Genomic DNA, 144179 nt, shown 5'->3' with positions numbered 1-144179 from the left:
TCTTCTTAACCCCTTTCCCCGTTCCCTCCACCCTCACATCCAACAATAGATGCGAGAAGCTCATGAATTTCTTTGTCGCTAAGATCAAGACCATCCAATCAGCTGCCTCTTCTGCTGTCCCTCCCTTCCACTAGCCCACCTTCCTGTAATGCTGCCCCGGTGTTATGACCTTAGTGAGACCGTTAACATTAAAATACGAGATATGAACTCCCGAGATCAATTTGAAGAATTACACGACAAGATTTCATGTTTCTTATAAGAACTCAACTAAAGAAAATCCCCATTAACGAAATAGTACTTTGTAAGTAGCTAATAACTAAATTACAGAGAAAGATATTTTCTTCACTTATTACAACACTTGAAAACCTCTCACCACACTTATACATTACACAGTCTTCCTTGATGGTGAAATCTTTGCAGTTAAAAGTCCCCAATTCCTCCCAGTTGGATCTCCCAGACCTTTCTCAAAGTCAATCTCTGCTTTGCTCAATTCTCCGGGCACTTTTGACCTGGATCTCTGTGAATAAGGCAATCCCTGGTGGCCCTGTTGGTTTTTTACTTCTCTCCAAACCGTAACGTTCAAAATAGGTTCAAGTCTTTGCAGTGTTTTGCTGTGTCACTCTTCTGAGAACAGGTGTTCCCTCTCTCTCTCCTCTCTGAGGCTGCCACTGCTGGTCTGCTTCCGAACAGCCTACCTGCCTTCTGAATATCTGATGAAGTTATCCAAAATCAAAAGTCAATAGCCAATTATCTTTTCCAATATGCAAAGTCCACAAGTCTGGCTATAGCAGAGCCACCTGGGCATTCCATTGTTTCCAGGTGTTAGCAGCTGCCATTTGTATTTACATTCTCAGAATCACTGACTCCTTGCTTATGATATGGAAAGTCTGGGAGGGTAAAACCCATTGATCTTCCAGTGGTATACTCCTGCAGTCTCTGCTTTTCAGAAAGGTCTTTGATCTGTGTTCTTTGTTTTCCTGGTCTTGCCTTTAAGCAGAGTTGATGTGAGGTCACCTGACTGCTCTGACTCCATCATAAACTTTGTTACAAATCACTGTTTTTAAAACATAATCAGGCTGCAAAGCCCAGCGTTCATAACACCTGACCCAGCCCTGAACTCACATCTTTCTCCAGCTTCTCTCCTATCTCCCCTCATACCCTCTCTGGCCTCATGTTGTTCATGAGACCCACCTCCTTCTCCCTGCATCCTATTCCCACTAAACTGCTGATCACCCAACTTCCTCTCCTGCTCCCTAGGTTAGCTGATATTGTTAACGGTTCTCTCTCTTCAGGTGTTGTCCCTCTCTCCTTTAAATTTTATTTTTATTTATTTATTGATAGATACAGCACTGAAACAGGCCCTACGGCCCACCGAATCTGTGCCGACCAACAACCACCCATTTATACTAATCCTACATTAATCCCAAATTCTCTACCACATCCCCACCATTTTCCTACCACTTACTTACACTAGGGGCAATTTACAATGGCCAATTTACCTACCAACCTGCAAGTCTTTGGCATGTGGGAGGAAACCGGAGCACCCGGAGGAAACCCACGCAGACACAGGGAGAACTTGCAAACTCCACACAGGCAGTACCCAGAATTGAACCCAGGTCGCTGGAGCTGTGAGGCTGCGGTGCTAACCACTGCGCCACTGTGCCGCCATCATCACCCCTTTCCTCAAAGAAACAATCCCTGACCCCACTGCTCTTGCAAACTGTTGTCCCATCTCCAAACTCCCTTTCCTCTCCGAAGTTCTTTAGTGTGTTGCCATCTCTCAAATCCATTCCCATCATTCCTGGAACTCCATGTTTGAATCCCTCCAATCAGGTTTCCGCACCTGCCACAGCTCTTATCAAAGTCACAAGTGACATCCTAGGTGACTCTGACAAAGGTAAACTTTCTCTCCTCATCCTTCTTGACCTGTCTGCAGCCTTTGACACAGTTGACCATATCATCATCCTCCAATGTCTCTCCACTGTCGTCCAGCTGGGTGGGACTGCTCTCACCTAGTTCCATTCTTCTCTATCTAATCGTATCCAGAGTATCACTTGCAATGGCTTTTCTTCCTGCTCCTATACTGTTACCTCTGGTGGCCCCCAACGTCTACATGCTGCCCCTTGGCAAGATCATTCGAAAGCACGGCATTCATTTTCACATGTATGCTGATGACACTCAGCTCTACCTCACCAATGTTGCTAAATTATAAGACTGCCTATCTGAAATCCGGTACAGATTTCCTCCAATTAAATATTGTCAAAAATTAATCAATTGGTTTTGTTCCCTGCTCCAAACTCTGCTCCCTCGCTACCAACTCCAACCCTCTCCCTGGCAACAGTCTGAGATTAAATTAGTATGTTCACAACCTTGGTGTCACATTTGACCCTGAGATGAGCTTCCGACCACATTTGTGCCATCACGAAGACTGCCTATTTCCACATCTGTAGCATCGCCCGACTTTGCCCCTGTCTCTGCTCATCTGCTGCCTTCGTTACCACTGGACTTGACTATTCCAATGCACTCCTGGCTAGCCGCTCACATTCTACTCTCTGTAAACTTGAGGGCATGCAAAACTCTGCCACCCTTGTCTTAACTCGCACCATGTCCCGTTCCCTTATCACCCCCTGTGCTTGCTGACCAACATTGACTCCCAGTCAAGCAAATTGTTGATTTTAAAATTCTCATCCTTGTTTTCAAATGCCTCCATGGCCTTGCCTCTCCCTATCTATATAATCTTTCCCAGTCCCACGACCCTCTGAGATATCTGCGCTCCTCTAATTCTGGCCTCTTGTGATATTAATTGCTGCACCATTGGTGACCGTGCCTTCAGTTGCCTTGGAGGCTTTGGAAAATCCTCCTACATCTCTCCACCTCACTTTCCTCCTTTACCCTGGTACCAGGGTGGCAGTGTACCATTGGGGAATCATGCTGGCTGTTAAAGAAACACCTGTCTATGCTCCTAACTATTGAAACTCCAGTAACAACTGTATTTCCATTCTTTCTTTTCCACTGTGTGCAGTTAAATCTCCCGTGGTACTGGGAGTTTGATTCTTACTGCGTTCCTTAAGGAATAGTCACTCTTAGTGCTTATTCAAAACTGAAATCCAGTAAGCAAATGCCACTTACCTGGAGGGTTCCTGCAATACCTCTGTCTTCCTGCTACCCTGACCGGTGGTCACTCCAAAGCTACTGAAGGTGCAGGAGGTGACGGAATGGGTAACCACCTCCTGTTCGAGGAAACTCCCATAGACCAGATACAATGCAGCCACTCGTCAAGCTCTGAAACCCGGAGATTGAGCTTGAGCAACTAGTGCACTTCCTGCACACATGGTTATACGTGGGCACATAAAAGGCTGAATTTTGTTCTGATGTTGGTGGTCCCGGTGGTGGACCCAAAGGTGGGGGTGGGGGGGGTGCGACCCTGACTCGGCCCTCCATTGGCACCCATTGCAATTACACGGCAGACAGCCAATTAACTGCTCACCGTCGGGGATGCCATCCCTTTAAGGGACGGGCTCCAATCGGAAAGCTGACAGCACTGCAGGACCAGCGGCGCCACTCTTCCCAGTGGGGACCGCCAGTACTGCAGGAGCACCTGCAGCATCGAGGCCGTCCAGGACCCCGGGAAAGGTGAGTGGGGTCGGAGTCGCCAAGGCCATTCAGGCAGGCCCTGGCAACGGGGTTGGAGGGGGGTTTGGTGAGGGTGAGGACTGTCTTCCCGGGGGTGGGTGGGGGCTGCAATTGCCACCAGGGGGTTGTACGAACATACGAATTAGGAGCAGGAGCAGGCCACTCAACCCCTCGAACCTGCTCATGGCTGAACTGATTACCCCACCTTTCCATCTGCCCCCTGGATTTCCTCTGACCACACTAGGAGGCCATCAAGTTTCCCATGGCAGTGTCTCACCATACCAACGGGTTCCTCCACCTTCTATTAACTTGAGGCAGGGCAGGAAGAGGTCCAAAGTGGGCAGTAATTGGCCACTTAAGGGCCCCAATTGACCTAGGGTGGGAAGGCTGTGCTCGGCCTTCCCCGCCCCAGACTAAATTGAAAGGTATTGGGAAGGCGATGGGCACTCTGTGTGAAACCTTTTGATGCAATTGTCTGGGGCCTCCTCTAAAATGATGTTTTTAACTGTCACAGTTCCTAATACAATTTAAGGAGTTAAAATCTTGCTTTACTCTCCCTCCATAAACTGCCTTTCTTTGTACGACTCTGTCCTAAGCATCACATTACATTTAATATTGATTCTAAGAGCTCACTGGAGTTGGAGCCTCTTGTTCCGCTTTTCCGCCAGTCCTTGACTGAAACCCCAATAAAACCCCAATGTTCTGTTGTGGACATTTTGCAGTTGAAGTGTGACATTAAGAAACCTGAGCAACAGTTTAATCTGCAACTCCTTGTTCACCAGACCCAATCATCTGGGTCGCCAGCTGAAGGAGAATGACAGTTCTTTACCCTTGTGTCGAGAACTCTGTTAAAGCGAACAAACCAAACACTGAAACTATGCTCAATGTGAGGTCTTTATAGCTGCAGTTCTCAGCAGAGCCACTGGGTGACAGCACCAGCCTGATTCCAATCACTGCACCAGCTTAAAGTTTGTTGTCTTTTTTTTGGCAGCCCCATGAAACGTCATCACGGAGCCCTGGTCGAGAAGCCCTGAGCCAGATGATCTCCAACTGCAACACAAACCACTTGCCCTGCGTCATTTCTCAGAACAACATCCAAAACTGCTTCCTTCCTTGTTGGATTGGAGACATACTGATCGAGAAAGTCCTCCTGTTCACATTTTAGAAATTCTTTTCCTTTCCTACCTATCTCTGTGTTTATTCCCAGTCTATGTTCGGATAATTAAAGTCTCCTAATGCTACTATATCATTTACACACCTTTGAAAGCTGCCGGTATGGTCGTCAACCCTGTTCCCTAAGCCCAAGGGACGCAGACTTGAAAGGATGTGGTGGAAGATTGATTCAGCCATCCACTGCCAGATCTGGCTGGATCACATAAAACACTATCGACTCCTGCTCTTGTCTGCTAAAACTGTTCATCATACCAGGATCATCTTAAAAGGCAAAGATAATGCCCGGCTTCTTTTCTATACTGTAAAATCTTCTTAACCCCTTTCCCCGTTCCCTCCACCCTCACATCCAACAATAGATGCGAGAAGCTCATGGATTTCATTGTCGCTAAGATCAAGACCATCCAATCAGCTGCCTCTTCCGCTGTCCCTCCCTTCCACTAGCCCACCTTCCTGTAATGCTGCCCCGGTGTTATGACCTCAGTGAGACCGTTAACATTAAAATACGAGATATGAACTCCCGAGACCAATTTGAAGAATTACACGACAAGATTTTATGTTTAGAGACCTTTCTTATAACAACTCAACTAAAGGAAATCTCCATTAACTAAATAGTACTTTTAAAGTAGTTAATACCCAAATTACAGTGAAAGGTATTTTCTTCACTTACGGAAACACTTGAAAACCTCTCACCACACTTGTACATTACACAGTCCTCGATGGCAAAATCTTTGCAGTTAAAAGTCCCCAACTCCTCCCAGTTGGATCTCCCAGACCTTTCTCAAAGTCAATGTCCTCTTTGCTCAATTCTCCGGGCACTGTCGACCTGGACCTCTGTGAATAGGGTGATCCCTGGTGGCCCTGTTGGTTTTTACTTCTCTGCAAACCTCAATAATCAAAATAGGTTCAAGTCTTTGCAGTGTTTTGCTGTATCAGTCTTCTGAGAACAGGTATTCCTTCACTCTCCCCTCTCTGAGGCTGCCACTGCTGGTCTGCTTACTAACAGCCTACCTGCCTTCTGAATATCTGATGAAGTTATTCAAAATCAAAAGTCAATAGCCAATTGTCTTTTCCAATATGCAAAGTCCACAAGTCTGGCTATAGCAGAGCCACCTGGGCATTCCATTGTTTCCAGGTGTTAGCAGCTGCCATTTGTATCTACATTCTCAGAATCACTGACTCCTTGCTTACAATATGAAAAGTCTGGGAGGGTAAAACCCATTGATCTTCCAGTGATATACTCCTGCAGTCTCTGCTTTTCAGAAAGGTCTTTGATCTGTGATCTTTGTTTTCCTTGTCACCAAGATCCCTGGCTTGTCTTTAAGCAGAGTTGATGTGAGGTCACCTGACTGCTCTGACTCCATCATAAACTACGTTAAAAATCACAATTTTTAAAACATAATCAGACTGCAAATCCCAGCGTTCATAACACCTGCCCTAGCCCTGAACTCGCATCTTTCTCTAGCTTCTCTGCTATCTCCCCTCATACCCTCTCTGACCTCATGTTGTTCATGAGACTCAGCTCCTTCTCCCTGCATCCTATTCCCACTAAACTGCTGATCACCCAACTTCCCCTCCTGCTCCCTAGGTTAGCCAATATTGTTAACGGTTCTCTCTGTTCAGGTGTTGTCCCTCTCTCCTTTAAATCTGCCATCATCACCCCTTTCCTCAAAAAACAATCCCTGACCCAAGGGCTCGTGCAAACTATTGCCCAATCTCCAACCTCCAACCTTTCCTCTCCAAAGTTCTTTAGTGTGTTGCCATCTCCCAAATCCATTCCCATCTTTTCTGGAACTCCATGTTTGAATCCCTCCAATCAGGTTTCCGCCCTTTCCACACTACTGAAACAGCTCTTATCAAAGTCACAAATGACATCCTAGGTGACGCTGACAAAGGTAAACTTTCCCACCTCTTCCTTCTCGATCTGTCTGCAGCGTTTGACACGGTTGACCACACCATCCTCCCCCAACGCCTCTCCACTCTTGTCCAGTTAGGTGGAACTGCTCTCACCTGGTTCCATTCTTATCTATCTAATCACAGCCAGAGAATCACTTGCAATGGCTTTTCTTCCTGCTCCCGCACCGTTACCTCTAGTGTCCCCATCGTCTACATGCTGCCCCTTGGCAACATCATTCAAAAGCATGACGTTAGTTTTCACATGTATGCTGATGACACTCAGCTCTACCTCACCACTGTTGCTAAATTATCAGACTGCCTATCTGAAATCCAGTACTGGATGGCTGGAAATTTCCTCCAATTAAATATTAGAAAGACTGAAGTCGTTGTTTTCCGTCCCTGACTAAATTGAAAGATATTGGGAAGGTGATGGGCATTCTGTGCACAACCTATCGATGCAGGTTTATGGGCCCTCCCACCTCCATTCCCAACCCAAGGGAGGCCACTCATAGAACAGGATGCACATGCAGTGGGTTCTCGCTAGTCTTCCGTGGTAGCCAATCCATTGTCAAGTCATTGTAGCTCTTTCCAAATAACATTGAGTTGTTCATCTTATTTTGTGGAGACAATTTTATGGGCTCCCCTGAGAAGGGTTTGTAGGCGGGAAATTGCAATAGGAGGCAGGGGGCAGAGAGCCCATCACAATACTATTTTGTCAGGGTGCTATTGGCCGAAGATGGCCTTGCTGCCCAGAGGCCAGTTGAGGTCATTCATGGCTTATTAATGGATTTAACCAGTGACAGGGGGGCCTCAACTATGTGGGGAGGTCACCCAGTAAAAGAAGGTAACCTTCATGTGGGCTCGGGGGGGACCCTCCTCTGTGGACAATCAGTGGCCCACGGAGGGCCCGCGCTGGGAAAACCTGCACTGCTGAACCACCATCTCCCTGCAGTAAACTCCCACCCTCCACCCCCTCGCCTGGGCCTTCCAGTCTGTCCCCGGTGACCCTGCCTCACTTAACTTGGACCCGGGCTCCAGCGCTGAGCCTGGGTCCAAGACCTCTTGCAGTACTGGCAGTGGCCACTGCTCCCAGTGCCGCTGCCAATACTGCTGACCTGCTGGCCTTGTGGCTGGCAGCTCTTGGAGGTGGGAAGTCTGTTTTTAAAGGGATGGGGATCCCAGTGTTGGGCTGTTAATTCGCCTGGTGCCGTAGAATCACTCAGGGGTGTGGGGGGGGGGGGGGGGGGGGGGGGCGGAGGTGGGGATAGCAGTTCACAGCTGGCTGAGGTGGGATTCCCTCCATCTTTTCAGACCACCGCCAGGAGCCCCGCCGTGGGCACAAAATCCACTCTGTAGTGTGTAAAATGGGTATAAACCATCCCAATTTAGCAATGGGGATTTAGCAATGACTGGCTGCACGCAAGGAGTAGGTGTTGGTTGTTATATTCCAGAAAGCCAGCTGTTGAAGGATGTAACTGGAGCCAATCTTTGCACACTTTTATAAACATTTATTTACATAGTTGCAGATTACAAGCAAGTACTTCCTAACCCAACAACCACAGTTTAAGTCAATGCCTATTTATAGGGGCACAAGTGAATCCCCAGTTCATGCCCAGCACCTGCCCACAATTAAACACAATTAATGTACAATTAATTTTGGTTGTTCTGCTATACATGTGGTCTATTTTTCAGTTATTTCAGACCACTCCACGAAAATTAATTAATAACATAAATCTAATACTGTGGTAATAATGAAAAAAAATGGAAGAATTGCACTTATATAGCATCTTTCAAGAACTCAAGACATTCCAAAGCCCTTTTGTAGCAATGAATTACTTTTGTAGTGTGGTTCGCATTGTAATGTAAGAAATGTGGCAGCAAGCTCCCACAGTGTGGTGATAATGATGAGATAATCTGCATTAGTGATGTTTGTTGAGAAAGAAAAGAAGAAAGATTAGTATTTCTAAAGCTCTTTTCACAATCTCAGGACAACCCACAGCAATTCACAGCCATTTTAATACTTTTCAAATGCCATCACTTCTGTAACCTGGGCAATGTTGAGCGATCAGTATTGGCCAGGACACCAGGGAGAATTCAACTGCTGTTCTTCAAAATAGTGCCATGGGATCCTTTATGTCTACCCAAGAGGGTCGCACCTCTGACAGTGCAGCTCTCCCTCAGTACTGCACTGGAGTGTTAGTCAGCATAAATTATGTGCTCAATTCTCTGGAGTGGGACTTAATCACACAACCTGCTGATTCAGCAGTGAGCCAAGCCACTATCAAGTTGGCTAATTGTCAGCGTAAGGGAAATTATCTTCTTTGTCTAGGAGAGATTTCAGTTTGCAGTATAAGAGTTTCAAAAGATTAATGTTTGAGACAATGTGAGGAATTCCTCCCACCATGATGATGTAAGTGATCACACGTAAGAGAGACTCGAGGGGGAAGCAGCGTGGCTTCAGAGAAGTCATACAGACTTATGTAAAATAAAAACAAGAAATGCTGGAACCACTCAGCTGGTCTGGCAGCATCTGTGGAAAGAGAAGCAGAGTTAACGTTTCGGGTCAGTGACCCTTCTTCGGAACTGACAAATATTAGAAATATCACAGGTTATAAGCAAGTGATGCGGGGGTGGGGCAAGAGATAACAAAGGAGAAGGTGTAGATAGGACAAGGCCACATAGCTGACCAAAAGGTCATGGAGCAAAGGCACACAATATGTTAATGGTGTGTTGAAAGACAAAGCATTAGTACAGATAGGGTGTTAATGGACTGAAGATTAAACAGCAGCAAGTACAAACATGAAAAAACAGTGGGTAAACAAACTGAACAAACTAAGATGAAATGAAATAAACTTAAAAAAACTTTAAAAAAAAATTTGTAAAAAATGTAAAGAAGAAAAAAAGAAAAAATAACAAAAAAGAAAAGTAAAATGGGGGGCCCGTCATGCTCTGAAATTATTGAACTCAATGTTCAGTCCGGCAGGCTGTAGTGTGCCTAATCGGTAAATAAGATGCTGTTCCTCGAGCTTGCGTTGATGTTCACTAGAACACTGCAGCAATCCCAGGACAAAGGTGAGAGCAGTGGGGAGTGTTGAAATGGCAAGCAACCGGAAGCTCAGGGTCCTGCTTGTGGACTGAGTGGAGGTGTTCCGCAAAGCGGTCACCCAGTCTGCGCTTGGTCTCCCCAATGTAGAGGAGACCACATTGTGAGCAGCGAATACAGTATACTACATTGAAAGAAGTACAAGTAAATACAGACTTATGTAAAGCTGTATATAGTTAATATGTAATAAATGAGTTAATGTTAAAATTACTGAAGGCTCAGTAATCTGTCCTAGCTAGACTAACTAACCAAATAGATAAAATGGTGGCAGACTAACTAAACATACAATATCGTGAACAGTGGTGGTTCTTGCCTTATAACACCCAGAAGAATTTGAAAAATACTTTGAGAAAAGCTGACCTGGAGAAAAGGCACCAGAACTGCCGAACTCGAGAAGAGGTTGTGAGAAAGCTCCAGAGCTGCTCTGTGGATGAAAAAGGCACGAAGAGTCGAGGAATCGGCTCATAGAGGCATTCAGGCTGCACAACAGAGGCATGGTGGTCCATGAAAAAATTACAGTCCAGCGATCGCAGGCTTCAAATTGGAAAACCAAGCAATGCGTCGGGGATCTGGTGAGCAACCTGTAAGGAGGGTAAAACATTGTTCCTAATGGCACCGGATAAACCAGAAGTCCTTTGCAAGGGCAGAGACCACAAGAAAGAAAAGAAAGAGGCTGCAACTATGCAATATTCCAAATGAAAGGATTAAAAAGAGTATACAGAAAACTCTGCAAAACTGTGTTTAAAGAAAGAAAGAAATAGAGTCTAGCAGCGAGATTTCACAGGGAAAAATGGTGACCATAGTCAGCGCAAGGCAGAAAAGTACAGGAAAACTTCCAATACTGGAGGGAAAATTTTTAAAAGAAAGTAAACTACATAGAAAGCCATGGATCTTAAATTTACAATACCGGAGAAGTTTGGATACATGGAAGGACCAAATCGAACTCAAAATTGGTCACTTTGGTGAAAAAGATTTTTGAGGTACAGAATTGCTTAAAATTAAACAGCCAGTCCGAAGCAGAACAAGTTAATACATTGTTTATTCCATTAGAGCAATAGCAGACAATGTTATTGCGAGACAAGACATTAATGAAACAGCAGACAAATTTGATGAAGTTTTAAAAACCTTTGATAACTATATTAACTTGAGGAGCAATAAGCTTCTAGAAAGGGCCAAATGTAACAGAACGGTCCAGAAAACAGGTGAAACAGTTGATGCTTTTATTAAAGACCTTTACAGACTAGTTGAAGGATGTGAATATGGAGACTTAAAAGCAGAATTAATAAGAGACATTGTAGTAGGTATTGCTGATCAATCCGTATCAGATTTATTGCAGTCTAAGGAAGACCTCACCCTAGACAAAGCAATAGAGCTGGTGAGACAAGCAGAGGTCCGCAGGGAGAACAGAGCAATTCTGAGAGAATTCTGAGAAAAATCTTGGTTCAGGAAACCTCCAGTGACCATACAGTTGCTTAAGCACAGGAGTGTAAAAGAAGTACCAACAAAGAAGGTACACTATGGGGAGAGCAGGGGTGGAGTGGGGAGAGGGTGGTGGAGTGGTGGTGGGGGAAATTGCAAGATGCCATGAAACCCTACCAGTGCTGTGGCACTAAAAAGGCCCACAGGCACGAACATTGTCCTACAAGCAAAGCAGAATGCTTTCACTGTAAGAAAGTAGGCCATTTTGGGAAGATGTGCCAAAGTAAAATATCTACTACCATAAGGTCTAAAGTCTTCACGCATAGAGCCATTAATGAAGTTGAACAATCTGCACCAAAAGAGAAATCAGAAAACTTTCTTGGTGAGATCAATGACCCTAATCAGGCATTCTGGTCTGCAGATATATATAGGTCAATGGACAGATCACCAATTTTAAACTAGACACTGGAGCAAGTGTAACTGCTTTATCAGACAACGAACCATGGTTATCTATACATTGCCTGCAACCAACAGAAACTCAGTTACATGGCCCAGGAGGGATTGAACTGAAAGTCAAGGGAAAGCTACAGGCAACACTCCAGTACAAGGGAAAGCAGAGATTGGAAACACTGTATGTTCGACGGAATCAAAAAAAAATTTTCCCTTAAGTAGAAGAGTTTGTATTGACGTTCATCTTTTAGAAGAGTGGAAGAAGTTAAGCAGCAAAAGTCCAGGAGTCACTTGCAAAAAGAGTTTCCAAAATTATTTACTGGTCTAGGAAGACCTAAGACTGAATGCAGTATTACATTGAGCAAAGATGCTAAACCTGTATGCCTTTTCATGCCTAGGAAGATACCACTCCCACAAATAAAACAAGTCCAACATCAGCTAGAAGAGATCACCAAGATGGAAGTCATTTCTCCTGTCACTGAACCTACAGAGTGGTGTTCTGGAATGGTTCCAGTTCCTAAACGTAACGGTACTCTTCGCATTTGTGTAGACTTAACTTAATAAGGCTGTAGCCAGCGAAATCCAGCCAATGTCTTCAGTGGATGAAAGCTTGGCAAAGCTATCCAAAAAATATCATGTTCACCAAAGCTTGATGTGAATAGTGGCTTTTGGCAAGTCCCGTTGGATGATAAGTCAATGTTATTGACAACCTTCATCACGCCATTCGGAAGATTTTGTTTTAATCATTTTCCATTCGAAATAACATCAGCGCCTGAAATATTCCAAGGAACTATGTTGAACATTCTATAGGACCTTAAAGGAGTAATATGCCATATGGCCAACATCTTAGTCGATGGGGAATCCATAAAAGAACATGACCTGAGGGTTAGAGCGATTTTGAATCGTGTACAAGAAGACCTGATGCTTAATGAAAAGTGCGAATTCTTGAAAAAGTCTAATTGTTTCCTAGGGCACAGTGTTACTAGCAAGGGCATAATAGCAGACAAGTGTCATTAGTAAATTCCCAATTCCTACTTCTATCCAGGATCTTCAACGATTCCTTGGAATGATTAATAAGTTGGCAACATTTCTGTCCAATCTAGTGCAAGTTACTGACCCCTAAGACAACTATTAAGGAAAGCTCAAGCATGGTGTTAGGATGCACATCAGGAGCAATCATTTCAAAGGATCAAGGAAATGCTAACTTCAGCAGATATCTTAGCACGTTATAACCCGGTTTATTATGTGTCTCAAGCATTGCCTGAGACTGAGATGAGGTACGCTGCCATAGAGGAAGAAGTTGTCACAGTCACGTGGGCTTGCGAAAAGTTCTTAGATTATATCATCGACTCAAAGGTCGTCATAGAGACGGACCACAAACCCTTAGTTTCCTTACTTGATGGAAAGGAACTCACTAGAATGCCTCCGAGAATCCAGAGGTTCCGGTTGAGGCTAATGAGATTCACGTTTGAAACGGTATATGCACAGGGAAAGCTGAAAACGACTGCAGATGCATTGTCCAGAGCTACTGTTGACCATGCTTCACAACAGGATGTTAACTCTATTAATCAGATTGAGTCATATTCTCAGTTCACTGCATCACAATGGCCGGCAAGCTCAAAAAAGCTCCAAAAAATTTGTCAAGCTCAGATGCAAGATGAGGATTGCATCCGTATCTGCCAATAATGCACGTAAGGTTGGCTACAGCAGTGTCCCAGTGGTAAGGTGATGAAACTTTTCCTTCAGCACAGAAAGTACTTTACTATTCTGGATGATTTGCTAGTGTATGAGAAGAAGCTGGTGATTCCGGTCTCATTTCGGGCACTCAAAAAAATTACTTCCAGGGCTAGAAGTCTAGTATTATCAGAGAGTTCACGACAGAGAAAAGTCATATCGAAAACAACAAGCTTATAATTATAACAAGAAATATTGTACCAAGAACCTACCCAAGTTAATGGAAGGAGAAAAGGTATGGGTACAAAACCAAGGCGGAGAAGGAGGAATCGTCCAGAGAGATGAGAATCAACAGAGATCTTACTTAGTACATGCTTCACAAGGTACTATAAGAAAAAAACAGGAGAAATCTTATTTATATGCATGAAAGATGTCAAGCAGTCATATATTTGGACGAACCAGATGTTGAACCTAAAATTCAGAAAGCACCGGATACTACAAACCTCAATGAAGGCCGTCCAAGGCAAGAAACAAGAGCTCAGAGACGGACTACTGATCTTCCGTGTCTGACAACAACGCGATCAGAGAGAGTTGTGAAACCTCCTGACAGACTGAATCTGTGATGTCAGGGACTTGGGGAAAGATGGGGTAGTGTGTAAAAATAAAAAAAATGAATAAAATCTATAGGTGGATATAGACTTGGGGGGAGATGTAGTTTAAGAGTTTGAAAGGGTTACTGTTTGAGACACTGTGAGGAATATCTCCCACTATGATGTAAGAGATCACATGTGAGAGAGACTCAAGGGGGAAGCAACATGGCTTTAGAGAAGTCATACAGACTTATGTAAAGCTGTATGTAGTTAATATGCAATAAATGAGTTAAAGTTAAAATTACAGAAAACTCCGTAATCTGTCCTAGCTAGACAAACCAAATATACAAAAAGGTGGCAGGCTAACGAAACATACAACACAGATCAATTTATACTATGATGATGCTGTTAAGTTAAATTCAGCTTACAAGAAGTTAATTCCACAACACCCAGTTTCCAGGAATATATACCACATCAGTTTGAAACAATTAGGTTTATTAATACATAAGAACATAAGAGCATAAGAAACAGGAGCAGGAATAGGCCATTCGGCCCTTTGAGTCTGCTTTGTGGCTGATCTTCTACCTTAATGCATACTTGCACTATTCCCCTATCCTTTGAATCCGTTAATATCCACGAATCTATGGATCTCTGATTTGAATGTACTCAATGACTGAGCATCCACAGCTCCCTGGGTTAGAGAATTCCAAAGATTCACAACCATTTGGGTGAAGAAATTTCTCCTCATCTCAACCCTAATTGCTGACCACTAATTTTAAGACTGTCACCCAGTGTTCTAGACTCCCCAGCCAGGGGAAACATCCTCCTACCATCTACCCTGTCAAACCCCTTAAAAATTATATACATTTCAATGAGATTACGTCAAATTCTTCTAAATTCTAGGAAATATAGGCCCAGTTTACTTAATCTCTCCTCATAGGACAATTCCCTCATCACAGGAATCAGTCCTCTGCTGTACGGAGCAAGTATATCCTTCCTTAGGTGAAGAAACCAAAAATGTACATAGCACTCTAGATCTGGTCTCACACGGCCCTATATAACTGCAGTAAAAATTCTGTTAATTTATACTCTGATCCATTTTTAATAAATGCTAACATCCCATTTGCTTTCTTAATTGCTTGCTGTGCTTGCATGTCAATGTTTGGTGACTCTTGTACAAGAACACCCAGGTCCCTCTGAGTACCAACATCTCCCAGTCTCTCACAATTCAAAAAATATTCTGCTTTTCCATTTTTCTTTCAGAAGTTGATAACTTCACACTTACTTCAGTCTGCCATGTTCTTGCCCAGTCATTAACCTGTCTATATCCCTCTGCAGATTCTTTTGTGTAATCCTCACTGCTTACTTTTCTACCTAACTTTGCATCATCAGCAAACTGATTACATTGCCCTCAGTCCCTTCATCTAACACATTGATATAGATTGTAAATAGCTGAAGCTCAAGTACTGATCCTTCTGGCAACCCACTAATTACAGATTGCCAACCCAAAAATGTCCCTTTTATTCCTGCTCTCTGTTTTCTGTCCATTAACCAATACTACCCCAAATCCCGTGACTTCCAATTTTGTGTACTAGGCTCTTGTGTGGCATTTTATCGAAATAGGAGCAAATACACAAAATCCACTAATGCCCCCTTATGCACTTTACTAGTTACATCCTCAAAAAACTCGAACAGATTTGTAAAACACAATTTCCCTTTCATAAATAGGACAAGGGCAACAGATTCATGGGAACACCACCACCTGCAAGTTCCCCTCCAAGACACACACCATCCTGACTTGGAACTATATTGCCGTTCCTTCACTGTTGCTGGGTGAAGACCTGGAACTCCCTCCCTAACAGCACTCTTGGTGTACCTACACCCCAAGGACTGCAGCAATTCAAGAAGGCAGCTCACCACCACCTTCTCAAGGGCAATTAGGGATGGGCAATAAATGCTGGCCAAACCAGCGCCGCCGACAGCCCAGAAACTAATAAAAAAAAACAAAGAGCAGTAGGCCATTGAATATAATTAAGGCAGACAGATTTTTGATCTACAAAGGAATAAAGGGTCATGGGTGGCGGGTAGGAAAATGGACTTGAGACAGTGATCAGATCAGATATGACCTTATTGAATGGCAGAGCAGGCTCAAGGGGCTGAATGACCTATTCCTGCTCCTATTTCTTATGTTCCGAAAGGCCTCCGCCTGAAGTCCCCAGCATCACAAATGCCAGTCTTCAACCAATTTGATTCACTCCACGCAATATCAAGAAACAACGGAAGGCGCTGGCTACTGCAAAGGCCATGGGCCCTGACAACATTCCAGCAATAGTACTGAAGACCTGTGCTCCAGACTTGCTGCGCCTTAGCCAACCTGTTCCAGTACAGCTACAACATTGGCATCTACCCGACAATGTGGAAAATTGCCCAGGTATGTCCTGTACACAAAAAGCAGGACAAATCCAACCCGGCCAATTACCGCCCCATCACAATACACTCGATCACCAGTAAAGTGATAGAAGGTGCCATTGACAGTGCTATCAAGCGGCACTTGCTTGGCAATAACCTGCTCAGTGACGCTCAGTTTGGGTTCCGCCTGGGCCACTCAGCTCCTGACCTCATTACAGCCTTGGTTCAAATATGGACAAAAGAGCTGAACTGAAGAAGTGAGGTGAGAGTGACTGCCCTTGACATCAAGGCAACATTTGACCGAGTATGGCATCAAGGAGCCTTAGAAAAACTGAAGTCAATGAGAATCATGGGGAAAACCCTCCGCTGGTTGGAATCGTACCTAGCGCAAAAGAAAATGGTTGTGGTTGTTGGGGGTCAATCATCTGAGCTCCAGGACATCACTGCAAGAGTTCCCTAGGGTAGTGTCCTAGGCCCAACCATCTTCAGCTACTTCATCAATGACCTTCCTTCACTCTTAAGGTCAGAAGTGGGGATGTCTGCTGATGATTGCACAATGTTCAGCACCATTTGTGACTCCTCAGATACTGAAGACAATATCCAGGCTTGGGCTGATAATTGGCAAGTAAAGTTCGCGCCACACAAGTGCCAGGCAATGACATCTCCAACAGGAGAGAATCTAACCATCTTCTCTTGACATTCAACGGTATTATGATTGCTGAATCCCCCACTATCAACATCCTGGGGGTTAACATTGATCAGAAACTTACCTGCTGCAGGATTCCTAGCCTCTGACCTGCTCTTGTAGCCACGGTATTTATATGGCTACTCAAGTTCAGTTTCTGATCAATGTTAACCTCCTGACTCCCCAAAGCCTGTCTACCATCTACAAAACACAAGTCAGAAGTGTGATGGAATATTCTCCACTTGCCTGGATGGGTGCAGCTCCAACAACACTCAAGTAGCTCGACACCATCCAGGACAAAGCAGCCCACTTGATTGGCACCCCGTCCACAAACATTCACTCCCTCCACCACCGACCCACAGTGGCAGCAGTGTGTACCATCTACAAGATGCACTGCAGCAACGCACCAAGGCTACTCAGACAGCACCTTCCAAATCTGCAACCTCTACCACCTAAAAGGACAAGGGCAGCAGATGCGTGGGAAAACCACCACTTGCAAGTTCCCCTCCAAGCCACACACTATCCTGATTTGGAACTATATCGCCGTTCCTTCACTGTTGCTGGGTCAAAATCCTGGAACTCCCTTCCTAACAGCACTGTGGGTGTACCTACCTCACATGGATTGCAGCGGTTCAAGAAGGCAGCTCACCACCACCTTCTCATGGGCAGTTAGGGATGGGCAATAAATGTTGACCTGGTCAGCGACGCCTACATCCCATGAAATGAATAAATTAAAAAAAATGTTCTTATGGCAAGCAAGCAGGAACTCAGTGCTGGCTTCATGCAGTAGCCATCGAGAGAGCCAGTGTGGCATGCCAAGGAGGGTGGAGCAGCATGGGCACTGGCATATGAAGGTGGGGGGTGAAGGGCCAGCACTGCGGGGAAGGGGTCATGTGACCAAAATCCCATCTGAGCATTGGCACTTCAGCACAAGAAACGGTGGGAGTAAAAGTTGGGGGTTGGGGGGGAGGGGCGGGTGTGTGTTGCATTTGCATAAGAGGCCTTGAAAACTGAGAGAGGTCACCTGCCATGGGCCTCGTTTACCCAGGCTTTGGAGTACCCATGAGGAGAAGGAGCAGCAGTTACTTTAGTAATTTATCATAGTGGCTATTTTTATGTTTAAGGGTTTGTGTTTGTGACAAGATGCAGCCTAGCTGAAATCTGATAAATTGAGTGTCGATCAAACATTCACTGTATAACTCATTGGTTAGGCCACAACTTGAGTACTGTCCAGTTTTTAGTCAAGTTCTGGTCACCTCATTACAGAAAGGATGTCATTGTAATAGAGAGGATACAAAGGAGATTTATGAGGATGTTGCCAGGACCAGAAATATGCAGCTATGAGGAAAGATCGGATAGGCTGAGGTTGTTCTCCTTGGAACAGGGAAGGCTGAGGGGAGATCTGATTGAAATGTACTAAATTTTATGCGGCCTGGATAGAGTGGAGGTGAAGGGTCTATTCACTTTAGCAGAGAGGTCAGTGACTAGCGGGCATAGATTTAAAGTGATTGGTGGAAAAATTAGAGGAGAAATGAAGAAAAACTTTTTCACCCAGAGGGTGGTGGGGGTCTGGAACTCACTGCCTGAAAGGGTAGTTGAGGCAGAAACCCTCAACTCATTCAAAAGGAGTCTGGATATGCACCTCAAGTGCCGTAATCCGCAGGGCTACAAACCAAATGCTGGAAGGTGGGATTAGAATAGGTAGATCGTTTTTCGGCCAGCACAGACACGATGGACCAAGTGGCCTCTTTTTGTGCCTTAAATTTTCTATGGTTCTATGGCCAGGAATTGCATGTAGCACTGACTTAATCTGGTTCAGTAAATCACTGAATCAACCTGATGAGCCATTTGCAACGTTTCTGGGGAACTTTCTTAACATTATTCTGATTTTTATCCAAAATCCAATAATATTGCAGTTTTGTTTGGTAATGATCTTGTGAAGCACTCTGTGACGTTTTACCACATTAAATTTACCATGTGAATTCCAGTTGCTTTTGTTGTTGCACAATAGCCAATAAGATTGCACTTTCATGACAGATATTAGAATAATTTATGAATATTTATTTGTGTCATCTATTTGCTATCTAACTGTTAATTTTAATTTTAATGTGGGAATCCTGATGTAGTCATTAATGGAATAAACCAAACTATAACCAGAGACCTTGTCCTAGTATACCTCACCATATGTTAAAAGTATCTGTATTCATTAAGGATTTATATAACTCCCAGTTCTCTTTTTAAAAATTGTGGTGGGAAGCTCACTGTAGAGGTCACATGCTGAGTGTAAATTACTCATTGTTAATACCTTGGGGAAGGTCTGAGATAAGAGCCAATTACTGCTCCTGCAGGGTATTACCTGATGCAGGTAAGGAAGTTACCAGGAATATGGTTCAGGCAGTAACAAAAAGCAGGAGAAGCAGTTCTGGAACTGTGGATGCAGTTACTGCTTGGAGTGGGAATGGCTTCTGGCTGGCTTAGTGAGCTCAATGTGTGAGATGAGGTCGGAAATCTCACAACCCAATTCAGACTACTCTCCCATCACATTAATTTTATGTTTCAGGAGGACAGCCAGCAGCAGATCCACAAACTCCTCCAGGAAAGTCAACACTCATAAGAAACTAAAAACCATTTTCCCCTCCTATGGATAACATGCTTAGGACCCTTGCGGCCAACCTGGCTGGTAGCAGGCAGCCTGACCTGGATGTGTTTACTAAGCTATCAAGGAGCTTAATCTTAGTTGGGAGGATGGAAGTTTTCCACTATGTGAGACATACGTTGGCTGTAGTGTGAAATTATTATTGGCTATCCCTCGCAGGTGAGGGTGATTGCCTTCCGTGAGTATGAAGACAGCTGATGAGGCCAATTTGGGATCTACAGACTTTATGACATGTAGGGCATTTGTTGTTATGTGGGATGTCTGGTCGTGTATTATTAGTTCGGGACATGGCTTGTTCTTTTTGCTGCTCTCACTTTTCCTCTTCATTTTGTCATCATTGGGTCTCAAAATGCTGGGATCCTTCCAATCTGTTTTGGTCCAGGGCGATGGTCTCCCAGGAGTTAATGTCAATGTTGCATTTCTTCATGTTTGCTTTTAGCACATCCTCAAAGCGCTTCTTTTGTCCTCCTCTGGTGTATTTGCCCTGACTGAGCTGGGAGAAGACAATCTGCTTTGGGAGTCTGGTATCTGGCATCCAAACTATATGACCAACCCAATGAAGCTGATGGTGGATAATCACAGCCTCGATGCTTGTGGTGCCTGCTTGTGAGAGGACACTGATGTTGGTGCACCTGTCCTCCCACTCGATATGTAGGATCTTCCACAGGCAGCATTGATAAAATGACTCCAGTGCTTTGAGATGCTTCCAAGATGTTGTCCATGTTTCTGCACCGTACTGCAAGGTAAGGATCAAGAACACGTGGTCGACCAAGAGCTTGGTTTCAGTTTTGATTTTGCGATCTTGAAATACAGTAAAAGGGAGAGATGCTGTAATGGAGTTTTCAATGGTTTTCACATGACAAATCCTCACAGCTTCTTGAAAATAGTTATGTCCCATCCAGCCTATTATGTTTGAGGCATGATCTTCTTCATATGCCAGAGAAGTGTTGGGAACAGAGTACACTCCTTTATGTTACTTTTGTAGATCTCACTAAGGCATTCAACACTGTCAGCAGAGCAGGGCTCTACAAGATTTTGGGAAAAATTGGCTATCCACTGAAGCTCCTCATCCTTCCATTGTAAATACACTGTACAGTTTGATGGCTCTATTTGTGACATTTTGGAGTGAAGAATGGAGTGGACCAGGGTTGTGTCCTGGCTCCACTCTGTTTGGCATCTTCTTCTTCATGCTCCTGACCTTTGCCTTCCCTGCAGATAAGGAAGGAGTCTACGTGCACACTAGGTCAGACAGCAAGCTCTACAGTCTATCAAGGCTGAAAGCAAAAACAAAAACACATCACGTCCTGATCAGAGAACTCCTCTACGCTAAACTCGCTATGCGCATAGGGAAAGCAGCTACCGCCTTTGGCCAACTCGCAAAGCGCACATAGAATAACACCTTAGGACCAAGCTGATGGTTTATAAGGCCTGTGTTCTCTGTATGGCTCTGAAACATGGACAACTTACAGCTACCAGGAAAAGAAGCTCAATATTCTCCATCCTCACTGTCTGCAATGCATTATGGGTATATGCTGCCAGGTCAAAATCACAAAAGCAGCAGTCCTCTCAAAGGCAGAGCTCCCAAGTATGTTGGCACTAATCAAACAGAGCAGCTTCCGTGGATCGGACATGTCCGCAGGATGGAAGACAGATGCATACCCAAGGACCTTCTGTATGGCGTGGTGGCTGGGACTAGATGACCAGTGGAACGCCCAGAGCTCCACTTCAAGGATGCTTGCAAGCATGACACGAAGGCCCTAACTGTCGACTATTGCACCTGGGAGTCACTAGCTGGCGAAAGAAGGAAATGGCGGCACATCCTGTGGACTAGCATGCATTACCATGACAACCAGTTTCAACAGCAGCTTGGCAACAGGCGCCATTGTCAAAAACAACAGTTCACAGTATCACTTGGCAACTTCACATGCGGCACTTGTAGCAGAACCTGCTTCTCAAGGATTGGCCTTCACGGCCATCAGCAAAGGTGCACCAAGAGAAGACACCCCACCTAAATAGATTGTTTGCAGTGTGTCCATCATTTTTCGTAGATTGAAGAATGCCAACCAGGAGAAGAATTGGTTACGAGATGCCTGTTTTGCACCCACCATGATGAGGTCTGTATAGAGGGACAGAACAAAGGGGAAGGTGTTTGATAGAGCAGGAGAGATTAATTAACAAAGCTGTCCCATGACAAAGGCAAAGAGTGTGTTAATGTTTGTAGTCCCCCTGGACCATGACCCCACCACCACCATCAGAAGCATCCAACCTCATAGTCCCGGAATCCTGGACAGCCTGCTTCTACCTCCTTCCTAATTTCCACAAACAGGACCGTCCTGGGAGACCCATCGTTTCAACCTGTTCCTGCCCCACTGAACTTATTTCTTCCTATCTTGACTCTATCTTTTCTTCACTGGTCCAGTCCCTTCCCACCTACATCTGTGACTCTTCTGATGCCCTTCATCATTTTGACAATTTCCAATTTCTTGGCCCTAACTGCCTCCTCTTCACTATGGACGTCCAATCGCTCTACACCTCTATCCTCCACCAGGATGGTCTGAGGGCTCTCCGCTTCTTTCTTGAACAGAGGCCCAACCAGTCCCCATCCACCACCACCCTCCTCCGCCTGGCTGAACTTGTTCTCGCATTGAACAATTTCTCCTTCAACTCCACTCACTTCCTTCAAGTAAAAGGCGTTGCTACGGGTACCCACATGGGTCTTAGTTATGCCCGTCTTTTTGTGGGGTATGTCAAACATTCCTTGTTCCAGTCCTACTCAGGCCCCCTCCGCCAACTCTTTCTTTGGTACATTGATGACTGCATCGGTGCCGTTTCCTGCTCCTGCCCTGAACTGGAAAACTGTATCAACTTTGCTTCCAATTTCCACCCTTCTGTCACCTTTACATGGTCCATCTCTGACACTTCCCTTCCCTTCCTCGACCTCTCTGTCTACATCTGTGGGGATAGGCTGTCATGAGGGAGGAAGGAATAGGAGGATATTCTAATGGGGTGAGATAAAGAAGGGTGGGAGAAGTCTTGTGTGGAACATGAACACCAGCATGAATCTTTTGGACCAAAGGCCTATTTCTAGGCTGTAAGTACTATGTAGCACAACAGGAATAAGATGCCCCCATACAGTAGGGGTCGGGGGTTTATGACTCCCACCCCCAAAAATATTGAATTCGGCCAACTTTGTACATTGACTTACATTGGCTCCTGGTTAAGCAATGCCTCAATTTTAAACTTCTGGCCTCTTGCGCATCCCCAATTTTGCTCGCTCCACCATTGGTGGCTGTGCCTTTCGCTGCCTAAGCCCTAAACTATGGAATTCCATCCCTAAACCTCTCCAGCTCTCTCTTCTCCTTTAAGATGGTCCTTTAACATAGTAATTGGTCCTAAGACGTTCCACAGGAGCATTATTAAACAAAATTAACACAGAACCAAATAAGGACATATTAGGGCAGATGAGCAAAAGCTTGGTCAAAGGTATGTTTTAAGAAGCATCTTAAAGAAAGGGGGAGGTGGTTACACAGATGTGGCCATGAAGGAATTTGAAAACTAGAACGAGAATTTTAAAATCGATGAATTGTTCAACCGTGAGCTACTGTAGATCAGTGACCATAGGAGTGATACGTGAACAGGACTGGGTGCGAGCAAGGACACAGGCAGGAAAATTTTGGGTGAGCTTAACTTTATAAAGGGTAGAATGTAGGAGACTGGTCAGGAATGTGTGGAATAGTCAAGTCATTGATGAGAGTTTCAGCAGCAGATGAGCTGAGGCAGGGGTGAAGTTGGGCAACGTTATGGAGGTGGAAGTATGTGGTCTTGGTGATGGCGTGAATATATGGTTGGAAGCTCACCTCGGGGTCAAACATGACACCAAGTTTGCGAACAGTCTCAGACAGTTCTTAGGGAAGGGGATGGAGTTTGTGGTGGGAACTGAGCTGGATTTTAACTTATCTTTAGCACTGCGAGCAGGGGGAAGGGTGGCACAGGGTTTGCTGGTAGAGTATGAGGTCCACAGTGTGTGTGTGACATCACTGGCAGGTTCACCTCCTGGAAGCCAGCCTGATTGACTTGGCTTCCAGTCAGGTGGGTAGCAGTCCAAAGGAGGCCACAGAACCAGGTAGGTCTGTACCTGGGAGGCAGGGGTAAATCCTGGGGAGGGGGGGTTAATTCCAGGGGTAGAGGGGTGATCAGTTTGGGGGGAAGGGGGAGCTGCGATCTCAGTGTTTGGGGTGGGCCATAGATCATGGGGGGTGTTGAGCCCAGAGTTGAGGGCTGGTTGGTGGAAGGGGAGGTCAGAGATCTTGTGAGTTGCAGAAGTCAGAGGCCTCAGTGGAGGGAGGTCAGGTCGGGTGATCGGAGGCCTGGGGGAGGGATTGGAGGCATGGGGAGAATGGGAATCAGACTCCTTGGGAGATGTCGTAGGCCTGGGGAGGGGTAGGTTGAAGGCCTGGGGCTAGAGGAATCAGAATCCTCATGGAGAAGGTTGGGGGAGGGGTGGTTAAAAGGGTCAAGTGGGGTGTCTGATTGTGGGGTGTTGCCCAGGCAGGGATGCTGGATCTAGAAGGTGGATGGAAAGGCTCTTACCTCCTGGATCTGACTGTCCTCGCCTGAGCTTAGCTGCCAGGTTTCCTGAGGCTCGGGAAACCCAGCCGGCCACTGTTAAATTCAAAAATTGAATAACAATGAAGCTTGCAGCTTCATTATAATATTTAAAGTGCCAACACTCCTCCTTACAGGTTGTTTGCAAGGCCCCTGTTCTGTCTCAGTTAAAGCCCCAAGTGAGAAAGTTGTAGATGGGTTGGTGTCAGGATTCTGATATTTAAGACTTTAATCCCTCCCTTCCAATCCCAAACTCACCCACTTCTTATGGTTAAAATTCTACTCAATGGCTTCAATCTTCCCAATATTTAGTTGGAGGAAATTTCTGCTCATCTAATACTGGATGCTGGATAAGCAGTCTGATAATTTATAAATAGTGAAGTCGAGAGAGGGTGTCATTAGTGTACATGTAAAAACTGCCATGTTTTCAGATGATGTTGCCAAGGGACAGCATGTAGATGAGAAATAGGAGAGGAGCCAAGGATAGATCCTTGAGGGACAGCAGAGGTAATGATGCGGGAGCAGGAAGAGAAACCATTGCAGATGATTCTCTGACTCCTATTAGATAGATAAGAAAGGAACCAGGTGACAGCAGTCCCACCCAGCTGGATGGCAGTGGAGAGGTGTTGGAGTAGGGTGGTGTGGTCAACTGTGTTAAAGGCTGCAGACAGGTCGAGAAGGATGAGGAGGGATAGTTTACCTTTATCACAATCACATAGGATGTCATTTGTGACTTTGGTAAGAGCCATTGTGCTAGGGTGGAAACCTGATTGGAGGGATTCAAACAGAAAGTTCTGGGAAAGATGGGCACTAATTTGGGAGGCAACGTTTAAAGACTTTGGAAGAAAGGGAGATTGGAGTGATAGTTTGCAAGGACATAGGGATCAAGGATTAGTTTTTAGAGTAGAGGAGTGATGACGGCAGATTTGATGGAGAGGGGGACAGCACCTGAGGCTACCTGCTAGTGCTGTCGGGGAGGGTTTAAACTAGAATGACAGGGGGATGGGAATCTGAGCAGGGAGACAGAGGAGAGGGAAACAAGGATAGAAATGAAAGACAGAAAAGTAAGAACAAAAGTGGAAGGCAGAGAAAACAAGGGCGAGAAACAAATGGGGCCGTAGTGCAAAATAAAACTAGGATGACTAACAATGTTAAAAAGACAAGTCTAAAGGCATTGTGTCTTAATGTGTGCAGCATTCACAATAAGGTAGATGAATTAACAGCGCAAATAGATATAAACGGTTATGATTTAGTAGCGATTACGGTGACATGGCTGCAAGGTGACCAAAGATGGGAACTGAACATCCAAGGGTATTCAGTATTTAGGAAGGACAGGTAAAAAGGGAAAGGATGAGGGATAGCATTGTTAGTAAAGGAGGAAATCAGTGCAATATTGGCTTGGAAAATCATGATGTGGAATCCGTATGGTGGAGCTGAGAAACAGCAAGGGGCAGAAAACATTGGTGGGGGTTGTCTATAGGCCCCCAAACAGTAATGGAGATGTAAGGGATGGCATTAAATTGGAAATTAGAGACGCATGCAATAAGGGTATAACTGTAATCATGGGTGACTTTAATCTGCATATAGATTGGTCAAACCAAATTAGCAATAATACTGTGGAGGAGGATTTCCTGGAGTGTGTACGTGATGGTTTTTTAGACCAATACGTTGAGGAACCAACTAGAGAACAGGCTATCCTAGACTGGGTATTGTGCAATGAGAAAGGATTAATTAACAATCTTGTTGTGCGGGGTTCCTTGGGGATGAGCGACCATAACATGATAGAATTCTTCATTAAGATGGAATGTGAAGTAGTTGAATCCGAAACTAGGGTCCTGAATCTAAATAAAGGAAACTATGAAGGTATGAGGCGTGAGTTGGCTATGGTAGGTTGGGGAACTTTACTAAAAGGGTTGATGGTGGATAGGCAATGGATAATATTTAAAGAATGTGTGCATGAATTACAACAATTATTCATTCCTGTCTGGCGCAAAAATAAAACTGGAAAGGTGGCTCAACGTGGCTTATTAAAAAAATAAGGGATAGTATTAGATCCAAAGAGGAGACATATAAAATTGCCAGTAAAAGCAGCAAATCTGAGGATTGGGAGCAGTTTAGAATTCAGCAAAGGAGGACAAAGAGGTTGCTTAAGTGGGGGAAAATAGAGTATAAGAGTAAACTTGCGGGGAACATAAAAACTGACTGTAAAAGCTTCTATAAATATGTGAAGAGAGAAAGATTAGTGAAGACAAATGCAGGTCCCTTATAGTCAGAAACAGGGAATTTATAATGGGGAACAAAGAAATGGCAGAACAATTAAACACATACTTTGGTTCTGTCTGTGAGGAGGATGCAAAGAGGCTCCAATGTGATTTGGACAAGTTGGGTGAGTGGGCAAATGCATGACAGATGCAGTATAATGTGGATAAATGTGAGGTTATCCACTTTGGTTGTAAAAACAGAAAGGCAGATTATTGGTGATAGATTGGGAAAGGGAGAGGTGCAACGAGACCCGGGTGTCCTTGTACACTAGTTGCTAAAAGCAAGCTTTCAGGTGCAGCAAACAATTAGGAAGGCGTATGGTATGTTGGCCTTCATTGCAAGAGGATTTGAGTACAGGTGCAAGGATGTTTTACTGCAGTTATACAGGGCCTTGGTGAGACCACATCTGGAGTATTGTGTGCAGTTTTGTTCTCCTTATCTGAGGAAGGATGTTCTTACCATGGAGGGAATGCAAAGAAGATTTACTAGGCTGATTCCTGGGATGGTAGGATTGATGTATAAAGAGAGATTGGGTCGACTAGGCCTATATTCACTAGAGTTTAGAAGAATGAGAGGGGATCTCATAGAAACCTATAAAATTCTAACAGGACTAGACAGGCTAGATGCAGGGAGGATGTTCCCGATGGCTGGGAAGTCCAGAACCAGGGGTCACAGTCTCAAGATATGGGGTATGCCATTTAGAACCGAGATGAGGAGAATTTTCTTCACTGGTGAAACTGTGGAATTCTCTATCGCAGAAGGCAGTGGAGGCCAAATCATTAAATATATTCAAGAAGGAGATAGATATATTTCTTAATGCCAAAGGGATCAAGGGATATGGGGAAAAAGCGGGAACAGGGTACTGAATTACACGATCAGCCATGATCTTTTTTGAATGGCGGAGCAGGCCTGAAGGGCCGAAGGGCCAAATGGCCTACTCCTGCTCCTATTTTCTATGTTTCTATGTCCATGTTTCGATAGAGAACTGTTAGGATATCAGCTAACATGGGGGCCAGGAAGGGAAGTTGAGTGGTCAGTAGTTTAGTGAGAATAGAGTCGATGGAGCAGGAGGTGGGTCTCGTGGACAGGTTGAGGCAGCTGATCAGATGGTATCAATCTTCATGGCAAAGATGTCCATGAGCTCCTTGTCGTTGGATGTGAGGGTGGAGCAGGCAGGGGAGGAGGGTATAAGAAGATGGTTTTCAGTGGAGAAAAGGAGCCAAGGGTTATCTTTGCAAGATGATCCTGGAATATTGAAATAAAATCAAAAAGTGTTGGAAATACTCAGCAGGTCTGGTAGCATCTGGGGAGAGAGAAGCAAAATTAACGTTTCAGGTCAGTGACCTTTCATCAGAACTGGCAAAGGTTAGAAATGTAATAGGTTTTAAGCAAATAAAGTGGGGGTGGGACAAAAGAGAACAAATGGGAAGGTTTTGGTAGGACAGAGGGTCACAGAGAATAACTGACAATGAGGTCATGAGGCAAAGGCAAAGACAAAGAGTGTGTTAATGGTGTGGTGAAAGACAAAGCGTTAGTGCAGAGAGGGTGTTAAATGACAGAATAAGGAAAGCACTAACCACAAGCAAAAACATGAAACAAAAGAATGGGCAGGCAAATGGTTTTTTTAAAAGTGTAATGATGAAACAAACTAAAATAAAATGAAATAAAAATTAAAAATACAAAGTAAAACTTTAAAAAAAGTGGGGGGTGGGGGGGTGGGGCGTTGCAGTCATGCTCTGAAATTATGGAACTCAATGTTCAGTCCGGTAGGCTGTAGCGTGCCTAATTGGTAAATGAAGTGCTGTTCCTTGAGCTTACGTTGATGTTCACTGGAACACTGCAGCAATCCCATGTGGGCATAGAGCAGTGGGTGGGGGGTTGAAATGGCAAGCGACAGGAAGCTCGGGGTCATGTTTTTGCACTGAGTGGAGGTGTTCTGTGTTTGGTCTCCCCTGGAATATTGAACAGTTTTAGCAGAGGAGAGCAGGACCCAATAGTACATTATGTGATCCAGCCAGATCAAGTGATGAATGGCTAGAGCAAGAGAAGACCATTCAGCCTCTCAAACCTGTTCCACCATTCAATTAGGACATGGTCGATCAGTACCTTAACTCCATCGACCTGTTTTGGTTCTGTAACCTTTAATATTCTTGCCTAACAAGATCTGTTAATCTCAGTTTTGAAATTTTCAATTGACCCCCCCCAGCCTCAAGAGCTTTTTGGGGAGACAGTTGCAGATTTTCGCTACACTTTGTGTGAAGAAGTGTTTCCTGACATCCCCCCTGAGCAACCTAGCTGTAATATTAAGATTATGTCCTCATCAGAGGAAATTGTTTCTCTCTATCTAGCCTATTAAATCCTTTAATCATCTTAAACACTGCAATTAGCTCACCCCTTAATCGTCTATACTCGAGGGTATACATGCTTAGTCTATGCAACCTGTCCTCTTAATTTAACCCCTTTAGCCCCAGGTATCATTCCGTGTTACATTATCTCTTTATTCCATTGGATGTCAGTAGAATGTCACAGCTGTGCACCATTGTGCCCACAAAAACAAAACCACAGGACGTGCAGCTCAATTAAAAAGAAATTCAGCTCAATTATTGACCAAAATGATCCCTAAGCATCGGTAGCACCAGCAGTCATTTATCGTAATGTATCCTTGAAGTGTTTAAAATTGGCACCGATGCAGGATTGATTTATGGAGCACAGATATTTTCATTTCTCTGGCGTTTCAGAGTTAGTCTTTTCCTCATCCGCGGTGATTACTTTCCATCGTCCTGGTGGAGAGACATTGCTCCGACTCCCGGAGGGCAGGTTGCTAATGTACATAAACAGCAGATGAGGTAATGTGCCAGCCTGACGCCCTGGGAATTTAAATATTGATAGGATGTGCAGCTTTTGCTAATGCTTTAAGATTTGCACTGTACGAGGAGATGTTGCAACAAGTGAAGGCGACTGATTTCACGTTTAAGTAGGTCAGAAGCAGAGGCAATATGCCCATTTCATTTGTCGCCCCCATCATCTTTCAAACCCTTTGTCCTCTTTCCCCTGATCATATGCTACCCTCTCCTATTGAATTCCTTGCTCTGTACATCAGACATGACGTTTATCCAAACGTGGAGCTCAGTATTAAACATACAAGAATTTCACTGATGTTCAGCAGTGCAATATGACAACTGGGTTTAAAAAAAAATTAATTCCTGGGATGTGGGCATCGCTAGCAAGGCTGGCATGTATTGCCCATCCCTAGCTGCCCTTGTGAAGGTCATGGTGAACCTTATCATAAGGGAGATGGGAAGTGTTCTGCCATTGAGTGTGGCAAGACTGACCATTTTCTTGCCCATCATTTTTGAATGTTTGTATTTGGAATGTGAAGAAGGAATGGAAGGAGCAGTCAGTGAGAAGTGAGTTAATTGTAATCTCTACTCTCCAAGGTAATTTCAGAGTAGTGGCTGGATTTTGCTAGAAAGGTAGAGTGATGATAAATATTCAACTGTTCAAATTAGCATTGGCAGTGAGGAACTTGCCTGGCTACATGATTGGGTACGCAGGGAGAGAGGGAAGGGTGACCAGCAGATAGTCAAAAAGAATCAGACAGGTAGTGCAGGAGACCCCTGAGTGTATCTCACTCTCCAACAGGTATTCAATTCTGAATACTGAGGAAAGTGATGATTCACCTGGGGAGTGCAGCCAAGTCCATGGCGCCACGGGTGGCTCAGCTGCACAGGGGGGTTACAGGGAAGACTGGAAGAGCCATAGTGATAGGTGATTCAATAGTCAGGGGAACAGACAGGCGTTTCTGTGGCTACAGACTTGAATCCAGGATGGTGTGTTGTCTCCCTGGTGCCAGGGTCAAGGATGTCACTGAGTGGCTGCAGAGCATCCTGCAGGGGGAGGGTGAACAGCCAGCAGTTGTGGTCCACATAGGAACCAACGACATAGGTAGAAAGAGGGATGTGGCCTTGCAGTCAGAATTTAGGGAGAAATTATCAAGCAGGGCCTCAAAAGTAGTGATCTCCAGATTACTCCCAGTGCCTTGCACAAGTGAGAATAGAAATAGAAGGATAAGACAGATGAATGCATGGCTGGAAAGATGGTGCAGAAGTATGGGGTTTCAGATTCCTGGGACATTGGGACCGGCTTTGGGGGAGCTGGGACCTGTACAGGCCGGATAGGTTGCACCTGAACAGAGCCGCGATTGAGTTCCTTGAGGGACGTTTTGCTAGTGCTGTTGGGGAGGGTTTAGACTAGTTTGGCAGGGGGATGGGGACCTGAGAGTAGACTCAGCTGGGACAAAATCAGAAATTAAAATGGAAGGTGGATAATTAATGGATGAGTCTGGGAGACAGAGGAAATGAGGATTAGAAAATTAAAAGAAGAGTTTGGCAGTGCCCAAGGTTATCTATTTCAATGCAAGGAGTATAGCAAATAAAGCAGATGAACTGAGGGCACAGATAGACACGTGGCAGTATAACATCATAGCTATTACAGAAACATGGCTTAAGGAGGGACAGGAATGGCAGCTCAATGTTCCTGGTTACAGAGTTTTCAGACGCGATAGGAAGGGGCATAAGAAAGGAGGGGCGGTGGCAATTTTGGTCAAGGAAACCATTACAACTGTGAGGAGGGATGATATGTTGGAAGATTCATCAAATGAGGCCATATGGATCAAGCTAAGGAACTAAAAAGGGGCAAACATACTGCTGTGAGTGTACTATAGACCCCCAAACAGTCAGAGGGAGATAGAAGAGCCGACATGTAGGCAAATCTCTGAGAAGTGCAAGAACAATAGGGCAGTAACAGCAGGGGATTTTAATCACCTCTACATTGGGGAGACCAAACGCAGACTGGGTGACCGCTTTGCGGAACACCTCCGCTCAGTCCACAAGCAGGACCCTGAGCTTCCGGTTGCTTGTCATTTCAACACTCCCCCCTGCTCTCATGCTCACATCTCTGTCCTGGGATTGCTGCAGTGTTCCAGTGAACATCAACATAAGCTTGAGGAACAGCATCTCATCTACCGATTAGGCACACTACAGCCTGCCGGACTGAACATTGAGTTCAATAATTTCAGAGCATGACAGCCCCCCATTTTACTTTCATTTTTAGTTACTTTTTCTTTTTTTCTTTTTTACATTTTTTACAATCTTTTTTCTGCATTTATTTCATTACATCTTAGTTTGTTCAGTTTGTTTACCCACAGTTTTTTTTCAGGTTTGCACTTGCTGCTGTTCAATATCCAGTCCGTTAACACCTAATCTGTACTAATGCTTTGTCTTTCAACACACCATTAACATATTGTTTGCCTTTGCTCCATGACCTTTTGGTCAGCTATGTGGCCTTGTCCAATCTGCACCTTCTCCTTTGTTATCTCTTGCCCTACCCCCACCTCACTTGCTTATAACCTGTGACTTTTCTAATATTTGTCAGTTCCAAAGAAGGGTCACTGACCCGAAACGTTAACTCTGCTTCTCTTTTCACAGATGCTGCCAGACCTGCTGAGTGGTTCCAGCGTTTCTTGTTTTTGTTTCAGATTTCCAGCATCCGCAGTATTTTGCTTTTATTAACTGGGATAGTTTTAGTGTGAAAGGAATTGAGAGAGCAGAATTCTGGAGGTGCATTCAGGAGAACTTTTTTGCCCAGTATGTAGCAAGTCCAACGAGAGAGGGTGCAGTTTTAGACTTAGTTTTAGGAAATGAAGCTGGGCATGTGGAAGGAGTGGCAGTGGGAGAGCATTTTGGTGGTAGTGATCATAATTCAGTCAGTTTTAACATAATGATGGAAAAAGACAGAGATAGAACAGGAGTTAGAGTTCTCAATTGGGGCAAGGCCAATTTTACTAAACTGAGGAGTGATTTAGCAAAAGTGGACTGGAAACAGCTACTTGAAGTAAATCAGTGTCAGAACAGTGGGAGGAATTCAAAGGGGAGATTCAAGAGGTTCAGGGTAAACATGTTCCCACGAAGAAAAAGGGTGAGGTGGTCAAATCTAGAGCCCCATGGATATCAAGGAGCCTACAGGGTAAGATAAGGCAGAAAAGGAAAGCTTATGTCTGACACCGAGAACTCAATACTACAGAAAGCCAAGAGGAGGATAGAAATTGGAGGGGTGAAATCAAAAAGCAAATTAGGAAAGCAAAGAGAGAGCATGAAAGTCCATTGGCAAGCAAAATCAAGGTGAACCCAAAGATGTTTTATCAATACATTAAGAGTAAGAGGATAACCAAGGAGAGAGTAGGGCCCATAAAAGACCTATGTCAAGGAGTGGAAGATATTGGTATGGTTCTTAATGAACACTTTGCGTCTGTCTTCACAAAAGAGGGGGTGTGCAGATATTGTAGTTAAGGAGGAAGTGTGTGAAGTATTGGATGTGATAAACATAGGGAGAGAGGAAGTATTAATGGGATTAGCATCCTTGAACGTTGATAAATCACCAGGGCCAGATGAAATGTATCCAAGGCTGTTAAAAGAAGCTAGAGAGGAAATAGCAGAGGGTCTGACCATCACTGGATACAGGTGTGGTGCCAGAGGATTGGAGAATTGGTAACGTTGATCCTCTGTTTAAAAAGGGAGCGAAAGCTAGACCGAATAATTACATGCCAGTCAGTCTAACCTCAGTGGTGGGTAAATTATTGGAATCTATTCTGAAAGACAGGATAAACTGTCACTTAGAAAGGCACAGGTTAATCAAGGATAGTCAGGATGGATTTGTTAAGGGAAGATCTTCGACCAACTTGATCGAATTTTCTGAGGCAGTAACAAGGAAGATAGATGAGTGTAGTGCAGTTGATGTGATCGACATGGATTTTAGCAAGGCTTTTGACAAGGTCCCACATGGCAGACCGCCTAAAAAAATAAAATCCCATGGGATCCAAGGAAATGCAGCAAGGTGGATACAAAATTGGCTCAGTGGCAGGAAACAAAGGGTATTTGTTGACGGCTGCTATAGCGACTGGAGGGCTGTTTCCAGTGGGGTTCTGCAGGTCTCAGTACTGGGTCCTCTGCCTTTTGTGGTATATATTAACGATTTGGATGTAAATGTAGGGGGCATGAACAAGAAGTTTGTGGAGGACACAAAGATTGACCGTGTGCTAGATGGCGAAGAGGATAGCTGTAGGCTGCAGGAAGATACTAATGGTCTGGTCAGATGGGCAGAAAAGTGGCAAATAGAATTCAGCTTGGAGAAGTGTGAGGTGATGCATTTGGGGAGGTCAAACAAGGTAAAGGAATACATGATAAAAGGGAAAATACTGAGATGTGTAGAGGAAGTAAGGGATCTTGGAGTGAATGTCCACAGATCCCTGAAGGTAGCAGGACAGGTTGATAACGTGGTTAAGAAGGCATATGAAATCCTTTATAACCTTTCCTTTATTAGCCGAGGTATAGCATATAAGAGCAGGGAGGTTATGCTGGAACTGTATAACTCATTGGTTAGGCCACAACTTGAGTACTGTGTGCAGTTCTGGTCACCTCATTACAGAACGGATGCAATTGCACTAGAGAAGGTACAGAGGAGATTTACGAGGATGTTGCCGGGACTGCAAAAATGCAGTTATGAGGAAATATTAAATAGTCTGGGGTGTTCTCCTTGGAACAGAGAGGCTGAGGGGAGATCTGATTGAAATGTACAAAATTTTGAGGGGCCTGGATAGAGAGGAGGTGAAGGGACTATTCACCTTAGCAGAGAGATCAGTGATGAGCGGGCATAGGTTTAAAGTGATTGGTCGAAAAATTAGAGGCGAGATGAAGAAAGACTTTTTCAAACAGAGCGTGGTGATAGTCTGGAACTCACTACCTGACAGGGTAGTTGAGGCAGAGACCCTCAACTCATTCAAAAGGAGTCTGGATATGCACCTCAAGTGCCATAAGCTGCAGGGCTATGGACAAAATGCTGGAAGGTGGGATTGGAATAGAGTCATAGAGTTATACAGCACAGAAACAGGCCCTTCGACCCATTGTGTCTGTGCCAGCCATCAAGCACCTAACTATTCTAATCCCATTTTCCAGCACTTGGCCCATAGCCTTGTATTCTATGGCATTTCAAGTGCTCAGCTAAATACTTCTTAAATGTTGTCAGGGTTCCTGCCTCTACCACCTCTTCAGGCAGTGCGTTCCAGATTCCAACCACCCTCTGAGTGAAAGTTTTTTCCTCAAATTCCCTCTAAACCTCCTGCCCCTGACCTTAAATCTATGCCCCCTGCTTATTGACCCCTCCGCTAAGGGAAAAAGTCTCTTCCTATCTAACCTATCAATGCACCTCATAATTTTGTATACCTCAATCATGTCCCCCCTCAGCTTCTCTGCTCTAAGGAAAACAACCCTATCCATTTCAGCCTCAGTTGTGGCCTAACTAGTGTTTTATACAGCTTTTAAAAAAATTCATTCATGGGATGTGGGTGACGCTGGCTAGGCCAGCATTTATTGCCCATCCCTAATTGCCTTTGAGAAGGTGGTGGTGAGCTGCCTTCTTGAACCGCTGCGGTCCATTTGGGGTAGGTATACTCACTCTGCTGTTAGGAAGGGAGTTCCAGGATTTTGACCCAGCGACAATGAAGGAACAGCGATATAGTTCCAAGTCAGGATGGTGTGTGACTTGGAGGGGAACTTGCAGGTGGTGATGTTTCCATATATTTGCTGCCCTTGTCCTTCTAGTTGGTAGAGGTCGCGGTTTTGGAATGTGCTGTCGAAGGAGCCTTGGTGCATTGCTGCAGTGCAGCTTGTAGATGGTACACACTGCTGCCACTGTGCGTTGGTAGTGGAGGGAGTGAATGTTTGTAGATGGGTGCCAATCAAGTGGGCTGCTTTGTCCTGGATGGTGTCGAGCTTCTTGAGTGCCATCATAATATCCCTGCTCTTATATTCTATTCCTCGGCTAATAAAGGCAGTATCCCATATGCCTTCCTAACCACCTTATCTATCTGTGCTGCTGCCATCAGTGATCTGTGGACAAGTACACCAAGGTGCCTCTGACCGTCTGTACTTCCTGGGGTCCTACAATCCATCGTATATTCACTTGCCTTGTTAGTCCTCCCAAAATGCATCACCTCACACTTCTCAGGATTAAATTCCATTTGCCACTGCTCTGCCCATCTTACCAGCCCATCTATATCGTCCTGTAATCTAAGGCTTTCTTCCTCACTATTTACGACACCACCAATTTTCGTGTCATCTGCAAACTTACTGATCATACCTCCTATATTCATGTCTAAATTATTAATGTACACTACAAACAGCAAGGGTCCCAGCACCGATCCCTGTGGTACACCACTGGTCACAGGCTTCCACTCGCAAAAACAACCCTCGATCATCACCCTCTGCCTCCTGCCACCAAGCCAATTTTGGATCCAATTTGTCAAATTGCCCTGGATCCCATAGGCTCTTACCTTCTTAACCAATCTCCCATGTGGGACCTTATCAAAAGCCTTTCTGAAGTCCATATAGACTACATCAACTGCTTTCCCCTCATCTACACATCTAGTCACCATCTCGAAAAATTCAATCAAGTTAGTTAGACACGATCTCCCCCTGACAAAGCCATGCTGCTTATGCCTGGTTAATCCCTGCCGCTCCAAGTGGAGATTAATCCTGTCCCTCAGAATTTTTTCCAATAGTTTCCCAACCACTGATGTTAGACTCACCAGCCTGTAATTACCTGGTTTATCCCTGCTACCCTTATTGAATAATGGTACCACATTCGCTGTCCTCCAATCCTCTGGTACCTCTCCTGTGGCCAGAGAGGATTTGAAAATTTGTGTCAGAGCCTCCTCGCTTGCCTCACATAACAGCCTGGGATACATCTCATCTTGGCCTGGGGACTTATCCACTTTTAAGCCCGCTAAAACAGCTAATACTTCCTTTCAATGCTAATATGTTCAAGTATATCACAATCCCCTTCCCTGATCTCTACACCTACATTGTCCTTCTCCATAGTGAACACAGATGAAAAGTAATCATTTAAAACCTCACCTATGTCCTCCAGCTCCACACACTGATTGCCACTTTGGTCCCTAATGGGCCCTACTTTTTCCCTGGTTATCCTCTTGCCCTTAATATACTTATAACATGTCTTAGGATTTTCCTTTATCTTGCCCGCCAGTGTTTTTTCATGTCCCCTCTTCGCCCTCCTAATTACTTTTTTAAGTACCCCCCTACACTTTCTATACTCCTCTTGTGCCTCCACTGTTTTCAGCGCTCTGAATCTGCCATAAGCCTCCTTTTTTTTCCTGATCCAATCCTCTATATCCCTTGACATACAGGGTTCCCGGGACTTGTTGGACCTACCCTTCACGTTAACGGATACATGTTGGCTCTGAACCCTCACTATTTCCTCTTTGAATGACTCCCACTGGTCTGATGTAGACTTTCCTACATGTAGCTGCTCCCACTCTGGTCCCACTTTGGCCAGATCCTGTTTTATCGTATTGAAATCGACCTTCCCCCAATTCAGTACCTTTATTTCTGGTCCATCTTTGTCCTTTTTCATAACTACCTTAAATCTTACAGAGTTATGGAAATGTTTCCCCACTGACACTTCTACCACTTGTCCTAATCTAGGATTAGGTCCAGTACTGCCCCTTCTCTTGTAGGACTATCAACGTACTGGCTCAAAAAGCTCTGCTGTATGCATTTTAATAATTCTGCCCCCTTTAAGCCTTTTGCACTAAGAGTATCCCAGTTGATATTGGAGAAGTTAAAATCCCCTACTATTATTACCCTATTATTTTTACACCTCTCTGAGATTTGCCTACATATCTGCTCCTCTATCTCTCCCTGACTGTTTGGAGGCCTGTAGTACACACCCAGCCAAGTGATTGCCCCCTCTTTGTTTCTAAGTTTTATCCATATGGCCTCATTTGAGGAACCTTCTAAGAGATCATCCCTCCTTATTGCAGGGATTGACTCCTTGATCAACAGTGCACCTCCTCTTTTACACCCTCCCCTGTCTCGTCTGTAGATTCTATACCCTGGAATATTGAGCTGCCAGTCCTGCCCCTCCCTCAACCATGTCTCTGTGACAGCAATAATATCGTAATCCCATGTGTTAATCATCGCCCTAAATTCATCTGCATTTCTAGTAAGACTCCTTGCATTAAAATAGATACAATCCAGCCTTGCATTTTTCACTTGTGCCTTAACAGGTCTATATTTGCTCTGCCTTCCAGACTGACTCAGTTTCTCTTTTATATTTGACTGTGCATCACCCCCTACTGTACCTCCACTCTGTATCTCATCCCCTGCTAAATTAGTTTAAACCCCTTCCAACAGCACTAGAAAACCTCCCAGCAAGGATGTTGGTCCCACTCTGGTTCTGTTGTAACCCGTCCAGCTTGTACAGGTCCCACCTTCACCAGAAACAGACCCAGTGATCTAGGAAACTAAAGCCCTCCCTCCTGCACCATCTCCTTAGCCACGCATTCATCTGCTCTATCCTGCTATTCCTGTACTCGCTAGCACATGACACTGGGAGTAATCCAGAGATTACAATCTTTGAGGTCCTGCTTTTTAATCTGCTACCTACCTCCCTAAATTCTTGTTGCAGGGCCTCATCCTTCTTTCTACCTAAGTCATTGGTACCAATGTGTACCACGACCTCTGACTGTTCAACCTCCCCCTTCAGAATGTCCAGCAGCTGCTCTGTGACATCCTTGACCCTCGCACCAGGGAGGCAACATACCATCCTGGAGTCACGTTTGCGGCCACTGAAATGGCTATCTGTACCCCTTACAATAAAATCCCCTACCACTATCGCACTATCGCTCTTCCACTGCTTTTCCTCCCCTCCTGTGCAGCTGGGCCACCCTTGGTGCCACAGACTTGGCTCTTGCTGCATTCCCATGAGAAGCTAACTCCCCCAACAGTATCCAAAGTGGAAAATCTGTTAGATAGGGAGATGGACCCAGGGGACTCCTGCACTACCTGCCTAGTCCTTCTACTCTGCCTGGCAGTCACCCATTCTCTTTCTGCTTGAGCAGCCTTTACCTGCGGTATGACCAGCTCCCTGTACATGCTATCCACGATGATCTCAGCATCATGATGCTCCACAGTGTCTGCAGCCGCCGCTCCAGATCCGAAACGCGGATTTCAAGTAGCTGCAGCTGGAGACACTTCCTGCACTTGTGTTTGCCCTGGACACTGGAAGTATCCCTGACTTTCCACATTGCACAGGAGGAGCCTTCCATGTTGCCGAGCTGCCCTGCCATGACGTACCCTTAATTTATCTCCTTAAATTACCCAAAAATTAGGTTATTTACACTAGGGACCTTGATTCCCTAAAAAAACCCACTACCTATGATATGAATAAAACTGTCGACCTTTTCCTTTACTATTAGTTACTTACCCAGCTACTTAGAGTTATTCCCTAACAGCAGTTACTCACCAACCAATCACCTTGTAGCTTTCCTGTGACATCGCTGCTCACTTTGTTTTCAAACTCTGGCGTGTCTGGACTGCATTCCGCTCTCGGAGTTCTCCCCACAGTTCCACTCCTCTCCCGGAAGGTAAGTGGTGGTAATAGGCGGATCATTTTTTTGGCCGGTACAGACACAATGGGCTAAGTGACCTCTTTCTGTGCCTTAAACTTTCTCTGATTCTATGACATATTCACAAGATAGTCACAGGATGAGGAATTCCATTCACTCCATCTTAACTCATCCTTCCAAGAAGGTCCCAAAGTTTCCCATTTCAGGGCTGAGTTGACCCTCGCAAGACTTCGGGGTGTTCAGCACCATTATTTTGCTGTGTGATTGAGGGTCACATGATCAAGCCTCCAGGATACGTGCAATCAGAGTTGGCAACCATGTCAGTAACATGTGCAGCACTGACCAATCTGCACAGCTCAAAGACTTCAACAATCACAGACACACAATCATACCACGCAAAGGTAGATTATACTCTTTCTATTGTATTCGTCATCATGGACTAGATGTATTCAAGAGGGCAAATATATAACTTGTTCCATAGTGTAAACGGGTAGTCGTCGGTCAGCAGCCTGGTTTACATCTCTTCCAATTTTACTTCCATTGACTCCAACAGGAGTGTAAAGGACAGGTCTGCACCTCTTTGTGACAGAATCATCGATAGACTGATTAACAAAGAGCAAGATGCTGAGATGACTTGACAGCTAGGACGTCACATGCCCTGTAAACAGAATTCATACAACACTTACGTCCATTCACTAGGATGGTTTAACAGCAGTCAAAAATGAGATAATAAAAGCAAAATACTGGAAATCTGAAATAAAAACAAGAAATGCTGGAACCACCCAGCAGGTCACTGACCCAAAACGTTAACTCTGCTTCTCTTTTCACAGATGCTGCCAGACCTGCTGAGTGGTTTCAGCATTTCTTGTTTTTATTAAAAATGAGATAATCTTGTCCCAGCGGTTATCCTGATTAAGAGGTTTGTCAATGTGTGGAATTCTCTCCCATTGACTGGGCAGGGTGAAATATTTCTAATTTCCTGGGATCCCTATAAAACCATGTAGCATGAGGTAAATTAATTTCAACTACATCCATTAAGAATAAAGATGAGGATGTCACTGGTAACAGAGCTCGTCAATAGTGATCCAAGCACAGTGGTTAATTGTATTCAAGCACAAATTTAAATATAATTCCTAGTGAAATGGTTGAACATGTTTTGTTTTCAAGCGCATGCAGATTTTGTTCCCTAGAATATGGAAGGTTAAGGGGTGATTTGATTAAGCTTTTAACACTTTGAAAGAAATCGATAGGGTAGATAGATCCTTTTCTGACCAGGACAAGCGGGTATAACCTTAAAATCAGTGCGAGGTTATTCAGGGAGACATTAGGAAGCATTTATTCACACAAAAAACAGTAGAGGATAGCTCAATTAATAATTTTACATTAGAATGGATAGACCTGAGGTGAGTGGATGATATCAGCCATGCTCTCATTGTTTTTTTTTTATTCATTCATGGGAGGTGGGTTTCACTGGCGAGAACAGCATTTATTTACTTATTATTTCCAAAATATAGTTTATTCATAAAAATCTGTAACAAATACATTACAAAACAGTTCCAAACAGCACCAAGTCAAAAAATACAAAGAGTGCAAAGGAGGTCAGTGTCCTTCAATTCAGGAGTGAGTTGTCTCACAACCCTTCCATTTCATTTCTCATGCCATATACATTTTACAGCAAACAAAAATTTTCCAGATACAGTTCGAGGGGTTTTCCATGGATCCAGCCCCTCAGTTCAGTTTGGTGGGGGGACCTTACACTGTGGTCTTTCCCCATTGAGCCTTTGCTGCAGCTGCCCCAAGCTTTAGTGCGTCCCTCAGCACATAGTCCTGGACCTTGGAATGTGCCAGTGTGCAACATTCGGTCGTGGACAACTCTTTGCGCTGGAAGACCAGCAGGTTTCGGGCAGACCAAAGGGCGTCTTTCACCGAATTGATAGTCCTCCAGCAGCAGTTGATGTTTATCTCGGTGTGCGTTCCTGGGAACAGCCCGTAGAGCACAGACTCCTGTGTTACAAAGCTGCTTGGGATGAACCTCGACAAAAACCACTGCATCCTTTCCACATCTGCTTTGCAAAGACACATTCCAGAAGGAGGTGGGCAACCGTCTCTTCCCCACCACAGCCACCTCGAGGGCATTGTGCGGAGGGGGTGAGACTTCGGGCGTGCAGGAAGGATCTGACGGGGAGGGCTCTTCTCACCACCAGACAAGCTACATCTTGGTGCTTGTTTGAATGTTCTGGTGATGAGACATTCCGCCAAATGACTTTGGCAGTGTGCTCGGGGAACCATTCGACAGGATCCACCATCTCCTTTTCCCGTAGGGCCTTGAGGACATTCCGTGCAGACCACTGCCTGATAGATTGGTGGTCAAAGGTGTTTTCCCGCAGAAACTTTTCCACGAAGGATAGGTGGTACGGCACGGTCCAACTACATGGAGCGTTTCGCGGCAATGTGACCAGACCCATCCTTCGCAACACCGGGGACAGATAGAACCTCAGCACGTAGTGATACTTGGAGTTTGCATACTGGAGGTCTACACACAGCTTGATGCAGCCACACACGAAGGTAGTCATCAGGATGAGGGTGATGTTGGGTACATTTTTCCTGCCCTTATCCAGAGGTTTGAACATCGTGTCCCTCCGGACCCAGTCCATTTTGTATCCCCAAATGAAGCGGAAAATGGCTCGGGTGACTGCCACAGTGCAGGAGCAGGGAATGGACCAGACTTGCACCTCGCACCTGATGACCAGGTTCTTATCCATAATGGAGAGAGATCGCTACTCCCACATGCTCAGCTTATGTTGTATCCTGGCTACTCGCTCCTTCCACATTTTGATGCACACCCCGGCCCTTCCGAACCATATCCCCAGCACCTTCAGGTAGTCTGACCTAACGGTGGAGGGGACAAAGGATCGGTCAGCCCAGTTCCCAAAGAACATGGCCTCGCTCTTGCCGTGGTTAACTTTGGCTCCCAAGGCCAGTTCGAACTGGTCGCAGATGCTCATCAGTCTGCGCACAGACAGCGGATCCGAGCAGAAAACGGCGACGTCATGCATGTACAGGGAGGTTTTAACCTGAGTGCCTCCACTGCCTGGGATTGTCACCCTTCTTATGCTCGCATCCTTCCTAATAGACTCAGCAAAGGGTTCAATACAGCAAACAAACAAGACAGGAGAGAGAGGACAGCCCTGTCTGACTCCAGATTGGATTGGGAAACTTTCTGATTCTCACCCATTGATTGAGACTGCGCCACTGATGTTTGTGTGGAGCAGTTTGATCCAATTGCAGATTCCCTCCCCAAACCCCATTTTGGAAAGCACGTCCATCATGTAGGTGTGTGATATCCTGTTAAAAGCCTTCTCCTGGTCCAGGCTGATGAGGCAGGTGTCCACCCTCCTGTCCCGTACATAGGCGATCATATTCCTGAGGAGCGCAAAACTATCAGAGATCTCCCTGCCGGGTACAGTCCAGGTCTGATCAGGGGGAATCACCAACTCCAGAGCAGACTTGACCCGACTGGCTATGACTTTTGACAGTAACTTGTAGTCAGCAATAAGCAGTGAGATGGGCCGCCAATTTCTGATTTCTGAACTCTTCCCCTTCCGCTTGTAGATGAGGGTGATGATGCCTTTCCTCATGGATTCTGACATGCTGCCGGCCAGGAGCATACTCTCATATACTTGCAGCAGGTCCGGGCCGACCCAGTCCCACAGGGCCGAATACAACTCAACCGGTAAGCCATCGCTTCCGGGAGTTTTACTCGTCTCGAAGGACTTGACGGCCTTTGTCAGCTCGTCCAGAGTTAGCGGCTTGTCCAGTCTTTCCCTCATGCTGTCATCTAAGACCTCTGTGATAGATGACAAAGATGATAGAGTGGGGGAAGGCCAACTATACCAAAATTCGGCAGGAGCTGGGGAATGTAGATTGGGAGCAGCTGTTTGATGATAAATCCACATTTGATATGTGGGAGGCTTTTAAAGAGAGGTTGATTAGCGTGCAGGAGAGACATGTTCCTGTGAAAATGAGGGATAGAAATGGCAAGATTAGGGAACCATGGATGACAGGTGAAATTGTGAGACTAGCTAAGAGGAAAAAGGAAGCATACATAAGGTCTAGGAGGCTGAAGAAAGACGAAGCTTTGAAAGAATATCGGGAATGTAGGACCAATCTAAAACGAGGAATCAAGAGGGCTAAAAGGGGTCATGAAATATCTTTAGCAAACAGGGTTAAGGAAAATCCCAAAGCCTTTTATTCATATATAAGGAGCAAGAGGGTAACTTGGCCCACTCAAGGACAAAGGAGGAAAGTTATGCGTGGAGTCAGAGAAAATGGGTGAGATTCTAAACGAGTACTTTGCATCGGTATTCACCGAGGAGAGGGACATGACGGATGTTGAGGTTAGGGACAGATGTTTGATTACTCTAGGTCAAGTCGGCATAAGGAAGGAGGAAGTGTTGGGTATTCTAAAAGGCATTAAGGTGGACAAGTCCCCAGGTCCGGATGGGATCTATCCCAGGTTACTGAGGGAAGCGAGAGAGGAAATAGCTGGGGCCTTAACAGATATCTTTGCAGCATCCTTAAACACGGATGAGGTCCCGGAGGACTGGAGAATTGCTAATGTTGTCCCCTTGTTTAAGAAGGGTAGCAGGGAAAATCCAGTAATTATAGACCGGTGAGCCTGACGTCAGTGGCAAGGGAAGCTGCTGAAGAAGATACTGAGGGATAGGATCTATTCCCATTTGGAAGAAAATGGGCTTATCAGTGATAGGCAACATGGTTTTGTGCAGGGAAGGTCATGTCTTACCAACTTAATAGAATTCTTTGAGGAAGTGACAAAGTTGATTGATGAGGGAAGGGCTGTAGATGTCATATACATGGACTTCAGTAAGGCGTTTGATAAGGTTCCCCATGGTAGGTTGATGGAGAAAGTGAAGTCGCATGGGGTCCAAGGTGTACTAGCTAGATGGATAAAGAACTGGCTGGGCAACAGGAGACAGAGAGTAGTAGTGGAAGAGAGTTTCTCAAAATGGAGACGTGTGACCAGTGATGTTCCACAGGGATCCGTGCTGGGACCACTGTTGTTTGTGATATACAGAAATGATTTGGAGGAAAATATAGGTGGTCTGATCAGCAAGTTTGCAGACGACGCTAAGATTGGTGGAGTAGCAGATAGTGAAGGGGACTGTCAGAGAATACAGCAGAATATAGATAGATTGGAGAGTTGGGCAGAGAAATGGCAGATGGAGTTCAATCAGGGCAAATGCGAGGTGATGCATTTTGGAAGATCCAATTCAAGAGTGAACTATACAGTAAGTGGAAAAGTCCTGGGGAAAATTGATGTACAGAGAGATTTGGGTGTTCAGGCCCATTGTGCCCTGAAGGTGGCAACGCAGGTCAATAGAGTGGTCAAGAAGGCATACGGCATGCTTTCCTTCATCGGACGGGGTATTGAGTACAAGAGTTGGCAGGTCATGTTACAGTTGTATAAGACTTTGGTTCGGCCACATTTGGAAGACTGCGTGCAGTTCTGGTCGCCACATTACCAAAAGGATGTGGATGCTTTGGAGAGGGTGCAGAGGAGGTTCACCAGGATGTTGCCTGGTATGGAGGGCGCTAGCTATGAAGAGAGGTTGAGTAGATTAGGATTATTTTCATTAGAAAGACGAAGGTTGAGGGGGGACCTGATTGAGGTGTACAAAATCATGAGAGGTATAGACAGGGTGGATAGCAAGAAGCTTTTTCCCAGAGTGGGGGATTCAATTACTAGGGGTCACGAGTTCAAAGTGAGAGGGGAAAGGTTTAGGGGGGATATGCGTGGAAAGTTCTTTACGCAGAGGGTGGTGGGTGCCTGGAACGCATTGCCAGCGGAGGTGGTAGACGCGGGCACGATAGCGTCTTTTAAGATGTATCTAGACAGATACATGAATGGGCAGGAAGGAAAGAGATACAGACCCTTAGAAAATAGGCGACAGGTTTAGATAGAGGATCTGGATCGGCACAGGCTTGGAGGGCCGAAGGGCCTGTTCCTGTGCTGTAATTTTCTTTGTTCTTTGTTCTTATGACAGGAAGGACTGAGAGGCTCTGCTGTCTGTGGGCTTCGCGTCATACAGCCCAGCATAAAAGGATTTGCTGATCCTTAGTATGTCGGACTGCGAAGATGTTACCGAGCCATCCTCTTCCTTCACTGTCACTGGCGAGAACAGCATTTATTTCCCATCCGTAGTTGCCTTTGAGAAGGTGGTGGTGAGCTGACTTCTTGTACCACTGCAGTCCATGTGGTGTAAGTTCACCCACTGTACTGTTAGGGTCGGATTTCCAGGACTTTGCCCCAATGGTGATGAAGGAGCCGTGATATATTTTCATGTCAGGATGAATGGTGGAATGGCTCGATGAGCTGAATATCCCGAATTTCTCTGTATGAGGTGAGAGTGACTGCCCTTGACATCAAAGCAGCATTTGTCCAAGTATGACATCAAGAACCCCGAGCAATATGTGACTCAATGGGAATCAGGGGAAATCTCTCCACTGGTTGGCGTCATACAAAGGAAGATGATTGTAGTTGCTGGAGGCCTATCATCTCAGTCCAAGGGCATCGCTGCAAAAGTTCCTCAGGGTAGTGTCCTAGGCCCAACCATCTTCAGCTGCTTCATCAATGACCTTCCCTCTAGCATAAGGTCAGAAGTGGGAATGTTCACTGATGATTGCACAGTGTTCAGTACCATTCGCAACACCTCAGATACTGAGGAGGTCCATAGCTGCATGCAGCAAAACCTGAACAACATTCAGATTTGGGCTGATAAGTAATTTTCTTTCTTTGTTCTTTGTAACAAGATATTGCCTCAAACTGTTCTACTTATCTTTTCTTCTGTTCTTTTCTGTCACTATTTGCATGTGTGTATCACGTGTGCATGCTAGCATGGGCACAGCGTGTATCTGTAGGCGTTAACCGAATTAGAGTTTTTAGTTTAAGTTTAATAAATTTCACTTTTCTTCTTTAAACCTAAGAAAACCTGGTTGTGCACATTTCTTTGCCTTATAATTAGAAAGTGCTGAACAAGGATTCACCAAGGGGCTGCTCAAAACACGGTGTGTTTAAAATTAATCCTGTTACAATAAGACCAGGTGAAGGCTGAAAAGACCCTTAGACACCTTTCTCACCTGGTCATAACAAGTGTGATGGAATACTCTCCACTTGCCTGGATGAGTACAGCTCCAACAACACTCAAGAAGCTCGATACCATCCAGAACAAAGCAGCCCACATGATTGGCACCCCATCCATCACCTAAAACATTCACTCCCTCCACCACCACCAGCAGTGTGTACCATCTACAAGATGCACTGCAAAAATTTGCAAAGGCTCCTTTGACAGCACCTTCCAAACCTGCGACCTCTACCACCTAGAAGAACAAGGACAGGAGACAGATGGGAACAACATCACTTGTAAGTTCCCAGCCAAGCCACACACCATTCTGACTTGGAAATATATCACCGTTCCTACACTGTTGGTGTACCTACATCCCAAGGACTGCATTGGTTCAAGAAGGCAGCTCACCACCACCTTCTCAAGGGCAATTAGCGATGGGCAATAAATGCTGGCCTTGCCACTGATGCCCATATCGCACAAACAATTTAAAAACATTCTGCTGATTGTTTCCTGATGTGACTTGAAGATTGCTAGGAAGGGCCAGAATCAAGCAATCAATGTTCAAATGGAAGGATAGAGGAAATTTCATACAGGTTTTTAAACTCATGATAAGTTTTGGTAAGCATGAATAGAGCAAGACAGTTCCTCTGGGGTCAGTAAAAAAATGTCATTAATTCAAAATTATGACTAGGCAAATGAGAAGTGAGGAGGAATATCTTTACACAATTGTTGGATCTTGGAATGTTTTGCCACAGGGAGTATTTGAGGCAGCAACCATTGCCTCTTTTAAGGGAAATTGGATAAGTATTTGAAGCAGATGAAGATGCAGGAGATATGGGAATAGAGAGCAGGCCACAGGATTGGTCAATGATACAACACAGATGCGATGGCCCTTCGCTTCTATTGGAGCAGTAGTCTTTGTTAATTCTCTCCTTCCTCAGAGATGGAGCAATCTGTTCTTCCATGTTCTAACAGCTTGGCTGAAAACTAGGGATCATTTCCCAGTGAGGCAGAACCTAAGTGTCAGTCAAGCTGGATCTGAACTTTCAGGCTGATAGGCTGATAACCTAATCCTGAAATCAGCAGAGCTATCAAGCCACCCTAAACTATTTAAAGAGATGGGTCGATAAACTACTTGGACACGAGTCAAATAATAATTAGAAAATTAATCTTGGACATTAAATCTATGAGAAAAGTTGTTTCTTCACCCTATTTTTATCATGACAGCATTACAGAAAACATTCTGTATGTTAAATTTGCTCAGTGTGTTGTTCTCTCCATATTTGAGCAGTACCATTCTGCAGCTATACCTGCACTATGCATTTCTTCCACTAGGTGAGGTTTGAAGCTTTTTCCAGCTCTGGACAAGGCTCCAAACGTGAAACATTGGGAATGAATTTTCTCAATGTTTCTCCTGCTGCACTGCCAAAACTTTGGGAGAAACCCTATTCACGCACATAGTAATGGTAGCACAGTGAGGGAAGCCCTGAAGAAATTTACCCCATTAACTTGTTTAATCTTTCTCGCAGATTGTGTTTGTGTTTAGTTACACATTTCCAACGCCTGCAGTACCATCCCTTCGCTTACATAGAATTTACAGCACAGATAAAGGCCAATTGACCCGACAGGTCTATACTTGCATTTATGCGCTACTTGATCCTCCTCCAAGCCCTTTCATCGAATCGTATCAGCATATCCTTCTATTCCTTTCTCCCTTTTGTTTATCTGGATTCCCCTTAAATGCATCGATACTATTTGCCTCAACTCATCCTTGTGAGCTCCAGATTCTAACCACTTTGGGTAAAGAAGTTTCTCCTGAATTCCACATTGGATTTATCCGTGACCATCTTATATTTATGACCCCTGCTTCTGCTCTTCCTCACAATTAGAAAGATCTTCTCTACATCTACACTATCAACGCTTTATGTAATTCACTCCCTCATCTTTCTCTTTCCTAAGAACACCCCAGCCTGTTCAATCTGTCTTGATAAGTATAGCCTCTGAGTTCTTATACTGTCTCTTGATGAATATCTCCCCTCCATCAGGTTGATTCCTGGGATGGCAGGATTGGCGTATGAGGAGCGATTGGGTCGACTAGGCCAATATTCACTAGAGTTTAGACGAATGAGAGGGGATCTCATAGAAACCTATAAAATTCTAACAGGACTAGACAGGCTAGATGCAGGGAGGACGTTCCCGATGGCTGTGGAGTCCAGAACCAGGGGTCATAAGCTCAGGATACGGGGTATGCCATTTAGAACTGAGATAAGGGGAAATTTCTTCACTCAGAGGGTGGTGAAACTGTGGAATTCTCTAATGCAGAAGGCAGTGGAGGCCAAGTCATTAAATATATTCAAGAAGGAGATAGATATATTTCTTAATGCCAAAGGGATCAAGGGATATGGGGAGAAAGCAGGAACAGGGTACTGAATTAGACGATCAGCCATGATCTATTTTGAATGGCGGAGCAGGCCTGAAGGGCCGAATGGCCTACTCCTATTTTTTATGTTTCTACGCTATGTACTGAATTAGACGATCAGCCATGAGCTTGTTTGAATGGTGGAGCAGGTCCAAAGGGCCTACTTCTGCTCCTATTTTCTGTTATGTTTCTATGCTATGTCATTAGACAATAAAAAGTTTGCCAAACACCTTTGGGAGGCAGTGCCCCTTTAAAGCGATGCATTAACTTTTGACAATGTTTGACTCCAATCGGCCCCCGTAGATCCTCCTCCCCCGACCGGAGCTGCTTTGGAAATAGCCACGTCTCTGTGGCTGACGTCATTCAGCAGCTCCTCCAATCAAAAGCGGCCGCAATTGTCATGATCAGAAAAAAAGTTTCTGAGCTGTGCTTATGAGCATCGTCACGAGATGGAGCGCTGCGCGTCACCTGTTCTTCCCCTCTCCTCATTGGTCAGTCGACGCATGATTGAGCCAATGAAAAGCGGTTTGCAGGTGCGCCTTCCGTTCCTCAGCCTTTGAGTGGCTGATATTGAATGAGTGGCAGGACCATTCACCAACCAGACTAAGGGGATGTTCGCTCCTAACCGAAAAACCTTCGTAAGGAAATGATTCGCCGGAGACTTTGAGCAGCAGGGAAGATACCCAATGAAAGTTGTAAGGCGATCTCCTGAAGTATTTCTTAATGATAATTGGTTGAGTTGAATTGAGTGACGGGAACATTAACCAATAGCAGTATGGGAAGGCGGCCGACAATCCCGTCCAGCCCATCCGCTCAAACACGACCACAACAAAACGGAGCAGCAGCAGTGAGGAGTTTCCCCGGGCCGGTGGTTTGAGGTTGTGACTGCTGCTCGCTTTGTTGATGTCGGATTTATGGAGGTTTGGATTCAGTCCGGCCCCTGGGGCCGCTCCCTCCTCGTCCTACTGCTCCTGGCGGCGGCGGGTGGTGCTGTGGCCCAGGAGGAGCCGCTGCTAGAGCCCCCGGTCGCTTGGGGCCGTGGGGAGAGGCCGGTCCCGGGAGCAGCGGCGGCAGGAAGCGGGATAGAGGCGGTTGTGGAGGATGATGAGGTGGAGGAGACCGAGGCGAGTGGGGATGAGAAGCCCAGGTAGGGACATGGGCCCTGTCACCCGCAACCCCTTCTTTACCCTCTTCCTCCTTTGCCGACCTTGCCCCCTTGTGTCCCCTGTGCTACCCCTCCCCCGCTCTGCCCCCCACTCCTGCTGCCCCTCTGCTTCCACCACCCCCTCCCAAGAAGATGAGATGAATGGGTATATTCCTGAAAGAAGGGGAGTCCAGAGCCAGATATTGGAATAGAAAGTTGAACAGTTCAGGGACTGTTGGGATAACATTGTGAAAAAAAAAGTTTGTTTCTATTGAGGATGTACAAAGAAAAGAAACAGTTATAGTTACTGATTGTTGTTTCAACAATTTGTATCAAGTTAAGACACATCAAGTATAACATGACCATTTTACATTTTAGAGCCATGGGAAATAACTCCACAACAAATGCAGAAATCTGGATTCCTGTGGGATTACATACCCTGGGTTTAAATGCAAAGTATGTAAAACAGTTGAGGTAGTGCAGTGTTTACATAAATACCAAAGATCAAATGATTACTGCAGATATAACCATATGTAGCATCTTAATTATCTACAAATTTAGAGGTTGATGGAAGGGGAAATTCTTGGGTGGAAAGGTGAACTTTTTCATGATTAATGTTTGCCTTCCGTTTGCACCATAGTAATGAGAAATGCATGCACAGGAGAGAAAAAGAACGTGATCACAATAGAAACAGAACGATGAAGGAAATGACTGTGATCGATTTAAGAGTAATAGTTGCTTTTTAACCTAACTTGTTTTTGTATTCTGAGACACATTAAACCTGGGCCTAACCTTGTTTCTTAAACTTCAGTTGGTGATCTTTGAAATTGCTGATCTCTGTTCAGCCCTTAGTTTCTTTCACCTGTTCAATGCTATCCAGGGACAACATTTACTAAAGCTCCTTAAGTAAACTTACGGAGCACAATGGCCAGCTGTCTCATGATTACTCGATTAGTTCAGAAACAAAGCAGGACAAAGAAATGCTATTGGATCCAACAAACCAGTTCCTGCTGCAGGCCATTGATTTAAGCTCTTGGGTAGTTTGTAGTATATATAAATGATTTGGAGGAAAACGTAGCTGGTTTGATTAGTAAGTTTGCGGACGACACAAAGGTTGGTGGAGTTGCGGATAGTGATGAGGATTGTCAGAGGATACAGCAGATATAGATCGGTTGGAGACTTGGGCAGAGAAATGGCAGATGGAGTTTAATCCGGACAAATGTGAGGTAATGCATTTTGGAAGATCTAATACAGGTGGGAAGTATACAGTAAATGGTAGAACCCTTAGGAGTATTGACAGGCAGAGAGTTCTGGGCGTACAGGTCCACAGGTCACTGAAAGTGGCAAGGCTGGTGGATAAGGTAGTCAAGAAGGCATATGGCATGCTTGCCTTCATCGGTCGGGGCATAGAGTATAAAAATTGGCAAGTCATGTTGCAGCTGTACAGAATATTAGTTAGGCCGCACTTAGAATATTGCGTGCAATTCTGGTCGCCACACTACCAGAAGGATGTGGAGGCTTTGGAGAGAGTACAGAAGAAGTTTACTAGGATGTTGCCTAGTCTGGAGGGCATTAGCTATGAAGAGAGGCTGGATAAACTTGGATTGTTTTCACTGGAACGACGGAGGTGGAGGGGCAACACGATAGAGGTTTACAAAGTTATTAGTGGCATGGACAGAGTGTATAGTCAGAAGCTTTTTCCTGGGGTGGAAGAGTCAGTTACTAGGGGACATAGGTTTAAGGTGTGAGTGGCAAAGTTTAGAGGGGATGTGAAAGGCAAGTTCTTTATACAGAGGGTGGTGAGTGCCTGGAACTTGCTGCCTGGGGAGGTGGTGGAAGCAGGTACGATAGCAACGTTTAAGAGGCATCTTGACAAATACATGAATGGGATGGGAATAGAGGGATACGGACCCTGGAAGTGCAGAATGTTTTAGTTTAGACAGGCATCAAGATCGGCGCAGGCTTGGAGGGCCGAATGGCCTGTTCCTGTGCTGTACTGTTTTTTGTTCTTTGGGTGAAATTTGTCAGCCAAACTAAAGTGAGTTGGAGTATTGGTTGGCAGTGTCTGATAGAACTTTGAATACACACTTTTTTATTTTTACCGAATTCCACTAAACTCTGTTGTAATGGAACCAATTTTATTCAGCATAACTGAAGGGACCCTGATGGACAGTGGGAAATGTGCTGAGATCCAGTTCACTCAGTCACCTTGCATGTTTTGGTTAACAATGCCCAAGTTTTGGTGATGGAAATGTGTAGAATGCAAATAAAATAAATTCAGTATTTTTGTTATTCTTACATGGGATGTGGGCATTGCTGGCTAGCCCAGCATTTTTTGCCGATTCCCAATTGCCCATGAGAAGGTGGTGGTGAGGTGCTTGCATGAACAGTCCAGGTATTGTAGGTGTGCACATAGCACTGTTCGGAAGAGAGTTCCAGGATTTTGACCCAGTGACATTGAAGGAACGGCGATATGGTTCCAAGTCAGGATGGTGTGTGGCTTGGAGGGGAGCACTTTTTTTTATTCATGGGATGAGGGCATCGCTGGCTAGGACAGCACCTATTGCCCATCCCTAATTACCAAGTGGTGGTGTTCCCATCCATATGTTGCCCTTGTCCTTCTAAGTGGAAGAGGTCGCAGGTTTTGAAGGTGCTATAGAAGGAGGTGTGCTGAGTTGCTGTAGTGCATCTTGTAAATGGTACACTCTCCTGTCGCTGTACGTTGGTGGAGGGAGTGAATGTTGAAGGTGGTGGATGGGATGCCAATCAAGGCAGACCGCTTTGTCTTGGATGGTGTCGAGCTTATTGAGTGTTGTTGGAACTGCACCCATCCAAGCAAGTTGAGAGTATTCCATCACACTCCTGACATGTCTCTTGTAGATGGTGGACAGGTTTTGGGGAGTCAGGAGGTGAGTTACAAAAGTTGCCACAGAATTCCCAGCCTCTGACCTGTTAGTGTAGTCTTGGGATTTATGTGACTAGTCCAGTTTGTTGACGACACCTTCCATCACTTTGCTGATGATCGGACCAGACTAATAGGGCGGTAATTGGCCGGGTGGGAACTTTTCCTGCTTTTGTGTACAGGACATACCGGGGCAATTTTCCACATTGTTGAGTAGATGCCAGTTTTGTAGCAGTACTGGAACAGCTTGGTTAGGGCTGCAGCCAGTTCTGGAGCATAATTCTTCAGTACTATTGCTGTAATGTTGTTAGGGCCCATAGCCTTTGCAGTATTCAGTGCCTTCAGCTGTTTCTTGATATCAGGTGGAGTGAATTGAATTGGCTGAAGACTGGCATCTGTGATGCTGGGGACCTCAGGAGGAGGCTGAGATGGAGCATCAAGTTGGCACTTCTAACTGAAGATGGACGCAAATACTTCAGCCTTGTCTTATGTACTGATGTATTGGGCTCCCCTATGGTTGAGGATGGGGATGTTTGTAGAGCTGCCTCCTCCAGTTAGTTGTTTAATTGTCCACCACCATTCAGGACCGCAGAGCTCAGATCTGATCTGTTGGTCATGGGATTGCTTAGCTTTGTCTATCACATACTACTTCCGCTGTTTGGCATGCATGTCGTCCTGGGTTGAAGCCTTACCAGGTTGACATCTCCATTTTTAGGTATGCCTGGTGCTTCTCCTGGCATGCCTTCCTGCACTCTTCTTTGAACCAGGATTGGTCTCCCATCAGCTCCCAGCTTGATGGTAATGGTAGGGAGGGGGCTATGCCAGGCCAGAGGTTACAGATTGTGGTTGAGTACAATTCTGCTGCTGATGGCCCACATGCTTCATGGATGCCCAGTTTTGCATTGCTAGACCTATTTGAAATCTATCCCATTTAGCACAACATGATGGTGGGTATCCTCAATGTGAAGGCAGGACTTCGTCTCCACAAGAACTGTGCGATGGTCACTCCTACCAATACTGTCGTGGACAGACATATCTGCGACAGGTAGATTGGTAAGGGTGAGATCGAGTAGAATTTTCCCTCACCACCTCCCACAGACCCAGTCTAGCAGCTATGTTCATTAGGGCTCGGTCAGTAGTGATGCTACTGAGCCACTCTTTTGATGGACGTTGATTTATTAATTGAGCTCAAATTCCACCAGCTGCCATTGGTGGGATTTGAACCCATGTCCCCAGGCATTAGTCTCTGGATTGCTTGTCCAGTGACATTACCACTATGCCACTGCCTCCCCAGAGATTTTAGAAATCGTTCTACTGCAATAATTTTTATTAAGGCAGGAGGTGATTGGTATTGGGGGTTTTACCGTGTGAATGTCATAGGTTTGTTTTGGCACAAAAGGAGGCCATTCGGCCCATTGAGTCCATGCCGGCTCTCTGTAGAGCAGTCCAATGAGTCTCATTCCTCCGCTCTATCCCCATAGCACGCTCAAGTGCCCATGCAATTTCCTTTTGAAATCATTCTTCATCTCTGCTTCCACCACCCTCATAGGCAGCGAGTTCACCTGGAGGTCATTACCTCTTGCTGTGTTTTTTTTTATGTTCTACACATCCCCCCGCATTTCTTGCCCAAAACGTTAAATCGTGTCCACTAGTTCTTGTATCGTCAGCTAATGGGAAACAGCTTTACTTTGTCTATCTTATAGCTCTGTCATAATCTCTTGCATCTCTATCAAGCCTCCCCTCAATCTCCTTTGCTCTGCGAACAACTCTAGCTTCTCCAACCTAACCTTGTAGCTAAAATCCCTCATGCCTGGAACCATTCTGGTAAATCTCTTTTGCACCCTGTCAAGAACTCTCCCATCCTTCCTGAAGTGTGGTTACCAGAGCTGGAAGCAGTACTGTAGATGTGGCCCAGCTCGAGCTTTTTTACAGGTTTAGCATAACTTCCCTGCTTTTATACATAATGCTTCTGTTTATGAAGCTCAAGATCTCATATGCTTTGCTAACTACTCTCTCAATATATCCTGTCACCTTTAAAAGATATTTGCAAGTCCACCTCCAGGTCCCTTTGAACCTGTGCACTCTTTAGAACTGTGCTATTTTACTCTATGTTGCCTGTCCCTATTCCTTCTGCCAAAATGACCTCTCACCTTTCTGTATTAAATTCCATCTGCCCACCTTCAAGTTTGATGTCATTAGAAATTTTGCACTTTTCCAATATCCAATGCATTTATTTATAAGTGCTTCTAACATTGAACCGAGGGAACACCACTGTCTACTATCCTCCAGGTTCATGGTCTCACACAATATGCTGTTACACTATTGCTTAAATGCTATTTTCCTTTTGAAGTTGTGCAACAACCAACTTTTGTGATGCTTTTAATATATCACTACAAATTGGTTCTGCCAGCAGTGATGGGTGGAACCATCAGTAAGAAACATAACAGTAAATTGGCTGCAGGCAGCTCAGGATTGGCACTTAAGAGGGTTTGATGCTGACCAGAAGGGATATGGGGTGAGGGTGGGAGGAGGCTTGAAGCATAAATGTTGGCATACATCAGGTGGGCCAAATAGCCTCCTGTTGTGCTGTAGATTTGATGTAATTCTGTAGTGTGGTTTAAGATGTTCTCTGCAGCCAACCTTTTTATAAGGGCAAATTCTGATTTATAGTGAACAACTGTTTACATAGACATTGTGCAAATTGCACCAGCCATATTTTACTGAAATTATATTGACCAATTTTCTATTATAACAGTGGATAATATTAGGCTAGTGACTTTTTGACGAGAACTTGTTTGTCAGAGGACCTCATCTTGCATTTTCCCTGCTTGTATCTGCTGACAGATCCCTGGTTATCATAAGTATGATGGATGGGCGCATTGCAGCATTGGATCCAGAGAATCTTGGGACCAAACGCTGGGAGATCGATGTGGGCGCTGGTTCTTTAGTCTCAGCCAGTCTTAGCAAGCCTGAGGTAAGAGGCGAATGGAGTTATCTGTGGCATCTTATTCCAGCTTCCACCTCCGTAACATTGACCATCTCCATCTCTGCTTCAGCCCATTTGCCAAAACCCAAATCCATGCTTGGTTCACCTCCAGACTTGACCATTCCAGTGCTCTCCCATTTTTTACCTTCCCATAAACGTCTGCTCATTCACAGCTCTGTAGTCTGCATTTTATCCCACTCTAATTCATGCTCATCCATGCTTCAGTATCTGAGGAGTCACGTATGGTGCTGAACATTGTGCGATCATCAGCGAACATCCCCACTTCTGATCCTATGATGGAGGGAAGGTCATTGTTGAAGGAGCTGAAGATGGTTGGGCCTAGGACACTACCCTGAGGGACTCCTGCAGTGATGTCCTGGGACTGAGCTGATTGACTTCCAACAACCACAGCCATCTTCCTTTGTGCTAGGTATGACTCCAACCAGCAGCGGGTTTTTCCCCTGATTCCCATTGACTTCAGTTTTGCTTGTGCTCCTTGATGCCATACTCAGTCAAATGCTGCCTTGATGTCGAATGATGTCACTCTTGCCTCACCTATTGAGTTCAGCTCTTTTGTCCATGCTTGGACCAAGGCTGGAATGAGGTCAGGAGCTGAGTGGCCCTGGCAGAACCCAAACTGGGCATCCGTGAGCAGGTTATTGCTGAGCAAGTGCTGCTTGATAGCAATAGCAACGACCCCTTCCATCACCCCTCATTATGGCCAGATTTGTTCGCTTACATCCTCCAAAAAACACCAAATTCGTCAAACATGATTTTCCTTTCACAAAACAATGTTGATTCTGCTTGATTGTATTATGATTTTCCAAATGTCATGCTACAAATTCCTTAGTAATGGATTCCAGCATTTTTCTAATGGCAGATGTTGGGGTAACTGGCCTATCGTTTCCTGCTTTCTGTCTCCCCCCTTTCTTCAGTAGAAGTGTTACATTTGTGGTTTTCCAATCTGCAGGGACCTTACCTGAATCAAGAGAATTTTGGAAGATTAAAACCAATGCATCCGCTAACTCTACAGCCACGTGTTTTTAAGACCTTTAGGATGCAGACCACCAGGTCCTGGCGACTTGTCAGCCTAGTTTCCTAGGACTTTTTCCTCCAGTGATTTGTTTTAAGTTCGTCCCTTTTTTGCCATTTAATGTTCTACTGTTGGGGTTTTTTTTGTCTTCCATGAAGGCAGATACAGAATACTTGTTCAAAGTCTCTGCTACTTCTTTGTTTCCCATTATTAATTCCCCATTATCATCCTCTAAGGGCCCAATCTTTTTGGTATTCAATCGAGGACCCAACTTCTTGTCCAGGTGGGTGTAGAAATTCTATGTTATCATTCAGAGGAGTGTAGCAATGTTCCCTGATGACTTGTTCAACGCGTATCCTTCAACAAACACTACAAAACAGATCATTTGGTCAGTGATCTCATTTGCTATTTGTTGGATTTTGCGCACAAATGCAGTTTAGCAGATGTGGCTTAAATTGTACGCTGGCTAAGTAACTGGTACAGAAAGAGAAAATATGAATATCATTTGAAGGTATAATGCAACATTTTCGTGATCTGATTCCTATTCCCTGCTTTTGTTCACTACTTTTGCCAGTCACTTGGACACAAAGCTGAGAGATCTGTGGCCCTGATCTTTGGACGATCTGATGAATCAGTTCTACCTACCTACCTATTGAGATGCGTAAGGGTCCTGTGGGCTGTTTGAGGAAGGGCAGGACAGTCCTTGATGGATCGATCTATCCTCCATCAACAGCACCAAAGAAATGCAAACATGCAGTAACTTATTTCACTGATGTTAGATCTTGGTGGGCATAATATGGTCTCTGTGCTTAGCTGTGAAATAGTCACTGCACTCTAACTATATAAATAATTCAATTTGTATGGAATGCTAATAGATATGGTAAAAGAGCTAGATAAATCGCTTCTCAAAAATTCTTCAGCTGCAGACCTTGGGGCAGCAGAATGGTGGGTTTCAGGAGGGGAAAGAAGCAAGGAAGGTTGCTATGGTTGAGAACACCCCAAAGCAAACTTGAGTGATTTACCTTGGAGGACTCGTTTGCTTGGTGCTCACAGCCCGAAGTGAATCCAAGAAGGTTTAATTTTTTGGGTTATAGTAGGCTGTCTGAAACCTTCCCATCATAGCAAGGGCTGTGCACAACAATGAAACAACCTGATATTTACTATTTCTAAGGGTATCTCTCAATTCTTTTCTGGGTCCTGTGACCATGTGCAACCTTCCTCTGCATCAGTATAGCCTACTTTTTTATTCATTCATGGGATGAGGGCGTCACTGGCTGTGCCAGCATTTATTGCCCATCCCTAATTGCCCTTGAGAAGGTGGTGGTGAGCTGCCTTCTTGAACCGCTGCAGTCCATGTGAGGTAGGTACACCCACAGTGCTGTTAGGAAGGGAGTTCCAGGATTTTGACCCAGCGACAGTGAAGGAACGGCGATTATAGTTCCAAGTCAGGATGGTGTGTGACTTGGAGGGGAACTTGCAGGTGGTGGTGTTCCCATGCATCTGCTGCTCTTGTCCTTCAAGGTGGTGGAGGTCGCAGGTTTGGAAGGTGCTGTCGAAGGAGCCTTGGTGCGTTGCCAGCTTTTATGTTTAATCTGCTTTTTTTTTTTCTCTCCCTTTCAACACTCACCCCCTTCTACCCCTCACACCACCGCCACCCCCGCAGCCCCACTTGGAGCCTGCATTATAAAGAAAGATAATAGTCATAGAGTTATACAACACAGAAACAGGCCCTTCGGCCCAATACGTCTGCACCACCCATCAAGCACCCATCCAATCTAATCCCATTTTCCCGCACTTGGCCCGTAGCCTTGCATGCTATGGCGTTTCAAGTGCTCATCTAAATACTACTAAAATGTTGAGGGTTCCTGCCTCTACCACCCCTTCAGGCAGTGTGTCCAGATTCCAACCACCCTCTGGGTGAAAACTTTTTCCTCAACTCCCCTCTGAACCTCCTACCCCTGGTTATTAACCCCTCCGCTGAGGGAAAAAGTTGCTTCCTATCTATGCCCCTCATAATTTTGCATACCTCTATCATGTCGTGTCTCAGCCTTCTCTGCTCCAAGGAAAACAACCCCAGCCTATTCCATCTCTCTTAGCTGAAATGCTTCAGCCCAGGCAACATCCTGGTGAATCTCCTCTGCACCCTCTCCAGTGCAATCACATCCTTCCTATAGTGTGGTGACCAGAACTGTACACAGTACTCCAGCTGTGACCTAACTAGTGTTTTATACAGCTCCATCATAACCTCCCTGCTCTTATATTCTATGCCTCGGTTCATAAAGGCAAGTGTCCCATATGCCTTCCTAACCACCTTATCTGCCTGTGCTGCTGCCTTCAGTGATCTATGGACAAGTACACCAAGGTCCCTCTGACCCTCTGTACTTCCTAGGGTCCTACCATCCATTGTATATTCCCTTGCCTTGTTAGTCCTCCCAAAGTGGATCGTCTCACACTTCTCAGGATTAAATTCCATTTGCCACTGCTCTGCCCATCTTACCAGCCCAACTATATCGTCCCGTAATCTAAGGCTTTCCTCCTCACTATTTTACGACTCCACCAATTTTTGAGTCATCTGCGAGCTTACTTATCATACCTCCTATATTCACGTCTAAATCATTAATGTACACTACAAACAGTAAGGGTCCCAGCACCGATCCCTGTGGTACACCACTGGTCACAGGCCTCCATTCGCAAAAACAACCCTCGACCATCACCCTCTGCCTCCTGCCACTAAGGCAATTTTGGATCCAATTTGTCAAATTGCCATGGATCCCATGGGCTCTTACCTTCTTTACCAATCTCCCATGTGGGACTTTATCAAAAGCCTTACTGAAGTCCATGTAGATTACATCAACTGCTTTACCCTCATCTACACATCTAGTCACCTCCTCAAAAAAAGTCAATCAAATTTGTTAGACACAATCTCCCTCTGACAAAGCATGCTGACTCTTCCTGATTAATCCCTGCCTCTCCAAATGGTGATTAATCCTGTCTCTCAGAATTTTTTTCAATAGTTTCCCTACCACTGACTTCAGGCTCGCTGGCCTATAATTACCTGGTTTATCCCTACTATCCTTCTTGAATAATGGTACCACATTCGCTGTCCTCCAGTCCTCTGGTATCTCTTCTGTGACCAGAGAGGATTTGAAAATTTGTGTCACAGCCCCTGCTATCTCCTCCCTTGCCTCACATAACAGCCAGGGATACATCTCATCTGTGCCTGGGGAGTTATCCACCTTTAAGCCTGCTAAAACAGCTAATACTTCCTTTCAATGCTAATATATTCAAGTATATCACAATCCCCCTCCCTGATCTCTACACGTACATTGTCCTTCTCCATCGTGAACACAGATGAAAAGTAACCATTCAAAACCTCACCTATGCCCTCTGGCTCCACGCATTGCCACTTTGGTCCTTAATGGGCCCCACTCTTACCCTGGTTATCCTCTTGCCCTTAATATACTTATAAAACACCATGACATTTTCCTTTATCTTGTCTGTCAGTGTTTTTTCATGCACCGTCTTTGCACTCCTAATTTCTTTAAGTGCCCCCCTCCCCTTACACTTTCTGTACACCTCCAGTGCCTCCGCTGTTTTCAGCGCTCTGAATCTGCCATAAGCCTCTTTTTTTTTTTTCCCCCCCTTATCCAGTCCTCTATTTCTCTTGACATCCAGAGTTGCCTGGACTTGTTGGTCCTACTCTTGCTATTTCCTTTCTGATGCGGACTTTCCTACAAGAGGCTGCTCCCAGTCCACTTTGGGCAGATCCTGTTTTATCATAAAATCTACATTCCCCCTGCCCCCCAATTCAGTACTTATATTTCCAGTCCCTCTGTCCTTTTCCATAACTACCTTAAATCGTAGAGTTAAGGTCACTATCCCCGAAATGCTCCCCACTGCCACTTCTGACTCATTCCCTAGGATTAGGTTCAGTACCGCCCCTCATTTTGTCGGACTCTCTGCTGGCTCAAAAAGCTCTCATCGAGTCATAGAGAGATACACCACTGAAACAGGCCCTTCGGCCCACTGAGTCAATGCTGACCAACAACCACCCATTGATATTAATCCTACGTTAATCCCATATTCCCTACCACCTTCCCTCAATTCTCCTACCACCTACCTACACTAGGGGCAATTTACAATGGCCAATTTACCTATCAACCTGCAAGTCTTTGGCTGTGGGAGGAAACCGGAGCACCCGGTGGAAACCCATGCAGTCACAGTGAGAACTTGCAAACTCCACACAGGCAGTACCCAGAACTGAACCCGGGTTCTCCTGAATGCACTTTAAGAATTCCACCCCCTTTTTAAGCCTTTTACACTAATATTATCCCTTTTAATCTGATGCCTTACACAACTGCAGGATATACCATCGTGCTTTACAGCCAATGAAGAACTTTTTTTTTCTTTGAAGTGTATTCACCGTTCTAATGCAGGATGTCGCTCTCCCAGAAATGTGAACTCTGAGGGTTTCCACTTTGCAATTTAGCTTCCCTTGACCAGTGGCAGATTGGGCTTTAAATTGAGGAAAGCTATGGACTGAGATTGTGTTTAAAAATGCCGGTTACTGTATCTAATAAACTTGTTCAGAGCATGAGTCTTGTCACGCTCATGCATGGGGAAATGATAAACTGTATAATGAACTGATGAAACAAACCCAAAATGGGCACGTTTTCTGAAAAACAAGCTGGAGTTGAGAGGTCAGGTGGTCTTATCCTGTACTGCTGATGCACATGGAAACTACACAATCTTCATGTCTAGATCTGGCTTGGAGAAGTTATTAAAATGTAAATAGCCCATTCTGTGTTAATGGCTTCCTCCCCAACAGATTGGGTTGACAATGGCTTGGCAGATATGGTGTCTCCAAATTGAAACTCAAATTGATGGGTGTGGAAGAAAAAAAATCTCCACTTTATCAAAATGGAATGAAGATGGGTGACACCCAGACCCCATTGTCTAACACTGCCCCCACCATCAGATACCATTAATGAGGACAGTGGTAGAGAGGAACTGTAGTCATATGATAGAAACAGGGGCCTGATGTGAAGCTGAATAGAAGTATATGTTGGGCGGACAAAGACAGAGCCATCTGCTCCATCAGGAGGGGGAGGAGGACCCTGCCTAGAATGCTATCTTTAAATACAAGTAGGCAGTAACTGGAAGTGGCTTTGAACTCCATACCCGAGAAATTGTACCAGGGTTTTCGACATTGAATTGTGACTGAGATATAACAAAACAAGTCTGCAACAGTGCTTTCGCATTCCTGAAGACAAAACTTGGAAAATTTCAGTGAATTAGGAAAAAGGAAAAACAGTTCTGCTTTTTAAATCTTCACCATCCCCTCCCCTGGGGATGAATGCCAGATTTACAATGAACGTTTTTAAAAAAAAAACCATCAGACCTAAGCACACGCTACCTTTTAATAGAACCAGAGAAAAGTTATGGCACAGAAAGAGGCCATTCAGCCCATAATGTCCGTCCTGGCTGAAAAAAAACTAGCTGCCCATTCTAATCCCACCTTCCAGCACCTGGTCCATAGCCTTGCAGGTTACAACACTTCAGGTCCAGGTACCTTTTTAAATGAGTTGAGGGTTTCTGCCTCGACCAACGATCCTGCCAGCAAATATCTATCTCTTAGTGTGTGTGCGCAGTTGCGAATATTGTCGTCGTTGTTCAATTAACATTTTTACCTTTTCTGAAACCCTGTACTTTGTCTATTTGTTGACCTTTAAAACGCTGGGGTTAAAACATCTTTCTAACAACAAAAATGCTTTCTTCGGTCAGTTCAGAGGTGAAAAAGGGAAACTATCCCTATCTTTTCCCACCTGTTGGTAGCAGATGTTAAAGAAGAAAGCATTGTGTCCTAATGCAAACCATAACCACCACCTTTTTTTTTGTTCACACCTGAAACCCACCCCTTTGTGCTATCCCTCTATTGGGCAGCTGCAAAAGCTTTGTTTTCTGTGACTGATCCTTTTGGATTCAGGTACTGGCACAGATGGGAATTTAAAAAGAATTGGAGGAAAAAAAGTTTTTAAAAAAAACCCTCATAGTTACCTTGCAAGTGGTAAGGTTGTTACTGCTAAGATTTTAGTTAGTGTAACTTATTAATAATTACTAATTAGAATAGTGTTGTTTGGACAGAGTAAGGCTGTGAGTTATGTGAAGAGGGGAAGGAGGTGCTCTTTGGTCTCTTTTCTGCTTTTTGAGTCTCCACAGTACAGGGGAAGAAACTGATTGGCAAGTAATTGGTAAGTTATTTTACTTATTACATTAGCAATAATTTAGTTTGTAAAGCTAAGGTATGGCAGGACAGCTCGGCCAAGTGGAATATGCCTCCTGTGGCATGTGGGAAGTCATAGACGCACCATGTGTTCTTGACAAACACATCTGCAGGAAGTGTCAACGGCTGCAGAAGCTTGAGCTCCAGGTTTTGGAACTCTAGCGATGGCTGGAGTCACTGTGGCACATCCGTGAGGCAGAGAACTAAGTGGATAGCACGTTTCAGGAGGTAGTCACCCCAGAGCATAAGAGAGCACAGGCAGAGAGGGACAGAGAGGCTTCCAGACAGATGCGAAGGTCAAGGCAGGTAGTGCAAGAGTCTCCAGAGAGCACCCTAATTTTTAACTGGTATTCAGTTCTGAGTACTGATGGGAGAGAGCGTTCCTCTGGAGAGTCATGACCAGAGCACTGTGGGTGGCTCAGCTGTGCAAGGAGGGAGAAGATAAGACAAGAGAGCAATATTGGTAGGGGATTTTATAGGGGAACAGACAGGCATTTCTGTGGTTGCTGACATGATTCCAGGATGGTATGTTGTCTCCCTGGTGCAAGGGTCATAAGGGTCATGTATATTGCCGAGCGGCAACAGAGCATTCTGGAGGGCAAGCGTGCTTGGCAGAGGTTGTGGTGCACATTGGTTCCAACGATATAGGAAGAAAGAGGGATGAGGTCCTGCAGACTGAGTTTAGGAAGTTAGGAAAGAGATTAGCAAACAAGACCTCAAAGGTCGTAATCTCCAGATTACTCCCAAGGCTACATGCCAGTGAGTGTAGAAATAGGAAAATACACCAGATGAATGTGTGATTCAAGAGATGGTGTAGGAGGGAGGGCTTCAGATTTCTGGGGCATTGGGACCAGTTCTGGGGAAGGTGGGACCTGTACATGCCGGACAGTCTACACCTGAACAGGACTGGGACAAATCCTTGCAGGAAGGTTTGCTAGTGATGTTGGGATGGTTTAAACTAGTTTGACGGGGATAGGAACCTGAGGGCAGTTTCAGGGCAGGGGACGGGAGGCAGAAAATCAGTAAGTGACTCTGAAAGACCAAAGAAGCAAAGGTTAAAGATTGTGCAGCACAGGTATTTATTTGGCAGTATTAAAAGGTATTTATTTAAATGCAAGGAGTATAGTAAATAAAGCAGATGAGCTGAGGGCACAGATGGACGCGTGGCAACACTATATTATTGCTATAATGGAAACTTAGCTTAAATAGGGGCAAGAATGGTAGTACATTTCTAGATTTAGTCTTCGGTAATGAAGCTGGGCAAGTGGATAAAGTAGCAGTTGGTGACCATTTTGGCGATAGTTACCATAATAGTTTTAGCATAATCATGGAAAAGAACAAAGATAAAACAGGAGTACAAATTTTAAATTGGGGGAAGGCATAATTTAGAAAGCCTAGAGGAGTATAGAAAGAGCAGCGATAAAGTAGAAAAGGAAGTTAGAAAGGTAAAGAGAGGACATGAAAAGTTATTGGAAGGTAAAATCAAGGAAAACCCGAAGATGTTTTATCAGTACACTAAGAGGATAACTAAGGAAAGGGTATGGCCTATCAGAGATGTACAAGGGAATTTGTGTGGATGCAAAAGATTTGGGTAGGGTTCTTAATGAGTTTTTTTGTCTGTCTTCACAAAGGAGAGGGATGATGCAGACTTTGTAGTTAAAGAGGAGCAGTGTGTAATATTCGATACGATAAGCATAATGAGAGAGGAACTACTAGAGGGTCTGATATCCTTGAAAGTGGATAAATCACCAGGGCAGATGGATTGCATCCCAGGTTGTTAAAGAAAGCCAGAGAGGAAATAGCAAGTATGCTGAGGATCATCAAATTCTCACTGGATATGGGTGAGGTGCCAGAGGTTTGGAGGTCTGCAAATGTACCATTGTTTAAAAGGCGTGTGAGGGACAGACCAAATAATTATAGGCCGGTCAGTCTGACCTCAGTGATGGGTTAATTATTACAATCAATTCTGAGGGACAGGATAAGCTGCCACTTAGAAAGGCACGGATTAATCAGGAATAGTCACCATGGATTTGTTGAAGGAAGGTCATGTCTTACTAACTTGATTGAATTTTTTGAAGAGTAACAAGGAAGATTGATGAGGGTAGTGCAGTGGATGTGGTCTACATGGATTTTAGTAAGGCATTTGACAAGATCACACATGGTTCACTTTTCAGAAAAATGAAAGCCCGTGGGATACAGAGGAGTGTGGCAGGTTGGATCCAAAATTGGCTCAGTGAATGGGAACAAAGGGTGGTAATCGACGGATGTTTTTGTGAATGGAAAGCTGTTTCCAGTGGAGCTCCACAGGGCTCAGTGTTGGGTCCCTTGCTGTTTGTGGTATAGATTAATGATTTGGAATTGATTGTGGACAGCATGCTTAGGAAATTTGCAGATGACACAAAAATTGGCAGTGTAGTTTATAGTGAAGAGGATAGCTGTATACTCCAGAAAGTCAATGGTTAGGCTGAAAATTGGCAAATGGATTTCAACCCAATGTGAGGTAATGCATTTGGGGAGGGTGAATAAAGCGAAGGAATATGCAATAAACAGGTGGATATTGAGAGTGATTGAAGAAGTGAGAGACCTTGGAGTACCTTGGAGACCCTGAAGGTGGCAGGACAAGTAGATAGAGTAGTAAAGAAGGCATATGGAATGCTTTCCTTTGTTGGTTGAGGTATAGAGTGCAAAAGCAGGGATGTAATGCTGGAACTGTGTAAAATGTTGGTTAGGCCGCACCTGGAGTGTTGCGTGCAGTTCTGGTCACCACATTACAGGAAGGACATAATTGCTCTGGAGAGAGCACAGAGGAGATTTACAAGAATGTTGCCAGGGCTTGAAAGATGCAGCTGTGAGGAAAGATTGGATTGGCTAGGATTGTTTTCCTTGGAACAGAGGAGGCTGAGGGGTGACTTAATTGAGATGTGCAAAATTATGAGGGGCCTAGATAGAGTAGACAGGAAGGACTTGTTTCCCCTAGTGGAGAGGTCAATTACCCGGGGCACAGATTTAAGCTGATTGGTAGAAGCATTAGAGGGGACATGAGGAAAAATGCTTTTACCCAGAGGGTGGTGGTGTCTGGAATTCAATGCCAGGAACGGTGGTGGAGGCCGAACCCTTAACACATTTAAAAGGTACCTGGACTTGCACCTGAAGTGTTGTAACCTGCAAGGCTATAGACCAGGTGCTGGAAAGTGGGATTAGATTGGGAAGCTAGATTTTTTTTTTTTGGCTGGCACAGACACGATGGGCTGAATGGCCTCCTATGCCATAATTTTTTGATTGTTTCTCTATTGTAATGAACACAGTTTTCTTTTAATAAGTAGCCAATAATCCAATTCTCATTGGAGGGCAGCATTATGACCCAGGTACCTTTACTAGGAATGGCATCACAGAGCAATATCCACTAATCTGATCTGATCAGGATCAACCAGTTTTGAAGTTGTATTAGTGCCTAATGCTGGTTATGTTTTGAGGCACATCATTATCATTGTCTGTGCTGTGAACTCTGGAGTAAATGCTAATGCAGTTTTTTTTAATTCATTCATGGAATGTGGGCATCACTGGCTATGCCAGCATTTATTGCCCATCCCTAATTGCTCTTGAGAAGGTGGTGGTGAGCTGGCTTCTTGAACCGCTGCAGTCCATGTGAGGTAGGTATACCCACAGTGCTGTTAGGAAGGGAGTTCCAGGATTTTGACCCAGCGACAGTGAAGGAATGGCAATATAGTTCCAAGTCAGGATGGTGTGTGACTTGGAGGGAAACCTACTGGTGGTGATGTTCCCATGCATCTGCTGCTCTTGTCCGAGGTGGTCGGGGTCGCAAGTTTGGAAGGTGCTGTCGAAGGAGCCTTCGTGCATTGCTGCAGTGCATCTAGGTACAGTAACATTGAGTAGATGCTTGTATGGCTTCCCTTAGTGTTGAAATATTATACAATGTATCCTCCAAGTTTATTCAGGGTATTGATCAGACTTTTTTTTTTGTCATGTGTGGCTCAAATTATAAGATTAGCTGCAGGCACCAGATCATTGTCGCTGTGTCAAAATCCTGGAACTCCCTTCCAAACAGCACTATGGGTGTACCTACCTCACATGGACTGCAGCAGTTCAAGGCGGCAGCTCACCACCACCACCTCGAGGGTAATTGGGTTTGGGCAATAAATGCTGGCTTAGCCAGTGACACCCATATCTTGAACAAATTATTTTTAAAAAATCGAAATTTCAAAATAAGTGACCCCAGCTGAAGAGGGCTCAGCACTTGGAATTTTATGGTCCGTATGTGTTTCCGTCAGAAATTTCATGAATACTTAATGGGACAAGTTCTCCCAAAGTTAAGAAACATAAAACACTTGTAAAATGCTTACTAAGTTCTTAATTAAGAACCATAAATATTGAGGTTCAACTACCTCCTTGGGACACTAGGCTTTTTAACAAATTATCACACAATGTGTAATTTCAATATTAACACTGGATCAGTACTCCTAATTTGGATTATTCCACAAGATAATAAAAGATAATAGTGACTATGGCATGTTTGAAGATTAAATGAATTGGAGACTTGTGATGACTCTTGACTTTTTTACTGTATAAAATTTTACCTTTATTGTGTGGTAGCAATGATTTTATTACTTTTGGATTGCTTTTCTAATGTCTTGGAGTGTTTGACGAGTATATTTAGAGATCACTTTTACTGAGATCTTTGTCCATTGGCCCCTTTATCATGGGCCCAATGTCAACAGCCCTTTCAAAATAAACTTGAGTAAGTTTTAGTCAGTGGCAAGGAAGGTTCCTTTTAATTTTCTGGGCAATCTGGCTGCTGTAGATCTTTGTCGCATGTTCCGATTGATGTTTCACTACTGCACGTGCACAGCATTGATCTTTTCCTGTGATGATATCACTTGCAAAGACTTTTCTACCTGCTCCTGCACAATTATCTCTGGATTTCCAAGGATCTGTGCTTGTCTGCCTTCTGCTTTGCATCTACATGCTGCACCTCCAGTGGCATCATTCAAAAGCGTAATGCCAGCTTCCACGTGTTTGCTGACGACCCCCATCTCTGCCTCAACACCACCTCTGGTCATGCTGCTTGTCTGACATCCAGTAGCAGATGAGCATCCAACAAATATTGGAAAGCTATTGTTACTTCTAGACTCGACTGCTCTTGCAGCCACAGTGTTCATATGGCTGGTCCAGTTCAGTTTCTGGTCAATGGTAACACCCAGGATATTGACTCTGGTGATGGTAATGTGTTTGAATGTCAAGGGGAAGTGGATGGACTTGTTGGAAGTTACTTGATATTTGTGTGGCGTGAATGTGATTGCCATTGATGAGACCAAGCCTGAATGTTGTCCACATCTTGCTGCATATGAGCATGGACTGCTTCATTATCTGAAGAATTACAACTGGAACTGAACACCGTGCAATCATCAGTGAACATCCCCATTTCTGACCTTACGATAGAGGGAATGGCATTGAAGTGGGTGAAGATGTTTGGGCCTAGGACACTACCCTGAGGAACTCCTGGGGCTGAGATCGATGGTTTCCTTTAATACTAGGTATCATTCCAGCCAGTGGAGATTTGCCCCTTATTTCCATTTGCCTTCAATTTTACTGAGGCTCCTTAATGCCAAGGAGAGTCTTTCTCACTTCAGCTGGCATTCAGCTGCTTTGTCCATAATTGGACGAAGGCTGTAATGAGGTCAGGAGCTTAGAGTCATAGAGAGATACAGCACTGAAACAGGCCCTTCGGCCCACCGAGTCTGTGCTGACCAACAACCATCCATTTATACTAATCCTACATTAATCCCATATTCCTTACCAAATCCCCACCATTTTCCTACCACCTACCTACACTAGGGGCAATTTACATTGGCCAATTTACCTATCAACCTGCAAGTCTTTGGCTGTGGGAGGAAACCGGAGCACCCAGCGGAAACCTACGCGGTCGCAGGGAGAACTTGCAAGCTCCACACAGGCAGTATCCAAAACCGAACCCGGATCGCTGGAGCTGTGAGGCTGTGGTGCTAACCGCTGTGGTGGAACCGAAACTAAGCATCGGTGAGTAGGTTATTGCTGTCATTCCCACTTGATAGCACTGTTGACAACCTCTTCCATCACTTTGATTGAGATAGGCTGATTGGATTTGTCTTGTTTTTATTTTTGTGGACTTGGTCAATTCTACACATTGTTGGGTAGATGCCAGTGTGGTAACTGTACTGGACAGTCTGCTAAATAAGCGAAGTGACTCCAGGCTAATCATTGCATTCAGTTGGTAAAATAATCAGATGAGCTGAATAGTGGGTGTGACAAATGCTCTGGTGTGTGACTCTGGGCTTGTGCATTTTCAAGTTGTGGCAGTTGAGCTTGCACTTGCTTCACTACTCTGCCTTAAAAAGAAATTACATTTTCTTGGCAACCTTGTGCTTTCATATGGTATTGCATGTGACGGCTTGTAAACACTTTTGTGACTTGAATGTTGACTGTTTGATTTGAAGGAGTGTTTTGCATTTGTTAGAATATCATGGCTTTACAACAATCTAATATACCAGTGGGTTGGTAGCATGAAGCTAACTGGCCTGCTGTTACCAATTCAGCAGATCTTCTGGTTTACCCCCTCAAACTTATCCAGCAAACTTAGTTCCATGTCTTTATCTTTTGTATGTTTCCTGCAGAAGACATTTGGTTTCATAAATCCTCTTTGGCTGCTTGGTGCAAAGTACTAATCATTGACAGGCCCAGAAGCCTTTTCACTCTAGAGTAACTCAGATTAGGACTTGAATAGGAAGGGCCTTCCTGATCAGTGGCATTGCACTGTAACACAGTAACGCCTCTCCGTTCGGCAAGTTAAATTGTCGAGTGTATATTCTTATTTTATCACTGCCCTTAATGCTGAAATATCTTATCTCATTGTTCCGATGTTTGGTTGATAACTGTATATATTACAACATAAATATACTTGGATATATGTCTCAGTACCCAATTTTCTTGTATTTTAGAATTTGGTCTTCATTTCTAATTTTCTCTTCACTCACCTCCTGAAGCTGGTGCACCTGGACAGATGGCTCCACAGGAGGTCAGTCTGGCTCGTAGTTGTTGCAGAAGTTGCTTAACCATGACGCCATCACAGTTGAACATCTTCCAATCAGTAAAAAGTACCAAGTGTTTCATAGGCGCATTAGCGAATACATTTTGTCACTGAGCAACATGATGACCAAAAGCTTAGTCAAAGAGGTAGATTTTTGAGGAGTGTTGTAAAGGAAGAAAGAGAGCATTAGGGAGGGAATTCCAGAGTTTAGGACCTAGGCTCCTGAAGGCGCAGTCGCCAACAGTGAAGCCATTAAAATTGGCGATGCTTAAGAGGCCAGAATTGGAGGAGTGTGAATATCGAGGGTTGTAGGGCTGGAGGAGATTAGAAATGAGAAAGGGAAAGGCCATGAAAGAACAAAGATAAGAGTTTTAAAATCTCTGTGATGCTTTATGGCCTCTGGAATGCTGATCCAATCCTGGTGTGAAATTGAATCCCTCCAGCTACTTTATGGCCCTGCAATTTATTGAAAATCTAATAGCACAAACTCCACTTTGACTAAGCAGAAGTGGAATTTCCCAACATTGAAGTGGGTGCTGTTATTGCTTTCATCATATGGTTGGTTAGTTCAAGTATTTCATTTCTCTCTGCTAGTTTTCTCCCCTTTCTGTCTCCTGGAGTATTGTCCTGTGTGTGTAAATCACTTTATCTTGTCCAAGGAGCCGTTTGTGTTCCTCGACTGTGAATTTTGGTAGAGTCTACAACCACAAGGGCCTCACAACTGAGAGACTTTCTCCTTGCCCAATGTCAATATGCATGTATATTCATCAGCAGTTACTGAAGAATAGTCAGATGCTAGAAATCTGGCTAGGGATTCTACTTTTCTGTCTCTAACCCAGGTACTAAGGATATTTGTAGCAGTCCTCCTAAATGCCAGGGGAGTTTAACTAACGTATAATAAACCAAAGGAATCATAGTCATTTATGGCACAGAAGGAGTCCATTCGGCCCATCAAGTCCATGACGACTCTCCATGGAGCTATGCAGTCAGTCTCACACCCCAGCTTGATCTCCATAGCCCTGCAAGTCTACTTCTCTCAGGTGGCCATCCGACTTCCTCTCGAAGTCATTGATCATCTCCATTTCCACCACCCTTGTGTGCAATGAGTTCCAGGTCATTACCACCTACTGCGTTTAAAAAAAAAAGTTTCTTCGTATTACACCGGCATTTTTTTTTTCCCAAAACTTTCAAGACTGAACATTGAACTCGACTCATCCATATGGCTCAGTTGCTCACTAAATTTTGACTGATATATCTTTGAAGAGAATTGGAAGATGCATGCATCATTGCATGCATAGAAAGTGTAGGGGGGTACTAAAAAGTAATTAGGAGAGCGAAGAGGGGACATGAAAAAACACTGGCGGGCAAGATAAAGGAAAATTCTAAGGCGTTTTATAAGTATTTTAAGAACAAGAAGATAACCAGGGAAAGAGTGGGACCCATTAGGGAACAAAGTGGCAATGTGTGCGTGGAGCCGGAGGACATAGGTGAGGTTTTAAATGATTACTTTGCATTTGTATTCACTATGGAGAAGGACGATGTAGATTTAGAGATCAGCGAGGGGGATTGTAGTATACTTGAACATTTTAGCATTGAAAGGAAGTATTAGCTGTTTTAGCGGGCTTAAAAGTGGATAAATCCCCAGGCTCAGATGAGATGTATCCCAGGCTGTTCTGTGAGGCAAGGGAGGAGATAGCAGGGGTTCTGACACAGATTTTCAAACCCTCTCTGGCCACAGGAGAGATACCAGAAGACTGGAGGACTGTGAATGTGGTGCCATTATTCAAGAAGGATAGCAGGGAGAAACAGGCCGGTGTGTCTAACATCAGTGGTTGGGAAGATATCGGAAAAAATTCTGAGGGACAGGATTAATCTCCATTTGGAGAAGCAGGGATTAATCAGGGATAGTCAGCATGACTTTGTCAGGGGGAGATCGTGTCTAACTAACTTGATTGAATTTTTCGAGGCGGTGCCTAGATGTGTAGATGAGGGTAAAGCAGTTGATGTAGTCTACGTGGACTTCAGTAAGGCTTTTGATAAAGTCCCACATGGGAGATTGGTTAAGAAGGTAAGAGCCCATGGGATCCAGGGCAATTTGGCAAATTGGATCCAAAATTGGCTTAGTGGCAGGAGGCAGAGGGTGATGGTCGAGGGTTGTTCTTGCGAGTGGAAGCCTGTGACCAGTGGTGTACTGCAGGGATCGGTGCTGGGACCCTTACTGTTTGTAGTGTACATTAATGATTTAGATGTGAGTATAGGACGTATGATAAGTAAGTTCTCAAATTACACGAAAATTGGTGGTGTCGTAAATAGTGAGGAGGAAAGCCTTAGATTACAGGACGATATAGATGAGCTGGTAAGATGGGCGGAGCTGTGGCAAATGGAATTTAATCCTGAGAAGTGTGAGGTGATACATTTTGGGAGGACTAACAAGGCAAAGGAATATACAATGGATTGTGGACCCTAGAAAGGTCCGAGGGACCTTGGTGTACTTGTCCATAGATCACTGAAGGTAGCAGCACAGGTAGATAAGATGGTTAGGAAGGCATATGGGATACTTGCCTTTATGAGCCGAGACATAGAATATAAGAGCAGGGAGGTTATGATGGAGCTATATAAAATGTTAGGCCACAGCTGGAGTACTGTGTACAGTTCTGGGCATCACACTATAGGAAGGATGTGATTGCACTGGAGAGGGTGCAGAGGAGATACACCAGGATGTTGTCTGGGCTGGAACATTTCAGCTATGAAGAGAGACTGAAAAGACTAGCGTTGTTTTCCTTGGAGCAGAGAAGGCTGATGGGGAACATGATTGAGGTATACCAAATTATGAGGGGCATTGATAGGTTAGATAGGAAGAAACTTTTTCCCTTTAGCGGAGGGGTCAAAAACCGGGGGGGGGGGGGTATAGATTTAAGGTAAGGGGTAGGAGGTTTAGAGGGGATTTGAGGAAAAATTGTTTCACCCAGCGTGTGGTTGGAATCTGGAACGCACTGCCTGAAGAGGTGGTAGAGGCAGGAACCCTCAACATTTAAATGAGCACTTGAAACGCCATAGCATCCAAGGCTATGGGCCAAGTGCTGGAAAATGGGATTAGAATAGATAGGTGCTTGATGGCTGGCATGGACACGATGGGCCGAAGGGCCTGTTTCTTTGCTATATAACTCTGACCTTCAATTCAAACCATGAAGAGGATGGTCTCCACACTGACCATTAACTTTGTGAATTGAATCTGCAGTTCGGCACTTGCAGTCGGGCAGTGACACAAAATCCATCTTATTTGACCGTGCTTTGCTTTGTCAGCATGCAGTCTTTTTGTCCTTTTTATTTCACATCGTTTTCAAGCACTTAATGCTTTGAAAATTACCCTGGGAGAACAGCTGCAATCTAATCGCTGGGTTCGTGACCATTTGTACATCTTTGCACATTTTGCATCCTCTTCAGAGTGACTCCATTTCATTCTGGTTTCACAGACACTGGCAGCTCTTCAGTTTGTTGAAGTTATTGTCCGACAATGTGTGTTAGGTTGCGGCTAGCACTGCAATTGAACTGAGTCTCATCCTTGCCAGCATGGGTCAGAACTTGGTGATCAGGAGTGACTGTCTTCCACTGTTTCCTTAGTCTGAAGAAAGCAATGAAAGACATGCATTTATACGGCGCCTATCACTTCTCTGACGTCCCAAAGTGCTTCATAGCCTATAAGGGAACACTAAGAATGATGTTCAGGTCCTTGCTACTACTTAACTATAGTCTGCTGATTTGGTTAAGATGAACATTCAACAAGGGGAGTCCATTTCACTGGGACTGAACTTTTCTACTTTAGTAATTAGTAGGCAGCAAACGAAGGGGCACACTATTACTTTAAATTATTTTTTGTGAGTAATGAAATCTAAAGAATGTGGACTGCAACAATTTCTTCCCAAATGTAAGTCCTGCTGTTGCTGAGTTTAATCGTTGCTGCCCTCTGGCATTTAGTGAAGCATTCTTGTAAGGGGAAATTGCTGTTTAAATGCAAAGTGCCGCTTTGAAGCAATAAGGATGCCTTCAGTCTGGTATGAGTCATACTAACAGATTAGCTGGTGAGGTAATGGTCTTTGGAGAGAGAGGGAGACAGATGATGTCACCTTATTTTGCACTGCACCTTCAGCATTGCTACCTGCAGTGAAGGCTGAGACCTGATTACAGATTACTGAGGATTTGTCATTGATAAATTTCAGTGCTAATCTTACCTTTCCCTTAACGGAAGCTTTTCAGTAAGATGCCAGCTTGCAGCACTGGTATAAAATATTTAGCTGTGCTCAGCTTTTAAGTGGAGCAGATGCAGTGCAACGTCACTTCAATGCACACTGGTGTAATTTTTTTTAAAAACTCATTCATGGGATGTGGGCGTCGTTGGCTAGGCCAGCATTTATTGCCCATCCATAATTGCCCTTGAGATGGTGGTGGTGAGCTGCCTTCTTGAACTGCTGCAGTCCATGGGAGGTAGGTACACCCACAGTGATGTTAGGAAGGGAGTTCCAGGATTTTGACCCAGCGACAGTGACGGGACGGCGATATAGTTCCAAGTCAGGATGGTGTGTGACTTGGAGGGGAACTTGCAGTTGGTGTTCCCATGCATTTGCTGCCCTTGTCCTTCTAGTTGGTAGAGGTCATGGGTTGGAAGATGCTGTCTAAGGAGCCTTGGTGCATTGCTGCAGTGCATCTTGTAGATTGTACACACTGCTGCCACTGTGTGTCGGTGGTGGAGGGAGTGAATGGCACCCCTTCCACAAACAATCAAGTGGGCTGCTTTGTTCTGGATGGTGTTCAACACCTTGTGTTGTTGGAACTGCACCCTTCCAGGCAAGTAAAGAGTATTCCATCACACTCCTGATTTGTGCTTTGTAGATGGTGGACAGGCTTTTGGGAGTCAGGAGGGGAGTTACCTGCCGCAGGGTTCCTAGCCTCTGACCTGCTCTTGTAGCCACGGTATTTAAATGGCTTCTCCAGTTCAGTTTCTGGTCAATGGTAGCCCCTGGGATGTTGATAGTGGGGGATTCAGCGATGGGAATGCCATTGAATGTCAAGGGGAGATGGTTAGATTCTCTCTTGTTGGAGATGGTCATTGCCTGGCACTTGTGTGGCGTGAATGTTACTTGCCACTTATCAGCCCAAGTCTGGATGTTGTCCGGGTCTTGCTGCATTTCTACACTGACTGCTTCAGTATCTGAGGAGTTGCGAATGGAGCTAAACATTGTGCAATCATCAGCGAACATCTCCACTTCTGACCTTCTGATTGAAGGAACGTCATTAATGAAGCAGCTGAAGATGGTTGGGCCGAGGACACTACCCTGAGGAACTCCTGCAGTGATGTCCTGGAGCTGAGATGATTGACCTCCAACAACCACAACCATCTTCCTTTGCGCTAGGTATGACTCCAGCCAGCAGAGAGTTTTCCCCCCCGATTCCCATTGACCTCAGTTTTGCCAGGGCTCCTTGATGCCATACTCTGTCAACTGCTGCCTTGATGTCAAGGGCAGTCACTTTCACATCACCTCTGGAGTTCAGCTCTTTTGTCCATGTTTGAACCAAGGCTGTAATGAGGCGAGGAGCTGAGTGGCCCTGGCGGAACCCAAACTGAGCATCACTGAGCAAGTTATTGCTAAGCAAGTGCTTGATGGCACTGTTGACACCTTCCATCACTTTACTGATTGAGAGTAGACTGATGGGGCGGTAATTGACTGGGTTGGACTTGTCTTTCTTTCTTGTGTACAGGACGTACCTGGGCAATTTTCCACATTGCAGGGTAGATGCCAGTGTTGTAGCTGTACTGGAACAGCTTGGCTAGGGGTGTGGCAAGTTCTGGAGCACAAGTCTTCCGTACTATTGTCAGGGCCCATAGTCTTTGCAGTATCCAGTGCCTTCAGTCGTTTCTTGATATCACGTGGAGTGAATCGAATTGGCTGAAGTCTGGCATCTGTAATGCTGGGGACTTCAGGAGGAGGCTGAGATGGATCATCAACTCGGCACTTCTGGCTGAAGATTGTTGCAAATGCTTCAGCCTTATCTTTCACACTGATGTGCTGGGCTCCCCCATCATTGAGGGTGGGATTATTTGTGGAGCCCCCTCCTCCAGTTAGTTGTTTAATTGTCCACCACCATTCACGGCTGAATGTGGCAGGACTGCAGAGCTTGGATCTAATCTGTTGAAGTCTCAAGTCTTTTTGAATATAACTACAACGCAAGAATCCTTCGAGGGGAGTTGAAAAGATGTTCAGATTACTTTATTAAAATGTACAGGCACTGAGATGCTAGTCCAGAAATTGTACAGAATACAAGATCATATCCTGAAGTTAAATGCAGTGCTCTTGTGCAAGTGCTGCATGTAACTTCATGTACATCAATTTGTTCTCCGGTTGCAGTGTATTGTAATTCTTGCGACACTGCACAGTAGATTAGAGATTTGTTTTACCATAGCCATAAAGAGTTTTCTGTACTACTGATCGCCTAGTTGAGTTGATTAAGATGGAAAGGAAGTGAGATAAGCACACGAAACTAGTATGCAGATCCAGCAGGTAATAAGGAAGGCAAATGGAATTTTGGCATTTATTGCTAAGGGAATAGAATATAAAAGTAGGGAAGTGTTGCAACTGTACAAGGCATTAGTAAGACTGCACCTGGAATATTGCGTACAATTTTTGGTCCCCTTACTTGAGGGATGTAGTTGCATTGGAGACAGTTCAGAGGAGGTTCACTAGATTGATTCCAGAGATGAGGGGTTTGTCTTATGGAGCGAGATTGAGCAGTTTAGGCATTTTCTCTCGAGTTTAGAAGAATGAGAGGAGATCTAATTAAGGTGTACAAGATGGATTAAGGGGATTGACAAAGTAGACGTAGAGAGGATGTTTCCTCTGGTGGGGCAATCTAGAACGAGAGGTCATAGTTGTTGGTTAAGTGGATTTAAAACCGAGATGGAGAGAAATTATTTTTTTGATTTGATTTAGAGATACAGCACTGAAACAGGCCCTTCGGCCCACCGAGTCTGTGCCGACTATTAACCACCCATTTATACTAATCCCACACTAATCCCATATTCCTACCACATCCTCACCTGTCCCTATATTCCCCTACCACCTACCTATACTAGGGGCAATTTATAATGGCCAATTTACCTACCAACCTGCAAGTCTTTTGGCTGTGGGAGGAAACCGGAGCACCCGGAGAAAACCCATGCAGACACAAGGAGAACTTGCAAACTCCACACAGGCAGTACCCAGAATTGAACCCGGGTCGCTGGAGCTGCGAGGCTGCGGTGCTAACCACTGCGCCACTTTGCTGCCCGAAATTACTTCTTTCAAAGGGTCGTGTGTCTGTGGAATTCACGCACCCAGAGTGCGGTGGATGCTGGGACATTGAGTAACTTTAAGGAGGAGATAGACAGGTTTTTAATTAGTAATGGGTTGAACGGTTATGGAGAACAGGCAAGAAAGTGGAGTTGAGGCCGAGATGAGATCAGCCGTGATTGTATTGAATGGCAGAGCAGGCTCGCGGGGCTGAGTTGCCTACTTCTGCTCCTAGTTCTTGTGTTCTTATCAAAGAGAAAGGAATAGAAAGATATGCTAATAGCATTCAATGCAGAAGGGGTTGGGAGGAGGCTGGTGTAAAGCGTAAACACTGGTTGTGCTGAATGACGTTCCTGTGCTGCAAGTTCTATGAAAGCCTGGTTCTAGTAGGAGTGAATGTGGAGGATGAAGGAAAGCCCAATACTGACAGTTCTGCAGTTCATGATTCCACTTCAAATGGAATCCAGTGCTGCAAGGAGGTAATGAATGGCACCTTTTTAATCCTTCGATGGGATGTGGGCACTGTTGGCAAGGCCATCATTTATTGCCCTTGAGAAGCTGGTGGTGTGCTACCTTCTTGAACTGCTGCAGTCCATCTGATGTGGGTACACCCATAGTGCTGATAGGGAGGGAGTTTGCTCCAGTGCCAGTGAAGAATGGCGATCTAGTTCCAAGTCAGGATGGTGTGTGGCTTGGAGGGGCACTTGTAAGTGATAGTGTTTCCATGTGTCTGCTGCCCTTGTCCTTCTAGGTGGTAGAGGTCACGGGTTTGGAATGTGCTGTATGAGGAGTTTTGGTGAGTTGTTGCAGTACATCAGGAGTCAGGATATCTTCAGTATCTAGAAATCTATTGATCTGTCTTGAACATACCCAATGACTGAGCCTCCACAACCATCTGGAGTAGAGAATTCTAAAGATTCACCACCCTCTGAGTGAAGAAATTCCTCCTCATCTCTGTCTTAAAGGACCTACCTCTTATTCTGAGTATGTCCCCTGGGTTCTAGACCCCAGACAGGGAAACATCCTTCCTGTATCAGCTCTATAAGAATTTTATATGCTTCAGTGTGTGATCACCTTTCATTCTTCTAAACTGTAGAGAATAGAGACCCAGTTTCCTCAATCTCTCCACAAAGGACAGTCCCACCACCCCATGGATCAGTCTGGTAAACCTTTGTTTTACTCCATGTATGGCATCTTTCAATTTGCTCTTTGTATGATGCTTATTTTTGTAACATAATGGTTTTGGAAATATATTCATATGGATCATAGATTCATACTGTTGCACAATTACTGCAGTGCAAATGGATTCTGGGCTATAATTCAAATCGAAGCCATCGCACTTCTCTTCGCGCTCCTCCAGAGTGCGTCAGTTCGCTTCTCTTTTTTTTTTTTTCCCCCCCTCAACAGCCACTCGCTCCCACCCTCGTCGCTTCTTCACCTCGGCTGCTCGCTCCAGGCCTCACCGCTCCCCCCCCCCCCCTCTTGGCTGCTGACTCCTGGGTCTCCCCGTCGCCCTTCGGCCGCTGGCTCCCCGCCTTGTTTTTTGGCGACTCAATCCCTGCCCCAGGTAGCGCAGCAGGGAGCGATTAGCTGAAGTGGGGGAAGCGACTAGGGCGGGTGCAAGCAGCTGTTGGAAGGTGGCAGGGAGCAAGTGGCTGAGGGGGGACGCGGCGGGGAGCGAGCGGCCCTGTTCCAGCATGCGATGTTTTGGAACGCATGCACAAATTAGTCCTGGCAAGCTGGGTGCTAGCGTAGGCTGCGCATGCTCTGCACCATGCTGGCAGGAAGAAGCGTTCTCTGTATGTGCGCGGCTGGGAGCGCACTAATGACATCGGCGCTTGGCTGTGTTGTCAAGAGCCCTTTTGTTCAGGTTTTGCAAATCGTCTCCTGTATTGAGCCCTATCAATTGCCTTTCCCTTTGTTCTGTGCAGTTAACTTCTTATCTCCACACTGACTTTTCAGGGATCGCATTAGGGAGTTAGCCTGAGAACAGATGTGATGACAACTGCACATTAGACTCGTCCATTGCTTCAGCACTGCTTGTGTTCAGTGAACCAGTGCAGCATATTTAACTGGCATTATTTGGTTGGAGGATACTAAATTGTGGACATCATCTTTGTTTTGTGTTCAGCTCAGATCGTTGGTACTTGCCACTTCTGTCTAGAGCATGAGATCCATTTGTCTGCAATTTACCAGATTGCAGTGAGAAAATTTCTCAATGGTCATGCCCTGGCCAGTATTCTTTACTGAACAAAAGTCTCACTTCCACTAGATTAACTACTCATTCATCTAATTATCACATTCCTGTTGGTTCGATTGTCACAAAGTGGCGGAAATATTTGCTTAACTGACAACTCCTGCACTTCGCAAATTGAATGTGAAGAGTTTTAGGATACTTGAGATGTGCTGAGATGCTATATGATATCTCATTTATGTAAGGCCATGGCTTTCCAATCTAGTACAGCATGTGAAACATTGTTGGGTGTTGGAATTTCTTAATCTTGCTGTAATTCAGGTTAATCTGAAAGATGTCCCCTTGAAATATTGAAAGTGAGATGTTCCAGCAGGGCAGGTTTTTTTCAGGAGCATGTTGAACTGGAGTAGGTTTCCTCCAGTTTTTGGGGAGGGGCGGGTTAGGTGGAGGGAAGTGTGTTTTAATTTATTTCCACTTATTATTCTGCAACCTCTTGCCTCTAACTTTAAAAAAAAAAGTTTATTTGAGCAACGTGAAATGTGGTCACTGACTGCACTTAGGTTCAAGTCTCAGTGCAGAGTTTACCCCTGTTTAGAACTTTAGGTAGGGTGCAGAAAAGATTCATGAGAATGGTTCCAGGGATGATTGACTTCAGTTATATGGATAGATTATCGAAGCGACGGTTGCTTTTCTTAGAGAAGAGGAGATTTGATAGAAGTGCTCAAAATTATGAAGGGTCTGGACAGAATAGGTAGAAACTCTTCCCATTGGTGGAAGAGTCGAGAACCAGGAATGGTAAAAGAACCAACGATGACAGGAAAAACTTTTTAAGCGGTGAGTGGTTAGGAGCTGGAATGCGCTGCCTGAATGTGGTGGTGGCTTTCAAAAGGGAATTGGATAAGTACCTGAAGAGAGAGAGAATTTGCAGGGTTACAGGAAAAGGAAAGGAAGGGGGAGTGGGACTAGCGGAATTGATCTTTCAGAGAGTCGGCACACAGATGACGAGCCAAGTGGCAGCCTCCTGTGCTGTAGCCATTTAACATTCTGTTCTATGATTTTTATCCTCTTTTATCCTATTTTAAGATTTATTTGTTGTAACTTAACCACGTGTACACATAGCAACAGTTCATCATGCTCTACACACCCAAACTTGGTCAAACAGCCTGTAAATCTAGTGATGTTTAAATTTTGTGCATTGTATATTCCATGCTGTGTATATGTATTTGTAAAATAACTCTATGTAAAAATATAATTTATAATAAGGTATAATTAACATTTTTATATTTATCTCTATCCCCCTCTTTCATTCACGTGTGCATATATTCATATTCCCCAAACCCCTGATTTTACATTATATTATGTATATGGATTCACTAAGTCCCAAGAATGAATGTGCAATTAAACCCACAATGAAAGAATATCTCTGCTGCCTTAGCTGTGGGTTTGAGTTGCTAAAACAAAGTCATGTATTTTAATGGGATTTTCTGTCCTATATGTCACCCTAATGAGGCATTGTTTCTATTGGGATGTTCCTGGCCCCCTTTCCTTTCCCCTCCCCTTTTCCCCTTCTGACAGTTATACGTTGGAATATGCAGCAGCCACAGAACAGTGTTCCATCTTGGCTGTGTAAACCGATGGTTCTGAGGCTTGCACTGTTGCTGTCTGCCAGTGTAAATGTATGCTGTGTTTGTGCAGTGCTGTTGCCCACAGCTTAAGCTGCATAGAGGATGTAACAGCTGTACTTATCTGCAGGTCTTTGGGAACAAAGTAATAATTCCGTCCCTGGATGGGCACCTTTTCCAATGGGACCGAGACCGAGAGAGCATGGAGGCAGTTCCTTTTACGGTGGAGTCTCTACTGGAATCATCCTACCGACTTGGCGATGATGTAGTCTTGGTTGGAGGGAAGTCACGGACAAGCTATGGGTTGGACGCATACACTGGAAAGGTAACTGAATTTATGGATGTGATTCCATTTCATAGAATATGTAAGTTCCGAAGAAGGGTCACTGACCCGAAACGGTAACTCTGCTTCTCTTCCCACAGGTGCTGCCAGACCTGCTGAGTATTTCCAGCATTTCTTGTTTTTATTTTATCATAGAATATGTAGACTGATACAGCACAGGAGGCCATTCAACCCATTGCGTCTGCACTGGAAGAGTTACCAAGTAGTCCCATCCCTCTGCTCCTTCCCCAAATCCCTGCAATGTTTTTCTTTTTAAATTTATCCCACTTTTCCTCATGGGGCCTTTCAGACTTGAAAACAAATCTGATCACATTCTTTGATGAAATATTGAGGTTCATTCTAAAGTTGTTTTTTTTAAAAAAAGAAAGTTACCTAAAAATTGCAGTGTCTTCTTGACCTCAGTCAGAAGTACTGTAGCTCCAGTCCTGTGTTGGCTTTTGAGTTCATTAATCTAAGTTGATGCAGCATTAAACACTGTTGCAGGTATTTGAGCTCAACTAACTGATGCTACCAGAAAAATGCTGTAAATGACCCAGAAATGAAGGCAGCAAGAGCTTTTTCTTGAGGGAGGACTGCTGCCCAAGAAATAACAACTTTTTTTTAAAAGAAAAGTGCCTTTTTCGACTTTTTGAAATCCACCTGAATCATTGGAGCAAGCTGCTCAGCCCCTGGTGTAATATCCCATCCGAAAGAAAACCGCTCCCAATGGACCTCCTCTCCTGGATTGTTTTTTTATTTGTTATGGGGATGTGGGTGTCACTGACTGGGCCAGCATTTATTGCCCATCCCTAATTGCCCTTGAGAAGGTAGTGGTGAGCAGCCTTCTTGAACTGCTGCAGTCCTCGGGGTATAGATACACCCACAGTGTTGTTAGAGAGAGCTCAACCGATCACCCCCGGAAAGGCCCCAAAAAGTGCCTCTTTTCCGGGGACATCCTTTCTCTTCATCTTGAATCTGGGTTGCAGTCCCAGCATTGGCCACTGCTCTCAGTGGCGCTGCTGGCACAAAGAGCAGCTGGCCCACTGATTGGCCATCTGCTCCATTAGGTGGGACTTCCTGCATCAATGTGGTAGAAGTCTCCGCTTCGGACCTATTTAAGGGCTTGGGGACTATAAAATGTGGTCTCGATTCCCAGGTCCGGCGCAGGCAGGATCACCATCGACTTTTCAGTCGGTGTACGGTTCCCGTCCGAGAGTAAAATTCTGGCCTGGATGAGTTGCTGCTGTGCAACTTCTATATGGTACACACTGCTGCCACTGTGCGTCAGTGGTGAAGGGAGTGAATGTTGAAGGTGGTGGATGGGGTGCCAGTCAAGCGGACTGCTGTGTCCTGGGCAGTGTCGACCTTCTTGAGTGTTGTTGGAGCTGCACCCATCCAGGCAAGTGAAGAGTATTCCATCACACTCCTGACTCGTGCCTTGTTGACAGGCTTTGGGGAGTCAGGAGGTGAGTTACTCGCTGCAGAATTCCCAGCCTCTGATCTGCTCTTGTAGCCACCGTATTTATTTGTGGCTGGTCCAGTTCAGTTTCTGGTCAATGGTAACCACCCCCCCAGGATTCAGTGATGATAATGCCATTGACTGTCAAAGGGAGATGATTAGATTCTCTCTTGTTTGAGATGATCATTGCCTGCCACTTGTGTGGTGCATATGTTACTTGCCACTGGATGTCATCCAGGTCTTGCTGCATATGGATACGGGCCACTTCAGTATCTGAGGCATTGTGAATGGTGCTGAACATTGTGCAGCCATCTGCGAACATCCCCACTTCTGACTTTTTGATGGAGGGAAGCTCATTGATGAAGCAGCTGAAGATGGTTGGGCCGAGGGGAACTTGAGGAACTCCTGCAGTGATATCCTGGAACTGAGATGATTGACCTCCAATATTCACAACCATCTTCCTTTGTGCTAGGTATGACTCCAACTAGTCCCCACATGGACTGCAGCGGTTCAAGAAGGCAGCTCATCACCACCTTCCCAAGGCCAATTAGGGATGGGCAATATAGCAGAGAGTTATTTATTTCTATTTAGAGATACAGCACTGAAACAGGCCCTTCGGCCCACCGAGTCTGTGCCGACCATCAACCACCCATTTGTACTAACACTACATTGGCCTAGATTATGTGCTGGAGTCCTCGTGTGGTGCTTGACCCACATCGCCTTGTTTGGATGAGATCTTGGAGCTCCTCACAGCACCCTTAATCTTACCTGCCCCTTCTTTTCAGATACTGTTGGGCCATCTTTCTGTGCTTTTTTTTCCATTTTGCCCATTAATTAGTCAGATGTTGTATTTTTTTAAGTGTAAAGTATGTGCCAGTGCTGATTCAGAGCTGTGCATGCATAAACTGGCAGTCTGAAAAGCATGGTTGCTGTTTCTGTGCTGCTTTGCCTGTTTTCAAAACTCATTCCTGCCCCAATACCAAGCCACCGCGTTTTGTGGCTCTGTATTCCTGCTGCCCTTGTACGTTGGCAGGAAGAAACTTCAGGAAAAAATAGCCTCTGCTTAAGATTCAGCTTCCAAGAAATGTTAAATATTTTTGATTGGTTCAGATAGAGTAGAATGGAAGGAGACTCGTGTGGAACAAAAACACTGCCGTGGACTTGAATGTCCTGATTGTATGCTGTAAATTCTGTGTAATTTTAAAGAAAAAGTCATGTGCATTGAACATTGTGCACCATCGGGCAGTTACAGTCAGTGTACATAATAAATGCCTTCTAGCATTGGGGATGTGAGACAGAGTTGCACCTCCTTACAGCCCTTTAGGAGACACTGGGATTTCAATTGGGCTTTTCTGTAGCACAAATCATCCCGAGTTCAGTTGCTATAATACCCCAGCTAAGGCTCCACTTATATTTTGCTGTTCTGCATGTGGTCTGATGCTGTTCGCAGTAGTGGATGTTAGAAATTAATTTGGCACTGCCACATGCCTGGTTTATTTAAAAAGGTTCTTGTTTTCTCTTTTATTCCGCCCTCCCCTCCACAGATGCAATATGTCTGCTCCGCGGGGGGTTGCCGCCGTTGGGAAGAGGAGACTACTGAGCAGGGTTCGGACCTCCTGCTGCTGCAGCGCATGCAGAAAACGGTCAGGGCTGTGGGGCCGCGATCTGGTGCCGAGAAGTGAGTTTCGATCGCCGTTCTATTCATCGGTGAACTTAGATTTAAGATGGGCGTCTTGGAGGGGACGGTTGGAGCAGGATATTAACCTCTGCAGAAATTCTGCCTCTTTCTGTGTCCACCCTATTTTGGTGTTTGAGCCAGCTTTAGCAGGCCAGTTCTACTACTGTTTTGATGTCAGCACTGTGCCAACAGATACCCATTGGCACAAACAGTAACTTGAAAGTTGGGTAGATGATCTGACTGTAGACCACACTACAAGGAGTAAAGGGTTAGATGTTTTTGAATTAATCCCATGCCACTTGGGTAGGCAGTCTGTTGGACCATCTTTAGAAACATCACTAGATATGTTTTAAATATTGGAAAACCAACTGGAGCATTAGGTGCCAGCTAAAGTTAATATGTAACAGGCCTTCGAGGGGCAGATTATACTTATGAACTGCTGTGCATTACCTGCAGTGTAATTGGCCTTTCATAAATTAACTGGCCATGTTCTGAGAGGCTACGTTGGCTCCTGCTCCAGCAACACCTTGATTTTATAATTCTGAGCCTTATTTTCAAATTCCTCCACGGCCTGGCGCGCCTCTATATCTGTCATCTCCTCCGGCCCTACACCCCTTGGAACTCTGCACTCCTCCAATTCTGCCCTCTTGCACATCCCTTATTTTAATTGCTCCAGCATTGTTTGCCAGCAGCTGCCAAGGCCCTAAGCTCTGGAATTCCCTGCCTAAACCTCCCTTTTTTTTTAAGACGCTCCTTCAAACCTACCTATTTGCCCAAGCTTTTAGTTACCTGTCCTAATGTTTCCTTATATGGCTCGGTGCTATAATTTTATTTGATAACACTCCTGTAATACTGAAGGCACTATATAAATGTAAGTTGCTGTTAGTTGTGTGGCAAACTCTGTGCTTTATTTTCTTGAGGTGGAACTTCAGTGTTGGACACTATGAGCTGAGGTTTGTTCGAGATGCCACATCAAGGATCAACTACATTGAGAGTAGTTCCAGTGCTAGCAGTAAGAATGGACAATCGAAAATATTCTCTGAAGGGGACCAGGAAGCCACCTTTAAAGACCGGGTTATAAAAGTCTCCGTCTCGGACTGGAAGGTTATGTCTTTTAGTAACAAACAAGGCGGGCAACTGGAGTGGGAGCACCAGGTAACAAAAAAAAAAATTTGATGCATGGGTCGAATATCAAGAGAAAATTGTGTTTTTAGAATCAGTCAAATTCAAAATTTCTGTTCTGCTCTGTAGGTAAACAGTTTTCAGAGGTTTGCGCCTAATTGTGATGTATTTTTGCCCTCTCCTGTTGCTTGGCCAGTTCTGTACTCCAGTCGCATCAGCCTGGTTGGTTGAGGATGGGGAAGTGATCCCTGTCAGCCTCTTCGATGATGCCAGCTACTCCGCTAGTCACAGCAATGAAATGGAGGATGAGGAAGACATCGTGGAGGCTGCAAGAGGAGCGGCTGAGTCAGCGGAGTCTGGTGTCTATCTTGGTAAGGGGATGAAACTAAACTGCAGTATTAGAGTGTGGAGTATGCTGGCACCATTTTAAACTTGCCAGCTTGGCACCTTGGTGTAGGCTGTGCCGCATGTCAGCATGAGGACTCCAGTGCAATGGCGTAATTTCCCACGTTGTGATTTCTAGACCGCTAGTTGGATACTATGAAAGAAGGCTAGGTCCTACTCACCACCTTTGAGGAAGTGACAACTGAAATGGCCTTTGGAAAGTCCAAGGCCAAAAGGAAGAAGTTGCACATGAAAAGCTGTTGGAGAAATATTACCGCTAATTTGCAAACAGAACATTCCCACAAACAGCAATTAGCAGATGATTGGTTGCGGGCTAAATAATGGCCAGGACACTAGGGCGAGCTGCCCGGCACCTCCGAGATAGTGTCACGAGATCTTTTTTGCAACCCTCCCCAGCTCCCCCTTCCCCTTTAAGCGAGCCTAGATTTAACATCTCATATGAAAGGCAGTACCTCTGACAGTGTGGCACTCCCAGTACTGCATTGGAGTTTGCGACCGAATTGTGTGCTCAAGTCTCTCGTGTGGGACTTGAATTCATCAAGGCTGACCTTAATGGAATCATTCAAGCCATATATGCTGTCACTGCTTAAAAATAAGGAGTCGCCCATTTAAGACCGATGAGGAGAAATATTTTTTTTCTGAGGATCGTGAGTCTTTGGAACTCTCTTCCTCCAAAAGGCGGTGGAAGCGGAGCCTTTGAATACTTTTAAGGCAGAGGTAGATAGATTCTTGATAAGCAAGGGGGTAAAAGGTTATCGGGGCTAGGTGGGAATGTGAAGTTGAGGTTAGAATCAGATCAACCATGATTTTATTGAATGGCTACTCCTCCTAATTTGTATGTTCATATGCAGTGGTTGGGGGTGCGGGGAACCTTTTTTATCTGAATGGATGTACTAAAATGGGACATATCGCCTTCCTCACCTGTAACTATCCTGTAATCTTGCAAATCACATAACATGTTTGGGAAACCCACCCCCCCAAAAAAAAATGGAAGAAAATCTCCGAATGGAATACCGAGCAAAGCTAACTAATGCACGGAGTAAATTGCAGCAAAGTGTAATTTGAAATGCGAAAACCCCACAAATTACCTTCATTTTAAGAAGTCCAGTAGCCAGGTGCCAGGACACTGCACTTTTATCAGGTAAAGCCTTGACTGAATTTGAGATTTAAGGCTAGTGTATGGCCATGAGCTCCAGTTGGTCATTGCATGATTTCTGTGACCCGAGAATACAGATGCTCTGTTGCTAGGAAGAAGCTTCAGAGAGTCATGACCCCTGGTTCAGATCAGCTTCCAAGTGTGATGAAGGATATGTTGCTGGAGTTAGATGGAGTCGAGTGGGAGGAATCTTATGTGGAGCATAAACCATCTGGGCCCAGTGTCCTGTTTCTGTGCTGTAAAGAAAAAAAAAACTGTGCAATGAAATGCTCCATTTTATATAATGGAAGGGTGCAAGGAATACAGGTAGCAGCAGAGAGCAGCTTGTGATCTTCATAAGAGGTGAAGAGAGCAACAAGGAAGACGCAGCCAGTCGGTCAGCATTTGAAAGAATAAGATAGATATCCGCTATGCTCCACTGCACTCATCCCTTGTTAGTACTGACAATGAGCCAAACCCTCAATACACTGGCTTTCCGCTTCAGGTGCTAACTGATTCGATATATTTGTCATTTTCTGTTTTTAATTTTCTGTTTTTTTTTAAAAACAGACTAAATTGTGAATTTGAGACAACTGCAATTGAACAGGAAAATACTCAGTGAATTTTAAACCCACTGAACTCTTGTGTTTTGTAATATTCCTGCCATTTCTAAACTGTCCCATCCTTTCGCTCTGTTATTCTAGGCATGTACAAGGGACAGCTGTATATGCAGTCGTCTGTTAGATTGTGTGATAAATTCCCATTGATGGTGCCAACTATGGAGGACCATGGGGACAATGAAGTCATGTCTTTGCCTAACGTCAGATGGAAGCCTCTAATCCGTAAGTTATTCAGTACTGAAGCAGCACTTCAATTGTTTGACATGCAATTGCCTTGAACTTTGCTTTCCCTGAAAATGCAGCTCTTTTCACTTCAGAAAGACAATGCTCTCTCTTTATCACTACCCATATTACATGTTAATTATATACAGTTTTACAACATAAAAACAAGTTATTCAGCCCAATTGGTCAATACCAGTGTTTATGTTCCACACAACCCTGATCACACCCTATTTCATTTCACTCGATCACCATATCCTTCTATTCTTTCCTTCCTCAAGTCCTGATGTAGCTTTCCCTTAAATGCATCAGTGCTATTTCCTTCCACTACTCACTGTGGTAGCGAGTTTCACATTTTAACCGCTCCCTGGGTAAAGAAGTTAGCCTAAAATCCCTACTTGAGTAAATGTCCAATGTTTTTTCTGAAACTATTTAAATCTGTTCAGTTTGCGAGACTAAAGTTTACGAAAGAATCTTGGTGAAGCCTTTTGGTTTTTGTGAGATGCACTCTGCCTCTAAGCAGTTTTTCCATTTATCAGTGTTCGATTGGAATAAGCAGCAAAAGAACACCCCATGCCATACCTTCACCCCAGACCCCCACTACACCCCTCGTCTGCCCCATAAATAAGGAGCAATTTGTGAATTGGACACATTCCCCCTCAGTTTGGCTCAAAATCCCATTCACTGAACGGCTGCATCTTCCTTGCCACCACCCTTGCCTCCTCGCTGGCTGCAAGAGCTTTTCCGATCTTCCAATCCCTCCCATCCCTGGGCTGACGTTTGTCTTCAGATGTACCCCTTTTCCAGTAATGCCAGCCCCCTGACACTATCTCCGAAATCACACTGGCCAGCTGATGTTCCTCTTCCCTAATGGTTGTCGGGCTGTCCCATGGCTCAATTTTCCTTCCTGTGCTCTACGAGTATTTCCTAGACAAAGTCCATTGAAGAGCAACCCTTCCCGTGCTCCCTTCCATCCCATTCCCTATTCTCATTTTTTTTCCTTTTGATCTTACTGTGAAGGTTCACTAGATTTTTTTTTTTGTACATTCATGGGATGTGGGTGTCGCAGGCCAGGCCGCTTGGGGCGGCACAGTGGCGCAGTGGTTAGCACCGTAGCCTCACAGCTCCAGGGACCCGGGTTCGATGCTGGGTACTGCCTGTGCGGAGTTTGCAAGTTCTCCCTGTGACCGCGTGGGTTTTCGCCGGGTGCTCTGGTTTCCTCCCACAGCCAAAGATTTGCAGGTGATAGGTAAATTGGCCATTATAAATTGCTCCTAGTGTAGATAGGTGGTAGGGAATATGGGATTACTGTAGGGTTAGTATAAATGGGTGGTTGTTGGCCGGCACAGACTCGGTGGGCCGAAGGGCCTGTTTCAGTGTTGTATCTCTAAATAAAAAATAAATAAATAATATATTGCCCATCCCTAATTGGCCTTGGGAAGGTGGTGATGAGCTGCCTTCTTGAACCGCTGCAGTCCATGTGGGGTAGGTACACCCACAGTGATGTTAAGAAGGGAGTTCCAGGATTTTGACCCAGTGATAGTGAAGGAACGGTGATATAGTTCCAAGTCAGGATGGTGTGTGACTTGGAGGAGAACTTTCTGGTGGTCGTGTTCCCTGCATTTGCTGCCCTTGTCCTTCTAGTTGGTAGAGGTCATGGGTTTGGAAAGTGCTGTCTAAGGAGCCTTGGTGCATTGCTGAGTGCATCATGGAGATGGTACACACTGTTGCCACTGTGCGTCAGTGGTGGAGGGAGTGAATGGATGGGGTGCCAATCAAGCGGGTTGCTTTGTTCTGGGTGGTGTTGACCTTGAGTGTTGTTGGAGCTGCACCCATCCAGCCAAATGGAGAGTATTCCATCACACTCCTGACTTGTGCCTTGTAGATGGTGGACAGGCTTTGGGGAGTCAGGAGGTGAGTTACTTGCCGCAGGATTCCTAGCCTCTGACCTGCTCTTGTAGCTACCGTATTTATATGGCTACTCCAGTTCAGTTTCTGGTCAATGGTAGCCCCTGGGCTGTTGATAGTGGGGGATTCAGCAATGGCAATGCCATTGAATGTCAAGGGGAGATGGTTAGATTCTCTCTTGTTGGAGATGGTCATTGCCCGGCATTTGTGTGGCGCGAATGTTACTTGCCACTTATCAGCCCAAGCCTGGATATTGTCCAGGTCTTGCTGCTTTCCTACACTGACTGCTTCAGTATCTGAGGAGTTGCGAATTGTGCTGAACATTGTGCAATTATCAGCGAACATCCCCACTTCTGACCTTATGATTGAAGGAAGGTCATTGATGAAGCAGCTGAAGATGGTTGGGCCGAGGACACTACCCTGAGGAACTCCTGCAGTGATGTCCTGGAGCTCAGATGATTGACCTCCAACAACCGCAACCATCTTTGAGCTAGGTATGACTCCGACCAATAGAGTTTTGCCCCTGATTCCCATTGACTTCAGTTTTGCTAGGGCTCCTTGATGCCATACTCAGCTGTCTTGATGTCAAGGGCAATCACTCTCACCTCACCTCTGGAGTTCAGCTCTTTTGTCCATGTTTGAACCAAGGCTGTAATGAGGTCAGGAGCTGAGTGGCCCTGGCAGAACCCAATTTGAATGTCACTGAGCAGGTTATTGCGAAGCAAGTGTGAGCTTGATGGTACTGTTGATGACACCTCTCATCACTTTACTGATGATTGAGAGTAGGCTGATGGGGCGGTAATTGGCCGGGTTGGACTTGTCTGTCTTTTTTGTGTACAGGCCGTACCTGGGCAATTTTCCACATTGCAGGGTCGATGTCAGTGTTGTAGCTGTACTGGAACAGCTTGGCTAGGGGCGTGGCACGTTCTGGAGCACAGGTCTTCCGTACTATTGCCGAAATATTGTCAGGGCCCATAGCCTTTGCAGTATCCAGTGCCTTCAGTCGTTCCTTGATATCACACAGACTGAATCGAGTTGTCTGAAGACTGGCATCTGTGATGGGGACTTCAGGAGGAGGCCGAGATGGATCATCAACTTGGCGCTTCTGGCTGAAGATTGTTGCAAATGCTTCAGCCTTATCTTTCGCACTGATGTGCTGGGCGCCCCCATCATTGAGGATGGAGATTATTTGTGGAGCCACCTCCTCCAGTTAGTTGTTTAATTGTCCACCACTATTCACGGCTGGATGTGGCAGGACTGTAGAGCTTAGATCCGATCCTTTGGTTATGGGATCGCTTAGCTCTGTCTATCGCATGCTGCTTATGACGTTTGGCACGCAGATAGTCCTGGGCTGTAGCTTAACCAGGTTGACACCTCATTTTGAGGTATGCCTGGTGCTGCTCCTGGCATTCCCTCCTGCACTGTTCATTGAACCAGGGTTGGTCTTCTGGCTTGATGATAATGGTAGAGTGGGGGATATGCCGGGCCATGAGGTTACAGATTGTGGTTGAGTACAATTCTGCTGCTGCTGATGGCCCACAGCGCCTCATGGATTGATTCCTATGATGAACGGTTGAGTAAATTGGGCCTATATTTTCTGGAGTTTAGAAGAATAAGATATGATCTCATTGAAACAAACAATATCCTGAAGGGGTTTGACAGGGTATACACTGAAACGTTTCCCCTGCCTGGGGAATCTGGAACATGAGGGCACAGCCTCAGGAAATGGGATTGATTGAACATTTAGGACTGACTTAAGGAGAAATTACTTCTTTGAGGGTTGAGAGTCTTTGGAATTCTTCTACTCCAGAGGATTGTGGATGCTTCATCATTGATCATTGCTCCATTGTTGGGTTCCAAACATGATTTACAAGATCATAGGATAGTTACAGGTGAGGAAGGCACTTTGTCCCATTTTAGCTCCATCCATCATTGAGTATTTTTAAGGCTGAGACAGACAGTTTTTTGCTGTCTCGGGGAATCGATATGGCGAGCAGGGCAGGAAAATGGAGTTGAGGCAGAAGATCAGCCATGATCGTATTGAATGGCAGAGCAGGCTCAAGGGGCCGAATGGTCTACTGCTGCTCTTATTTCTTGTCTTCTGGTTCTGATTCAACTGAAAAATACAAATTGATCTTGACTACCTTTGTGTAGGACATGCCTCACAAATATGAATTATCTAGGCTACCACCACAGGTTTTTGTTTTTATTCACAATTTTTGCCTCTGATTTTGTAATCTCTAGCGCTAGGAACGATAATTTTCATTTCAACCAATAAACTTCACTTTTCCTCTTAAAATTGAGTTTGGGGAGAATTTCCAAGTGCCATTTAGTGGACATGTTTATGCTAATATTGACCCTAATTTCTGACTGACTTGGGTATGCACATTGACTAGCATAAATATAAATACCTTCAGCTTCCGCTTTTGTTGTTCCAAGTCAGAGACCTTTTTTTTGATGGGTGGAAGGCGGTCGAGAGGAAAAGAATAAAGATTAGGAAGGGAGTCAGTTCACTAGATGGATCAATGCACTTGAGCAAGTGAAAAAGTCTTCAGATTCTTTACTTTGTAAGCCATTTCTAACATGAACTGGATTAGTATCTTACTGTCGCAGGGCACAGGACTTGTGGAAATGGGTGGATGTAATAGTCACATTGTCCACCAGGTGGGACCATTGGACCATTCTGCTCTGATATTTTTTTAATTTCCAAAATATACTTTATTCATAAACATCTGTAAAAATTACATTGCCAGACAGTTTCCAAACAGCACCAAAAAATACAAACATTGCAAGGGAGATCAGTTTCCTTCAATACTGTCATGAGTTCCTTCCCAACCCTTCCGTTTCACAATTGTCATGTCAATTACAGTTTTACATTTACAGCAATTCAGAATATTAACGATACAGTTCGAGGGGTTTCCCATGGATCCAGCCCCTCAGTCCAGCTTGGTGGGGGAACCTTACACTGTGGTCTTTCCCCATTGAGCCTTTGCTGCGGCTGCCCCAAGCTTTAGTGCGTCCCTCAGCACGTAGTCCTGGACCTTGGAATGTGCCAGTCTGCAACATTCGGTGGTGGACAACTCTTTGTGCTGGAAGACCAGCAAATTTCGGGCAGACCAAAGGGCGTCTTTCACCGAATTGATAGTCCTCCAGCAGCAGTTGATGTTTATCTCGGTGTGCGTCCCTGGGAACAGCCCATAGAGCACAGACTCCTGTGTTACAGAGCTGCTTGGGATGAACCTTGACAAAAACCACTGCATCTCTTTCCACACCTGCTTTGCAAAGGCACATTCCAGGAGGAGGTGGGCGACCGTCTCTTCCCCACCACAGCCAACGCGGGGGCACTGTGCGGAGGGGGCGAGACTTCGGGTGTGCATGAAGGATCTGACGGGGAGGGCTCTTCTCACCACCAGCCAAGCTACGTTTTGGTGCTTGTTTGAAAGTTCTGGTGATGAGGCATTCCGCCAAATGACTTTGACGGTCTGCTCGGGGAACCATCCGACAGGATCCACCGTTTCCTTTTCCCGTAGGGCCTTGAGGACATTCCGTGCAGACCACTGCCTGATGGACCGGTGGCCAAAGGTGTTTTTCCGCAGAAACTGCTCCACGAAGGATAGGTGGTACGGCGCCGCCCAACTGCATGGTGCGTTCCGCGGCAATGTGACCAGGCCCATCCTTCGCAACACCGGGGACAGGTAGAACCTCAGCACGTAGTGACACTTGGAGTTTGCGTACTGGGGATCTACACATAGCTTGATGCAGCCGCACACGAAGGTGGTCATCAGGATGAGGGCCACGTTGGGTACATTTTTCCCGCCCATGTCCAGAGATTTGAACATCGTGTCCCTCCGGACCCGGTCCATTTTAGATCCCCAGACGAAGCGGAAAATGGCTCGGGTGACTGCCACGGCGCAGGAGTGGGGTATGGGCCAGACCTGCGCCACGTAGAGCAACAACGTGAGCGCCTCGCACCTGATGACCAGGTTCTTACCCACAATGGAGAGAGATCGCTGCCACCACATGCCCAACTTTTGTCGTACCTTGGCTACTCGCTCCTCCCATGTTTTGGTGCACGCCCCGGCCCTTCCGAACCATATCCCCAGCACCTTCAGGTAATCTGACCTGACGGTGAAGGGGACAAAGGATCGGTCAGCCCAGTTCCCAAAGAACATGGCCTCGCTCTTGCCGTGGTTAACTTTGGCTCCCGAGGCCAGTTCGAACTGGTCGCAGATGCTCATCAGTCTGCGCACGGACAGCGGATCCGAGCAGAAGACGGCGACGTCATCCATGTACAGGGAGGTTTTGACCTGAGTGCCTCCGCTGCCTGGGATTGTCACCCCTCTTATGCTCGCATCCTTCCTAATAGACTCAGCAAAGGGTTCAATACAGCAAACAAACAAGACCGGGGACAGAGGACAGCCCTGTCTGACTCCAGATTTGATCGGGAAACTTTCAGATTCCCACCCGTTGATTGACACTGCGCTACTGATGTTTGTGTAGAGCAGTTGGATCCAATTGCAGATTCCCTCCCCAAACCCCATTTTGGAAAGCACGTCCATCATGTAGGTGTGCGATATCCTGTCAAAAGCCTTCTCCTGGTCCAGGCTGATGAGGCAGGTGTCCACCCTCCTGTCCCGTACGTAGGCGATCGTATCCCTGAGTAGCGCGAGACTATCAGAGATCTTCCTGCCGGGTACAGTACAGGTCTGATCGGGGTGAATCACCAACTCCAGAGCAGACTTGACTCGACGACTATGACTTTGGACAGAATCTTGTAATCAACATTAAGCAGTGAGATGGGCCGCCAATTTCTGATTTCTGCCCTCTCCCCCTTCTGCTTGTAAATGAGGGTGATGATGCCTTTTCTCATGGATTCTGACATGCTGCCGGCCAGGAGCATACTCTCGTATACTTCCAGCAGGTCTGGGCCGACCCAGTCCCACAGGGCCGAGTACAACTCGACCGGTAAGCCGTCGCTCCCGGGAGTTTTACTCGTCTCGAAGGACTCGACGGCCTTTGTCAGCTCGTCCAGAGTTAGCGGCTTGTCCAGTCCCTCCCTCCTGCTGTCATCTAAGACCTCTGTGAAAGATGACAGGAAGGACTGGGAGGCTCTGCTGTCTGTGGGCTTCGCGTCATAGAGCCCAGCATAAAAGGATTTGCTGATCCTTAGTATGTCGGGCTGCGAAGACGTTACCGAGCCATCTTCTTCCTTCAGGCTGCTGATAACAGAGCTCTCTCTGTGTACCTTTTGGAAGAAGTAACGCGAGCACGTCTCATCCTGCTCGATGGAGCGGACTCTGAACCGGAAGATGATCTTGGAGGCCTCCTTGGCAAAGAGCGAGGCCTGCTGGCTCTTCACCTCTTGGAGGTCCTCCTTGACCTCGACCCCCATTGACTGCAACCGGAGTAGATTTTGCATAATTTTCTGGAGTCGGGACAGTTCCCTCTGTCTCTCTCTCTCGCCTTCTGAACACCTTTGTGGATGAAGAACCTCTTGATGTTCTCCTTAATCGCTTCCCACCAGTGAACTGGAGACTCAAAGAGGGGTTTCACGGTCCTCCAACCATTGTAATCCCTTTTGAGTTCCTCAACGTTCTCTGGGGTCAGCAGTGTCGCATTGAGCTTCCACGTCCCTCTGCCAACCCGCTGGTCGTCCTGTAAGTGACAGTCGGCCAGTAAGAGGCAGTGGTCGGAGAAGAACACCGGCTTGACGTCGGTGGATCCGACCGTGACAGCACGGGACACAAACAGGAAGTCAATCCTGGAACGGGCAGACCCGTCCGATCTTGACCATGTGTATCTGCGCTGCGCTCCGTCTGCAGGTTTGCTGAAGACGTCGTGCAGTTTGGCATCCTTAACTGTTTCTATTAGGAATCTGGACGTAGCGTCCAGTTTGCTGTCTCTGATATGTCTTTGAATAAAGGAAGGCTCAGATTTATACTGTGCCTTTCAAGACCTCAGGATGTCCCAAAGCACCTCATAGCTTTTATAGTCACTGTTGTAGGAAATGCCACAGCCAATTTGCACATTGCAAGGTCCCACAAACAGCAGTGGAATAAATGACCAGATTGTTTGTTTTTTTTTTTAGATATTTTAGTTAAGGGGTAAATGTTGGCCAGGACACTGGGGAGCTCTGCCCTGCTCATCAAATACTGCTGTGGAATCTTTTACATCCACTGGTGACGACAGATGGGAGCCCTGGTTTAATATGTCATCTGAAAAAGGGCACTTCCAATAGTGCTGTGCTCTTTCAATACTCCATTGCAGTGCCAGCCTGGATTATCTACTCAAGTCTCTGGAGTGGGACTTGAACCCATGACGTTGTGACTCGGGTGAGAGTGCTACCCACTGAGCCATGGCAGCCAAGCAACATAAGCATGTTGTCTAGAGATAGTAATCTAAAGTGTGTTTCTTTTTTAAAGATTCACCAGCTAGAACACCAGCATTGATTCGGTCTGATGAACATGATAAATGCCTCAGCAACGATAGACACTCTCATGATGAATACAGTAATGGAGCTTTGTCAATTTTACAGTATCCATACGGTAAGTGTTACAGCTTCTCTACTGAGTCCAGCATCTCTATCTTGTGTTTGCTGTAACCAATACACAACTTAAAATAAACTGCTAAATTCTAGCTCCCATCTTTTAATAGTAACAATGCCCTTCAGATCTCCTCAATTTTAAGGAGCTGTACAGTTTGTGCTTGAAGGCATGGGCATGAATGGTCTTGATTTACATCCTTGGCCGTGCAGTCTTGGGGTTAACATATTTGGATTCTAAGGGTTAATGAAAACATGAAGATTCAGTTACTTTATTGGAAGGCTATCCAGAATGTTTTCAAGTTTGTCCAGCTTGATATGAGTAAGACCCTTTAATAGCACCTGTGAGTACTCATGCCCAAAAAGAAGGGTTTATATGATTTAGTGTATGGTTGATTTTTGCCTGTGCTCCTCCCTTTTCCCCCTCCCTTTCCAGTTTTCTCCTATTCTCTCAGTGCTGAATGTCTGGAGTGTAGTTCCACAGGTGCCAGTATCACTTGCTCAATTGACTGTTCGTCATGTGGGTCTAGACTGTGAGCTTTGCTAACATTTTCCAACAGTTGTCTTAATCTTGTTGCGACTATACAGTTTCCAGTCCTGTTTGTACTCTGTCTTTACTCTCAGCGTCATTGGATACAGCAATGTTGTGATGATCTTCCTGGACTAGTGATCCCATAACTTTCTGTAAATTTAGAGAACGTGTGGTCAAATCCCACAATGCGTTTTGAGAATTTGAAACCGGTTTAAAAAATAAATGAAGTTTTTTTTCAAAAAAAATCTGAAGTAAAACTGGTGTCAGTAAAAGTGATCATGAACCTGTCAGATTGGTGCAGACTACTTCGCTGATCTGTAGGGAAGGAAGCCTGCTGTCCTTATATGGTCTTGACTGTGTGTAACTCGAGTCCCATACTCGATGTAGTCGAACCTTGACTAACGTCTGAATTAGCCTCGCAAACCAGTCAGATGTATCATATTGGTGGTTTATGAAGACCCGATAGCGCCACCTCAGGCCACTAGGGATGGGGAATAAATGCCGGCTTTGGGATCGAGGAGGACTCGTTCCACTCGCCTCGATGGTTTCCGAGATGGATGATTCCAATGTGTTATCTGCAGACTCTGCTGCATGAGGAGCAGGCTGCTTGAAGGGTCAGGGAGATGAGTAGTTTGAAGTTTTGCGAGCTGCTTCCAACACCTCGACATTGCCTCCGCATGTTCCCAATGAAGTCCCTCGAGGTGTACAATGCCTTCCCAAATGAGCGCTCTCCAGGATGGTCACTTGTCAACAGGGATGTTTGATGTCTTCAGGGATGCTTCAAGGACATCTCTAAGGTGTACCTGCTGCTTCAGGAGTCTGGTGTCGTGATGTGAACGACATATCCTGCCCAGCGTAGCTAGTTTTGGGTGATGAGTGGCCAGATTCTGGGCAGGTTGGCTTGGGAGAGGACGCTGCTGTTGAACCACCTTCCCTGCCACCTGATTTGGAGGATCTTGCAGAGGCACCTCTGGTGGTGGTACTACATTTGCTGTAGGTTGTCCAAGTCACCAAAGCGCATCAAAGCACAGGGATCATTGCTGCCTGGTAAGCCATGATCTTAGTCTCTGGTTTGAGATACTGATCCTCAAATGCTCTCTTCCTCAGTTGGCCAAAGGCTGAGCTGGTACATTGAAGCCGAGAGGAGGCTCCCAAGGTGTAGAAAATGGTCCACATTTTCCAGGATCACACGTTGACCTTGATTGACGGAGGAGGAGTTGTGCTGTGGAGCTGGTTGGAAGAGGATCTTCGGTTTCCTCCTGTTTAGTGAAAGACCCATTTTCATATACTTGGGTCAAGGAGTTGGCAATGATCTGGAGCTCTGTTTCAGAGAGAATGCTCATGCAAATGTCATCTGCATACTGAAGCTTGCCAACTTAGAGAGCAAAATCCTCATTACCTTCAGTAGAACAGCAGAGGGCACTACGAGGCCAGATACTGCAAGATTCCATCTCTTGCATTTGTTTCCTTTAAGAATAGCAGTTGTACTGAAGAGAGTAAGTGAGCACAGCAGCACTTCTTGTGGGTGGGTTCATGCTGGTATTGTGCTTCCAGGTGTAACATAGACAAAGTGATATTTGCTTTGGGCAGGGCCTTTAATTGGCATGCTGGCATAGCACAGGAGTCCCAGATCATCAGGAACTTCCAATGATCACAAAAGGAAAATTGATTATCTCTCTGTGCACAGATCTATAATTGTGAATGTTGCACCAATCGACCGAGGTTTAAATCTATAAGATTTGCAGTGAGAAAGGTGGAAACCTGGGCTTATAACTTCAGGCATGCAAAGAGTAATAGTTGTTCTGTCCTATTGTTAATGAGGTGTGTAAACCGCCCCATAATTCACACAGAAAATAAGCACTACTTAACTTTCAGCCGCGCGACTGCAGAGATGGGATGAAAAACACTTTTCCTATTTCAGTAAAGCTTTTCTTTGTTGGTTCAACTGACGTTGTGCTTTGTGATTCTGAAGAGTTTATTTAGTTGCCACCCGTTGTAGAAGGCTGAGCGCTGAGGGGTCGTCTGGCTCAAATCCTGAGCTGGGAGGAGAGCAATTTTTGGACAGATTTCTTTGCAGCACTGAATACTCTCCCAAAGGAACTAGTTGTGATGATTACTTCTTTAGGGAAATAGTGGGTAAACATTCAAAGAAAAAGATAACTGATCATGATGGTGGGGGACAGTGTAGAGAAAGAAAGGGCAGTGGGATTGATTTTGGATTGCTGTAGCAAAGAGCTGGCACAGACACAATGGGCTGGAATGGCTTCATCTGTGCAGAAAACCTGCAGTTTACGACTCTCAAGCATAATACAAGAGTGTTCTAGTAACAAAAAAACTGTATTTATATAGCACCTTCAACTTAATAAAACATCCCAAGGAGTTTCACAGGAATGGTATCAAACAAAATTTGACACTGAGCCACATGAGATATTAGGATAAGTGACCAAAAGCTTAGTCAAAGAGGCAAAGTTTAAGATGTATCTTAAAGGAAGGGAAAGGTTTCGGGGAGGGTATTCCAGAGCTTAGGGCCTTTGCAGTTGAAGGTGGTGCCATGAAAATTATGGATGAGCAAAAAGTCAGAATTAGAGGATCGCAGAGATCGCGGCGGGTTTGTCAGGTCAGAGGACGTTGGGGATGAGGGGAAAATTAGGCCATGAGGAATTTGAAAACCAGAATGAGATTTTTAAAATCGGTGCATTGCTGGACCGGGAGCTAATGTAGGTCAGCGAGCTCAGGGGTGATGGGTGAATGGGAGTTGGGGTGAACCAGGATACAGGCAGCAGAGTTTTAGATGAGTACAAATTTGTTACTGTTGTGGTGAAAACCTTTGTGTTTGTGCCAGCAGACAATGGTTATTATCTACCTTACTATGGGAAAGAGAGAAGCAAGCGTGATGCCCAGATTTCCATCAAATTCTTCGACTCTCCGAAGGTAAAGAAGAAAATCAAAAATAAAGACCCTGTTCTCCTGCTAGAATGGTGGAGGGAAATTGTTGGCACCATCCTCTTCTGTGTTCTTGCAACTACTTACGTTGTTCGTAAGCTTGTCCGGCACCCAGCTTCAGTCACGGTACATACGGTGAGTCACTGTTTATATACCTTTCAAAAATGTTTTGCATTTAATTAATTCCGGAGCTAGTTCAGATAGATATGTACCTTTTTTAATCAGGTCCAGAATGCTAGTGCATCCATCCATATTGTACAGAATCCACTGTCACAAAAAATGATCCTTGCTATTCTTCAATTATGATGAAATTTCTAGATTCTGTATGTGGTCAGTACTGGCTTCTGGAAACCTTGAAAAAAAAATGAACTGGTAAATGGATGAGAGTTGAAGAGGTTCTAGACCTACAGGGACATCTCTGCAAATGTCAATTTAATAATTTATATGATTTGGGTGGGGCTCAAAAGCTTGTAGATTTTTTTGTTTCCTTCGTTCTCAGTCTATGTAGGTGCAATGCAGCTGGTGCTCTGGTTTAGCCCTCTCCCTTCCTCGGTGTTTTCTCCCTCTACCTGCCGCTTGGCCGTGCCTCTCCCTATCACTGGAAACTCCTCCAGCCGTACAGCTTTCTGGGATTCCTGATATTCCATAACTCCTCCATTAATGGTCATACCATCAGCTGCCAAGGGAATAAACCCTGGAATGGGCCCCCTACCCTCCCCTCACCCCCAAGACTCTTTGACCAAGCTTTTGCTCCCCTGCCCTAATATCTCCTTACATTGCTCTGTCAAATTTTGTCTAAATACACTATTGTGAAATGCTTTGGGATGTTTTACTACTTTAAAGGTGCTACATAAATGAAAGTTGTTTGAACTATCCCAGCATTCATGCCTCACATGAGAGGACTCCTTCAAAACAGGACCAGAAGTTTACCCAAGTTCATGACCAAGCAGTGTCTGCGGGGAGACGGGGAGGAAACTTGAAGACTTTTGCCCTTTTATTTCCCTCCCTATTTTGTTTTTCTGTTGTAATTTCTGAGAGGATAGATTATGACCTGCTGTCTGGTCTTGTTGTCTTTGGGTGGGTGGGGGGTGGGGGGGGTGGATGTGGGGAAACTCAGCAGCTTCCTTTTGAAGCTGTGCTATCCTGAAGGTAACTGTGGTGAGCTGCAGGAGGAGCCAATTGATTACACAAAGAAAATGCTACAGCATGTTGCTTATTAAATGAACAGTGATGTCATGTTGGCAGATCAATCTTGCTGAGGCCTTTCTGTCCAGCTGCCCCTCCCCTCTATAAATTTACTGCATGCTGCACCCCGTTTGCAAGGGATGGTATTATGGCCATGTAGTGAGGGGTTTTGAGTGCTTCCCACTGTTCAGCTCCCACCTGACCCCAGCAAGTGTTTTTTTGTTATTGGGGTTTCCTCTGTTCAAGATCTCTCTCGATTTGATCTCTGATCTTCCTCCCTGTGGTGACCGACTGGCCCAGATGTGGCTACTTCACACCTTCTTTGTTTCAGAAGAGCCCATTCAATTCAAAAATGTTTCATTGGGTTCAGGATGCCTGTAATTGACACCTCTTAGCTTTGGAATGTATCCTTCTGTTCTTGCCAGACAGTAGAACTCTGGCCATTTTGAAACATATTGTCCACTTTTTTTAAAAAGTCCATATTTGTAACTCTTCAGGTTGAGTTCTTGAATTTTCAGTCGCAGGTACTAGAGGTCAGAGACTAGGGGCTCAGCACTCTTGCCCTGGCACCTACATGGATTCCCTATAAGTGCGGTGCTCCCACTAGAATTATAGAATAATGATACAAGCACAGAAGAAGCCCATTTGGCCTGTTGTTTCTGTGCCGGCTCTTTGAAAGAGTTATCCAGATTTTTCAGTCTTTATCCACTAGAATAGCAGGGTCACCTCTTCATACCTTCGTAGTTCTTGTTCAGTAGGGTGATGACTGGCTAACACAGCGGCCTCTGTTTGTTGTCTGTCCTGTGCAGCCATGGAAAGAGTCGGGGTCACCATGCAAGACTGACAGCACGAGCGATGCAGCTATAGGAGAAGTAAAAGTTGAGCTGGGAAATACCTTTGGGACAGCTGACTATGTATCCAGGTAAAAGCAAGCAAAATTAAACTTCATTGTCATTTGTGTTTGAAGGTGCATGTGTTGTGGTGAATTTTACCCACAGTGAGACTAAGCCAACATGTCTAGCTCACCATTCCCAAGACTTGAGCACGCAAAATAAAGTTGACTCTTCCGTACACTGCTTAGAGAATGCTACATTGTCAGAGGTGCCGTCTTTTGAATCAAACGTTCAACCATGTTCCCCATCTGCTTGTTCCTAAAGTTCAAGTGGCTGTTAAATATTTCCCATATGCACTATTTCAAGAATGGCAAGGAATTCTGAGAATTCCACATCTTGGCCAATTTTTTTTTCAACCAGAGTCATTGAAAAAATAATTTACTTGCTATTCATCTTGCTGCTACCCATAGAGTTGTTGTTTTTTGGAAAATGACTGCTGCATTTACTGATTCCCTTCAGAGTAATTTGCTGTGCATGAAGTTCTTTAGGGTGCTTGAGAGAGACGTGATTTGCTGTACAAATAAAATCCCTTTTCTCCTCCCTTGTTGTTTTCACTAAAAGCATTGAACTGCTGGGGGTTGCATGTGTGTTGTCCATGGCGCATTGGTTTGTTTACTGTATATTAAATTTGGTACTCCTTCAAGTTTTTCCTCTTTCTGCGTCTTTAGCATTTCTTCCTTGTGTTCCCCAGTCTAGCACTTAACAGCTAGTAAGAGCTGAGCAGCTGACTTGTTTGCACATATCTGACAGAGGGTCTGCGCATTTGACAGCTGGAGGTAGCAGGCATGGCTTGGGATAACTTGTCTGCTATCCATTTGAATGCTCACCTAACGAAAATCTGTAGTTCTTTACTGTTGACAACTATATGTTGTACTCCCTGACCACATGATGTGTTTGTGGTCCTACTATTTCTTCTGAGAGCCATAACTCTGTATTAATCTAAGTAAAGATCAGGCAAAGAAAAACTGCTGCAATCTTTTTTGGAGGCACCTCTCATAATTTCCCACTGCTTGACCCCAAACTAAAGGGCTGTTAATAGACCTTTCTCCAGTAATGGTCATTCAAGTTGGGCAATGGGGATCTGTTTACCTTGGTTCTTGTATGATCTCCTGAATTTTCTTAATACAAATTTGTAAAGCTCCATTTATTCAAATAATATTGGTAGTTAACACCGGGGGGTGGTGCGCGGTGGTGGTTACCATTGACCAGAAACTAAACTGGAGTAGCCAAATACCGTGGCTACAAGAGCAGGTCCAAGGTTTGGAATTCTGTGGTGAGTAACTCACCACCTGATTCCACTTGCCTGGATGGGTGCAGCTCCAACAACACTCAAGAAGCTCGACAACATCCAGGACAAAGCAGCCTGGTTGGTTGGTCGTTCGGTCGTACAAGATGCACTGCAGCAACTCATCAAGGCTCCGTCGACAGCACCTTCAAAACCTGCGACCTGTACCACCTAGAAGGACAAGGGCAGCAGATGCATGGGAACACCACCACTTGCAAGTTCCCCTCCAAGCCACACACCGTCCTGACTTGGGACTATATCACTGTTTCTTCACTTTCGCTGAATCAAAAATGAGGATCTCCCTTCCCACTAGCACTGTGGGTGCACCTACATCACACGGACTGCAGCAGTTCAAGAAGGTGACTCACCACCACCTTTTCGAGGGTCATAAATACTGACCTTGCCAGCGACGCCCTCATTTTGAAAGAATTAAAAAAAAAGAGGTTTCCTAAACTTAGCTAGTACTCCCTTTGAGTTTAGAAGGTTGAGGGATGAAGTAATGGAGATGTTTAATATTATAAAAGGGTTCGGTAGAGTAAATAGAGAAACCATTTTCCTCTGCTGTCATAGAGGATATCATTTTTAAATTAGACCCAGGCCGTTAGGGAGTGAAATCGGGAAGCACTTCAGCATAGTAGAAATTTGGAACTCCCTTCAGCTAAAAGATTGTAGGTGCTGGGGGAGCTTTTAGGACTTGGGTTGACAGATCTTTGTACCAAGGAATATGGAGCAAAGGTGGGAAAATGGGGTTAAGCCATGATCTAATTGGAACAGACTCGAGGGTTGCATGACCTACCTGTGTTCCTGCAATGCAATTTCTTTTGAATTTATTATTATTTTTTTGCACCTGCATAATTTAGAGGATTTATTATTTTGGTTCCTTCCGCCAGCGATTTGGTCTTGAACATTTCATGATAAAGGATCCATGTAAATGGTGTCAATAATGCAGGCACACCTCTTTTTCAGATGTCTTACCGACTTTGAGTTGGTTCAGTGTCTTGGGCGTGGAGGGTTCGGTGTTGTGTTTGAGGCTAAAAACAAAGTCGATGATTGTAATTACGCCATCAAGAGGATTCGACTCCCAAATCGGTGAGCAAATGTTTTATGATGTTTAATTATTGCAAAAGGTTTCTCAGCAAGTGAATCTCTGACAACCTGCTTTGACAGACTAAGTACTTTAAAAGGTATTGGTCTTAAAAGGTACTTGCGTCACCAGTTCCCATCACATCTATTTCTCATTCGGTGGCAGCCTCAGCACAAGATCTCCAGGAAGACTCCCCTTTCATAACCCAAGAATTACTCTGGAGTCAAAGAGCAGATCTGTGTGCTCTGTCGGATCTGTGAGCCAATGGACTTCAGAAGTGCCATCATTTTTCCCGCTGACCTGAGTTTGTTGCCAGGTGCAAAGGAAAACAGGAGCAGTAAGAGTTGCCTAGTGAGTTAACATCAGTCTGCACTGAGGACTGTTTCTGCAATTTATTATTGCTCCACTCTAATACTGGTTTGCGTTTTGAAGGCCTGAAGAGGCCGGCTGCCAAATGATCTTGTTTGTGATTGAGATTGTGGGTCCCACCCAAATTGTTCACCTGTCTCTGTCATTTCGGTTACTGAATGAGCTGCTGCTGCGTTTTCATTATATGCTGAGGCAATTGGTGGCGAGTCCATTCAAACTGATGCTCAAGCAAAGATGGCTTTTAGGTGCTCGTGTGCACACATTGTGCTGCAAAATGTGAATATAGTGCTGTTTTAGTTATTAAGTGTCCTTTCAGTTTAAAAATAAAAATAAATCTCAGACTAAAGAACTGGTAACAGTAAACAACCATAAAGCTGTCCGTCATTCTTTTACCAAAAAAAGTGGTTCATTAAAATAAAACGGTGAATGTGATTCCTGTATTCAAGAAAGGAGGAAGACAGGAAGCAGTACCCTACAGGCCAGTTAGCTTAACATCTGTCACAGGGAAAATGCTGGAGGTTATAGTGGGGCACTTAGAAAATCTCAATGTAATCAGACCGAGTCAACATGGTTTTATGAAAGGAAAGTCATATTTGACTAATTTATCGGACTTCTTTTGAGGAAGTAACAAGCAATAAAGGGGAACCTGTGGATGTGGTGTACTTGAATTTCCAAAAAGCATTGGACAAGGTGCTACATTAAAGGTTACTCAGCAAAATAAGAGCTCATGGTGTAGGGGGTACAATATTAGCAAGGATAAAGGACTGGTTGGCTAATAGGAAGCAGAGAGTAGGGATAAGTGGGTCTTATTTATTTTTTAATTTAGAGATACAGCACTGAAACAGGCCCTTCGGCCCACCGAGTCTGTGCCGACCAACAACCACCCATTTATACTAACCCTACAGTAATCCCATATTCCCTATCACCTCCCTACACTAGGGGCAATTTACAACAGACAATTTACCTATCACCTGCAAGTCTTTGGATGTGGGAGGAAACCGGAGCACCCGGCGAAAACCCACGCAGACACAGGGAGAACTTGCAAACTCCGCACAGGTAGTACCCAGAAACGAACCCAGGTCCCTGGAGCTGTGAGGCTGCGGTGCTAACCACTGTGCCGCAGGTTGGTAAGCTGTAACTAGTGGAATGCCACGGGGATCAGTGAAAGGACCTCAACTATTTACAATTTATATCAATGACTTGGATGAAGGGACCAAACGTATGGTTGCTAAATTTGCTGATGACACACAGATAGGTAGGAAAGTAAGTTGTGAAGAGAACATGAGGAGTCTGCAAAGTGATATAGATAGGTTAAGTGAGTGGGCAAAAATTTGGCAAATGAAGTATAATGTGGGAAAATGTGAACTTGTCAACTTTGGCAGGAAGAATAGTAAAGCAGCATCTTATTTAACTGGAGAGAGATTGCAGAACTCTGAGGTAGAACATATAGAACATAGCACAGTACAGGCCCTTTGGCCCACGATGTTGTGCCGAACCTTGAAGCAGGCTTGAAGAGGCCAAATGGCCTACTCCTGCTCCTAATTCATATGTTTGTATGCACATGATTCCTGTCCCACACCAAAGTAGTTGACTCTTAACTGGCAAGCCACTCTGTTGTACAACTCAGATGGACAATGAATGCCATCCTTGCTGGTAAATGCCCAGTTCCTGAATGAATAATTAAAAAAAAAAACACACTAGTCTTCCTGAACTATGTTCTTTAAAAACTAATGAATACTGATCTCACGTCTTCTGTCTGGAATTTTAACAACTTCTGCCTGCAATTTAATCCAACTAAGATAATGAAATCATTCTCTTTTTGATTATGTATTAAGGACTTGAATGTGGAATTGTCTCTAATCTTCTAACTGTTCATAATTCCACAGTGATCAAGCGAGGGAGAAGGTAATGCGGGAGGTGAAGGCGCTGGCTAAACTGGAGCATCCAGGGATCGTCCGCTATTTCAATGCCTGGCTGGAGACTCCGCCTGAAGGCTGGCAGGAGGAGATGGACAAGCAGCTGCTGAAAGATGAGGGGTAAAGGGACGGTTAAGTGACACATTTGCTCTGATGCTAGCACTGAACGGTCAGTTAGCACAGCTTGAACGCTCTTCAGAATTGACTGCTTGTTCCGTGAGTTACAGTTAGGGTGATGAATTGGGACAAATCGTAAAAACAGGAGAGCTTTTAATCTGCGCTGTTTTTTTCAGTCCCAGTTTCCTGCTTTCTATTCCTTTTTCATATCCTGATTTCCCAAGTAAACACCTGTTTCTTGCACCTCAATTTTGTATTTGCAGCCTTCTGGGGCAGTGTTTCACACCCTCTCATTGTGGAAACAGCATTTTCTTGAATTGACTATTAATTACCTTAGCTCGAATTCTAAGATTATATCCCCTTGTTTTGAGTTCTCCTACTAGAGAAGAGCCATTCTTTATTTCATCTGTCAATTAGGAACATAGGAAATAGGAGCAAGAGCAGGCCATTCGGCCCCTCAAGCCTGCTGCGCTATTCAGCTAGATCATGGCTGATCTACTTCAATGCCATTTTCCCACACAATCCCCATATCCCTCAATATCTTCAATACCTAGAAATCTATCGATCTATGTTTTGAACATACTCAATGACTGAGCCTCCATAGCCCTGTGGGGTTGAGCATTCCACAGATTCACCACCCTCTGCATGAAGAAATTCCTCATCTCAGCCCTAAATGGCCTACCTCTTATTCTGAGACTTTGTACCCTGGTTCTCGCTCCCCAGCCAGGGAAACATCCTTCCTGCATAAACCTTGTTGATCCCTGTAAGAATTTTGTATGCTTCAGTGAGATCACCTTTCATTCTACTGAACTCCAGAGAATACAGGCCCAGTCTCCTCATAGGACAGTCCTGCCATCCCGCATCAGCCTGGTGAACTTTTGTTGCACTCCCTCTATGGCAAATATATCCGTCCTTGGGTAAGGAAACCAAAAATGTACATAATACTCCAAGTGCAGTCTCACCAAGGCTCTATACAATTGCAGCAAGAAATCTTTACTTCTGTACTTAAATCCCCTTGCAATAAAGGCCAACATACCATTTGCCTTCCTAATTGCTTGCTGCACCTGCATGTTGGCTTTCAGTGGCTTCTTTTCATTATTTTAAAATATCTTGACCAGGTTTCTCAATCAGCTCATGCATAAAGAACTCCACCCAAGTTTATCCAGTGTCTCGTCATAGCTCAGTCCTTTTCATACCAGGTATCATCACTGAATCTTGTCCAAGGCCAGTATATCCTTAAGTAGAGATATCCAAAGGGTAATGTGCCAGATGTTGTCTTACTAATGCTTTTTATAACTGCAGTAGCAATTCTGTGCTTGATTTTGAAGTCTAGCATCCCTTTTTTTTTGCTTCTACAAGCAGCCATTTATTTGCCTGGACCACTAAATCCCTTTTGTTCTCATGTTCCCTAGTACTTCCGCATTTGGACTGTAATCCTATGTACCTTTCTTGTGTCCAAAGTAATCTGCCTCATAATTAGTTGTTAAACTATATCCAATGTTCTTTCCACTCTTCATCTATCTAAGCCCTTTGTGTAATTTCTGCTATCCATCAGAATTCACTGTCTCTCAGCTTGAAAACAGACTTAGCAGATGATTCTAAGTACAGGCTATTTATAACTATGTAACCTTGCGTTTGCATACACATATGGTCTACAAAAGTTTTCTTCCTCCTGTTTATGTTTTTTGTCCCACTTTTTAATCTCACTTTGTTTCATTATAAATTCCTGTGTCCACATTTACAGTGGAAAGTGTTATTTTTGTTCAATCACCAGACAAGTTGATCTTGAGTTTCATTTTATTTTTGCCTTATCTTTACTAGCACTGATTGGCCTGCGAGTTCTCCAGATGTTCCCTCCGTGCACCGACCAAAGCTTCCAAATGTGGGGAACTATTTGGGTAGCTCTACGCCTTCGGTGAAGTTCAGCTCCTGCTCTGTGATTTTTGCTGATCAGACTTCTTCTTTGGAACCATGCGTGCGTCTGGACCTCTTCGATCAGCCTCTGGACCACTGCCAGTATGGCCAAGATAGTCTTCTCTCTGAGTGTGAAAGTGAGGGCAATTCTGACCTGGCACATTCCTTTGAATTATTCCCTTCAGCATCTGGAAGTCTCGCAAACGAGGACAAAACTGCATCCTTTGATGTGGTGTTTGAAGATTCAGGCTGCGACCGGGCATCTGAGCACAGTCCAGACTTCGATCCATCGTGCCACAAAATGAGCAGTGGCGGAAAACAAACTGCCACCTCTCTGGTAGAGACAACAGCTAGAACTGAGGGTCTGGCCCCCAGCAGCACTTTATCTCACACTCCGCCAAGACCTACTTCGTTAAATCTGGGCCCTTGTAAAGCCTCAGAGGAGAAAGCAAAACCGAACTCGCCCAAAGTTTACTTGTACATTCAGATGCAGCTCTGCAGGAAAGAGACTCTGAAAGATTGGATGAACGGCCGATGCCAGATGGAGGACCGGGACCGGACTGAATGTCTAAAGATATTTTTACAGATGGCTGATGCTGTCTGCTTCTTGCACACCAAAGGATTAATGCACAGGGACCTTAAGGTATTCCAAAATAAGTACATGCTGCACTGTTGTCGCCTAAATTTTTAAAGGGTGGGCATTTGAACTTTTCATGTGTTTGCTTTACCTGTGAAAAGAACCCAGTGACACAAATTGAAATGTTGGAAATTCTGTAAGGATTTAAATCTGAAACCAGGGAAGACCGGTTTCTGTTATAGATAGAGACCACAGTGGCTGGAAGTTAATTGGCATTTTTTTTTTTAAACAGAACTAAACTAAACAAAGGGGATTGCAGACTGTAAGGAATAATAGAATATAGATTTTAGCCTTCCAAATATGGGTTATGCTTAAGCTTTTTGAGTTGTACAACAACTTGTATTTATATAGTGCCATTCATGTAATAAAACACCCCAAGATGCTTCACAGAGGCATTATAAAAATAAAATAATTGGCACTGAGCCACATTGGGAGGTATTGGGTCAGATGACCAAAGGCTTGGTCAAAGAAGTAGATTTTAAAGAGCTCTTCTGGAAGAACAAGAGGCGGAGAGGTGTAGGGAGGGAATTGGAGAGCTTGGGGCTTAGACAGCTAAACTCATGACCACCAATGATGGTGCAATTGAAATAGGGGAGCGCAGAATATCTTGGATGGTTGTAGAGCTGGAGGAGATTCGAGATTTTTTTTAAATTTATTTTTTTATTTTATTTAGAGATACAGCACTGAAACAGGCCCTTCGGCCCACCGAGTCTGTGCCAACCATCAACCACCCATTTATACTAATCCTACATTAATCCCATATTCCCTACCACATCCCCACCATTCTCCTGCCACCTACCTACACTAGGAGCAATTTACAATGGCCAATTTACCTATCAACCTGCAAGTCTTTGGCTGTGGAAGGAAACCGGAGCACCCGGCGGAAACCCACGCGGTCACAGGGAGAACTTGCAAACTCCGCACAGGCAGTACCCAGAACTGAACCCGGGTCGCTGGAGCTGTGAGGCTGCGGTGCTAACCACTGTGCTGAGATAGGGGAGGGCTAGGCCACGGAAAGATTTTAAAACCAGGATGAGAATTTTAAAATCAATTGTTTAAAAAGGAGCCAATGTAGGTCAGTGAGCACAGGGGTAATGGGTGAATGCCATTTGATACAAGATAGGACATGGGCAGTTTTGGATGATGCAAACTACTGGTGGTTACAGATTTGTTGACCATGGTGTCACTGATCTGATTGAGTTATATGAATGGGAAGAAACATTAACTCTTCTCTCTCCACAGCTGCTGTCTGACCTGCTGAGAATTTCTAGCACTTTGTTTTTATTTCAGATTTCTAGCATCTGCAGTGTTTTGCTTTTATTTTAGTGGATAATTTCCATTTTGACTTCAGCATTAAAGCACTAACACAGTCAGAAATGTGAGAGCATGTGTCCCTCTTGATGGGGCTGGTAACTTATACAGAAAAGTGAGTGTGAAGGTTCCTGCTCATTCTGGGATTAGAGAATCTGCTGTTTTTAAGCTTGAGCGGCTGACTGGCACCATAATTTCAGCACTTCAGCTTGTGTCCCTATAATGGACATGAGCAGCAGGGCATTACCAAAGACCTAACACTGACAAAACCTTTTAAGTGGTAAGTATTTGTGATTGCTGGAGGGACAGAGTAATAGGCTGTTCGAAGTGGAAATAACCACTTACCTACGCTTTCCCCTTTTAAGTCATAGATTCGTTTGCAGCATTCAGTTTATCTTGTTAGTCAACTGGTATATTGACTGTTCGTCGACTGGAGGAGCGAGGTGTGTGACCCTTTATAACATTGATGCTGTCACATTCTAGTGCACTTTATATTTTGTGGCCTATGATGTCTTTTAAAAAGAAATTTGATCTTCTGTATCCAGCAATTATTCTTCCCATAACTATCTGTCACCATAGTCTGAAATAATCTTGCTGCGGCATCGGTACAGTCTGACCTTTTAACATAGTGCTGTGTTGTGAGGAGTCCATTTGTTCACTGAGTTGGCCTTTAATACCACATTGTAAACTACATTCTATTTTACTGTATAGGAATGTGCCATTCTGTCCAACAGCTTTGCTTGACATAAGCCTCCTCTCACCTTATTTCATTAATCTGTATCTTTATATTCTTTACTTCACTTCCTTCCTCGTATTTATCTACCTTCCCCTTAAAGGCTTTTATATTCTATTTGCTGCAACTGTTCCATGTTGTAGTGAGTTCCACATTCTAGCCACTCTCTGGGTAAAGAAGTTTCTCCTGAAAACCTATATTGGATTTATTCGTGACTTTCTCAATTGGCTGCGTTTGCTGACAATGCAACCACTAGGTGGTGCTGTACTAGCACATGCGCAAATGCAGCCTCATCCACGTAAATGTCACTGTCTGCGATGTTCAGGCAGCTGCCAGGATTAAAGATGGCGCTGCTCAATTTATCACAGAAAAACAACTTCAACCCTTGACCTGTTTGATACACTGAGAACATTGTGCTGTTTAAAGTCTCATCAGAAGGACAGCACCTCCAACAGTGCTGCACATCCTTTGTAATTCTGTGAAGTTTCAATGCCATCCTACTCTCAGGCCACCCCCGCCCCCATCCTGCTCACTTTTTCACCCCCCCACCACCCCAATCCCGCTCACTCCCCGCTTCCTCCCACCCCATCATCCCTCCAGACTCTAGGTTTAGCCAGCGGGCCGCAGCACTTCCCTCCTCACGGCCACTCACTCCTACATTGCCCCGTTGCTCCTCACGGCCCGCTTTGCTTCTTTGGGCGGAGCGAATGGCCAAGTGGAGGGAAGTGGCCCGCAGCCTACAGCTAGCGCTGGGGGGAGGTGGAAGCAGGGAGCGAGTGGCCCGAGAGTGGGATTGAGTGGGGTTGGGGGGAGCGAGCAAGCGGGGGCGGGTGGCGGTGTTGAGTGGAGGAAGCAAGAAGCAAGCGGCCTGGAGTGAGTAGCCGAGGAGGAGAGCGTTGTTCTGCGCATGCGCCAGTTAGTCCTGGCAAGACATAGGCTGTGCATGCGCAACTTCTCCACGCTCAGGTGACCGTTTGTGCAAGTGCGCAGCTTGGAGCGCTTTGACGTCAGCTGGCTGCTGCGTTGTCAGGTGTCACTTTGATCTCAAATACAGGCTGCTTGCACTTTTGAACTCTACTGAGCCGCCCCACCTTGTTTCCTGCTGTGTCACTCATTAAACTACAGATAAAGTTTGAAATCTAAGGGTGAGTTGGGTCTTTGGATGTTTGTGAACTGGGACAACTATTTTCTGGTTATAGAGGACATCCAGCAGCAGCAACATTGAGAAGTTAATGAGCTGAGCTTGAACTGTGAATGAAATTTTAAACCATGAAGTTGAGTCAGTATTCAAGGTTTTGTTAGGCATGTACATTTTCCTCATTACTGTGTATCCAATCTAGCTCCAAATACATCCATAAAGAAGGCTTTTTGACTCCTGTGAGCTGACTCTAAAACTAAATCAGGAATGTGTGCTTGATTCCTGATGTTGGTTTCCAGTTTCACTTCAACTATTGGTCTTTTGTCACCTTCAAAAAAAATTTTCCTTGACCTCGTTGGTTAGAGCTGTAAGTATTGGTTTGTCAGTTGGGCTGTAGCCAAAGAGCTTTGCAGCTACTGGGGACACTAGCTGCTAATCTTTTATGGGTCTTTTTAAAAGATGCTTGTTTTGGCAGTAGCATGATAGGTGTTTGTTTAGGTGCACAGCCTAGAAAGATATCTTTCCTTGTTTTAGTCATAGTCAGAAAATTTCTCTTATACAAAACATAGAACAAAATACAGCACAGAAGAAGGCTATTCAGCCCATTGTGTCCGAGCCGGCCGAATAAGCTATCCACCCAAAACTAATCCCACCTTCCAGCACCTGGTCCATAGCCCCGCAGGTTACAGCACATTGGGTGCATGTCCAGGTACCTTTTAAAAGAATTGAGGGTCTCTGCCTCCACCACCATTCCTGGCAGTGAATTCCAGACACCCACCATCCTCTGGGTGAAAAGATTTCTCCTCGTGTCCCCTCTAATCCCTCTACCAATCAGCTTAAATCTGTGTCCCCTGGTAACCGGCCTCCCCACCAGGGGAAACCTGTCCTTTCTGTCTACTCTACCTAGGCCCCTCTTAATTTTGTACATTGCAATCAAGTCACCCCTTGACCTCCTCAATTCCAGGGAAAGCAACCCTAACCTATCCAATCTTTCCTCATAGCTGCAACCCTCAAGCCCTAGCAACATTCTTGTAAATCTCCTGTGCACTGTCTCCAGAGCAATTATGTCCTTTCAGTAATGTGGTGACCAAAACTGCACACACTACTCCAGCTGTGGCCTAATCAATGCTCTATACAGCTCTAGCATCACATCCCTGCTTTTGTACTCCTGTACCTCAGCCAATAAAGGCAATCCATATGCTGCCTTTTCCACTATATCTACCTATCCTGCCACTTTCAGGGACCTGTGGACATGCACTCCAAGGTGTCTCACTTCTACCCCTCTCTCTATCCTCCCGTTTATTATATATTCTCTCGCTTTATTTATCCTCCCCAAATGCATCACCTCACACTTCTCCAGATTGAATTCATTTGCCACTTTTCCCCCCACTCGGCTAAACCATTGATATCATTCTGGAGTCCACGACTGTCCTCCTCACTATTAATCACAGGGCCAATTTTTGTCATCAGCAAATTTCCCAAACATGCCTCCCACATTTAAGTCCAGATCATTAATATATACCAACAAGGGACCCAACACTGAGCACTGCTGGAAACCCCTTTCCATTCACAATAACATTGATGACTATGATCTGATTTTGCTCTCTGATGAAGGGTTACTGACCTGAAATGTTAACTCCTGCTTCTCTCTCCACAGATGCTGCCAGACCTGCTGAGTATTTCCAGCATTTAGACCATAGAGAGATACAGCACTGAAACAGGCCCTTCGGCCCACCGAGTCTGTGCCAACCATCAACCACCCATTTATACTAATCCTACATTAATCCCATATTCCCTACCACAACCCCACCTTCCCTCAATTCTCCTACCACCTACCTACACTAGGGGCAATTTACAGTGGCCAATTTACCGATCAACCTGCAAGTCTTCGGCTGTGGGAGGAAACCGGAGCACCCGGCGGAAACCCACGCGGTCACAGGGAGAACTTGCAAACTCCACACAGGCAGTACCCAGAACTGAAACCGGGTCGCTGGAGCTGTGAGGCTGCAGTGCTAACCACTGCGCCACTGAGCTGCCCTGTTTTTATGTCGACTACTATCCTTTGTTTCCCGTTACTGAGCCAATTCTGGATCCAACCTGCCATCTTCCCCTGTATCCCATGGGCTTTCATTTTACTGACCAGTTTGCCATGCGAGACCTTGTCAAATGCCAGACTAAAATTCATGTAAACAACATCCACTGTATTACCCTCCTCAATCCTCCTCGTTACTTCCTCCAAAAATCTCAATCAAGTTAGTAAAACATTAACCTTCCCTTAACAAATCCATGCTGACTATCCCTGACTACATAGAACATAGAACATAGAAAAATACAGCACAGAACAGGCCCTTCGGCCCACGATGTTGTGCCGATCCTTTGTCCTCTGTCAAGGACAATTTAATCTATACCCCATCATTCTCCTTTATCCATATACCTATCTAAAAGCCACTAATCGTGCCTTTCTAAATGATAGTTTATCCAGTCCCTCAGAATTGATTCTAACAATATACCCACCACCGAGGTCAGACTGACTAGTCTATAATTACCTGGCTTATCCTTCACACCCTTTTTAAACCATGGTACAACATTCGCAGACCTCCAATCATCTGGTACCTCGCCTGTATCTCGTGAGGATTTGAAGATGATCCTCCGCACATCCGCTATTTCCTCTCTCGCTTCCTTTAACAGCCTGGGATGCAAAACATCCAGTCCTGGTGATTTATCCACTTTCAGGGATGTCGGACCCTCGAGCACTTTTCCTCTCCTGCTTATCTTATCTAATATTTCACACTCCTCCTCCTGTAACTACAATGTCTACATCAATTCTCTCCTTTGTGAAGACAGAGACAAAAAACTCATTAAGGACCCTGCCCACATCTTCTGCATCCACGCATAAGTTCCCTGTGCATCTCTGATATGCCCTACTCTTACCTTGGTTGTCCTCTTGCTGCAAATGTACTGATAAAACATCTTCGGGTTTTCCTTTATTTTACCTGCCAATAATTTTTCATGTCCTCTTTGCTTTTCAAATTTCCTTTTTTTACTTCACCCCTGCACTTTCTATATTCTAGGATTTCTGAAGTATTAAGATATTTGTGATCATAAGCTTTTTTTTTTCTTAACTTGCCCTGTAAGCTTCTAGATAACCAGGGAGCTCTAGATTTGGTAGTACCACCCTTTATCTTTGTGGGGGCATGCCTACACTGCCTGTAGTATATTGCTCTTGAATGTCTCCCACTGGTTTGCCACTAATTTTTCTTCAAGTAGCTGTATCCAGTCCACCTTCGCCAGGTCACCTCTCAGTTTCGTAAAATTTGCCTTCCCCCAATTTAGAACCGTTACTCCTATTTTGTCTTTGTTCTTTTCCATGATTATCCTAAAACTAACTGTATTATGGTCACTATTTCCAAAATGGTCACCCACTGTTACTGTATCCACTTGCCCAGCTTCATTACTGAAAACTAAATCTAGAATTGCGCCCCGTCAATTGGCTTGTTACATGTCGGCTTAAAAAAAGTTCTCTTGAATGCAGTTCAAGAATTTTGTTCCCTCTGTGCCCTTCACACTGTTTGTATCCCAGTTGATATTGGGGTAGTTGAAATCCCCAACCATCACCGCCCTAAAGTTTTTGCACTCAGAAATTTGCCTACTTATTTGTTCCTCCATCACCTTCTCACTATTTGGGGGTCTATAGTACACTCCCAGTAATGTGGCTGTCCCCTTTTTATTTCTGAGCTCCACCCATATGGTCTCGTTTGATTCATTTAGCATATCATCCCTCCTCAAAGCTGTTATTGATTCCTTGACTAATAATGCTACACACACACCCTTTTTTTTATCTCCCTCTCTATTACGCCTGAATGCTCTAAATCCAGGGATGTTGAGCTGCCATTCTTGCCCCTCTATAAGACAACAATATTATGTTGTCGTGTCTGTGATCTTAACTCATCTGCTTTGTTTACTATTTTCCTTGTATTTAAATACTCTAACACTGCCAAATTCCTGTGTTGTGCACTTTTTAACCTTTTTCTTGTGTCTTTGAGTCACTCGCCAATTTTGCTAATTTTCTGCATCCTATTCCCTACCCTGAGATTATTCTATCTATGACTGCGCTCAGGTTCTTGTCCCCCTGCCAATCTAGTTTAAATCCTCCCCAACAGCATTAGCAAACCTTCCTGCAAGGATATTTGTTCCAGTCCTGTTCAGGTGCAGACCATCTGGCTTATGCAGGTCCCACCTACCCCAGAAATCTGAAGCCCTCCCTCCTGCACCATCTCTCCAGTCACACATTCATTCATCTGGTGTATTTTCCTATTACTAACCTCACTAGCACATGGCGTTGGGAGTAATCCGGAGATTATTACCCTTTGTTGTCCGGCTTGCTAATCTCTTTCCCAACTCTCTCAACTCAGCCTGCAGGACCCTATCCCTCCTTCTTGCTATATCGTTGGAACCAATGTGGACCATGACCTCCGGCTCTGCACCCTCACCCTCCAGAATGCTCTGTAGCTGCTTGGTGATATCCATGACCCTTGCACCAGGGAAGCAACATACCATCCTGGAATCGCATCTGCAACCACAGTAACGCCTGTCTGTTCCTCTAACCATCGAATTCCCTACCACTATTGCTCTCTCGCCCTTTTTCCTCCCTCCCAGCACAGCTGAGTCACCCACGATGTTCTGGTCATGACTCTCGCTGCACTTTACAGAGGAACCCTCCTTCCCATCGGTACTCAGAACTGAATACCAATTAGAATTCAACAAACTACAAATTCAACTAAATGCAACAGCTTCAACAAACATGCATAAATTGGTTGCTTTGATCTGAATAGGCTATAATTTTACTTGCCAATGGCTAAGTAATCTTCCTGCTATGTTTCCCTATATTGTATGAAAATGTTTGTTATAGTTTAAATTCATCACAACTGAGCTGACTTGACGCTGCTAGATGATGTCAAGGCTTTGAACGGTCAGGAGCTGAATCACTCATTGGTCAGAGTGCCTAGGCTCTGCCATCCCCTTGGTGCTGATTTGGCTGGACCATCTAAGTGTTGACTCCAACATATTGGTGATAGACGAGGCGATGGTGGTGCAGTAGGAGGACATGGAGAGTTGGCTGGTCTTCCTTCTGGGCAAGATGATCACAACTCGTCACTGAAGTGATATAAAGGCTTTTGGTGGCTTTCAGCCCAATCCTGGATAGTATCCTGATGTTGGCTGTCATGCACCCATTCATTGGTAGAGAAGTTGAGAATGGAGCTGAACATTGGAATTGTTGATGAACACCAGTCCTATCCGTACGTCTGCAGAATTTGTGTTGTGTTTAAATAGTGCAGTGCAAATCACCATTAAATTGCAATGATGCACACATTATGCAATTTAAAACAAAACCTTTAACTTTTGAAAATAGGTTTTAGTTTTAGTCTTAATTGCATTTGTCAATAGTTTTCTTCATGGACTCTTGTTTGAAATGGACTCCTTTTTCTCTTTCCCTCTAAAGCCTTCAAATATTTTCTTTACATTGGATGATGTGGTGAAAGTGGGTGACTTTGGGTTGGTAACTGCAATGGACCAAGAGGAAGAGGAAGGGTCCATACTTACACCAATGCCAGTGTATGCTAGACACACTGGGCAAGTGGGCACTAAGCTCTATATGAGCCCAGAGCAGGTGAGTAAAGTCATTCACCATATTTTCCAGTAAGCCTGATAAATGCTACCATTTCATAAGTGCAGGTATACATTGAAAAACACATTTTCAACCTTTTGTAGATATCTGGGAACACTTACTCTCACAAAGTGGACATCTTTTCTTTGGGTCTGATCCTGTTTGAATTGTTGTATCCCTTCAGCACGCAAATGGAGAGAGTCCAGGTAAGCACTAGTACAGAATGTGCAATTTTTCTGTTCATCAGTCCACAACCAGTGGATTGGGCAGTTGGGAGTCAATGTTACATTACCTGACAACGTAGAAACTAACTCATGAGTGCGGATATTGTTTGTAGGTCCAAATGTAGATTCCTATACAGTACATGCAGTTGTCCAAGCTCTAAATGGCAGACTTCTAATGAGATGAACAGACCACCTGAGAAAGGTCCGGGGTGGTGCAAAACTAAGCCAAAAAGCTGGATTTTGAGAAGCATTTTGAAAGGAGGACAGAAGTGGGAATATGGAGGAGATGAGAGACATCCCAGGGCGTAAACCTAAGGCTCTGCCTCCTAAAGTGGGACAAAGGGCAGAAATGGTGGCTGAATACTTGGCTACTTTCATTAACTTTGAAGTCACTGTAGATCTCCCACTTCTGTCATGGCTGACATTAGTTAACTTTGGATCCTTGATGTGCAGAGTCAAGGACATTCACGGTCTGCATTGAGTGCTCGTCAGTGTGTTTATCCACTGAATCATCCCTGAATTTCAGGGCTCCTTTCTAATGTTTGAATAATTCATTTCCATTTACAGACGTTAACAGGAGTTCGAGATTTGAAGTTCCCCTCTTTATTTCTTGAAGAATATCTTCAGGAGGTAAGCATCGGGCATGAAATACTGTTTGATATTTAGTTTTTAATCGTAGCAGATATTTTCTGATAATGTGTTCACTTATGGGACGGTACAGCAGGGTAAGAAAGGAAACCTAGTTTCTAAATCGGAGTGGGGATCCTTATGTTCTTTTAGCACCTGGAACTTGGCTTAATTCCAGCATGGTGTGGTGGGATGAAAATCCTTTTGCCAACTGTAGTCACCTGACCCATGTCCTTTCTTCAACAACTATCTGCATTTGTATAACACCTTTAACATAGGACATCCCAAATCACTTTGTCATCAAACAAAATTTGATAACATGCCAAGCTTTTGTTCACCTGTCCTAAGGGGTAAGTTTCCAGAATTAGAGGCGTTCGGAGATCGGAGGTTTGTAGGGTTGGATAAAGATAGGGATAGGGAGGGGAGTGTTCATGGAGGGAATTGAACACCAGGATAAAAATTTTAAAATTGCTAAAATCTAGTTTTGAGACTCTGAAACTACACTTTAATCGGGTGTAATGTTATCCCAGTTGAATTGTTTGTCCGATTAGGCGAGATTATCAGCAGAAGTTTTAGTATATTACATTTCAAGCCAGTGTTCTGTTAGTGTTAATGGAATTGTAATTAATGTTTAATGTTTCTTGCTGCACGAAACAGAAGCTAATAAAAGTGCCTGGCTTCACATACAGTGATAACTAATCTGTGATTGTAGACGGTGAGGACTACTTGTTCAGTCCTTTACAATTGTGAATAAAATGGGGATGGAGTAATGCAAAGTAGCCAGATCTGTTGTTGAGTACATGCACAATGATTTCCTAGTCTCAGTTGAAAAAGTGAAAAGCAGAAATGTGGAGTAGGAAGAAGGAAATGGAGGTGGGGTGGGAACATAAATCTACATAATGGTCAATAAGGTATGGGAAAGAATAAATGTATTACTTAATGATTAAATATTGATCTGCGAGCTGCATCAGGAATGACCATCTGTCATGAGCCCAGAGCTAGGAATATGTCATTCCTGCAGTTGGTGGCCAGTCTTTTCACACACAGTTCTGTTACCTTCTGAGCATCACTGATGTCTATTTCACAGTTCTATAGACTGGGGCTGGCTTGAGGGGTTAGAGGAGCTTTTTTGGCAGGGGAAGGATTAGTCAGGGAACCCCTAGTCAGAAGCTTAATTCCTCAACATTGGACCACCTGAGCTTTGTAAATAAATGAGTGGGCTGACAGATGGTGAGCACAGTGGGATGTGTTTAGCTGCAACTATTGAGTTCTCACAGGCTCAATACTTGAACATTTTTGCTGGCTGTGTTGCCCTGTGGTTATATTTGTGTGCTTAATCTGCAACATCGCATGTCGAGCATCAGCCCTGTGCTGTAGCCAGGGTGCTGTGCTACAAATAGCTGATTTAAGTTGCTGTCAGATGCAAAGTATCAATCTGTCGTGGGTGAATATTAATGTTTCAAAATGGCAGTTAAAGGCTAAAAAAAGAGTTGGAGAATCCTATAGCACAGAAAGAAGCCATTTGGCCCTTTTGTTAATGTGCTGGTTCTTTGAAAGAGCAGCCAATTAGTCCCACACCCCTTCTCTTTCCCCATAGCCTTACATTTTTTTCCATTTTGAGTAGTGATCCAATTCCCTTATTAAAAGTTACTATTCGATCTGCTACTACTACCCCACCACCCACCCCTTTTCAGGCAGTGCATTCCAGACGAAATCCTTGAACATGTCATCTTGCAAATCCATGCCATCTTACCCATGACTCCACAGTTGAATCCCTTCAACCAGATTTCTGACCATGCAGAGGTATTAAAGTTGCGCTTATCAGTCACAAATTACATCCTATGTGCCTATGACCGTGGTAAACAAACCTTCTTCATTCTAGACTTGCCTGCAGCCATTGACATGGTTGGCCATCCTCCTCCAGCCGGGTCGGACTGCCCTCACCTGGTTCCATTCTTATCTATCCACTTGTAGTCAGAGAATCGCCTTCAATGGCTTCTCTTCCCACTCCAGCACCATTACCTCTGGTGTCCCCCAAGAACCAATTCTTGGCCCCCTCCTATTTCTCATCAACATTGCTGCCCTTTAGTGACATAATCTGAAAGCACGATCTCTGGTTCCACATGCATGCTGCTTTACTTCACAACTGCCTGTCTTGATCGCTCTGCTGTCTGATTTGTCATGTTGCTTGTCTGATATCCAGTACTGGATTTGAAATTTCCTCGTACTAAATATTGGGAAGACTGAAGTCATTGCTTTCATCATCATCTTCTTTGGCCTCCTTGTCTCGGGAGACATTGGGAAAGCGCCTGGATGTGGTCATAGAACCAGAGAAAATAGGAGCAGGAGTAGGCCATTTGGCCCTTTGAGGCTGCTCAGCTATTTATGATCATGGCTGATCATCCAACTCAGTAACCTGTTCCTGCTTTCTCCCCATAATCCTTTGATCCCTTTTGCCCCAAGAGCTATATCGAACTCCTTCTTGAAAACATATAATGTTTTGGCCTCAACTGCTTTCTGTGGTAGTGAATTCCACAGGCTCACCACTCTGGGTGAAGAAATTTCTCCTCAGTCCTGAAAGGTTTACCCCTTATCCTTCGACTATGACCCTTGGTTCTGGACTCGCCCACCATCGGGAACATCCTTCCTGCATCTACCTTGTCAAGTCTTGTTAGAATTTGATAGGTTTCTATGAGATCCCCCCTCACTCTTCTGAACTCCAGCGAATATAATCCTAATCTCTCCTCATACTTCAGTCCCGCCATCCCAGGAATCTGGTAAACCTTCGCTGCACTCCCTCTATAGCAAGAACATCCTTCCTCAATAATATTCCAGGTGTGGCCTCACCAAAGCCCTGTATAATTGCAGCAAGACATCCCTGCTCCTGTACTCTAATCCTCTCGCTATGAAGGCCAACATACCATTTGCCTTTTTTACCGCCTGTTGCACCTGCATGCTTGCCTTCAGTGACTGGTGTACGAGAACACCCAGGTCTCGTTGATATTCCCCCCCCCCCTCCCTCTCTGTTTATAGCCGTTCAGATAATCTGCCTTCCTGTTTTTGTTACCAAAGTGGATAACCTCACATTTATCCACATTATACTGCATCTGCCATGCATTTGCCCACTCACTCAACTTATCCATATCACCCTGAAGCCTCTCTGCATCCTCCCCACAACTCACCCTCCCATCCAGTTTTGTGTCATTTGCAAATATTGCATTTAGTTCCCTTATCTAAATCACTAATAAATATTGTGAATAGCTGGGGTCCCAGCACCGATCCGTGCGGTACTCCACTAGTCACTGCCTGCCATTTAACCCTACTCTTTGTTTCCTATCTGCCAACCAATTTTCTATCCATCGCAATACACTACCCCCCCAACGCCATGCACTTTAATTTTACACACTAATCTCTTATGTGGGACTTTTTCGAAAGCCTTCTGAAAGTTCAAATAAACCACATCCGCTGGCTCTCCCTCATCAACTCTACTAGTTACATCCTCGAAGAATTCTAGTAGATTTGTCAAGCATGATTTCCCTTTTGTCAATCCATGCTGACTCTGTCCCATTCTACCACTGTTCTCCAAATGCTCTGCTGTAAAATCTTTTATAATGGACTCTAGAATTTTCCCCACTACCGATGTCGGGCTGACTGGTCTATAATTCCCTGTTTTCTCTCTACCTCCCTTTTTTTAAATAGTGGGGTTACATTAGCTACCCTCCAATCTGTAGGAACTATTCCGGAGTCTATAGAATCTTGAAAGATGACCACCAATGCATCCACTGTTACTAGGGCCACTTCCTTAAGTACGCTGGGATGTAGATTATCAGGCTCTGGGGATTTATCGGCCTTCAATCCCATCAATTTCCCCAACACCATTTCTCTACTAATACTGATTTCCTTCAGTTCCTCTTTCTCACCAAACCCTGTGTTCCCCAACATTTCTGGTATGATATTTGTGTCCTCCTTGGTGAAGACCGAACCAAAGTATGCATTTAGTTGGTCAGCCATTTCTTTGTTCCCTATAATAAATTCCCGTTTCTGACTGTAAGGGACCTACATTTGTCTTCAAGCTTTTTCTCTTCACGTACCTATAGAAACTTTTACAGTCAGTTTTTATGTTCCCCGCGAGCTTGCTCTCATATTCTGTTTTCCCCTTCTTAATCAATCCCTTGGTCCTCCTTTGCTTAATTCTAAACTGCTCCCAATCCTCAAGTCTGCTGTATTTTCTGACATTTATATGCCTCTTACTTGGATCAGTCTCTGGTTTAAGCCCCATTCCTGACGCTCTCCCTCTCCTCACCAGCTGTCTGAGGCTGAACAACACTGTTCTCAACCTTGGTGTCATATTTGACCCTGAGAAGAGCTTCTGACCACACATACTCCTCCACCAAGACTACCTATTTCCACCTCCATAGCATCATCTCCTCATCCATCATCCATCTACTCCTCCCCTGCCTCAGCTCATCTTCTGAAACCCTCATTCATGGCTTTGTTGTCGCTAGACTTGAGTTTTCCATCCCTCTCTTGGCTGGCCTCCCAATTTGCACCCCATGTAAATCTTAGCTCATCCAAAACTTTGCTGCCTGTATCCTATCTCGCACCATGTGATGTTCACACATCACCCCTGTGTGTGCTGATCTACATTGGTTTCCCATCCAACAATTCTCATCCTTGTTTTCAAGTCTCTCCATGGTCTCGTCCCTAGCCTATCTCACTGACCACCTCCAGCTCTACAATCTTTGGATATCTGCACCCCTCCATTCTGGCCTCTAGAGCATCCCTGATTTTCATTGCTCCAGCATTGGCAGCTGTACCTTCAGCTGCCTAGGCCCTGACCTAAACCCCTCTGCCTCTCCTCCTTTAATATGCTCCTTAAAACCTACCACCTTTACCAAACTTTTGGTCATCTGTTGTGATATCTGCTTATGTGGCTTGGTGTTGTAAGCCGGAGGCTTGGGAGAATTATAGAATCTAGCAAAGGAGGACCAAGAAATTGATAGAGAGAATAGAATATGAACGTAAACTAGCAAGAAATATAAATACAGATTGTAAAAGCTTCTATAGGGATGTAAAAAGGAAAAAAAATGGCAAAGACAAATGTGGGTCCATTACAGGCAGAAACAGGAGAATTTATAATGGGAAATAGAGAAATGGCAGAGAAGCTAAATAATGTCTTCACAGAGGAAGATACAAGAAGTCACCCTGAAATAATTGAGATCCAAGGGTCTAGAGAGAATGAGAAACTGAAAGAAATTGGGAATAGTAAGAAAGTAGTATTGGAGAAATTAATGGGACTGAAAATTGACAAATCCCCAGGCCTGATGATCTTCAACCTAGAGTGTTAAAAGAGATGGCTATATAGATAGTGGTTGCATTGATGATCATCTTTCAAATTCTGTCATGGTGCCTGCAGATTGGAAGGCTGCAAATTTAACCCCACTGTTTAAGAAAAGATGGAGAGAGAAAATGGGGAACTACAGACCTGTTAGCCTTGTGTTGGGAGGAGGGAAGATACTAGAATCTGCTATAAAGAATGTAATTACTGGACACTTAGAAAATAATGGTCTGATCGGGCAGAGTCAACATGGATTTATGAAGGGGAAATCATGTTTGACAAACTTGATGGAGTTTTCTCAGGATGCTACTAGCAGAGTGGCTAAGGGGTGTGGTGTATTTTGACTTTTGGAAGGCTTTTGATAAAGTCCCACATTGGATGTTACTAAGCAAAATTAAAGCGCATGGGATCGGGGATAATGTACTAGCATGGATCGAGGACTGGGTAACAGGCAGAAAAGAGAGAATAGGAATAAATGGGTCATTCTCAGGTTGGCAGGCTGCGACCAGTGGGGTACTGCAAGGATCAGTGCTTGGGGGCCCCAGCTATTCACAATCTATATCAATGATTTGGATGTGGGGGAGCCAATTGTACTATTTCCAAGTTTGCGGATAATACAAAACTTTGTGGGAATGTGAGTTCTGAGGAGGCTTCAAGGGGATTTGATAAGGCTGAGTGAGTGGGCAAGAACATGGCAGATGGAATATAACGTGGTTAAGTGTGAGATTATTCACTTTGGTAGGAGGAACGGAGGTGCAGAGTACATTAGAACATTACAGCGCAGTACAGGCCCTTCAGCCCTTGATGTTGCGCCGACCTGTGAAACCATCTGACCTAGACTATTCCATTTTCATCCATATGTCTATCCAATGACCACTTGAATGCCCTTAAAGTTGGCGAGTCTACTACTGTTGCAGGCAGGGCGTTCCACGCCCCTACTACTCTCTGCGTAAAGAAACTACCTCTGACATCTGTCCTATATCTATCACCCCTCAACTTAAAGCTATGTCCCCTCGTGTTTGCCATCACCATCCGAGGAAAAAGACTCTCACTATCCTCCCTATCTAACCCTCTGATTATCTTGTATGTCTCTATTAAGTCACCTCTCCTCCTCCTTCTCTCCAACGAAAACAACCTCAAGTCCCTCAGCCTTTCCTCGTAAGACCTTCCCTCCATACCAGGCAACATCCTAGTAAATCTCCTCTGCACCCTTTCCAAAGCTTCCACATCCTTCCTATAATGCGGTGACCAGAACTGCACGCAATACTCCAGGTGCGGCCTCACCAGAGTTTTGTACAGCTGCAGCATGACCTCGTGGCTCCGAAACTCGATCCCCCTACTAATAAAAGCTAACACACCATATGCCTTCTTAACAGCCCTATTAACCTGGGTAGCAACTTTCAGGGATTTATGCACCTGGACACCAAGATCTCTCTGTTCATCTACACTACCAAGAATCTTCCCATTAGCCCAGTGCTCTGCATTCCTGTTACTCCTTCCAAAGTGAATCACCTCACGCTTTTCCGCATTAAACTCCATTTGCCATCTCTCAGCCCAGCTCTGCAGCCTATCTATGTCCCTCTAACCTACAACATCCTTCGGCACTATCCACAACTCCACCGACCTTCGTGTCATCCGCAAATTTACTAACCCACCCTTCTACACACTCATCCAGGTCATTTATAAAAATGATAAACAGCAGTGGCCCCAAAACAGATCCTTGCGGTACACCACTAGTAACTAAACTCCAGGATGAACATTTGCCATCAACCACCACCCTCTGTCTTCTTTCAGCTAGCCAATTTCTGATCCAAAGCTCTAAATCATCTTCAACCCCATACTTCCATATTTTCTGCAATAGCCTACCGTGGGGAACCTTATCAAACGCCTTACTGAAATCCATATACACCACATCCACTGCTTTACCCTCATCCACCTGTTTGGTCACCTCGGAAAAACTCAATAAGGTTTGTGAGGCACGACCTACCCTTCAGAAAACTGTGCTGACTATCGCTAATGAACTTATTCTTTTCAAGATGATTATAAATCCTGTCTCTTATAACCTTTTCCAACATTTTACCCACAACCAAAGTAAGGCTCACAGGTCTATAATTACCAGGGCTGTCTCTACTCCCCTTCTTGAACAAGGGGACAACATTTGCTGTCTTCCGGCACTATTCCTGTCGACAATGACGACATAAAGATCAAGGACAAAGGCTCTGCAATCTCCTCCCTAGCTTCCCAGAGAATCCTAGGAGAAATCCCATCTGGCCCAGGGGACTTCTCTATTTTCACACTTTCCAAAATTGCTAACACCTCCTCCTTGTGAACCTCAATTCCATCTAGCCTAGTAGTCTGAATCTCCGTATTCTCCTCGACAACATTTTCTTTCTCTACTGTAAATACTGACGAAAAATATTCATTTAACGCTTCCCCTATCTCCTCTGATTCCACACACAACTTCCCACTACTATCCTTGATTGGCCCTAATCTAACTCTAGTCATTCTTTTATTCCTGATATCCCTATAGAAAGCCTTAGGGTTTTCCTTGATCCTATCCGCCAATGACTTCTCGTGTCCCCTCCTCGCTCTTCTAAGCTCTCCCTTTAGATCCTTCCTGGCTAGCTTGTAACTCTCAAGTGCCCTAACTGAGCCTTCACGTCTCATCCTAACATAAGCCGCCGCCTTCCTCTTGACAAGCGCTTCAACTTCTTTAGTAAACCACGGCTCCCTCGCTCGACAACTTCCTCCCTGCCTGACCGGTACATACTTATCAAGGACACGCAGTAGCTGCTCCTTGAATAAGCTCCACATTTCGATTGTGCCCATCCCCTGCAGTTTCCTTCCCCATCCTACGCATCCTAAATCTTGCCTAATCGCATCATAATTTCCTTTCCCCCAGCTATAATTCTTGCCCTGCGGTATATACCTGTCCCTGCCCATCGCTAAGGTAAACCTAACCGAATTGTGATCACTATCACCAAAGTGCTCACCTACACCTAAATCCAACACCTGGCCGGTTTCATTACCCAGTACCAAATCCAATGTGGCATCGCCCCTGGTTGGCCTGTCTACATACTGTGTCAGAAAACCCTCCTGTGCACACTGGACAAAAACTGACCCATCTAAAGTACTCGAACTATAGTATTTCCAGTCAATATTTGGAAAGTTAAAGTCCCCCATAACAACTACCCTGTTACTCTCGCTCCTGTCGAGAATCATCTTCGCTATCCTTTCCTCTACATCTCTGGAGCTATTCGGAGGTCTATAGAAAACTCCCAACAGGGTGACCTCTCCTCTCCTGTTTCTAACCTCGGCCCATACTACCTCAGTAGACGAGTCCTCAAACGTCTTTTCTGCCGCTGTAATACTTTCCTTGATTAACAATGCCACACCCCCCCCCCTCTTTTACCATCTTCTCTGTTCTTAATGAAACATCTAAATCCCGGAACCTGCAACATCCATGCCTGCCCCTGCTCTACCCATGTCTCCGAAATGGCCACAACATCGCAATCCCAGGTACCAACCCATGCTGCAAGCTCACCCACCTTATTCCGGATGCTCCTGGCGTTGAAGTAGACACACTTTAAACCAGGTTCTTGCTTGCCAGTGCCCTCTTGCGTCCTTGTAACCTTATCCCTGACCTCACTACTCTCAACATCCTGTACACTGGAACTACAATTTAGGTTCTCATTCCCCTGCTGAATTAGTTTAAATCCCCCCGAAGAGCACTAGCAAATCTCCACCCCCCCCAGGATATTGGTACCCCTCTGGTTCATGTGAAGACCATCCTGTTTGTAGAGGTCCCACCTACCCCAGAAAGGGCCCCAATTATCCAGGAAACCAAAACCCTCCCTCCTACACCATCCCTGCAGCCACGTGTTCAACTCCTCTCTCTCCCTATTCCTCGCTTCGCTAGCACGTGGCACGGGCAACAACCCAGAGATAACAACTCTGTTTGTTCTTGCTCTAAGCTTCCACCCTAGCTCCCTGAATTTCTGCCTTAAATCCCCATCTCTCTTCCCACCTATGTCGTTGGTGTCTATGTGGACCACGACTTGGGGCTGCTCCCCCTCCCCCTTAAGGATCCCAAAAACACGATCCGAGACATCACGAACCCTGGCACCTGGGAGGCAACACACCAACCGTGAGTCTCTCTCGTTCCCACAGAACCTCCTATCTGTTCCCCTAACTATGGAGTCCCCAATGACTAATGCTCTGCTCCTCTTCCCCCTTCCCTTCTGAGCAACAGGGACATACTCTGTGCCAGAGACCTGTACCCCATTGCTTACCCCTGGTAAGTCGTCCCCCGCAACAGTATCCAAAACGGTATACCTGTTGTTGAGGGAAACGGCCACAGGGGATCCCTGCACTGCCTGCTGATTCCCCCTCCTTCCCCTGACGGTAACCCATCTACCTACTTCTTTTACCTGAGGTGTGACTGCCTCCCTATAACTCCTCTCAATAACCCCTTCCGCCTCCCGAATGATCCGAAGTTCATCCAGCTCCACTTCCCTAACGCGGTTCTCGAGGAGCTGGAGTTGGGTGCACTTCCCGCAGATGCAGTCAGCAGGGACGCTCTTGGCGAGCCTTACCTCCCACATTCTGCAGGAGGAACATTCAACTGCCTTAACCTCCATTCCCACTATTCTAAATTCCCAACAAATCTACTGAAAAACCCCCCAAAAAAAGTCAAAACTTGTTAGCTTAGCAATCCGACGGCAGAACTTTTTAAATAAAAAGCTTACCTTAACAACACACCAGAGTCCTTTTTTTTGGTTAGAGGAGGAGGAGGGTGGGTGGGAGACACTACACGTGTAGCGTCTCGGGTACAGCCACCGCCCAAATATATAGTTTTTACTTACCCAGCCGTCCCCTGTTCCTTCGAAAACAAAAGGGAATTAACTTTAACTTGCACTGAAACTGACCTCCCAGCTGCAAGTTCGCCCCGCACCTCCGCTTCTGTCAAAGCTGCTGCAACCAAAAGAAAGTGATTTTAAACTGCCCAAATATATAGTTTTTACTTACCCAGCATTGTATTTCTTAAGTATTTCTTAAATGGTGAGAGATTGGAAAATGTTGATGTCCAAAGGGACCCAGGTGTCCTTGTTCATAAGTCACTGAAAGCTAGCCTGCAGGTGCAGCAAGCAATTAGGAAGGCAAATGGTATGTTAGCCTTTACCGCAAGAGGATTTGAGTACAGGAGCAAAGATGTCTTGCTTCAGTTGTGTAGAGCATTAATGAGGCCGCACCTGGAATATTGTGTACAGTTTTGGTCTCCCTGCCTGAGGAAGGATATACTTGCCATAGAGGGAGTGCAGCGGAGGTTCACCAGGCTGATTCCTGGGATGGTGGGATTGTCCTATGAGAAGAGATTGTGCCTGTATTCTCTGGAGTTTAGAAGAATGAGAGGCAATCTCATAACTTAAATTGTTAAAGGAATAGACCAGGTAGATGCAGAAAGGATGTTTCCCCTGGCTATGGGGTCTAGAACCAGGGGACACAATCTCCGAATAAGGGGCAAGCCATTTAGGACACAGATGAGGAGGAACTTCACTCAGTGTGGTGGAAGCTCAGTCACTAAGTGCAAGACCAAGATCGATAGATTTCTATTGCTAATGACATCAATGGATATGAGGGTAGTGTAGGAATATGGCGTTGAGGTAGACAATCAGCCATGATCTAGAATGGCAGAGCACGCTAGAAGGGCTGAATGGCCTGTTTCCCCTGTCCCCAATATAACTACAAGTTGCTTTTGATAACAGTTGAGAGTAAAAACATTTCTCCTCTCTGCTTGACTTCTTTGCCAATTATTTTAAACATGTCCTCTGGTTACTGCCCCTCCTGCCAGTGGAAACAATTGCTCCTTATCTATTATTTAAACCCCTCATAATATTGAACACTGCTATTAAATCGTCCCTTAATTTCTCCCGAGGAGAACAAACCCAGTTTCTCCAGTCTCTTCAGATAACTTGAACCTTGACACCATTCTAATACATTTCCTCTTCAGACACTCCAAGCCCTTGACATCTTTCATAAAATGTGATGCCCAGCTTTGGACACAATACTACCATTATGTTCTAACTGAGGTTTTTACAAAGCATATAGAAAATATGACAGCAGCGAGGCAAAACTAAAAGTCCTCTGTGGAAATTAACTTTTTTCTGAATTTTTGAAACCTCTCTGTGCAGCATGAAATGGTGCAGCAAATGCTTTCTCACGAACCTGCCGAGCGTCCGGAGGCCATGGACATTGTCAACAACCCACTCTTCGAGAGCTTTGACATTCCTGAAAAGCAGCTGCTGAGGCAGAGGACACGGACGCTAAGTTCCAACGGAGTCAAGACTTTGAGGGGGTCCGTCTCCTAACGGCGGAATGTTGACCCAACAGGCGGCCGGATCTTGTTCTCTGATATCTTCTCTTTCATTAGTCACAGTGCGGTCAAATTTGTGGACGATTATCAAGCCACATTCTCTAACTTAAAAAAAAAGTTGCCAAAAGTTTTAAGGCCAAGTGATGTGATACTAATAACCCCACATCCCATTTTATACTGTACATCCGAACTGAAATCCGACATGTGTCCATTTGGAAGATTGCGTGCATCTAAAGCGACGAAGGGTGCAGTTCTACTGATAGACTCTTCTTTCTCAAGTGCACGGAAGTTGTACAGGCATTAGTTAATTCTTCACTGATTTCCATAGCACACACTGTGGACTCCCTTTTATGCATGCAAGCACACAGCAGATCAGAGGCGTACATTGCAAGGGAAAGTGAGAACTGGAACTTACACTCAGTATGCAGCTTTAAATTGCTGAGCGGACTAGCAGGTGGCACTTACCATCTCCTGCATCGTTGTGTCAAAGCACATTCATCCAAGTTACTGCTACAGCCCTGAATTCTTGGAAACTGCAGCAAAGTTGCCACTGAATTTCAATCGTGATTTTAAAACATTTCGTCGCCACCCCGCCTTGCCCTTGAATGTTTGTTTGGTTGGATGTGGCTAATCATGGAGTTAGAATGTCTTTATGTTGCTGTAAAGTCACAGGTAATAGCTGTTCACTGGGCATCATTGCAACTGGTTTAGAGGAGTTAATAGATTTTCAACTAAGCTTTGTCTTACTCTAAAGTTTCACAGTGAAAGGGCAATTTCTGAATTCTTAATGATGCAAAATACATGTCTTTACGTTTGACATTTTGTTGACATTACTGTATTGATTGAAGGTACTTCAATTTTTGTCATCTAAATAAGTCACTTGAGTTTCTGACCAACTGAAAATAGATAAACATACAGAAATTGCCCAAGTGTCATGATGCTTCTTTCTGCAGCTGTCCAATGGCTCGATGTGTAACAGCACTGGTCTGTGAACCACTAAACAGTAAAGGCCAGAGGTCCTAGGCTCAGTTTCCATCAGTATTCAGTTAACTGCTCTTAATTGAGGTGCCACTGTTTCAGCAGCTGTGGGCTATCAGAAAGGAAAAAATATCAGCCAGGATTCCTGCTCCTGATTGACAGAAGGCTTATCCTGTAAAGAGCCGACAAGCACATTGGCTGTCCGGGCTGATGTGGAGAGCAAGTGTTTGGGCTGGTACTGGGCAGTACTGACTGGTGGTACCATAACCCAACATGGTGAAGTGATGAACTAAATTGCTTCCTCTTGTCATAGTGACTAAGTTGATCCCAAGCACATGGTCGCAGTTGAATATTTAAACATAGTTTGTCTTTTTGTTAATTGCCTAAACTTTTTTTTCCAGTCTTTGGACCTAACACCAAGTTAAAACTGCTGAACAAAATTCCTACTGTAATAAATCATCTGTGCTTAGAAGTCTGTCCAATTTTATTATTCCTACAGGATTGTATCTTGCTGTTGTATCATTTTGTGCATACTTAAGATGGCAGAGTTGTGTGTTTTTCTGTGTGCATTCGCAAACCTGTCTAAAATCTTGTTCATTTACAAGGTGCTTGTCAAATCTATAGATCAACAGTCCGAGTTATACAGCACAGAAACAGGCCCTTCGGCCCATCGTGTCTGTGCCGGCCATCAAGCACTTATATATTCTAATCCCATTTTCCATCTGTAGAATACCATCATTTTGGCGAATGAAGGTTACCCTTTTAATTTATGTTCGACACACTCGGCCTGAGGAAATGCTGCATAATCTATGGACAGTCACCAATAAATGTAAACTGCCCATCTTCCTCAGCAACACCTTAAGCCAACCAAGATTGCACCAACCTCCCTCAATAGGTATACAGAAGTGTCAATGTACTAAGTTATTTGGACTATGAGAAGATGCTGGGAAAGAGCATAAATGGATTGGCGAAGTGATGCTGGAATTAGCACTTGCACAGATAGTTATGGGGCTGAATGAGCTAACAGATTGAAATGTCTTTATTGCTGCTCTTTTCATATTATAGAAGTCTCTTACGGGGGATTGTCAACTTTCCAGGTCAAGCTTGGCATAAAGAGCAAAGTAAGCCTCAAATCAAAACACGCAATGCCGGAAATACACAGCAGGTCAGTCAGCATCCAGAGAGAATAGGTACGTTAACATTATAGGTACAGACACTTGGAACAAATGTGAAAGATAAGCAATCATCCTGATCGAATTGTGGAAAAGAGAAGGTGGGGGGGGGGAGGAGAATAACAATAAAATTATGTGTGCTGCAATCAGCAGTAGTTATTGGACTGAATTTTATTTTGACTCATTTGTGGGATGAATGTGTCGCTGGCAACCATCCCTAATTGTCCTCGGTGAGCTGCTAACTTGAGGTGCTGCAGTCTTTGTAGTGTAGGTACACCCACAGGGCAGTTGGGGAGGGAGTTTTCAAAGATTAATGCTGCAGGATTGCCTTTGCCAAGGTGATTGTAACAGATAGAAACTCCCTTATTATCTCGAACTCTTGAATACAACAGCATTCGGGGCCATTTGTACTGTAGGGGGGTGATGCGTATAGGCAATGTGTACCGTCTAAGATGCACTGCAGCAATTAACCAAGGCTCCTTCGGCACCTTCCAAACCCGTGACCTCTACCACCTAGAAGGACAAGGGCAGCAAATGCAAGGGAACACCACCACCTGCAAGTTCCCCTCCAAGTCCCACACCATCCTGGCTTGGAACTATATCGCCGTTCCTTCACTGCTGGATCAAATTCCTGGAACTCCCTTCCTAACAGCACTGTTGGTGTACCTCCCCCACATGGACTGCAGCAGTTCAAGAAGGCAGCTCACCACCACCGCCTCGAGGGCATTTTGGGATGGGCAATAAATGCTGGCCTAGCCAGTGACGCCCACATCCCATGAACAAATAAAAAAAAACATGTACAGTACACAGCCATTTATTGCTATGCAGTCTTTCCCTTGTATGTGGACACGTCACATCTGAAAGTGCGCACTGTTACCGAATTCAAATGTATGAAGCAATTTCCTTTCATATGCAAGTGGCTATGGATCTTTATAAATGCACTTTTACTTGTGAAATATGTATGTATATATGTTCATATATGTTGTGTTAAAAATCTTTCAATCTTGAGCTTGCTATTTAAGGATCAAAATTTTAAATTGGGAGAGTACTTGCCTAAACAAGAGTACCTGTATTGTGGGATTAATAAAGTCTTTTTCTCCTGATGAAATTGCCTTTGCTTGCACCCCCACAGGTGTTTTGATAGCTATGGGCACAGTCTGAAACGATTCATGATCTGGAGGCATTGTAGCTTGGATGAGTTGGTGAGAGCCAATGTTTTTTGGTAGTACCAAGCTGGATTCAACTGTTTCTCGTTAGGAGCCTTTTAACGTTGGCATTCAGCCTAGAGTGGGAGGGCCACCTCCCCTGTTAAGTTATTAGGAGTTTCCATCAGAGTAACTGTTTGTTGAAGGGGAGAACTGAAATGTTTGGAGGGGGAGTTACTAAATTTATTATCCCATGTATGGCAGGAGATGTAGAGACTTGGGTACAGTAGTAGAGTGCTAATGTTACTGGACTAGTAATCCAGAAGCCTGGACTGATCCAGGTATGAGTTCAAATCCTACCATGGCAGCTGGGGAATTTAAATTCAGTTAATTAAATAAATCCAGAATGAAATGTTAGTCTCCATAATGACCATGGAACTACTGGATTATCATAAAAACTTATCTGCTTCGGTAGCATATTTTAGGGAAGGCAATCTGCTTTCCTTACCTGGTCTGGCCTGACTCCAGACACACAACAATGTGGTTGACTGTGAAATGGCCTAGTAAGGTGGCTCACCACCACCACCTTGAGGGCAATTGGAGTATGGCAACAAATGTTGGCCTTGCTAGAGACACCCACGCCCAGGTTACGAGATGCTTTTTAATACTGAAAGTATCCTTTCTTTACTCTCCCAAAATTTAATTCCTAAGTCACTTGACTTCTTAAGATACCTAGTGCCCTACTTGTAAGCTGGGTATCTAATAAACATATTTTGTAGAGATTGTAATGTGCTTCTTTTAAGTGGAATCAGTATGTGACTGTCTTTATCAATACTCTACATAGAACAGTTTTAAATGAGCTGTGCTAAAGATGGTGTTAACTGTTGGAAACAGTCGTGTTACTGTGCTGATTCATGATGCCTCATTCTGCCACTGTGTACATTAAGCTTTTTTTAAAAAAAATTCTTAAATCAAAAGGCATTAGTTAATATTCAGAGTAATTATGTATAGAATTCATTCAGGATTGTGCAGTAATGTTTTACATTTTAAATGTATTTTATGAATGAAAACTTGAGTAAATCTGCAGAGGATTAATTTTTTGTCTTACAGTGTAAAACTGTATTAATCTACATTATCAATCCGTTTGGGTTGGTGACATTGGGAATGCACTCTTTGCAATAATTTAGTGCATTGTGACTTCATACAAGTCTAAAAGATTCAATAAACTATTGAATTGCATCTGTGAAGTTCTGTTTTCTTATTCACTAAATGCAAATTTTACAAGATATGCTTTAGTTTAGTTTAGAGATACAGCACTGAAACAGGCCCTTCGGCCCACCGAGTCTGTGCCGACCATCAACCACCCATTTATACTAATCCTACACTAATTCCATATTCTTACCACATCCCCACCTGTCTCTATATTTCCCTACCACCTACCTATACTAGGGGCAATTTATAATGGCCAATTTACCTACCAACCCGCAAGTCTTTTGGCATGTGGGAGGAAACCGGAGCACCTGGAGGAAACCCACACAGACACGGGGAGAACTTGCAAACTCCACACAGGCAGTACCCAGAATTGAACCCGGGTCGCTGGAGCTGTGAGGCTGCAGTGCTAACCACTGCGCCACTGTGCCGCCCCGTGCCTATTTAAAACACATTTACTGAGCAATACAGACTAGCGAGGGACCAGGTTTTATCCATGGTTCCATGCTCGTTAGCCGGGAGCTCCTATTTGGAGAGTCAGCCTGGCTCGATTGGCAGTGTACTGTCTCTCTCATTTATGAATTAGAAAGTCAGGGGTTAAGCCCCCACTTGAGACAGGGGGATTGCTGCATCATTGGAATACCAACTTTGGATGTGATCTTAAACCAAGAGCATATATACACACACAGACTTTTTGAAGAGGAAGGAGTTTCTGCAGTGTCTTGGCCAATATTAATCCCTCAACGAATATCACCAATTCATCTCATTTGCAGTTTATGGGATTTTTGCACATTGGTATTTACCGATATTTCAAAAGTAATTAATTCATTCTCTGTGGGTTGGGATACTGCGGTTGTGAAAGGTGCTTGTGTATAAATGCAGGTTGTTTCTTTGACTAATTGTTCTTGGTCTACTGAGGGGGATTAACAGCAGTTTATTAGGAACAGCATTAGGCCATTCAGCCCCTCAAGCCTATTTCGCCATTCAATTAGATGATGACTGGTCTCTACCTCAACTCTGTTTATGAACCTTTGTTCCATACTCCTTTTTAATCCCTAACCTAACAAAAATCCATGCCCCTCAGTTTTAAAATTTGAATTGTCTCAGCAACTACAGCCTTTTGGGACAGCTCCAGATTTACCTTTCTCTTTGTGTGACGAAGGGCTTGCTGACTTCACATAGTAGCTTAGCTCTAATTGTAAGGTTGTGCCCACTGTTCTGAATTTTCCCCCACCAGAGGAAATAGTTTCCCTATATCCTTTCTCATTTTTAAACACCTCAATTACAAATGCACAATGGGCTGTAGGAAGATGTGGAATCACTTGAAAAAAAATTGGTGAATTAAGATTATGCTGCTTGTGTACATCATGATAGAGCAGGTAGGCACAGGCTGTCTTTAAACACACGGAGGGTGAAATCTATATTTGGCAGTAGTGCAAAATAAGTGGTACTGGATTGGCCGCCCGTTTAATGCACCAGTTGAATTTTGTTTCTATTGACTTCGTTGTCAGTGAAAGTTAGGTTGTTTGTAAAGAGGGCAGCAATTTCACTATCATCTGTTATTGCACTTCATCCCATGTCAAACCTCACCTCCATTTTATTGCTGCATCTTGTTTAGAAATCTTTCCATCTCATTACATATTTTGGTCATACTTTTGTCTATTTTCCATTATAAATTCCAGTATATTTTATGTTGGAAACTTCTGTTTACTGCACACTCTGGCCACTGGGTGGCTGTGGACCAAACCTCTGAACTGTTTCCACCATCTCTCTTTTGGTAAGTTCCCAGTAGGATGTCTTAGACTTTACTTAAAATTTAAAACCATGTTTTAATATATTTTAAAACATTCATATAAATGTTAGTGTCATTGGTATCCCTGTTTTACCCAGTCACTTCTTTGCCTGATCGCAGCCCTTTCCTAATGCCTTTGGGGGCCCCTCTCTGCCTCATCCTAGTCTTTCAGCCACCTAACATGATTTGATCAGCATAGATGTCTCTATTTGTGGCTTTTGTCTTCCCCAGGAAAGTGCAAAATCACCGAACCCTGGTCGTCGCCGCTTCCACTCTGAACCCCTCTTAAAATAGTTAAAGATTTGTATTTCTATAGTGAATTTCTCAAACTCAGAACGTCCCAAAGTACTTTACAGTCGATTGAAGTATTTTAAAGTACTGTTGTAGAAAATGTGGCAGACAACTTGCCTGCACAAACAGCAATGACAACACTAGCATCGACCCAACAATGTGGAAAATTGCCCAGGTATGTTCTGTATACATAAAGCAGGACAAATCCAACCCGGCCAATTACTGCCCCATCAGTCTACTCTCGGTCATCAGTGAAGTGATGGAAGGTATCGTCAACAGTGCTATCAAGTGATGCTTGCTTAGAAATAACCTGCTCACTGATGCTCAGTTTGGGTGCCACTAGGGCCACTCAGCTCCTGACTTCATTATAGTCTTGGTTCAAGCATAGACAAAAGAGCTGAACTCCAGTGGTGAAGTGAGAGTGACTGTCCTTGACATCAAGGCAGCATTTGACCAAGTATGGCATCAAGGAGCCAGAGCAAAAATGGAGTCGATGGGAAATAGGGGAAAATCTCTCCACTGGTCGGAGTCATGCCCAGTACAAAGGAAGGTGGTTGTGGTTGTTGGAGGTCAATCATCTCAGTCCCAGGGCATCACTGCAGGACTTCCTCAGGGTAGTGTCCTAGGCCCAACCATCTGCAGCTACTTCATCAATGACCTTTCCTCCATCATAGGTTTGCTCCTGATTGTGCAATCTTCAGCACCATTCACAACTCCTCAAATACTGAAGCAGCCTGTGTCCAGATACAGCAAGACCTGGACAATATCGTAGCTTGGGCTGGTAAGTGGCAAGAAACATTTACACCACAGAAGTGCCAGGCAATGACCATCTCAAACAAGAGAGAATCTAACCATCTCCCTTTGATGTTCAATGGTATTACCATCGCTGAATTCCCCATTATCAACATCCTGGCGGGTTACCACTGACCAGAAACTGAACTGTACCAGCCACAAATACTGTGGTTACAAGAGCAGGTCAGAGGCTGGGAATTCTGCGGTGAGTAACTCACCTGACTCCGCAAAGTCTGTCCACAAGTCAGGAGTTTGATGGAATACTCTCCACTTGCCTGGATGGGTGCAGCTCCAATAACACTCGAGGCGCTCGACACCATCCAGGACAAAGCAGTCTGCTTGATTGGCACCCCATCCTCCATCTTCATCATTCACTCTCTTCACCACTGACACACAGTGGCAGCAGTGTGTACCATCTGCAAGATGCACTGCAGCAACTCACCAAGGCTCCTTCGACAGCACCTTCCAAACCCGTGATCTCTACCACCTAGAAGAGTAAGGCAACAGATGCCTGGGAGCACCATCACCTGCAAGTTCCCCTCCAAGCTACACACCATCCTGACTTGGAACTATATTGCTGTTGCTGGGTCAAAATCCTGGAACTTCCTTCCTAACAGCACTGTGGGTGATTCTACACCACGTGGACTACAGCAGTTCAAGAAGGCAGCTCACCACCTTCTCGAGGACAATTAGTGATGGGTAATAAATGCTGGTCGAGCCAGCGACACCCACATCCCATGAACGAATAAAACAAAGTGAAGTTGGCTGAGGGATAAATATGGAGAAGAATTCCATGCACTTCTTTGAAATAGTATTAAGGGACTTACACGTCATGCTCACTTGAGAGGGCACATGTGGCTTTGTTTTAACGTCTCATCCTAAAGATGGCACCTCTGCTAGTGCAGTGCTCCCTTAGTACTGCACTGGGAGTGTCAGCCTAGGTTTGGTGCTCAAGTCCCTTGAGTATGACATTCTGATTGAAGTGAGAGTGCTACCCACTGAACTTTGCCCGTCTCTTAAGTATCACAGTGGCAAAGTGGCAAACTAGTTTCAAAGCACCAAGTCTAAAGAGTGGGCCGACGTGGGTTGAGCTGAAGGCAGAATTTTTTTCAGCAGATTTCTGAGCGACTGTAGGTGAGTTGGCATTGTCAGGAGGTGAGACCACCCTGCATGGGTCGACTTAGAACTACAAAATAAGTTTACTGACGGCATCACTAATGAGAAGCTGTAACTGATGTTGAGGATCATCATTGCTTGGACAGCTGGAAAACATTCCTGAGGTCAATGAATCAACAACTTCCATTTATATAGCACCTTTAATGTATCCAACAAAATTTGAAACTGAGCCACATAAAGAGACATTAGAGCAGATGACCAAAAGCTGAGTTAAAGAGATAGGTTTTAGGGAGTGCCTTAAAAGAGGAGATAGTATGGAGATTCAGAGCTGTGTAGGGAGGGAATTCCAGTTTTTAGGGCCTAGGCAGCTGGAGGCACATCTACCAATGTGGGGTGTTGATAATTGAAGATGTGCAAGAGGCCGGAATTGGTATCATGCAGAGAACTCTGAGGCTTGCAGGGCTGGAGGAGATTACAGCGATAGGGAGGCGTGAGACCATGGAATTATTTGAATGCAAGTATGTGAACTTGAAATTCAAAGCATTGCTGAACAGGGAGCCAGCGCATGCAGGGTAATGGATGAATAGGGTTTGGTGTGAGGTAGGATGCAGGCTGTGGAGTTTAGGATGAGCTCAAGTTCAGTAATCAATCCATATGCAGGTCTGCCAACTTGCCTATAACTATAGGAGTGAGCATAGGTGGGCAAGGGAAGCCAAGGAGTTGCATTTAGTGGGCTGAGGGTGAATATTTTTCAGGTTTTACACTTGGCAATTTTTTGCATTTAGTGCTCGCCACTGATTGTATTGTGAATCCATGATCACCCTGTAATGGTCTTTCCTGATAACTTCTTCAGAACATTTTCTACCAATAGATCTGAAGTTTCATCGTTTGCTCCCACCACCAGCACAATTTTTTTTTTTAGCAAAGATAGCAAATAATTGAAGCAAACAGCAGGTGGATTCTGTAGACAGAACAGACATCTTGGGCCCTTCAATGTTGCCTTGTTCATTTTTTCCACAGATGTTTACCGACCTACTGTCATTCCAGTTGTTTCTGTTTGAGTTCCAGCATCTGCCATTTTTCTTTTTTACTTGTGATGATGTTTAACCTTCTGCGCCCTGGTATTTGAACCTTTTGTTGTAATGAATAATTAATTTGCATCAAAATTGAATTATGTCAAAGTCTCCTCTTATCAAGCACAGGCTGAGCTTCCTGAACATTTCCGCAAAACTTGAATTCATGAAGCCTAGTTGCTTATATCCATCCAAACTACGTTTTTCTTGCTGTCACTATTTTCCCTCTTTCTCCCCTTATGAAGGTATTAGATCTGGCTGGGATTATGGTTCCACGAACACTAGGTGCCCTCTAGCACCTCATCAAAGTTGGTTCTTTGTGTGAGGCTTGATGACTAATGTTGATGGTCAATTTGATTGATGTATACCTGGGTCAGATTCTAGGTCATCATGCTCCAGCAGCAGACACTGGATAGACCTCAACAGCAGGATTACTAATTAATTGGTTTCCCCTCTTGTTTTCTCCCCTTTCTTCCCCGGAACTCAGCGTGGGGAACTTGAGGCCAACTCTAATTCTCTGGCAGAAATCGTGTTAAGGGCTTAGATGGAGTGGAGTTCTTAAAATGTATACACGAGAACTTTTTAGTTGCAAAAAAAGGTTTTGGATTGGGGGAGAGTGAATTTTAGTAAAATAAGGCAGGATCTGGCCAAGGTAGACTGGAAAGAGTTACTTGTTGGGAAATCTACAGAAGAGCAGTGGGGGGCATTCAAAAAGGAAATGGGGAGGGTACAGGCCCAACATGTTCCCTCTAGGGTAATAGTTAGGAGCAACAAGCCCAGAGAACCATGGATGACCAGAAACATTCAGGGTACGATGAGAAGGAAAAGAGGCTTTTAGCAAATACAAGGAGAGCAAATCAATGGAAGCATCAGTGGAATACAGAAAGTGTCGGATGGAGCTCAAGAAAGCAATTAGGAGAGCAAAGAGGGGATATGAGAAAGCTCTGGCTGGTAAAAGTAGGGAAAATCCCAAGATATTCTCTATATATATATATATATATATATATAATCAATGGGAAGAGGATAACCAGGGAAAGAGTGTGGGACCAAGGGGGAAATTTGTGGGTGGACCCAGAGGACATTGGGAGGGTGTTGAATGAATACTTCACATCTGTCTTCACCCAAGAGAAAGAGGATGTAGATATGGAACTGAGAGACAGAGACTGTGAGGTTCTTGAGAAAATTGTCATAGGGAGTGACAAGGTATTGGAGGTTTTGGAAGGCTTACAAGTGGACAAATCTCCAGGTCCGGACGATTTGTGTCCCAGGATGCTGTGGGAGGCAAGGGTGGAGATTGCAGGGGCTCTGACCCTAATTTTTAATTCCTCTCAGCCACGGGGGAGGTGCCAGAGGACTGGAGAACAGCTAATGTGGTCGCACTATTTAAGAAAGTTGCAGAGATAAGCCAGGGAACTACAGACCACTGAGTCTCACGTCAGTGGTAGGGAAACTATTGGAGAAAATTCTGAAGGAGAGAACCTATCTCCACTGGAGGGGCAAAATTTGATTAGGAATAGTCAGCATAGCTTTGTCAGAGGGAGGTCATGCCTAACAAATTTGATTGAATTTTTTGAGCATGTGACCAGGTGTGTAGATGAGGGTAGTGCAGTTGATGTAGTTTACATGGATTTCAGCAAAGCCTTTGACAAGGTCCCACATGGGAGACTCATCAAGAAAGCAAATGCACATGGGATACAAGGTAACTAGATAAGGTGGATTCAAAATTGGCTTAGCTGTCGGAGACAGAGAGTGATGACAGACGGCTGTTTTAGTGACTGGAAGCCAGTGTCCAGTGGCGTACCACAGGGATCTGTGCTGGGTCCCCTATTGTTTGTCATTTATATAAACGACATAGATGACTATGTGGGGGGTAGGATCAGTAAGTTCGCAGATGACACAAAGATTGGCCGAGTGGTTAACAGTGAGGTGGAGTGTCTTAGGTTACAGGAAGATAAAGACGGGATGGTCAAATGGGCAGAAAAGTGGCAGATGGAATTTAATGCTGAAAAGTGTGAGGTGATGCACTTTGGAAGGAGTAATGTGATACGGAAGTATTCAATGAATGGCCTGACACTGGGATGTTCTGAGGAACAAAGGGACCTTGGCATATTTGTTCATAGATCTCTGAAGGGCAGGTTAGTAGGGTGGTGAAAAAGGCATATGGGACACTTGTTTTTATCAATCGAGGCATAGATTACAAAAGCAGGGAGGTCATGTTGGAGTTGTATAGAACTTTGGTAAGGCCACAGCTGGAGTACTGTGTGCAATTCTGGTCGCCACATTATAGGAAGGATGTGATTGCATTGGAGGGGGTGCAGAGGCGATTCACCAGGATGTTGCCTGGGATGGAACATTTAAGCTATGAAGAGAGGTTGGATAGGCTTGGGTTGTTTTCGCTGGTGCAGAGAAGACTGAGGGGTGACCTGATCGAGGTGTACAAGATTATGAGGGGCATGGACAGGGTGGATAGGGAGCAGCTGTTCCCCTTAGTTGAAGGGTCAGTTACGAGGGGTCACAAGTTTAAGGTGAGGGGCGGGAGGTTTAAGGGGGACTTGAGGAAGAACTTTTTTACCCAGAGGGTGGTGATGGTCTGGAATGCCCTGCCTGGGAGGGTGGTAGATGCAGGTTGCCTCACATCCTTTAAAAAGTACCTGGATGAGCACTTGGCGCATCATAACATTCAAGGCTATGGGCCAAGTGCTGGCAAATGGGATTAGGTAGACAGGTCAGGTGTTTTAATGCATCGGTGCAGACTTGATGGGCCGAAGGGCCTCTTCTGCACTCTATTGTTCTGTGACTCTGTGATTCTGAAATCAGCTGGCTCAACTCAACAGACACGCACAGTGGAGTAGGAGCCTGCAATCTTGTTCTGTGTAGCTTCACATCACAACAGGTGCTTTTCCATGGCACCAACCCGGGGAGCCTAAAATTAAAAACTTACTGGTGCAGTTGGAAGCTTTTAAAATAGGAGTGAAACAAATCAGCAGTTTCTGGACAATTCAATCAATTCTCTAAAGTTGAGTTCCTCGCATCAATTCATCATTATCCTCACAGTAGGAACATGTTTCAAAGTGGTTTTCACTTTCCATTGAGAAGAATTGGCAATCTTTTATCCCTGCCTGCTGTTGCTTCATTATTGAGAAGATTTCTTTTTTATGTGAACCGCTTAATTTAAAAAAAAAACGTTCTTATTTTAAGATGAAATAGATGTGTTTTGTGTGTGTTGACAATCATTTGGAAGCAAGGGAGAGTTTGAAAATCTCCAAGAACTCCTGCTTGGCTAGCTGCAAGTTGAAATATAACCATGTCATGATCTGCTGCTGTGCCCTGCTTGTTTAGCCCTTACACCAACAACTTGGCACCTTTCACGTCATAAAACATCCCAAGGCATTTAATCAAAGATTGACACCGAACCAAAGGAGGCGATATTAGGATCGGTGATTGTTCTCCTTATAGCAGTGAGATTATGGGGAGGGGCAAAATCAAAATGCTGCAGATGCTGGAAATACTCAGCACATCTGGCAGCATCTGTGGAGAGAGAAACAGTGTAACACCCTCTCATTACGTGCTCAATCTGGATTAGGACTTGAACCCATAAACCTCTGACTTAAAGGTAAGAGTGCTACTAACTTAGCCACGATTGACACTTTATCAAGTAAAATTTGATCGAACCACATGAGCTATTTGGGTAGATGATCAAAAGCTTGGCCAAAGAGGTAGGTTTTGAGAAGCATCGTAGAAGAGAGAGAGAGAG

The 144179-nt window shown here is 44.7% G+C and overlaps 1 protein-coding gene across 3 annotated transcripts; it reads left to right on the top strand.

The window, feature by feature from the left end:
* The first annotated feature begins 49396 nt into the window (after positions 1–49396).
* Positions 49397–135391, top strand: eif2ak3 (eukaryotic translation initiation factor 2-alpha kinase 3). Of its 3 annotated transcripts, XR_010974790.1 has the most exons (18): positions 49397–49744; positions 55488–55617; positions 81295–81489; positions 84490–84623; positions 85544–85778; positions 85942–86116; positions 87990–88127; positions 96455–96577; positions 99951–100183; positions 102043–102155; positions 104378–104500; positions 106751–106900; positions 108719–109454; positions 118131–118298; positions 118400–118501; positions 119087–119149; positions 130676–131529; positions 132901–135391. XR_010974790.1 is itself a non-coding variant. In XM_068028762.1 (17 exons), the coding sequence occupies exons 1-17, from the start codon at positions 49512–49514 to the stop codon at positions 130850–130852; spliced, it is 3228 nt and encodes a 1075-aa protein (XP_067884863.1). In that variant the 5' UTR covers positions 49397–49511; the 3' UTR covers positions 130853–135391. The 3 variants fall into 3 exon arrangements, 2 of the variants coding, with proteins under 2 accessions (XP_067884863.1, XP_067884870.1); XM_068028762.1 differs by having other exon boundaries at positions 130676–135391; XM_068028769.1 differs by lacking the exon at positions 55488–55617 and having other exon boundaries at positions 49660–49744; positions 130676–135391.
* The last annotated feature ends 8788 nt before the right edge of the window (positions 135392–144179 follow it).

This window comes from Heterodontus francisci, chromosome 1 (genome assembly GCF_036365525.1).
Source record: "Heterodontus francisci isolate sHetFra1 chromosome 1, sHetFra1.hap1, whole genome shotgun sequence".
In the NCBI taxonomy this organism is placed as follows: Eukaryota; Metazoa; Chordata; class Chondrichthyes; order Heterodontiformes; family Heterodontidae; genus Heterodontus; species Heterodontus francisci.
The sequence above is the reverse complement of the archived record's forward strand: the minus strand, read 5'-3'. Positions and strand labels throughout refer to the sequence as shown.

Coding starts and splice junctions, on each gene's coding strand:
- eif2ak3 (XM_068028762.1), top strand. CDS start 49,512: ATGGAGGTTTGGATTCAGTCCGGCCCCTGGGGCCGCTCCCTCCTCGTC. Junction 55,618..81,294: donor CCAGTCTTAGCAAGCCTGAG/GTAAGAGGCGAA, acceptor ACTTATCTGCAG/GTCTTTGGGAACAAAGTAAT. Junction 85,779..85,941: donor AACTGGAGTGGGAGCACCAG/GTAACAAAAAAA, acceptor TTGCTTGGCCAG/TTCTGTACTCCAGTCGCATC.